The sequence below is a fragment of the Rhinolophus ferrumequinum genome, chromosome X, assembly GCF_004115265.2.
Source record: "Rhinolophus ferrumequinum isolate MPI-CBG mRhiFer1 chromosome X, mRhiFer1_v1.p, whole genome shotgun sequence".
NCBI lineage: Eukaryota > Metazoa > Chordata > Mammalia > Chiroptera > Rhinolophidae > Rhinolophus > Rhinolophus ferrumequinum.
In genome coordinates, this window is record NC_046284.1 from 19110582 (window position 1) to 19254760 (window position 144179).

Genomic DNA, 144179 nt, shown 5'->3' on the forward strand with positions numbered 1-144179 from the left:
TTTTGGTTATAGGCACCCTAGTGGGAGTGAGGTGATATCCCATTGTGGTTTTGATTTTCTTTTCCCTGATGACTAATGATGTTGAGCATCATTTCATGTGCTTGTTGGCCATTTGTACATACTTCAGGGAATGATTTGTAGGAAAGAGAGAGAAAACAGGAATGAGTGAAAGGGAAGCTATTTGTTGGTCTCACATAAACTTAAGATAGTGGTAGTTATTGTGGAGAGAAGACAAATTTAGGCAATAATTAGGAAAAATGGAGAGGACCTAATGTTTGATTCAGTGTGGGGGAGAGGTAAAGGATTTTAACTTAGACAACGGGGCGAATTATGGAATCATTAACAAGACAGGGAATACAAAAAGTTTGAGAGAACATAATTTTGTTTAGGACATGTTGAGCTCGGAAGTATACAGAGCTTATCCATCTAGAGAGGCCTAGAAAGCCTTTAGAAGTAGGGATTTACAGCTTGAAGATAAGGGGTATTCAGTCAAACTGTATTCAGTCATGGCCAGGTTTAAGACAATTTCAGTTGATAAGGAGAAAGCTGAAAATTACTGGAAAGTAATTATGATGATATAGCAATGATGAAATACACTTAGAAGCTTGGTGAAGGGACTGAGCGAGGAGATAGTAGTTAGAATAAAATGAGTTCAAGTGAGATAATGTATGTGGAAGCTTTGTAAAAAAATACACAGGACAGTTATTATTCTGTTAAGCAAGGACTATTCTGCACTAAAGATAAAATACACTCCCATCAGCAAGTGAATGCATCATTAGGTAAAGGAAACAGAATTCCTGTTTGTGTGGAAATGGCAACACTACCCATTCATATATATTTTCAGGGATCTCATTAAGAAATTACTCCCTCAGGTTGATTTGGCAGCTTCCTTTGATACCCAGAATAGTAGAAGACAACAGGTATTGCAAGTCTCTACATATATAGAGATCAAGGGGCTTGATGACTTTGTACTGAATTGATCCTGATTTGGTATAGTGTTGGCCCAGCCTGAGTCTCCCAATCAACCACAAAGCTGCTTTATCAAATTACACATCACACACACTTTAGTAGCGAGAGAGAAAAGAGAGCTGATATAACCCAGCCTGAGAGTTCTTAGGGACAAAACTGAGAGAGAGAGAGAGAGAGAGAGAGAGAGAGAGAGAGAGAGAGAGAGAGAGAGAGAGAGAGAGAGAGAGAGAGACTTTTCAGGCTATGGGCAAGTAGGAATCTTATTATACTAGGGTCGAAATTATGACTTGTGGCACCAGTTTTCTGCTATTTCAAATGTCCTCTGAAATAAACAAGATGAATCACTCTAACAACAATAATGTCTTTTACAATTAACAGAGTCCCTCCACATCCATTCTGTCATTTGATCCTAACAACCCCACAAGGTAGGTTATGCAGGGATTATAGTCCCCTTTTGCAATTGCAGAAACTGAAGCTCAGGGATAAGTGACTTCTTGACATGGCACAGACAATAAGTAGCAGAGCCAGAGCTCCACCCCAGGTCTTCTGACTCTGAGTCCAACACTCATTCTGCTAACTACACAGCCAGTCTAAAACAACAGCAGCCAAATGGTTCTGTGGCCCCAGTGGCAACACAGGTACAACACTAAGAAGGTAGAAACAGGTGCTCAAGGATATTTGGGGGCCTTTTTGTAAAGCCATGCTTTTGTTCTTTAGAGGTAACGTTTCTTTCTGAACTGCATATCACTCACTTAAATTCTTGGTGCGTTACGTAAAGATTATTGTTTGAGTAAGACAGCCTTGTCCATGCTGTGCATGTATCTGATTTTCTGAACAATGCTCCTCACTTTGTTAAATCCTCCTAGGTTTCTTACTCATCTACCCCCCGTGTTCAGCTGAGAAAAGGCACCACACCTGTGAATACCACATTCTGAAATTTGAATCACAATTTGGATTTATTTCCATGTCTATTATTACTGTCGGGATGTAAGATGATGGAAAATGGACACATTAGAGAAATGAATTAAGCATAATGAAGGTCATTTTCAATTGTGACTGCCCATTATACAACTCTTTGGCTAGCATTACCAACAGATGCCATGTAATACAATTTTTTCCTGGTATCAAGTTAGCTTCTTGGCAGACTAAGGCAGCTCATTAGTAACCTTGGATCTCTTTCTGTATTTTGCAGTTCAGCTCTAGATGTTGGATAGTAGATGATCTGGCCTTTGTGCCATTAAAATACACAATGATGTTTCTATACAAATCCTGACTATTGAGAGGGGAGTGCTCCTTCTTAAGACCTGACTCTGTTTTGTCCTGAGTTAGTAACCCTAGTCCAGGATTAGCCAGGGAATGAAAAAAGAAGGAATGTGGGGCAGAATAGGAAAAAGAGAGATAGGAGGAAGAGAAAGAGCCAGAACTCAATTTTAGTTTAGGAGTAGCAGTTGCAAGGAACATTAAAAATGACCTAAAACAGGGATTTTGTCAAGATGATGGAGTAGGAAAATGCTGTGCTTACCTACCCTACAGACCATATCAAAATTACAACTAAACTACAGAACAACCATCATGGAGAATTGTCTGAAGTCTAGCTGAACAGAAGTCCTACAACTAAGGACACATAGAAGAAGCCATCTTGAAACTGGTAGAAGGGGTGGAGACGTGGAAGGGGATGCTCCCACACCTGTGTGTGACCATTAAAAATTGGGAAGGATACCTTGGCTGTGAAGATCCCCACCCCCCGAGAAGTGAGGGTTCCCAGTCCCACACCAGACTCTCCAGCCCTGGTTTCCAATGATGGGGAGAGAAGCCCCCATAACCTGGCTATAAAAACCAGCAGAAATTATGGCTGAGTCAGACAGTGGGCAGCTGCAGTCCCAGGCGTTCCTCTTAAAGGGCCCATGCACAGACTTACTCTCTGACAGACTCACTTGCTCTGAGTTCCAACACTGGGGCAGCAGTTCAAAATGTGCAAGGGACATATGGGGAAGAACTGAATTGTCAGGGCGGCTGGATGGCTCAGATGGTTGGAGAGCAAGCTCTTTAACAACAAGGTTGCCAGTTCGATTCCCACATGGGCCAGTGAACTGTGCCCCCCACAACTAGATTGAAGACCACGAGCTGTCGCTAAGCTGCCGGACGGGTGGCCAGATGGCTCAGATGGTTAGAGTGCGAGCTCTTAACAACAAGGTTGCCGGTTCAATTCCTGCATGGGATGGTTGGCTGCACCCCCTGCAACTAAAGATTGAAAACAGCAACTGGACTCAGAGCTGAGCTGAGCCATCCACAAGTAGATTGAAGGACAATGACTTGACTTGGAGCTGATGGGCCCTGTAAAAACACACTGTTCCCCAATATTCCCCAATAAAAAATAAATACATAAAAAATAAAAGAACTGAATTGTTTGGTTCCAGGGTGACGGCTGGAGGGGCAGTTTTCTTCTCGATGGAGTTGCTGACAGAAGCCACTGTTTCTTTGTTGAGCCCTCCCCTCTCTTGGCATACAATATAGGTGGCCACCACGTCTGGGTCTCTATCAACCTGGCTAACAACCTGGCTAACACTGTTCTTTGCCCTGATTACCTGAGAGCCCACACAAGTTGCTTCCAGTGGCTTTTCTGTATAAATGGCCTGCCTTGGCTCATGCTACAGACTTTCCTAAAGTCTCTCAAAGATTCACAAAACACAAACAAGCAGCATCTGCCTTCAGTGTGTCCTGTACTTCTGGCTGAGCAGTCCTGCACTTGGCATGAGTGAGAGTGGGCCTTGGTTTGTGGCTTGGCTTCTTGAGGCATCTCCAAGTCCAGCACAGTACGGGCATCTGTGGATTGTTTTGTGGCTTATGCCAGGTGGCCCTGGGCAGGGCACAAGCTGTGGCTGAACTTGGCCTGTTGTACAGCCTGTTTCAGGAGGCCCCGGGGCTGGCACGCCTGGTGGCCAGCTTGGGACCCATCCAGAGCATCATCTAGCCACCTCCAGGGACGACACACTCAAAAGGATACACTGGGCAGGCACCAGAGCCCTGCCAAAGTGAATCCTGCTGCATAAAGTCAGACCCTGCACAACAGCTTCTCCAATGTTGTCACAGCCAGTCCTCACAGCCAATCAGTCCAAGCATCAATCCCTCCCAATGACATGCAAACAGAAACCAAGGCTCAACTACAACAGGAGGGCACATACAACCCACACAAGGGACACACCTGGAGTACCTGGCTCAGGTGACAAGGAAGACTGCACCTCTGAGCCCCACAGCACACCTATTACATGAGGCCACTCTACCAAGACTGGGAGACATAGCTGCGCTACCTAATACATAGAAACAAACACAGGGAGGCAGCCAAAATAGGAGGCAAAGAAACATGTCCAAAATGAAAGAATAGAACAAAGCTCCAGAAAAAGAACGAAACAAAATCGAGACAAGCAACTTGCCAGATGCAGAGTTCAAAACACTGGTTATAAGGATGCTCAAAAACTCAGGGAGAGCTTCAACAAAGAGCTAGGAAACATAAAAATGGAGATTAAACAATGTGAAAATGAACCAGTAAGAGATAACTGAAATGAAGAATGCATTAGGGAAGCAGAATAGATGTAGATTCAATGAAGCAGAGGATCAAGTCAGCAATTTAGAAGGTAAGGTAGCAGAAAACACCCAAACAGAACAGCAATAAGAAAAAAAAAGAATCTCAAAAAATGAGGATAATTTAATGGGCCTCTGGGACAACATCAAGCTTACCAACATTCACTTTATAGGGGTATTAGAAGGAGAGGAGAGAGAGCAGAGAAATGAAAACCTATTTGAAAAAATAATGATGAAAATTTCCCTAAGCTGGTGAAGGAAATAGATATATAAGCCGAGAAAGCACAAAGTGTCCCAAAGAAGATAAAACCAAAGAGGCCCACACCAAGACACATCATTATTAAAATCCCAAAGATTAAAGACAAAGAAAGAATCTTAAAAGTAGCAAGTGAAAAGCAGGTAGTTACCCCTACGGGAACTCCCATAAGACTGTCAGCTGATTTCTCAACAGAAACTTTGCAGGCCAGACGGGATTGGCATGAAATACTGAAAGTGATGAAAATCAAGGAACTACAACCAAGATTACTCTACCCAGCAAAGCTATCATTTAGAATCGAAGGACAGATAAAAAGATTCCCAGACAAGAAAAAGCTAAAGGAGTTCATCAATACCAAACCAGAATTACAAGGAATCTTAGAGGAACGTCTTTAAGATGAAAGAAAAAAAAGATAAAATACATGAGTAATAAAATGGCAATAACTGCGTATCTATCAACAATTACTTTCAATGTAAATGGATTAAATGCTCCAATCAAAAGACATAGGGTGGATAAATGGATAAGAAAACAAGACCCTAACATATGCTGCCTACAAGAGACTCAATTCAGATTGGAAGACACACACAGACTGAAAGTAAAGGGAGGGGAAAAATATATTTCATGAAAATGGAAATGACCAGAGGGTAAGGGGGATGGGGGCATTCTAGAAGTGGGTAAATTAGGCCAAATATACGGTGATGGAAAGAGAACTGATTCTGGGTGGTGAACACACAATGTGATATATAGATGATGTATTATAGAATCGTACACCTGAAATCTATGTAAGTTTACTAACAATTGTCACCTCAATAAACTTTAATAAAAAAAGAAAAGAAAATGAAAAAAAAAAAAAGCTGGGGTAGCACTACTTATACAAGACAAAATAGACTTTAAAACAAACACCATAACAAGAGACAAAGAAGGATCCAGTAATCCCACTTCAGGGTGTTTATCTGAAGGAACTCAAAATAATGCTTCAAGGGGACATGAGCATCCATATGTTCATTGCAGCATTGTTTCCAATGGCCAAGATGTGGAGACAGCCTGGGTGTCTGTCAATGGATGAGCGGATAGAGTAGGTGGTACATATGTACAGTGGAACATTACTTGGCCAGGGAACACAATAGGTTCTTTTTATTATTATTATTTTTTATTTTTTATTGGGGAAAGGGAACAAGACTTTATCAGGGAACAGTGTGTACTTCCAGGACTTTTTCCAAGTCAAGTTGTTGTCCTTTCAATCTTGGTTGTGGAGGGCGCAGCTCAGTTTCAGGTCCAGTTGCCGTTGCTAGTTGCAGGGGGCGCAGCCCACCATCCCTTGCAGGAGTTGAGGAATCGAACCGACAACCTTGTGGTTGAGAGCCCACTGGCCCATGTGGGAATCAAACCAGCAGCCTTCAGCATTAGGAGCATGGAGCTCCAAACACCTGAGCCGCTGGGCCGGCCCCAAGGATGGGTTCTTGACGTCTGCTGTAGCATGGATGGATCTGGAGGGTATTGTGCTGAGTGGAGTATGTCAGACAGAGAAAGACAGATGTAATGTGATTTTGCTTATACGTCAAATGTAAAGAACAAAATAAACAAACAAAACAGAAACAAACTAATACAATCAGAGAACACTTTGATGGTTGCCAGACAGGAAGGGGTTTGGGGGTGGGCGAAAAAGGGGAAGGAATTAAGAAGTACACATTTGTTGTTACAAAGTAGTCATGGGGATGTAAAGTACAGCATAAGCAATATAGACAATAACATTGTAATAACTATGTATGATGTCAGATGGGTACTAGATTTATCAGGGTGATAGATGGGAGGGGGTTGGGGGACAAAGTGCGAAAGCTGAAGGCATTAAGAAGTACAATTTGGGAACAAAATAGTCATGGGGATGTAAAGTAAAGCGTAGGAAATATAGTCAATAATATGATAATAACTATGTATAGTGCCAGGTGGGTATCAGACTAGTCAGGGGGGATCATTCTGAAATTATATAAATGTCTAACAAGTATGCTGTACACCTGAAATTAATATAAAATAATATTGAATGCCAACTGTAATTGAAAATTTTTTAAAGGGTTAAAAGGAGAAGGGGAATAGAATAAGAGGCTCAAATTTCCAGGTATAGAACAAATAAGTCATAGGGATATAATGAATATAGTCAATAATATTGTGATAGCATGGTAGTGTCAGATAGTTGCTGGATTTATCATGGTGATTGCTTCTTTGGGTATATAAATGTTGAATAACCATGATGTACACCTGAAATTAATATAATATTGGATGTTAGCTATATTTTAGTAAAAATCTTTTAAAAATTAAAAAAATAATAAAATGACCTAAAACAAGATACCAAATAGTTTTGAGTGTGCCTCTATAAAGTTCTGGTGTGAAATTTGTGTGTCTGTGTGTGTGTGCACATGCACACGCATGTTCCCAATGATGGTAATCAATTTCACTTTGCTTAGTTTATTTCCTAAGGTTTTTTAAAAATAACCTAAGTTCTTATTCTCTGGCACTTGACTCTTACTAGCTGAAGCAAAATTAGAAGTTAGAGGGGTTTTTCTGACAACCAGTCTCCCTACTTCCAGTCTTCCCCCCGCTCCAACCCCATCTTGCATATTTCCACCAGTGATTTTCCCAAGAACAAATGTGAGAACAGTACTTTTTTGCTTAAATACGTCACTGGCTCCACCACTTACTCCCATACACCCTACCCTTTAGACATAGAAAATTAATAAGCCACTCTGAAAATACACTGTTTATTCAGTAAATGGTACATTTATTAATCTGTACTCTGGGTGTGTTCATAACAAAATCTCAACTTGGACAAGCTTAGACCAAAAAAAAGGGAAATTACTAAAAAGATACTGGAATAAAGTTGAGGAAAGTGCAGGGATACCGCTGGATCTCAGAAAAAACTGACGTTAAGGAAACACCACCATCTCACCATCTCTCTCTCACCTCTCTTCACACCCCAGCTTCTGCGTTTATTTCAGTTTCATTCGCTTTCACTGCATATCACCATTCTTTACATGGTAAAAATCATGACCAGCAACACCTATTAAGTTTTACCAATTCTTTTTTTTTTCTTATGTCTGCCAACAGACAGATACTAAATCTATTTATTCTAGTTTAAAATCCCATAGGTAAGAATCCAATCTGCCCAGCCGAAGTGAGAGACTTGCTAGAATCATGTGGATGGAGTGGGAGGGGCAGTTTCCAGGAAAACGGGGAATTGTTATATAGATATGCCATAAATGCCCACTACCTTACATTTGCTCCTGTGCCTTACCTTCATCTCTGCTTGTTGTGGTTGTTCTGCTTTGGCCTATATTCTCCTCTCATTTCTCCAAATTCCTGTAGAACTTGATATCAACAATGCGGCCTTTGGTTATAACACTGTCTTCTCTTTTTGCTTGACTATTTCAAAGGTTTATTAATTTGTATGCCAATGACATTATAAGCGGTTTGGGGGACGGGAAATATATTTTGTATTTCTTCCTAGAAGTGTTATAATACATAGTAATTGCTCACATGCCTCCTGAGTTTAACTGAACATTTATTAGATTTCCACAGTAGAGAAGCTTAGATCCTGAACAGAAACAATTCGTCTACCCACATGTAGCTCTAGCAACTAAGTGGAAAGAATGGCATTCTATTTCATTCCATCCATCCATCCATCCACTGCAAAACATTTAAGGAATTATTACTCTATTTTAGTCACTGTGTTAAGTGCTGAGGATACAGAGATTAATTAGATAAGATATCTGCCCTGGAGTGCAGAGTCTAGCTAGAAAACAGACATGGAGACAAATAAATTACCACCACACCAGATAATGAGTGTGTAAAGAGAATACAGATTGCTGAAAGAGCCAGAAAAGGTGATGATAGGTGGGTCTCTGGTGTTGGGATTAGAACTTCTAAGAAACAACTTCATACCTAATTGATTGTAGGATATATGAGATCAGTCATTTTTAACAGTTTTCTTACAAGCTTATGAGACTCCAAAACTGGTGAAAGAAACCAAGAGAAGCAATTTCCTCTTTTCAAAATTCTTTTCTTAGTGGTGGGATTCAGTGTCCCAACTTTCTTCCTGTCACCTCCTTGTGGGTACTCACAGTCTCTCCCTTCCCCCACCAACTGTCTACTGCCTCCTGAGCAATCTCAGGAGAGGGGGACAAAATGCTCCTCCTCCAGCTCCTTGCACAACCCTGTTTTATGGAGAATAGCCAGGAAATCAGGCAGTTAACTGAAAGGATCTTACAACTGGGGCCTTCTGTCAAATTATTCATCCTTTGATAATCTTCTCTTTTAAATATTATTGGATAATGTGTTGAGACCTGAAATATTTCCTCTGTAAAACTAATTTGTAGAAGGTTAAGCTTTACTCTGATAGGCAGGTGTCACTTTACTGAGATGTCAAATAGATTTTGCTTCATAGCTATTGTAAGGTGCCTGAGCAGAGATGTCTGGAAGATCAGGCAACTTAGAGTGCCGTTTCCCTTTCCATGGTCCTGATTTGTTTTGTTGTTGTTGTTGTTTGTTTGTTTTAATAGTTAAACATTTATCATTTATATCCCTCACTCAGTGATAACCCCCTCCCCCCATCTACTACCCCTCTGACATCACATGCAGCCATTACATTTCCACTGTCTCTATTCCTAATGCTGTATGTACTCCACTTCTTGTAACTATATATATAAAATTGTAGATGACATTCATTATTGTTCAGTTTCAACTTCAGGTGAACAGTGCAGTGATCGGGCATCTACATTATCGCTGAGGTGGTCTCCCTAATAAGACAAGTGTCCATTGGATACCCTACAAAATCTTTACAACATTTTTTATTACATTCCCCAAATTGACTTTCGTACCCCCGTGGCCATCTTGTGGTTACCAATTGTGCTTTCTAATCCCCTCACCTTCCCCCTTGTCTCCACCCCCCCATCTAGCAACCCGTAGTTTTTCCTCTATGTCTCTGAGACTATTTCTGATTAGTTCATTCATTTATTATTTTCTTTAGATTCCACATATAAATGAGATCATGTGGTATTTGTCTATCTCTGTCTGGCTTATTTCACTTAACATAATGTTCTCTAGATCCATTCATGTTGTTGCAAATGGTAAGATTTCTTTCTTCTTTATGGCTGTGTAATACTCCATTGTATATATGTACCACAGTTTCTTAATCCAGTCGTCTACCGATGGGCATTTTGGTTGTGGGGTAAAGATAGTCTATTCAATAAATGGTGCTGGGAAACCTGGATAGACACATGCAAAAAAATGAACCTGGACTACCTCCTTACACCATATAAGAATAAACGGATTAATGACTTAAATGTAAGATCTGAAACCATAAAACTCCTATAAGAAAATATAGGAAGAAACTTTACAGACATTACCTGGAGTCAGATTTTTACTGATATATCCCCTCGGGCATGGTCCTGATTTGTAACAGTTTTGTAAACTTCATTTCACCACAGACTCTGACTATGTAAACCTCTTTCCTTACCAACCACTAAATATGCAGGAAACTACCCTTCAAATGTTCCAAATGCTGTGGGAGAACAATCAGGTCAGCAATGGAGGGAGAAGAGAGAAGAACCAAGGTGGCATTCATAAGAGGTCCAAAGTAACAAGAGAATTTTTACCGTTTGGTATTTTTAGAAATTTATTTTCTCATCACAAACATTGCTTCAGAATCCAGCCACACCTTCACCATGTCCACACCTCTATACAACTGTTGTTGGGAACTGGACAAGAAGATCACACTAATCATGTGAACATTTGCAATCTTAACTCTCTGAAAGCACTTTCAGGGAATCTCTTAGTGCTGAGCTTGGGGCATTTCCACTCTATCTAAGATACTGGGAGAGGTACCATCTCCTGTGCTGGAGCACACAAGGCAAGATTTGGCCCCGAGTATGGCAGATAATTGTAGCATTTGAAGGAGGTTGCATCAGGTACTTTACCTGGTCACCTGCATTCTAGTGGTGAGAACTAAATGTGACATCAGCAAAGTACTTAGATTTACCCTGCGTGGCTGGTCAGTATAGCCACAAAATAAAATTGCAATTAGCCATTATGCTATATTCTGCTACTACAGTGGTTTTATACCCGAGCATTTAAAATTGCACTAGATCAATGAAGTTTTACTTGCCATTGACATCGGCTGTTAGGGGAGATGTGTTCTGGGTACTCTCTCAGTAGACTTTTGGGGGTGTATTTTTCCCCTTTTGAGGTAGATCTTGGAGACTTAGTTTGAAGCTCTTATTCCAGGATCCTTCTAGTTTTCTCAACTTCTGATACATGTAACACTTCTTCCTCACTTTTTTAAGGGTTGGTGTTTAACTTACATTGGTGTAACTCTTGTATTAAATAAGTTCTACAAAAGAGTCCAGGCTACTGTTGGAGACAGAAAATTAAAAATCCTGAATCCTGATTCACTTGGTCCAACAAGCTATATAGGAATATGTTATTCTGGTCAACTCATATGACATTCTTCCTCTCTTTTATTATGAAGAATTTCAAATATATATAAATACATATATGTATATATGTAAATATATACATATATGTAAATATACACATATATACATATATGTATATATGTAAATATATATATATATATATACACACACACACACACACACACACACACAGAATGGTATAATGGACCTCTGTGTTCCTATCATCAGCTTAAACCATTATCAACTGGCCAATGTTGTTTTATGTATACCCATATCCACCTCACTCTCCCACATTATTTCGAAGTAAATCCTATACATTATATAACCTTATCCATAAGTATGTCAGGATACAGAATTATTTTTAGACAAAATAACCATTATTACACACAAAATTAAATAGAAATAACCTCTTTTTAAAAACACTCTAATCACAAGTTTAGCAGAAAACATATTCTAGAGCCTGAAGTGGAACACCATGAGAGGCCTGTGTGTGAGCACATGTGAGTCTGCCTGGGGACCCCTGAATCTAGACTTGATGAGACCAGAGACATGAAGTGTAGCACTGTGTGGATGGAGGCACCAGCCAAAGGCATTTAAATTGTCTCTGTTAATACAACCCCATTAGTACCCACACACTAGAGAGGCCTAGAGAAATTAAAGTTACAGCAGGATATAAAATGGGGTTACTTTGACAGAAATTAGATTATACATGGAAACTGAAGCCTTCCTCATCACACTGATCCCTTACATGTTCTCTGATTACTAGAGAAGCAGGAGTCTTCTTGTGCCAGACTCCCTGTTGTCCCTATCACATGTCCTGCTGCCAGTGATATGCTGCCAACTCTCTCCTCTCACCAATGGCTCTACCCACGTGTCCCTAGCCTAATTTCACTGGGACCCACATTAGTGAGATCCCTTACCTCAGGAACATCCTCAGAAACATCCTCAGAATTTCCCCTCAATTATCACATACCTGTTGACTTGCCTGGAGAGATGAGGGTAGAAAAACTCTCCTCACTCTGGTTTCCTATTTAAGAGGAAAAACGTCTCCTCTGCTACCAGAAGCCACCAACAAGATCCCCTTTCCTCGATTTTCAGTTGCATACCCCAACTCACACACCCCCTAGTGGCTAGCCCAGTTAACCTCCCTCCCTCCAATTGGTTATATCATTTCTTCATTAAAAGCTTTTTATTCACCCTACCATCCAAGAGGGTTTTTCCCTTACTCTATCACCCCTGGGTAGGATTAAACCCTCACAGCACCTGAGCTAACCTCTATCATTATTTATAACACTGTATTGCCATTGTCTCACCCACTGACTATACATCCCTCAGAGACCAAAAAACAGATATTATTCACCTATGTAAATAATGGGGTCCAAGACAGCATTTGGTACACAGTAGGTATACAATAAATGTTATTTGAATTAATGTTGCTGGGCAAGACTTCTGACTCTTCCTTTTTTAATTAAATGTATTGAGGTGACAATGGTTAGTAAAATTACGTAGGTTTCAAATGTACAATTCTATAATGCATACTCTATATACCACATTATGTGTTCACCACCCAGAGTTAGTTCTCCTTCCATCACTATATATTTGACCCCCTTTACCCTCTTCTACTACCCACTTCTCCCAAAGGAACAAGACAATAAATAAACAAAAACTCATAGACACAGACAATAGTTTAGTGGTTACCAGAGGGTAAGGGTGGAGGGGGGACTTCTGACTATTCTTTCTCAACTGTAGCCTCAACCTTGGGGTAATGGGCTCCTCTAACATATGCCTCTAACCCTCTTGAGAAGCAACACACACACGCACACACACACACACACACACACACACACACACACACACTTTTGGCTGTCTTTGACTACCACAAAATACCCAAAGTAAGAATTTTATGAATATTCTACTTTAATGTGTATTATACCTGGGCATAACTATTACACTAAATTAAATATTTTTTGCCCATGTACCATGTCTTGTTCAATTATTGGCATAGAGTTATATTGAGAAGTTTAATTCACAGCAAGCAATATTTAACAACATTTGTTCAGTAGTTAGTATATAAAGCTGGCACACTACCTTCCACACTTCCAAATTTCTCTTTTTACAAGCCAAGAGTCTTTCCACTCTGGCTTTGTTGCTTCTGCATGCTCTCCTGACTTTCTCACTTCAACTCTTCAACCAATCATCTCTTTGTGGGATCTGGGAACCATATAGAGGTCACCTGTTGTTCCAGCTATGAGCCAGATTGCCTCACTAACTCCCAAACGCCCTATTACTAAGTTCGTTTTGCTGGGAGACAAGGTTCTATCCCACAGACCTCCACCCCCATGTTTCAAGTATTTATTTTCCTCTTGATTCCTTTATTCTTTATTTTTGCTTTTCTGTTAGGCCAAGAGTTATTTCCAGCCTCAAGGAAAAGCCTTTCCTCACCAATCAATGGACAGATACCCACATGTACATGCTAAATCTCCATCAATGCCATGGAAAAGCCATGGGCTTGCCAGATGTTCTCCATTTTTTCTCAAAACATACGAGGTCAGACAATTAAGTTCATGAACTTGTTGCAATGATGTTGCTAACGTTGTTTTGGTGTTATATATATATATATATATATATATATATATATATATATATATATATATATATCAGAAGGATTAGTCATGATGAATTTGTATCAATTGCACAAACAGTTAACCAAGTTTACTATTTGGAAGTGCTGAAAAGGCTGTGAAAAAGTTAGACAACCTGAACTTTTTGCCAACAATTCATGGCTCTTGCATCACGACAATGCACCAGCTCACATGACACTGTGGGTGAGGGAGTTTTTAGCCAGTCAACAAATAACTGTATTGGAACACCCTCTCTACTCACTTGATCTGGCCCCCAATGACTTCTTACTTTACCTCAAGGTAAAGGAACTATTGAAAGGAAGACATTTCAATGACATTCATGACATCAAGGGTAATATGACAACAGCTCAGATGGCCATTCCAGAAAAAGAGCTCCAAAATTACTTTGAAGGGTGGACTAGGTTCTGGCATCAGTGCATAGCTTCCCGAGGGGAGTACTTCAAAGGTGACCATCGTGATATTCAGTAATGAGGTATCTAGCACTTTTTCTAGGATGAGTTTGCAAACTTAATTGTCTGACCTTGTATGCAGATATGTCCATAGACTCATAGAACTTCGAGGCTAGAAGAGAAATTAATGGTGCCTTAGTCTTATTGCCATTACAAAGCTTGAATTCTCTAGATTTGCAATGGATTGAGGAGTACTAGTTAGAATAAAATCTAGTTATAACAGGATTTGACTCAGTCACAGCCCTACATGTTTTGTAGTTCATTGTGCAGGTTATCCTCAACCTTGTCAAATCAAAAGACCAAGCAAATGTGCCCTTTCTCATGAGGTCTCAGGGCTTAGACCAAATCATCAACAAACAATATTGATTTACAAATTGAGTAGAGGTTGCAACCATGTGCACATGCGTGCTCCTCCATGATTCCTACTAGACCATCTGCTAACACTCAGAGTTGCCATGTGCATTGAGGTTGGCAGTGGCCAATACCCCAAGCTCCCTTGAAGGTGAAGAAATCCAGGGCATCTGGAATGAGAAGTCTTCTTAAATTATTTTCTCAGGCTCCTCTTTTATCTTATTTTGGAGCTTTGGCATTGCCTGCTACTGGTATCTCCCTCTTCTCTTGAATCCCAGATTCTCCCAGAGGACATTGGCATTAGTTTTGATTAATAGTCTTCTCATGAGGCGCACATGATTTCAGTCTGAAAATAATTTCAATTTGATGTGCACCTTGGCCACTTAAACTAAGAGCATGTTCTTGCTGCATATAATCTGTCTTTTAGCCAAGACTTGAAATCACCTGGCTCTCTCAGGGTCATCATTCAAGTGTTCAGCCATGCATCCACGTTAAGTCTGAGAGATGCAATTAGACACTTCTGATTTGATACAGGAGATTTAGATTCAATTTGAATTTCATCCATTCATGTAAACACATACTTCATACTCACACTTCTCAAAATGGTCTGGTTTCCATCTTTTTCCTCACTTGGTTATACATTCCAACAGACCTGTACACGTCATACAAAACAGGGACCTAGACAGCTTGGCTTGGAATAAAAAGCCCTAAAATGTGTATGTTCATTGACTCAATGATCAACTTCTTTGAATAATACTAAAGAAAAAAAGTGTGTGAAAAGATTTAGCTGTAATACAAATGGATATTCATTGAAGCATCTTTTGTAAGAGTGAAAAATTAGAAGGAACCCATATGCCCAATAAGCATAATTATATTTTTTTTATTGTCATGAGATGGACTACTATAGTCATTAGTTACAAAACTACAGATTTATATTTATTGGTAGTAAAAAATTTTGTAGATATGTTGTTCATTGAAAACATTAGTTTTCAAAGCAGCCAGTATGTCATGCTCCTATTTAAAAATATATATGTGCAAATACATGTGCAGGAAGATATCTAGAATGCTATGCACAAAGATATTGTGGTTATCATAGATGGTGGCACAATGGGTGATTTTGTTTTCTTCTCTAGATTCCTAATTTTAATATGTAAAACTTACATTTCTTTTTTTTTTAATTTATTTTTAATTTATTGGGGTGACAATTGTTAGTAAAATTACATAGATTTCAGGTGTGCAATTCTGTATCACATCATCCATAAATCACATTGTGTGTTCACCACCCAGAGTCAGCTCCCCTTCCATTACCATACATTTGATCCCTCTCACCCTCATCCCCCACCCCCCCCACCCCTTTACCTTCTGGTAACCACCAAATTACGTTCCCCAGATTAATTTTCAAGCCCGTGGCCATCCTATGGTCACCGATTGCCCTCCAATCCCCTCACCCTCCCCCCCACCCCCCACCCCTCCCGCCCATCTAGCAACCCTCAGTTTTTCCTCATTGTCTCCCAAACTGTTTCTGATTAGTTCATTCACTTATTCTTTTCTTTAGAATCCGCAAATAAGTGAGATCATATGGTACTTATCTTTCTCTGTCTGACTTATTTCACTTAACATAATGTTCTCTAGATCCATCCATGTTGTTGCAAATGGTAAGATTTCTTTCTTCTTTATGGCTGCATAATACTCCATTGTATAAATGTACCACAGTTTCTTAATCCAGTCATCTACCGATGGGCATTTTGGTTGTTTCCATGTCTTAGCTATTGTGTATAGTGCTGCAATAAACATAGGAGTGCATAAAGATTTTTGAATTGAAGTTTTGGATTTCTCCGGATAGATACCTAGGAGTGGAATTACTGGATCATAAGGTAGTTCCATTTTCAGATTTTTGAGATACCTCCATACTGTTTTCCATAGCGGCTGCACCAATCTGCAATCCCACCAACAGTGCACAAGCGTTCCCTTTTCCCCACATCCACGCCAGCACTTGCTGTTTGTTGATTTATTGATGATAGCCATTTTGACTGGGGTGAGGTGGTATCTCATTGTGGTTTTTATTTGCATTTCTCTGATGGTTAGTGAGGTTGAGCATTTCTTCATATGTCTGTTTGCCATCTGTATGTCCTTTTTAGAAAAATGTCTCTTCAAGTCCTCTGCCCATTTTTTAATTGGATCGTTTGTTTTTTTTTTTGGAGTTGAGTTGAGTGAGTTTTCCATAGATTTGTGATATTAATCCCTTATCAGATATATCATTGGCAAATATCTTTTCCCATTCAGTAGGATCCCTTCTTGTTTTATTGATGGTTTCCTTTGCTGTGAAAAAACTTTTTCGTTTGATATAATCCCATATGTTTATTTTTTCTCTTAGTTCCCTCGAGCGAGGGTATGTATCAGTAAAAATCTTACTCCGGGTAATGTCTGAGAAGTTTCTTCCTATATTTTCTTCTAGGTATTTTATGGTTTCAGATCTTACATTTAAGTCTTTAAGCCATTTTGAATTTATTTTTGTATATGGTGTAAGGAGGTGGTCCAACTTCATTTTTTTGCATGTGTCTGTCCAGGTTTCCCAGCACCATTTATTGAATAGATTGTCATTACTCCATCGTACATTCTTGCTTCCATTGTCGTAGATTAAATGGCCATATAGGCGTGGATTTATTTCTGAACTCTCTATTCTGTTCCATTGATCTATGTGTCTGTTTTTATGCCAGTACCATGCTGTTTTGATTACTGTAGCCTTGTAGTATAATTTGAAGTCAGGTATTGTTATACCTCCCACTTTGTTCTTATTTCTCAAGATTGCCTTTGCTATTCGGGGTCTTTTATGGTCCCATATAAATTTTAGGATTATATGTTCTATTTCTGTGAAAAACGACGTTGGCAGTTTAATAGGAATTGCATTGAATATGTATATTGCCTTAGGCAGTATGGACATTTTAACTATATTAATTCTTCCTATCCATGAACATGATATGTGTTTCCATCTATTTATATCTTCCTTCATTCCTTTCTTCAGTGTCTTATAATTTTCTGAGTATAGATCTTTTACTTCTTTGGTTAAATTTATTCCCAGGTATTTTATAGTCTTTGGAGCGATTGTAAATGGGATTGTTTTTTTAATTTCTCCTTCTGATGTTTTATTATTGGTATATACAAATGCAACTGATTTCTGAATATTAATTTTGTATCCTGCTACTTTACTAAATTCATCTATCAGCTCTAATAGCTTCTTGGTGGAGTCTTTAGGGTTCTCTATATATAGTATCATATCGTCTGCATACAATGATAACTTTACTTCCTCCTTACCAATCTGGATGCCTTTTATTTCTTTTTCTTGTCTGATTGCTGTGGCAAGAACTTCCAGAACTATGTTGAATAGAAGTGGAGATAGCGGGCAACCTTGCCTTGTTCCTGATCTTAGGGGGAATGGTTTTAGCTTTTCCCCATTGAGTATGATGTTAGCTGTGGGTTTGTCATATATGGCCTTTATTATGTTGAGATAAGATCCCTCTATTCCCACTTTCTTAAGGGTTTTTATCATAAATGGCTGTTGGATTTTATCAAATGCTTTTTCTGCATCTATTGATATGATCATGTGATTTTTATTTTTCATTTTGTTAATATGGTGTATCACATTAATAGATTTGCGGATGTTGAACCACCCCTGCATACCAGGGATGAATCCCACTTGATCATGGTAAATGATCTTTTTAATGTATTGCTGAATTCTGTCCGCTAATATTTTGTTGAGGATTTTTGCATCTATGTTCATTAAAGATATCGGCCTGTAGTTTTCTTTTTTTGTGGTGTCTTTGTCTGATTTTGAGATCAGGGTGATAGTGGCTTCGTAAAAAGTGTTTGGGAGTCTTCCCTCCTTCTGGATTTTTTGGAAGAGCTTGAGGAGAATTGGTGATAATTCTTTTTTGAACGCTTTGTAAAATTCACCTGTAAAGCCATCTGGTCCAGGGCTTTTGTTTGTTGGGAGACTGTTGATTACTGATTCAATTTCCGTGGTGGTAATCAGTCTATTCAGGCTTTCTGTTTCTTCTTGAGTTAGCCTTGGAAGGTTGTACGCCTCTAGAAAATTGTCCATTTCTTCCAAATTGTCAAATTTGTTGGCATATAGTTGCTCATAGTAACTTCTTAAAACTCTTTTTATTTCTGCAGTGTCCGTTGTCACTTTTCCTCTTTCATTTCTGATTTTATTAATTTGGGTCCTCTCTCTCTTTTTTTTAATGAGTCTGGCTAAAGGTTTCTCGATTTTGTTTATCTTCTCTAAGAACCAACTCTTGGATTCATTGATCTTTTGTATTGTTTTTCTGGTTTCTATTTCATTTATTTCTGCTCTGATCTTTATTATCTCCTTCCTTGTGTTCCCTTTGGGCTTATTTTGCTGTTCTTTTTCCAAATCCCTTAAATGTGAAGATAAACTGTTGATTAGTGATGTTTTTTGTTTCTTTAGGTAGGCCTGCAAAGCTATGAATTTCCCTCTTAGGACTGCTTTCGCGGCATCCCATAGATTTTGGGTCGTCGAGTTTTCATTTTCGTTTGTCTCGAGATATCTTTTGATTTCTTCCTTGATCTCCTGCTTGACCCATTCATTATTTAGTAATAAGTTATTCAGCCTCCATGAATTGGTGTGTCTTCCAGTTTTTTCCTGTAGTTCATTTCTAATTTCATAGCATTGTGATCAGAGAAGACAATTGGTATGATTTCAATTTTCTTAAATTTATCAAGACTTGTTTTGTGGCCTAACATATTATCTATCTTGGAAAATGTTCCATGTGAGCATTGAGAAAAAGGTGTATTTTGCAGCATTGGGGTGAAATGTTCTGAAAATATCGATTAAATCCAAGTGGTCCAATGTATCTTTTAAGGCTGTTGTTTCCATATTGATTTTCTGTCTGGAAGACCTGTCCCTTGTTGTCAGAGGTGTGTTGAAGTCCCCGACTATAATAGTGTTACTGTTGATCTCTGCCTTTATGTCAGTCAGTACCTGCTTTATATATTTAGGTGCTCCTATGTTGGGTGCATAGATGTTTACTAGGGTTATGTCCTCTTGTCGGATCGATCCCTTTATTATTATATAGTGCCCAACTTTATCTTTTAGTATGTTCTTCATTTTAAAGTCTATTTCTTCAGATATAAGTATTGCAACTCCAGCATTTTTCTCGTTTCCATTAGCATGAAATATCTTACTCCAACCCTTCACTTTCAGCCTGTGTGTGTCTTTTGTTCTGAGGTGAGTCTCTTGTATACAGCATATACAAGGGTCTTGCTGTCTTATCCAGTCAGCCACCCTATGTCTCTTGATTGGAGCATTTAATCCATTTACATTTAAAGTGATTATTGATAGTTACCTAGATATTGCCATTTTTAAATTTGTAGTTAGGTTGTTTTGATCTTTCTTCTATTTACAGAAGTCCTTTTAGTATTTCTTGCAATGCTGGCTTGGTGGTGATAAATTCCTTTAGCTTATTTTTTTCTGGAAAGTTCTTTATCTCTCCATCAACTTTAAATTATAGCCTTGCTAGATAAAGCAATCTAGATTGTAGGCCTTTGTTTTCCATCACTTTGAGTATCTCCTGCCACGCCCTCCTGGCCTTCAATGTTTCTGTAGAAAAATCATTTGATAGTTTTATGGGAGTTCCCTTGTATGTAACCCACCGTCTTTCTCTTGCTGGTTTTAGGATTCTCTCTTTGTCTTTAAGCTTTGCCATTTTAACTATAATGTGTCTTGTTTGGACCTGTTTGGGTTTATCCTGGTTGGAACTCTCTGCACTTCCTGGACTTGTATGTTGGTTTCCTTCATCAGGTTGGGGAAGTTTTCATACATTATTACTTCAAATATGTTCTCAATCCCTTGCTTGCTCTCTTCACCTTCTGGTATTCCTATGATGCGCATGTTGTTGCACTTGATGTTATCCCAGAGGTCTCTTAGGCCATCCTCATTGTTTTTTACTCTTTTTTCTTTCTGTTGTTCCGTTTGGGTGATCTCTGCTACCTTGTCTTCTAAGTCGCTGATTCGATCCTCTGCTTCATCTAGCCTGTTGGTAATTCCTTCAAGTGAGTTCTTAATTTCGGTAATTGTGTTGTTTAGTTCTAACTGGTTTTTCGTTATGATTTCTACATCCTTCTTTATGTTTTCTCTAAGCTCGTTTGTTATGATTTCTACATCCTTCTTTATGTCTTCTCTAAGCTCCTTAAACATTCTTATCACCAGTGTTCTGAACTCTGTCTCTGAGAGGTTGGTTACGTCTGCTTCATTTGGTTCCAGTTGTGGAGGCTTCTTCTGTTCTTTTATTTGGGACGTGTATCTTTGTTTCCCCATTCTGGCTGACTGTGTTTATTTTGATATATTAGGTAGATCCCCTAGAGTTCTTAGTTCTTGCTAGGTTATCTTATGTAGTATGTGTCCTTTATATTTGACTCGCACCACGTCGTCCTCCTCTGCGTGTGCTCCAAAGGTGAGTCTTGTGTTGTGGACACTGTCCCGTTCAAGAAGATCTTTAATTGCTTCCCGCTAGTGAGCAGGTGGGGTCAACTCCTGGGCTGACCCGCCATGAGACTTGGCTCTGCCCCCCGCAGGGCGCTCTGCTGCGTGAGGGTTGACCACCTCAATGTGATTTGGCCTCTATGGGCTCCAGAGCCTGCAGAGAACCCCCTCTAGGTGTGTAACCTGCAGGTCAAACCCGGCTGCACTCTGATTTGGTCTGGAGTTGGCCCCCGGATATGCCGAGTCCCGTGCCACCCAAGCTTGGCCCTGGCAGGGAAGTCCCAGAACAAGGCAAATCACCAAGCACAGCAGCATCGACAACAGCAAAGAAAAAAAAATCAAGTACTTTCACATGCAAAAAAAAAAAAAAAAAAAACAGCCGATAACCCCCGCTCGACACAGGCAAAGATATCAAAGATACAAGACAAAGCAAAACAAAGCCAAGCAAAGCAAAACAAAGCAAAACAAAAAGCAGCGACCGTCTCGACCTGAGCCCACCAAGTAATGACCAGGTTGTCCTCTGCTGTTCCAAAGAGCCCCCTGCTTATTGTGCAGGCAGAGCCGGTCACCTGGTGCCCAGAGAGACTTTGGGACTGCAGACTTAAATGCGTGGGCCTGAGGGGTCTGGATGATAGTCTCCACAAAGTCAGTGCAGCTTCTGCCCTTGTCCGCACGTATACACATCGAGAGTAGCACCACCAGCCCTTTGTCCAGAACTCCAGAGTCCTAGGGCACTTCTTCAGTGTGTGTGTATGGGTGCGGGCGGGAGATTTCTGATCTGCTGACCGTGCCTCACAAGCTGGGCCCCGGCAGGTCAGTTTCAGAACAAAGCAAATCACCAAGCACAACAGCAACAACAACAACAAAGAAAAATATCAAATACGTTCACATGCAAAACCACCTGATAACCCCCACTCGACAGAGGCAAAGATATCAAAGATATAAAGACAAAGCAAAACATAACAAAACAAAGCAATACAAAAAGCAGCGACAGTCTCGGCCTAAGCCCACCAAGCAATGTCCAGGTTGTTCTCTGCTGTACCAAAGAGCCCCCTGCTTATTGCGCAGGCAGAGCCGGTCACCTGGTGCCCAGAGAGACTTTGGGAGTGCAGACTTAAATGCGTGTGCCTGAGAGGTCTGGATGATAGTTTTTACAATGTCAGTGCAGTTTCTGCCCTTGCCTGCACATATGCACACTGAGAGTGGCACCACCAGATACGTGACCAGTACTCTTGAGTCTTAAGGCACCTCTTCAGTGTGTGTGTGTGAGTGCGGGCGGGAGTTTTCTGATCTGCTGAAAGCCCAGAGCTGCGCCTGCCTCACTGCTGATCTCCGGGTGTGTCTCTGCAACTGCACCCACCCCACCCTAGGCAAGCCAGGAAGGGTGGGGGCTGGGGATGGAGGGGTCTTCACTCTCCCAGCCCAGCCGCGCATCGCCCTCTTCCCGCAGGCCAGAAAAGGTGGTGGTTGGGGGTGGAGGCGTCTCTTCTCTCCTAGCGCAGCCAAAATCACGCACACTTCCCAGTCTGCCTGGGTCAGGGCTGCCCGTCAGGCTTCCCAAAGCCTGAGCCTTAGATATTACTCCTGGGTTTAGGGGCCGGTTTAAGTCTCTGGAAGGGCGGAGTAGGATTGGAAGAGCGGGGCGGGGGAGGGGCCCACGTATGGAGGCTATGTTCTTTGTCTGCGCTATGGTTCTCCCGGCGGGAGAAATCAGCCGTGGGACGCAGGGAAAGAGCCCGCTTCCTGGTCTCTGCGCTCTCCGCTCCGCCCTGGGCTCCCGTGCATGCCTGGCACAGCGGGGCTCCACCGCGGTTTCCAGTCCCAGTCTCTGGAAGGGTGGGGTAGGATTGGAAGAGCGGGGCGGGGGAGGGGCCCAGGTATGGAGTCTGTGCCCCCCGTTCGCCGCAGGGCGCGCCGCCTTCCCGGCGAGAGAAATCAGCCGTGGGACGCAGGGAAAGAGCCCACCCCCGGTCTCTGCGCTCTCTGCTCCGCCCTGGGATCCCCTGCGTGCCCGGGAGAGTGGGGCGGGGGAGGGGCCCGGGTATGGAGTCTGTGCTCCTTGTTCACAGTAGGGCACACTGGCCGGTTTCCCGGTGGGAGAAATCATCTGTGGGACGCAGGGAAAGAGCCCACCTCCTGGTCCTCGCGCTCTCCGCTCCGCCCTGGAATCCCGTGTGTGCCAGGCACAGCGGTTTTCGGTTTTCGCCCCCGCCAGCTGAGGCTCAGTTGGGGGCTGGGCTCTCCCGCCGCTGCCGGCCGGGCGTTTTCACGCCGCTCCTCTTTTTCCTTCCCCTGCTCGCCCAACCAGCGCACCTTCAAGCATTTCTTAGCTTCAAGTAATCCACGAATATCCCCGCTATCCTGTGCGATGAGTGAAAATTTCTTTGATGGGTTATAGGTCCCGTTTGCAACAAGATCCGGAGGAGAACTCAGAAAGTGCACCCTGCTGCCGCCATTCCTATGACTTCACCCCCTGATCCATTTTTAATTAATTTTGGTACATGGTGACAGATAGCGTTCCAGTTTCATTCTTTTGCACATGGCTTTCCAATTCTCCCAGCACCATTTATTGAAGAGGCTGTCTTTCCTCCATTGTATGTTTTTAGCTTCTTTGTCAAAAATTATCTGTCCATATGTATGTGGTTTTATTTCTGGGTTCTCAATTCTATTCTGTAGGTCTATGAGTCTGTTTTTCTGCCAATACCATGCTGCTTTGATTATTGTAGCCCTGTAATACAAGCTAAAGTCAGGGAGTGTGATACCTCCAGTATTGTTCTTTTTTCTTAAAATTGCTTTCGCTTTCGGGGTCTTTTGTGTTTCCAAACAAATCTGATGATTTTTTGTTCTATTTCTTTTAAAAAATGCCATTGGAATTTTCATGTGGATTGCAGTAAATCTGTATATTGCTTTGGGTAATATGGCCATTTTAACTATGTTGATTCTTCCAATCCATGAGCACGGAATATCTTTCCATCTCTTTGTGTCTTCTTCAATTTCTTTTAAAAATGTCTTATAGTTTTCAGCATATAGGTCCTTCACATCCTTGGTTAAGTTTATTCCTAGGTATTTTTTTTTTTTTTTTGCTGCAATTGCAAAAGGAATTGTTTTTTATATTTCTTTTTCTGAGATTTCATTGTTAGTATATAGGAATGCAATGGACTTTTGTACGTTGATTTTATAGCCAGCAACCTTACTGTATTCGTTGATTGTTTCTAATAGCTTTTTGGTGGAGTCTTTAGGGTTTTCTATATATAGCATCATGTCATCTGCAAAGAGTGATAATTTAACTTCTTCATTCCCAATGTGGATGCCTTTTATTTCCTCCTCTTGCCTGATTGCTCTGGCAAGGATTTCCAACACTATGTTGAAAACCAGAGGTGATAGGGGACAGCACTGTCGTGTTCCTGAACATAGAGCAAAGACTTCAGTTTTTCACTATTAATTATGAGATTAGCTGAAGGCTTGTCATATGTGCCCTTTATTATGTTATTTTCCTTCTATACCTATTTTATGAAGTGTTTTAATCATAAATGGATGTTGTATCTTGTCAAATGCTTTTTCTGCATCAATTGATATAATCATATGATTTTTGTCCTTTATTTTGTTTATGTGATGTATCACATTGATGGATTTGTGGATGTTGAACCATCCTTGTGCCCCACTTGGTCGTGATGAATGACCTTTTTAATGCATTGTTGTATTCGATTTGCTAGAATTTTGTTTAGGATTTTTGCATCTGTATTCATCAGAAATTTTGGTCTGTAGTTTTCTTTTTTTGGGTTGTCCTTACCAGGTTTTGGTATCAGGGCAATACTGGCCTCATAAAATGAGTTAGGGAGTACTGTCGCTTCTTCAATTTTTTGGAAGAGTTTGAGCAGGATTGGTATTAGATCCTCTTTGAATGTTTGGTAGAATTCACTAGTGAAGCCATCTGGTCCCGGACTTTTGCTTTTGGGAAGGTTTTGGATGACTGACTCAATTTAGTTACTGGTGATCGGTCTGTTTAGATTTTCCAGTTCTTCATGGTTCAGCCTTGGAAGGCTATATGTTTCTAAGAACTTGTCCATTTCTTCTAGGTTACTGAATTTGGTGGCATGTAGTCCTTCATAGTATTCTTTGATGATCCTTTGTATTTCTGTGGTGTCCATGATAACTTCCCCCTTTTCGTTTCTGATTTTGTCAATTAGTGTCTTCTCTCTTTTATCCTTAGTGAGTCTAGCCAAGGGTTTGTCAATTTTGTTAATCTTTTCAAAGAACCAGTTCTTTGTGACATTAATTTTTTCTATTGTCTTTTGTTCTCTATTTCATTTAGTTCTGCTCTGAATTTTGTTATTTCCTTTCTTCTGCTGACCTTGGGTTTCACTTGTTCTTCTTTTTCTAGTTCTTTAAGGTGTAACATGAGGTTATTTATTTGGGATTTTTCTTGTTTCTTGAGATAGGCTTGTAATGATATAAATTTCCCTCTTAAAACTGCTTTCGCTGCATCCCAAAAATTTTGGTAGGATGTATTTTCATTGTCATTTTTTTCTATGTATCTTTTGATCTCTCCTCTAATTTCTTCTTTGACCCAGTCTTTCTTTACAAGTATGTTGTTTAATCTCCATGTGTTTGTGTTTTTTTCTGCTTTCTTTTTGCAGTTGATATCCAATTTCAAAGCCTTGTGATCAGAGAATATGCTTGGTATGATTTCAATCCTCTTAAATTTGCTGAAGCTGATTTTATGTCCCAATATATGGTCTATCCTTGAGAATGTTCCATGTACACTAGAAAATATTGTATAGTGTGATGTTTTAGGATGAAGTGCTCTATATATGTCAATTATGTCTATTTCACCTAATGTGTCATTTAGGGCTGCTATTTCGTTATTTATTTTCTGTTTGGATGATCTATCCATAGCTGCCAATGATGTATTTAGGTCCCCTAGTATAATTGTGTTTTGGTCAATTTCTCCCTTTAGTTCTGTTAGTAGTTGCTTGGTATATTTCAGTGCTCCCTGATTGGGGGCATAAATATTGATGACTGTTATGTCCTCTTGTTGTACAGTCCCCTTTACCATTATGAAATGTCCATCTTCGTCTCTTGTTATCTTTTTCACCCTGAAGTCTGTTTCATCTGATATCATTATGGCTACACCTGATGTTCTGTGGGTACCATTTGCTTGGAGTATCAATTTCCACCCTTTCACTTTGACTCTATGCTTGTCCTTGTAGCTGAGATGTGTCTCTTGGAGACAGCATATGGTTGGGTTTAGTTTTTTGATTCAATCTGCTACTCTGTGCCTTTTTATTGGTGAGTTCAGTCCATTTACATTTAAGGTGATTATTGATATGTGAGGATTTCCTGTCATTCTATCTTTAGTTTTCTGGTAAGGCTGTGTCTCCATTGTTTCCTTGCCTTTTTCTTGTTGTCTATTATTTCTGTATGGTGGTATTCTATGATGTTTCCCTCTGTTTCTTCTTTTATTACAATATGTATTTCAGTTCTGGATTTTTCTTGAGTGGTTACCCTAAAGTTTAAGTAAAAGAAAGTTTGATATTTAGAGTATTCCATTTTCTTTAGCACGCTTACATTCTCCATTCCCATATTCCAGTTCAGGCCTTTACTCTCCCCCTTTTTATGTTTTGGTTGCCACAAATTGTCCCTGTTGATGGTGGTCTAATAGCATCCTAATAGTATTTCTTGTAGTGCAGGTCGTGCATTAGAAAATTCCCTTAGCTTCTGTATGTCTGGAAAGGTCTTTATTCCTCATTCATAGATAAAGGATATCTTTGCTGGATACATTATTCTTGGCTCATAATTTCTCTTTCAATAGTGTGAATATTTGGTTCCATGCCCTCGTGGCTTGTAGAGTTTCTGCTGAAAAATCTGATGATAATCTAATGGGCTTTCCTTTGTAGGTTACCCTCTTCTTTTCCCTGGCTACCTTGAGGATTCTTTCTCTGTCGTTGATTTCAGACAGCTTCAATACAATGTGCCTTGGAGAAGGCCTGTTGGGATTGAGGTAATTAGGTGTTCTGTTTGCATCTTGGATTGGAGGATACAGTTGTGTCCACAAGTTTGGGAAGCTCTCATCAACAATTTGTTTGAATATATTCTCTGTTCCCTTCTCTCTTTCTTCTCCTTCTGGTATGCCCATTATTCTTATATTGCTCTTTTTGATGGAGTCAGAAAGTTCTTGTAGAGTTCTTTCATTTTTTTAAGTCTCAAGTCTCTTTCTTCTTCCATCTGTGTACTTTCCAGGTTTCTCTCTTCGATGTCACTGATTCTTTCCTCCATCTGGTCAACTCTACTACGTAAGCTGGTTATTTCATTCTTAATATCTTCTATTGAGTTCTGAATCTCCAGAAATTCTATTTGGTTCTTTTTTAAAATTTCAATCTCTTTCGTAAAACGCTCATGTTGTTCTTTGATTGTGTTTCTGAGTTTATTAAACTGCCTTTCTGTGTTTTCTTGCATCTCGTTGAGTTTCTTTGGGGGAGCAATCTTGAATTCTCTGTATTTTAAGTCACATATTTCCATATTTTTAAGTTCCTTTTCTGGAGTCTTTTCACTTTCTTTCTGAGCTGTCTTGTTGCCTTGGTTATTCATGGAACTTACTGATTTATTATTTCTCTTCCTAGACATCTACAAGAGTGGCCTCTGAAACAGGTTGATAGGAAGAGGTCTTTCTTTTGTTTTCCAGTACTTGTTGGTAGAATGTTTTATTTTCTCTCCGACTGCAAACTTTTATTTCTCTCACACGGTAGTGCTATGTTTTCTCTGCATTATTTCAGTTTCTCACACAATTTGGGGGATTCCCTGGGAGACCGGCTTCTCCTCTGTTAATAGTTCGCATGGGTCACAGGGTGCAGTGTCCGTGTGGGTATGCGGAGAGCTTTTGAAGTTCCAAAGCTCTTCCTTCACCAGATTCAGAGCCTCTATGTTTCAGCAGTTCTGTTTACTCCTGTAGGGATCCGCCCAGATAGGTGGGGCCAGGGGCAGGGTGAGTTGTGAGAAGTGGCGCAGAGCAATGGCGGAGACCACCACCACAGCCGGTCTTGCTTCCACAGCTCCCTCCTCTCTGTCGGAAGTAGTTGGGCTGTGAATCTGTGTCTGCGGTCCACAGTTGTCAGAACAGCAAATATTGTGCTTTTTTTATCTGACACCGCTACTGTTCCGCTTCTAGTACCGGGCAGGTGGGGGCGGGGTGAGCTCTGGGAGGGTGGGGATGGGGTGGCTAGTCTCAGTGCCTCAGGCTTCCGTTCTCTGCTCAGCAGTCAGGGGTCAAACCACCGTTTTCAGCCTTCTTCCCTCAGTCTTTGCTCTGAGGTCTCTGCTGTGAGCATTGGGTTCAGCCATGTTATATGCTGCCCCTCAGCCCTGTGGGCCATAAGCAGAGCTTTAGCAGTCTGAGTTCTTCCCTCTCCCGCAGCTGCGGTAGTTCCGGGATGCAGCGAGCTCAGAGCACTGAGCTAGGTCTGCGTCCTGCGCCCGCCCGCGCGTCTCCGTCTCAGCACTTCTCCCTTCCGTCCTCCCCTGCTTGCGCAATTCGCCCACCTTTCGGTGAATTCAGTAGTGTGCCTCTTCTTCTTGCCTGTCTGCTGTGCAGGGAGTCTTTTGTGGAGTTATTGTTGTTTGATTAGTTGTAAATTCCAGGGGAGCTTTACAGAGGCTCACCTCACGCCACCATTCCGATGACGTCGTTTCTATTCCATCATTCTTGCCACTTTCTGATGCAGTTCTCGAAACCCTCTTTTGTGTCTTTAGTTGTGCTTTTGTGGCTTCCTCAATGTCCTGAATCATTTTGACTTTGAGGAAGAGCCAGACATTGCACAGTGCCAGATCCGGTAGATAAGGTGGATGAGGACACACTGTAATATTTTTATTTGAAAGAAATTGCTGTATACCAGAACCAATGTGTGACACGAAGCATTGTCATAATGGAGGATGAATTTATGGCACACTTTAAAACACACCTTCTATAAACCGTAGCTCACGCCTGACTGCCTGCTCCAAACACGTTGAAACTTGTCACACAGTTTTACTCAAGTTTGATGCACCACTTCTCATATTGAAGATCCCTGCCTTTCCATTGGATGACACTTGGAAGCAGCAGTCACTGTATGTTTTGGTCACAATGGAAAGGCTCCATGTTACACATCGCTTCTGGTATGGCAATTTCTGTTGAATAAATAACATTATGGTATGCCCTCATCCACCTTGTTCACCAGATCTGGCAGCATGTCACTTCTGGGTCTTTCCCAAAGTCAAAATGACGATGAAAGGTAAACATTTTGAATGGATTCAGGACATCGAGGTAGCCATGACAGCACAACAAAAGACATTCACAAAAGAAGACTTCCAGAACTGGTTCGGGAAGTGGCAAGAATAATGGGAAAAGTGTGTTCAAAGCAAGAGGGAGTATTTTGAGTGGGATTAATGGCAATGTGTCTTTTACTGTAATAATTTTTAAAATTTAAACATTCACCATAATTTTTTATCACACGTCATACATCCCAAGTGAAAGAACAGCAGAAAACTCCAAAAAAAGAATTAAATGAAATAGAGGCAAGCAACGTGCCAAGTACAGTGTTCAAAACAATGGTTACATGGAATGTCAAGGAGCTTACTGAAAACTTCAACACAGAGATAGCAAGCATAAAAAAAGGATATAGAAACCATAAAAGAGAATAAGTCGGAAGTGAAAAATACAATAACTGAAATAAAGAATACACTAGAAGGAATCACCAGCAGACTAGATGAAGCAGAGGATCGAATCAGAGATTTGGAAGACAACGTAGCAGAAAACACCCAATCAGAACAGAAAAAAAAAAAAAAAAAAAAAAACTTAAATGAGGATAGTTTAAGAGACCTGTGGGACAACATCAAGTGTACCAACATTCGCATCATAGGGGTACCAGAAGACAAAGAGAGAAAGCAAGGGATTAAAAACCTATTTGAAGTGAGATCATATGGTATTTGTCTTTCTTTCTCTGTCTGACATATTTCACTTAGCATAACGTTCTCTAGGCCATCAATATTGTTGCAAATGGTAATATTTCATTCATCTTTATGGCTGCATATACTCCATTGTATAAATGTACCACAGTTTCTTAATCCAGTCATCTACCAATGGGCATTTCGGTTGTTTCTATGTCCTGGCTATTGTGTATAGTTCTGCAATAAACATAGGGGTGCATAAATTTTTTTCAAATTAGAATTTTGGATTTCTCTGAATAGATACCTAGGAGTGGAATTTTTGAGTCATAAGGTAGTTCCATTTTCAGATTTTTGAGATACCTGCATACTGTTTTCCATAGTGGTTGCACCAATCTGCAATCCCACCAACAGTGCACAAGCGTTTCCTTTTCTCCACATCCTCACCAGCACTTATTGTTTGTTGATTTATTGATGATACCCATTTTGACTGGGGTGAGGTGGTATCTCATTGTGGTTTTTATTTGCATTTTTCTAATGATTAATGAGGTTTAGCATTTTTTCATATGTCTGTTTGCCATCTGTATGTCCTCTTTAGAAAAAATGTTTCTTCAAAGAGAAGAATAAATGAATGAACTAATCAGAAATAGTCTCAGAGACATAGAGGAAAAACTGAGGGTTGCTAGATGGGAGGGGGGTAGGGATAAGGGGTTACGTGAGGGGATTAGAAAGCACAATTGGTAACCACAAGATTGCTACGGGGATACGAAAGTCAATCTGGGGAATTTAATCAATAATGCTGTAAAGATTTTGCAGGGTATCTGATGGACACTTGCCTCATTAGGGAGACCACCTCAGGGATGATGTAGATGCCTGATCACTGCACTGTACACCTGAAGCTGAAGCTAAACAATAATGAATGTCAACTATAATTACATATATATATATATATATATATATATATATATATATATATATATATGGTAATATTTCATTCATCTTTATGGCTGCATATACTCCATTGTATAAATGTACCACAGTTTCTTAATCCAGTCATCTACCAATGGGCATTTCGGTTGTTTGTATGTATGTATTTACAAGAAGTGGAGTACAGCATTAAGAATAGAGACAGTGGAAATGTAATGGCTGTATGTGATGTCAGAGGGGTAGTAGATGGGGAGATGCGAGTTATTACTGTGTGAGGAATATAAATGATAAATGTCTAACTATTACATTGTTTTGTACACCTGAAACTAATTTAAAAAAACCTATTTGAAGAAACAATGACTGAAAACTTTCCTAACCTGGTAAAGGAAATAGACACACAAGCCAGAATGGCTATCATCAGTAAACCAAAAAACAGCAAGTGTTGGCAAGGATGCAGAGAAAAGGGAATCCTTATGCAGTGTTGGTGGGATTGCAAATTGGTGCAGCCACTATGGAAAACGGTTTGGAGGTTCCTCAAAAAATTAAAAATAGAACTAACTTATCAGCTAGCAATTCCACTTCTGGGTATTTATCTGAAGAAATCCAAACACTAATTTGAAAAGATATATGCACCCCTATATTCACTGCAGTGCTATTTACAATAGCCAATGTATGAAAGCAATCCAAGCACCCATCAATAGATGATTGGATAAAGAAGAGGTGGCACATATACACAATGGACCATTACTCAGCCATAAATAAAAATGAAATCTTAAGAAAAAATGAAATCTTAACATTTGCGACTACATGGGTGGATCTACAGGGTATTAGGTTAAGTGAAATAAATCAGACACAGAGAGACAAATACCATATGATCTTACTTACATGTGGAATCTAAAGAACAAAATAAATGAACAAACAAAACAGAAACAGATTCATAGATACAGAGAAGAAAGTGATGGCTGCCAGATGGGAGGGTGTTTGGGGAACTGGGTGGAAAAACTGAAGGGATTAAAAAGTACAAATTTGTAGTTACAAAATAGTCACAGGGATATAAAGTACAGTATAGGGAATATAGTCAGTAATGTTGTAATAACTATGTTTAGTGCCAGGTGGGTACTAGAGTTATTCATAAACTCTATAAATGTCTAACTACTATGCTGTACACCTGAAACTACTATAAAATAATACTGTCAACTATAATTGAAAAATTTTAAAAATTAAAAAAAACCTCATTGATAACTTATCTTCTTTAATGCCAGACAAGTTAAAGGCTAATAAATTCTAGTTGGATATAAATAAGATATTGACATTTTTAAAAACAACAAAATAAAAAAATCAATGTTTGTCTTGCTCCTTACTATATGCCCAACAGCACAGAATTTGGCAGTTTTAACTGCCAGAGTCCTGGACCTTCCACTCTTGAGTCACTATCACCTCTAACCTTTTCTAATGAATCTGTACTTCTACAGCTCTAAAACAATAATAATACAATAATAGAATCTAACATGTATTGAGTTATTTCATACTGTAGGCCAAGTATTTTACATACATATCTCCTTCATATCCTAAAACCTATGAACTCAATAATTAATTTTTGTCTTTTTCAAATAAGGACACAGAGACTCTGAAAGGGAAAAGAGATAAGATCTAGAAGTGGCACTGGGAAGCAAGAAATGGCACTGGGGAAGGCCAACTTCCCCAGTGCATGGTCATCACAGCACCGACTAGCTACTGCTCTTCCAGATAACCACCTTTCACAGCTGGAAGAAAGAAATTTCACTGTCTTTTTTCTCCAGCACACATTACCTTCTCAAGCTCATGCAATCTGGTTCTTCTCTTCAACACTCCATGGAAACTGCTCAGGTTCTCAGTGCCCTACTTCTGATCTAATCTAAATGTCTCTTCTGCATTTTCCTCAGTTGTCTGTGGAGCTATTGGTCACTTGCCTTTCTAAGTTCCCCAACCCCTTGCCATCATCATTTGCTTTTACCTTCACTGGCTCCTTAAACTTAATCTCTCTCTCACTCTGTGGCTAACCCCTTTTCATTCCCCCAAAATAGAAAGAACTAGCATTTTTACAAATAAGGAAACTGAAATTCATAGAGGCTAAGTACCTGCACAAATTCAAAATGCCAGGGAAAGGCAGAATGTGTATTCAAATTTAGGTCTTATTCTTAATTACTGTGCCTCCAACAACTTCCTTCTCACCTCAACTCTGTCATTCTGAGCATTGGCTTTTACAAAGGGGAAATAACATGTGGTGGATGGAGATAGTTCCTAGATGCTCAATAGGTTGTCTATTTAATGTGACCCCAGAATTTGTAATTGTCAGTGGATACAAAGGCTGTATTTCTTCATACCTTCTTTCTGCTTTCAGTCCTCCAACTCTGGGAGCATTGTGGTGTGGGGAAACTGGAGCCCATTTTCAATTTCCTGTGAACAATGGGCCAAACAGATTCATATAAAAACAACACCTTGAAGCTGAGGGAATGAACCTAACTTAGTATAAATATCCAGATGAAAGTGCCAAGAGCTGACTGCCAGAATGTGCACTGTCTCCCTGGAGACCCCTGAGTGAGTGACAGCACTAAGGCAGTAGCGTGGGCAATTGAGATGCGCAATTAACATTCTGAGCATTATAGATTCTCTGACAATCTGTAACTGATATGAAAGAGTAAGGCACACCTTCCAGGCTTTTTATGCTCTCCCCTTCCAGACTAGAAGTCCCCAGAGGGCCGTGAAAGGGCTTTAGAAAGGCCATGTAGATGTAGATGTGGGAAGAGCACAAAACTACAGGGCAGAAAGCCTGACTTCTGATTCTATTTCTGTTACTCATTAGCTATGGGATATGAAACCATGAGAAGCATTTTAAACCTTTTTGATCCTTAATTTCTTCATTTCTCAGTGGGGATCACACTTCCTGCCCCACATGGTCATTACTGTTATTAATATTTGCATCCCTGAGCCTAAGTTAATGATTGGCACTGAATAAATCCATGTTTGATTTGCTCTCAATTCAAGAGAAAGATTCTCATCGATCAGTAAAATTAATAATTGGGTTAAATTCTTGAAAACTATGTCATCAGAAATAGTGTTGAATTTAATCAATCAGGTCAGTTAAGCAAGCAAGAAATTAACATTTGTGATGTCATCAAAATGGCGGCGTGAGGTGACCCTCTGCAAATCTCCCCTGGAATTTACAATTAATCGAACAACTATAACACCACAAAGGACTCCCTGCACAGCAGACAGGCAAGACGAAGAGGTCCACTACTGAATTAACCTAAAGGTGGGCGAATCGTGTGAGCAGGGGAAAAAGGGAAGGGAGAAGTGCGGAGATGGAGCCGCATGGGAGCAGGATACAAACCTAGCTTGGTGCTCTGAGCTCGCTGCATCCCGGAACTACTGCAACAGTGGGAGAGGGAAGAATTCGGACTGCTAGGGCTCTGTTTGTGGCCCACAGGGCTGAGGGGACAGCATATAACATGGCTGAACCCAACGCTCACGGCAGAGACCTCAGAGAAAAGACTGAGGGAAGAAGGCTGAAACGGTGGTTTAAGCACACTGCCGACCAGAGAATGGAAGCCTTAGGCCAGGGGTGTCCAAACTGCAGCCCGCGGGCCAACTGTGGCCCGCGATCTATTTTTTATTGGCCCGCAGCAAATTCCAAAAATATATTTAGTTTACTTAAATAAACCAGGTGACACAACATGTACCTCGCCTCGAGTGAGTGGCCCGGATGTTTGTGTATTTTACCAAATATGGCCCTTGGTGAAAAAACGTTGAAAAAAGTTTGAACACCCGTGCCTTAGGCACTGAGACAGGCCTCCCCTTCCCTACCCTCCCAGAGCTCGTGCCACCCCCAACTGCCCGATACTAGAAGCGGAACAGTACCAGTGCCAGATCAAAAGAACAGAATACTTGCTGTTCTGAGAACTGTGGACCACAGACACAGATTCACAGCCCAACTAGTTCTGGCAAAGGGGAGGGAGATGTGGAAGCAGGACTGGCTGTGGTGGTGGTCGCTGCCATTGCTCTGGGCCACCTCTTACAATTCACCTTGCCCCTTGCCCCACCTATCTGGGCGGATCCCTTCAGGAGTAAACGGAACTGCTGAAACATACGGGCTCTGAATCTGGCGCAGGAAGAGCTTTGGAACTTCAAAAGCTCTTCGCATACCCACACGGACACTGCGCCCTGTGACCCAAATGAACTATTAACAGAGGAGAAGCCAGTCTTCCAGGGAATCCCCCCATTGTGAGAAGTTGGAATAGTGCAGAGAAAACATAGCACTACGGTGGAAGAGAGCAAAAAGGCTGCAGTTGGAGAGAAAATAAAACTTTCTAACATCAAGTACTGGAAAACAAAAGAAAGACCTCTTCCCGTCAACCTGTTGCAGAAGCCACGCCTGTAGATGTCTAGGAAGAAATATAATAAATTAGTAGTTGCCATGAATAACCAAGGCAACAAGACAGCTCAGAAAGAAAGTGAAAAGTCTTCAGAAAAGGAACTTAAAGATATGGAACTATGTGACTTAAATGACAGAGAATTTAAGATTGAAGTTCTGAAAAAACTCAACAAGATGCAAGAAAACACAGAAAGGCAGTTTAATGAACTCAGAAACACAATCAAAGAACAACATGAGCATTTTATGAAAGAGTGAAATTTTAAAAAAGAACCAAATAGAATTTCTGGAGATTAAGAACTCAATACAAGAAATTAAGAATGAAATAACCAGATTAGATACTAGAGTGGACCAGAAGGAGGAAAGAATCAGTGACATCGAATATAGAAATCTGGAAATGACACGGATGGAAGAAGAAAGAGACTTGAGACTTAAAAGAAATGAAAGAACTCTACAAGACCTTTCTGACTCCATCAGAAAGAGCAATATAAGAATAATGGGCATACCAGAAGGAGAAGAAAGAGAGAAGGGAACAAAGAATATATTCAAACAAATTGTTGATGAGAACTTCCCAAACTTGTGGACAGAACTGGATACTCAAATCCAAGAAACAAATAAACACCTAATTACATCAATCCCAACAGGACTTCTCCAAGGCACACTGTATTTAAGATGTCTAAAATCAACGACAAAGAAAGAATCCTCAAGGCAGCCAGGCGAAAAGAAGACGGTAACCTACAAAGGAAAGCCCATTAGATTATCATCAGATATTTCAGCAGAAACTCTGCAAGCCAGGAGCCAAATATTCAAACTATTGAAAGAGAGAAATTATGAGTCAAGAATAATATATCCAGCAAAGGTATCCTTTAGATATGAAAGAGAAATAAAGACCTTTCCAAAAATACAGAAGCTGAGGGAATTTTCTAACACACAACCTGCACTATAAGAAATACTAAAGGAGGCTATTTGACCACCATCAACAGGGACAATTTGTGGCAACCAAAACATAAAAAGGGGGACAGCAAAAGGCCTGAACCGGAAAATGGGAATGGAGGAAGTAAGCATGCTGAAGAAAATGTAATACTCTAAATATCAAACTTCCTTTACATAAACTTAAGTGTAACCACTCAAGAAAAATCCAGAACTGAAATATATACTGTAATAAAAGAAGAAAGAGAGGGAAACATCATAGAATACCACCACACAGAAATAATAGACAATAACAAAGAGGCAAAGAAACAATGGAGACACAGCCTTACCAGAAAACTAAAGATAGAATGACAGGAAATCCTCACATATCAATAATCACCCTAAATGTAAATTGACTAAACTCACCAATAAAAAGGCACAGAGTAGGTGATTGGATCAAAAAACTAAACCCAACCATATGCTGTCTCCAAGAGACACATCTCAGATACAAGGAAAAGCATAGACTCAAAGTGAAAGGGTGGAAATAGACACTCCAAGCAAATGGTACCCACAGAACATCAGGTGTAGCCATAATGATATCAGATGAAACTTACTTCAGGGTGAAAAAAATACCACGAGACAAAGATGGACATTTCATAATGGTAAAGGGGACTATACAACAAGAAGACATAACAGTCATCAATATTTATGCCCCCAATCAGGGAGCACCAATATATACCAAGCAACTACTAACAGAACTAAAGGGAGAAATTGACCAAAACACAATTATAGCAGGGGAATTAAATACATCATTGACAGCTATAGATAGATCATCCAAACAGAAAATAAATAATGAAATAGCAGCGCTAAATGACACATTAGATGAGATGGACATAATTGACATATATAGTGCACTTCATCCTAAAACATCACACTATACATTTTTTCCTAGTGTACATGGAACATTCTCAAGGATAGACCATATATTGGGACATAAAATCAGCCTCAGCAAATTTAAGAGGATTGAAATCATACCAAGCATATTCTCTGATCACAAGGCTTTGAAATTGGATATCAACTGCAAAAAGAAAGCAGGAAAAAATACAAATACATGGAGATTAAGCAACATACTTTTAAACAACGACTGGGTCAAAGAAGAAATTAGAGGAGAGATCAAAAGATAAAAAGAAACAAATGACAATGAAAATACATCCTACCATAATTTTTGGGATGCAGCGAAAGCAGTTTTAAGAGTGAAATGTATATCATTACAGGACTATCTCAAGAAACAAGAAAAATCCCAAATAAATAACCCTATGTTACACCTTAAAAAACTAGAAAAAGAAGAACAAGTGAAACCCAAGGTCAGCAGAAGAAAGGAAATAACAAAAATCAGAGCAGAACTAAATGAAATAGAGAACAAAAAGACAATAGAAAAAATAATGTGACAAAGAGCTGGTTCTTTGAAAAGATTAACAAAATTGACAAACCCTTGGCTAGACTCACTGAGATACCATGAGAGGAGACACCAATAAAAAAATTAGAAATGAAAAAGGGGAAGTTATAACAGATACCACAGAAATACAAAGGATCATCCAAGAATACTATGAAGGACTATATGCCACCAAATTCAGTAACCTAGAAGAAATGGACAAGTTCTTAGAAACATATAGCCTTCCTAGGCTGAACCATGAAGAACTGGAAAATCTAAACAGACCGATCACCAGTAACGAAATTGAATAAGTCGTCCCAACCTTCCCCAAAGCAAAAGTCCTGGACCAGATGGCTTCACTAATGAATTCTACCAAATCTTCAAAGAGGACCTAATACCAATACTGCTCAAACTCTTCCACAAAATTGAAGAAGCGACAGTACTCCCTAACTCATTTTATGAGGCCAACAGTACCCTGATACCAAAACCTGGTAAGGACAACACAAAAAAAGAAAACTACAGACCAATATCTCCGATGAATACAGATGCAGAAATCCTAAACAAAATTCTAGCAAATCGAATACAACAATGCATTAAAAAGATTATCCATCACAAGCAATGGGGTTCATCCCAGGGCCACAAGAATGGTTCATCCCCAAATCCATCAATATGATACATCACATAAACAAAATAAAGGAGAAAAATCATATGATTATATCAATTGATGCAGAAAAAGCATTTGAAAAGATACAACATCCATTTATGATTAAAACACTTAATAAAATAGGTTTAAAAGGAAAATACTTTAACATAATAAAGGCCATATATTTTGGAGACAAAGAGGAAAAACTGAGGGTTGCTAGATGGGCGGGGGGGGGGTGGGGGTAAGGGGGTAGGTGAGGGGATTAGAAAACAATCAGTGACCACAAGATGGCCACGGGGTTTGAAAATTAATCTGGGGACCGTAATTTAGTGGTTACCAGAGGGTAAGGTGGTTGGGGGGTGGGAGATGAGAGTAAGGGGGATCAAATATATGGTGATGGAAGGAGAACTGACTCTGGGTGGTGAACACACAATATAATTTATAGATGATGTGATACAGAATTGCACACCTGAAATCTATGTAATTTTACTAACAATTGTCACCTCAATAAATAAATAAATTAATTAAAAAAAGAAAAAAAAAACATATATGACAAGCCCTCAGCTAATCTCATACTTAATGGTGAAAAACTGGAGCCCTTTGCTCTACGTTCAGGAACACGACAGGGCTGTCCCCTATCACCTCTGCTTTTCAACATAGTGTTGGAAGTCCTTGCCAGAGCAACCAGGTAAGAGAAAGAATTAAAAGGCATCCAAATTGGGAATGAAGAAGTGAAATTGTCACTCTTTGCAGATGACATGATGCTATATATAGAATACCCTAAAGACTCCACCAAAAAGCTATTAGAGGCAATCAACGAATACAGTAAAGTTGCTGCCTACAAAATCAATGCACAGAAGTCCATTGCATTCCTATATACTAACAATGAAATCTCAGAAAAAGAAATATAAAAAACAATTCCTTTTGCAATTGCAGCAAAAAGAATAAAATACCTAGCAATAAACTTAACCAGGGATATGAGGGACCTATATGCTGAAAACTATAAGACATTTTTAAAAGAAATTGAAGAAGACACAAAGAAATGGAAAGACATTCCGTGCTCATGGATTGGAAGAATCAACATAGTTAAAATGGCCATATTACCCAAAGCAATATACAGATTTAATGCAATCCCCATCAAAATCCCAATGGCATTTTTTAGAGAAATAGACCAAAAAGTCATGAGATTTGTTTAGAACCACAAAAGACCCCGAATAGCCAAAGCAGTCTTAAGGAAAAAGAACAATACTGGAGGTATCACACTCCCTGACTTTAGCTTGTACTACAGGGCCACAATAATCAAAACAGCGTGGTATTGGCAGAAAAACAGACTCATAGACCAATGGAATAGAACTGAGAACCCAGAAATAAAACCACATAAATAAGGACAGATAATTTTTCACAAAGAAGCTAAAAACATACAATGGAGAAAAGACAGCCTCTTCAATAAATGGTGCTGGCAGAATTGGATACCAACGTGCAAAGGATGAAACTGGACTGCTATCTGTCACCATGTACCAAAATTAATTTAAAATGGATCAAAGACTTAAGTATAAGACCTGACACAATAAACTGCAAAAAAGATAACATAGGTACTAAAATTATGGACCTTGGGTTCAAAGAGCATTTTATGAATTTGACTCCAAAGGCAAGGCAAGTAAAAGCTAAAATAAACGAATTGGAGTATATGAAACTTAAAAGCTTCTGCACAGCAAAAGAAACCATCGACAAAATAAAGAGGCAACCAACTGAATTGGAGAAGATTTTTGCAAACAGTGCCTGCAATCATGGGCTAATATCCCAAATACACAAGGAACTCATGCAACTCAACAACAAAAAAACAAACAACCCAATTGAACAATGGACAGACGACCTGAAGAGACATTTCTCCAAAGAGGACATAGAAATGACAAATAGACATATGCAAAAATACTCAACATCACTAATCACCAGAGAAATGCAAATAAAAACCACAATGAGATATCACCTCACCCCAGTCAGAATGGCTATCAGCAACAAGACAAATAGTAACAAGTATTGGAGAGGTTGTGGAGAAAAAGGAACACTCTTACACTGTTGGTGGGAATGCAGACTGGTGCAGCCGTTATGGAAGGCAGTGTGGAGGTTCCTCAAAAAATTACGAATAGAATTACCATATGACCCAGCAATCCCTCTCCTGGGTATCTTCGCAAAAAATCTGAAAACATTTATCCATAAAGACACATGTGCTCCAATGATCATTGCAGCTTTGTTTACGGTGGCAAAGACGTGGAAACAACCAAAATGTCCTTCGATAGATGAATGGATAAAGAAGTTATGTTATATATACACAATGGAATACTATTCGGTCGTAAGAAATGATGATACAGGAACATCTGTAACAACATGGATGGATGTTGAGAGTATAATGCTAAGCGAAATAAGTCAGACAGAAAAAGTAGAGAACCATATGATTTAACTGATATGTGGTATATAAACCAAAAACAACAAAAGAAGAAAACAAACAAATGAGAAACAAAAACTTATAGACACAGACAATAGTTTAGTGGTTACCAGAGGGTAAGGGGGGTGGTGGGTGGGAGATGAGGGTAAGGGGGATCAAATATATGGTGATGGAAGGAGAACTGACTCTGGGTGGTGAACACACAATGGGATTTATAGATGATGTAATACAGAATTGTACACCTGAAATCTATGTAATTTTACTAACAATTGTCACCCCAATAAATTAAAAAAAGAAATTAACATTTATTGAGTATATGCTTGTATAAAACAGCATGAAGCCATCCTAAACAAAGAATGAGTCCCTGCATTTAAGAGACTGAGAGATAATTTGGAAGGCTGAAACTTGAAACAATTTGTGAACAATGATCAACAATGACAACAATCATAAAGGCTGTTTATTTGGGATTTACTCTGTGCCGGGCACTGTGCTAACCACCTCACATCTTTCAACTTTTTAGAGCCTCACCAGCACTACATTAAGTTAGTAATTAGGATATTAATGAACTTTCTTAAGGGCCATAAATCTAAAAATGTCACAGCTAGGATGTGGACTCAATTTCATCCACTACACCATATCAAAAAGTGCTAAAATGAAACTGGGTAGGAGATGGTAAGAGTTAATTGGAGTTAATCGGGGGGAAACTTCCTAGATGAATAAAGCTTGAGACAATGTTATAATGAAAGTGAAAGACAAGAAATGGTATGGAGGGGTAAGATTATATGAATAAAGGGAATACCTCGGTCAAGGGAAAGAAGAGGGACCTAAGCTTTCTTGTATAAGGACAGGAAAACAATGAGTTTGCTAGAGCAGAGGTGGAATGAAATGTTGGTGAAGGAGAAGAAAAGAGCTTGCTGGGGATACTTGGACTGGCTTATAGTAAGTTTCAAATTCCCTGTAGATTGACACAACAGGATTTCGGCACCTCCAGTTCATTATTCATGCCAATCACCTTTTCCTGCAATGTCCTTCCTTAACATCCTCACCTAGTACACCTTCAAGTCTCAAGCATCATCTCATTTCAGAAAGTCCTCCTTAACCTATTCCCCTGTGAAGTCCATTTGGGGCACCTCCTCTAGGTTCTCATATTCCCTTGTGCATACCTCTAACCACATCTCACAGTCTAGAAGTTTTATAGTTTTGCATTTTACATTTAGGTCTGTGATTCATTTTGAATTAATATTTGTGAAAGTTGTAGGGTCTGTATTTAGGTTCATTTTTTTTCTACTTGTGGATGTCCAACTGTTCTAGCACCATTTCTTTTATTTTGGTACAATTTTATTGAAGTACAATAAAATGAACATATTTGAAAGGTACCATTTGATCAGTTTTGACATATGTATACACTTATGTGACCACCACAATCAATATAACAAACTTTGCTATCATTTTCAGAAATTTCCCTGAGACCCTCTGTAATCAATTTCTCTCTCCACCCCTATCCCCAGGCCATCACTGATCTGCTGTCTGTCACTGTAGATTACATTGAATTTTCTATAACTTGGTATAAATGGAATTAAACAGTGTGTACTCTTTTTTGCTTGAATTTATTATTTGGCTTAGTGATTTTTAGATTCATCCATGCTGTTCATTTCTTTTTATTGCTGAGTTGTATTCCTTTGTATAGATAGATAACAATTTGTTTACCCCATTTACTTATTGATGGACATTTGGGTTATTTCCAGTTTGGGGCTATTACAAATAAATCTGTGAAGAACCTTCATGCACAAGTCTTTGTGTGGAAAACTGTCTTTGTTTCTCTTGGGTACATACTTAGGAGTGGAATGCCTTAGTCTTATGGTAGGTGTATGTTTACCTTTCTTAGAAATTGCAAAAAATATATTCAAAAATGGTCGTACCATTTTACATTCCTACCAGCACATAAAAGAGTTTCATTTGTTCCATATCCTCACTATCATTTGGCATGCTCAGTCTTTCTAGCATCATTTCTTGAAAAGACTATCTTTGTTCCATTGTATTGCCTTTACTCCTCTGTTATAAATCAGTTAACTATATATTTCATGTGGGTCTATTTCTGGGCTTTCTCTTCTATTCTATTAATTTACTTGTCCATCTTTTCATCATTACTTCACTGTCTTAACTATAATAATGTATACAATATAATTTATAGTAAATCTTGAAGTCAGGTAGTGCCCATCCTCTGACACTGTTCTTCTCCTTCATGACCGAAGTGGCTATTCTGGAACTTTTGCCTCTTCATATGAATTTGAGAATCAGTTCGTACATATCCACAAGATAACTTGCTGGGAATTTGATTGGCATTACGTTGAATCTATAGATCAAGTTGGGAAGAACTGACATCTTGATATTATTGAGTCTGCCTATCCATGAACATGGAAAATTTCTCCATTTATTTTAGTTCTTCTGTATCTTGCATCAGAGCTTTGTAGTTTTCTTCATAGAGGTCTTGCACATAGGAGTGACAATTAGGTTCGTGAACTCATCCTAGAAAAAGTGCTACATACCTCACTGCTGAATATCACTATGGTCACCTTCGAAGTACTCCCCTTGGGAAGCTATGCACTGATGCCAGCATCTAGTCCACCCTTCAAAGCAATTTTGGAACTCTTTTTCTGGAATGGCCATCAGAGCTGTCATCGTATTACCCTTGATGTCCTGAATGTCATCAAAATATCTTCCTTTCAATATTTCCTTTATCTTCAGGAAAAGAAAGAAGTCATTGGGGGCCAGATCAGTTGAGTAGGAAGGGTGTTCCAATACAGTTATTTGTTCACTGGCTAAAAACTCCCTCACAGACAGTGCCATGTGAGCTGGTGCATTGTCATGGTGCAAGAGCCATGAATTGTTGGCGAAAAGTTCAGGTCATCTAACTTTTTCATGTAGCCTTTTCAGCACTTCTGAATAGTAAACTTGGCTAACTGTTTGTCAAGTTGGTAGAAATTCATAATAAATAATCCCTCTGATATCAAAAAAGGTTAGCAACATTGTTGCAACAAGTTCACGAACTTCATTGTCAGACCTCGCATGTACCATTTCTTCTTCATCCAATCGTCTATTGATGGGCACTTGGGGTGCTTCCATATCTTGGCTATTATAAATAATGCTGCAATGAACATAGGGGTGCATATATCTTTTCAAATTAGTGTTTTGGACTTCTTCAGATAAATACCCAGAAGTGGAATTGTGGGGTCACATGGCAGTTCTGAAAATGGTTTGGAGGTTGCTCAAAAAATTAAAAACAGAACTACCTTATATTGATTTATTTCTGAATGTCGAACCAGCCTTGCATATCTGGGATAAATCCTACTTGGTTATAGTATATAAAGTCTTTTGTACATTGTTGGATTTTATTTGCTAATATTTCATTGAGGATTTTTAAATGTATGCTCATAAGAGCTATTGGTCTGCAGTTTCCTTGTAATGTCTTTGTCTGGTGTGGTATTTGGGTAATGCTGGATTCATAAAATGACTTAGGAAGCATTTCCTCTGCTTTCATATTCTGGAAGAGATTGTAGAGAATTGGTATTATTTCTCCCTAATGTTTGGTAGAATTCACCAGTGAACCCTTCTGGGCCTGACGCTTTCTGTTTGAAAGTTTATTAATTGTTAATTCAATTTCTTTAATAGACATGGGCCTATTTATATTGTGCATTTCTTCTTACATGAATGTAAACAGATTGTGTCTTTCAAGGAATTGATCCATTTCATCTAGGTTGTCAACTTTGTGGGGATATAGTTGTTCATAATATTCTTTTATTACTATTTTTAAAGATTTTTATTAAAACATATCTAACAGAAAACATTATATTAGCTTCAGGGGTACACCACAGTTATTCAACATTTATATGCCTAAAGAAGAGATCACCATGGTTAAGTCCAGCAACCATCTGACAGCGTACCATGCTATCACAATTATCATTGACTATATTCCCTATGCTGTACATTACGTCCCATGACTTATTTGTTTTATGCCTGGAAATTTGAACCTCTTATTCCCCATCACCTTCCCTCCCTTTTTAATTTTGCAGTTACAATTGACATTCAATATTATATATTAATTTCAGGTTTACAGCATAGTGGTTAGACATTTATACAATTTAAGTAATACCCTGACTAGTCTAGTACACACCTAGCACTATACATAGTTATTACTGCATTATTGACCATATCCCCTATGCTTTATTTACATCCCTATGACTATTTTGTAACTTCAAATTTGTACTTCTTAATTCCTTCAACTTTCCATCCTGCCCCCACCACCCTCCTAGTTATCACTCCAATAAATCTAGTATACATCTGACACCATACATAGTTATTACAATATTATTGACTATATTCCTTATGCTAGAACCTACATCCTCATTACTACTTTGTAACAACCAATTTTCACTTCTTAATCCCCTCCTCTTTTTCACCCCCCTCAATCCCATCCCATCTGGCAACCATCAAAATGTTCTCTGATTCTATGTTTGTTTCTGTTTTGTTTGTTTATTTTGATTCCACATATAAGCAAAAACACATTGCATCTGTCTTTCACTGTCTGACATACTCCACTCAGCATAATACCCTCCAGGTCCATGCATTCCGCTGCAAATGGCAAGAACCCATTCCCTTTTCTGGTAGAGCAGTATTTGATCATATATATGTACCACCTCCTCTTTATCCATTCATGCATCAATTAACACTCAGGCTGCCTCCATATCTTGACGATTATAAACAATGTTGTAATAAACATATGTATGCACATGTCCCTTTGAAGTAGTGCCTTGTGTTTCTTTGGCCCAAGAGTGGGATTAATTGGTCCTTCTTTGTACCTTGTTATAGCCTTTGTTTTAAAATCTATTTTGTCTGGTATAAGTATTGTTACCCCCAGCTGTTTTTTGTTTGTTTGTTTGTTTGTGTTCATTTTCATGAAATATCTTTTCCCATCCCTTTACTTTTAGCCTGTGTGAGACTTTCAATCGGACATGAGTCCCTTGTAGGTGACATATGTAAGGGTTTTGTTTTCTTATTCATTCAGCCCCCTGTGTCTTTTGATTGCAGCATTTAATCCATTTACATTGAAAGTAATTGTTGATAGATATATAGTTATTGCCATCTTTTTTTTTTTTTCATTTTAAATGAGTACTACAATATTCCTTGTAATACTGGTTTGGTGGTGATGAACTCCTTCAGCTTTTTCTTGTCTGGGAAGTTCTTTATTTGACCTTCAATTTTAAATGATAGCCTTGCTGGGTAGAGTACTCTTGGTTGTAGGTTCTGGTTTTCCATCATGTTGAATACTTTCTGCCAATCCCTTCTGATCTGCAAAGATTCTGTTGAGAAATCAGCTGATAATCTTATGGGAGCTCCCTTTCTCTTGCTGCCTTTCTCTTGTTGCCTTTCTCTAGTTGCCTTTCTCTTGCTGCTTTTAGGATTCTCTGTTTGTCTTTAACCTTTGGTATTTTAATTATAATGTGTCTTGGTGGGGGCCTATGTGGGTTCATCTTATTTTGGACTCTGTGCTTCCTGGGCTTGTATGTCTATTTCCTTCATCAGGTTAGGGAAGTTTTCAGTCTTTTCTTTCTTTTTTTTTTTACAAATAGGTTCTCAATCCCTTACTTTATCTCTTCCGCTTCTGGTATCCCTATGATGCAAATGTTATGCTTGATGTTGTCCCAGATCAAGTCTTAAATTATCTTCATTTTTTAATTTTTATTAGATTCAGGTGTACAAAAAGCATAATAATTAGACATTTATATCCCTCACATAGTGATAACCCCAACAAGTCTACTACCCATCTGACACCACACATAACTGTTACAATACCATTGATTATATTCTCTATACTGTACTTTACATCCCACAAGCATATATATAGAGATATAGATATAGATATATAGATATATTTACATTTACATTGAAAGTAATTGTGTGTACATACACACACACAAATATATATATACATATACACATATATATAGAGAGAGAAATGTATGCACATTTTAAGAAAGGAAAAACTATTAAAATTGTAATACTCAATATATACTGATAACAAAAGATGAATACAATTCATGTTTGACTTCTGCAATTAAAAGAGGTGCTCAAAGTGGTTACCATCAGCATCTAGACACTTCTGAATATGGTGAACTACTGCTTGAGTAAAGTTGACCAAAGTGTCCACTTGTACCTTTTTTTGGCACCTACAGTACATATATATACAAATATATATTATATATATATATAATACATATATATATATTATATATATATGTATACACACACACACACGAGTGTGTGTGTGTATTATAGTTGATATTCACTATCATTTTATATTAGTTTCAGGTGTACAGCACAGTCATTAGGCATTTATAAATCTATGAAGTGATTCCCCCATTATGTCCAGTACTCATCTGACACCCTACGTACTCTTTACAGCATTATTGACTATATTCCCCTTCCTGTATTTCACATCCCTATGACTATTTTGTGACTACCTATTTGTACTTCCTAATCCCTTCACATTTCTCACCCATCCTCCAACTTTCCTCCCATCTAGCAACCATCAGTTTATTCTCTGCATCTATGAGTATATTTCTGTTTAGTTTGCTCATTTATTCTGTTTTTCAGATTCCACATATAAGTGAAATCATATGGTATTTGTTTTTCTCATTCTGACTTATTTTACTTAGAATAATATTCTTTAGGTCCATCCACAACCTCATTTTTTTAAATTCTTTTTTTCTTTTTGTTGTTTCAATTGGGTGTTTTCTGTTATCTTGTCTCCCAACTCGCTGATTCAGTCCTCTGCTTCATCTAGTCTGCTGGTGATTCCTCCTAGTGCATACTTCATTTCAGTTATTGTATTCTTCACTCCTGACTGCTTCTTTCTTATGGTTTCTATTTCTTTTTTAGTGCTTGCTATCTATTTCTTGAAGTTCTCCTTAAGCTCCTTGAGCATTCTCATAACTATTGTTTAGAACTCTGTCTCTGGTAGAATGCTTGCCTCCATTTCATTTAGTTCTTTTTCTGGAGTTTTCCCCCATTACTTCATTTGGGATGTATTTTCTTGATTCCTCATTTTGGCTGCCTCTTTGTGTATGTTTATATGTATTAGGTAGATCTGATACGTCTTCCTGTCTCAGCCAGATGGCCTTATGTAGCAGGTGCCCTGTGGGGACCACTGGCACCATCTTCCTGGTCACCTGTGCCAGGAGCTCAAGGAGTTCCCTTGTGTGGATTGTGTGTGTCCTCCTGTTATAGTTGAGCCTTGATTGCTATTGGCACATCAATGGGTGGAATGACCCTCAGGTTGACTGGCTGTGTGGTTTGGCAACCTCCATAATTTACAGGCCACTTGGGTGTGGGTGCTTATCCCACTGCATGTGATTTGCCCTAGTGGGCTCTGGTGCCTGTTGAGACTGCCCTTTTGGTGTGACCCATGTGGGTCTAATTGGGTGATGCTCTGCTGTGGTCTGAAACCAGCCTCCAAGTATATTGATTCTGAGACCTCTTGGGACAGGCTCTGCTGCAGGCTCAGGTCACCCTCTGCCTGTGACCTGCTGGTGACTACCAAATAGGAACTACAAAGCAATCTGTGGTTGATTGCTGCCTGTGCCAAACCTGAAGGTGGGTGGGAGAGGCCACACTGTGAACCAAGGAAAACTGCCACCAGTATTGTTTCTGATGTAGCTCTACAAAAAGCCATGACACCCTGAGGCCTGCTGCCACCTTCCAGCTTCTGTAAGTTTCAGCTGCTGATAAAGCCTCATGCAGTATATAAGTTTAATGAGGCAGGGTCTCATGGAATCAGCAGGGTGGGATGAGTTGTGTTCACCAGGCTAATGCAGGTGCCAGTGTTGAGCTCGGAGCTATGCAGCAAAAGTCTCAGAGCACACTGAGGCCAGTCGTTACCTGCCTTGGGCCCGCAGATCCCTGATAGTTGTCCATGAAAGAGTGCAATGGGGAAAGGGCTGGCTGTTCCCCAAGAAAGTGCCTCTGCCATTGTACAAGTTGGGTCAGGCAAGGTCCCAGGGAGTCATCAGAGTGGAGTGAGAGGAGCTCAAGGGAAATGGATTCAGATTTGGCCATGTGAGTGAGGGTTCAACAAAGGAAAGATCGTGCTCACTTGCCAGCTGCACAGGAAGAGAACACCATGCATGGAAAATGGCAACTGTCCCTCCAATCCTTGCCTCAAAGCCACATAACTCAGTCTCTCCTCATATGTTTCTGACAAACCACAAGTATCTTTCCCTCCAACATACCCCAGGGTGAGAGCCTGCGAGCGAGTGAGTCTGTGCATGGGCCCTTTAAGTGGACGTCTGGGTTTCCCATAGCCTACTGTCCCATCCAGAGATTCAGAATCCCCACTGTTTTTCACTGCCAGATATTGTGGGTGTTCCTCCTCTTAGCACCAGGACTTCGGACTGGGGAGCCTGATGTAGGGGTGGGGTCACTTGTTCCTTTGGGGGGGTATCTCCAAGGCCAAGGTATCCATCCTGAGTCTCAACTGCCACATGGAGGTTTGGGGACAGTCCATTCCACATCTCCGTCCCTCTTACCATTCTTGATGTGGCTTATTCTTTATATCCTTAGTTATAAAACTTCTGTTCAGCTAGACTTCAAATGGCTCTCCAGGTTTACTGTTGTATAATTTAGTTGCAATTTTAATGTATTCATGGGAGGAGGCATGCACAACATCAACTCTGCCATCTTGAATCTCTCTCTCCCCTACTCTCTTTCATTACCCTTTAAATGTCCAGGGGATCTGTAGTGATGTCCCTTCTTTATATTACTGATTATGTCCTCTCTTTTTTTCTTAGCTAGCCTGGCTAGAATTTTATTGGTTTTAATACCCTTTTCAAAGAAAAAGCTTTTGTTTTTATTGATTTGCTCTACTGATTTCTTGTTTTCAATTTTATTGACTTCTCTTTTTTAAGTCAAATGCATTGGGATGACAATGGTTAGTAAAAATACATAGGTTTCAAGTGCACAATTCTGTAATACATCAGCTATATACCACATTGTGTGTTCACCACCCAGAGTCAGTTCTCCATCCATCACCATATATTTGATCCCCCCTACCCTCATCTACCACTCCCTTCTCCCCTTACCCTCTGGTAACCACTAAACTATTGTCTGTGTCTATGAATTTTTGTTTATTTGTCTTCTTCCATTGCTGCTTTCAGTTTTATATCCCACATATCAGTGAAATCATGTGGCTCTTGACTTTTTCTGTCTGACTTATTTCACTTAGCATAATAATCTCAAGATCCATCCATTTTGTCGCAAATGGTACTATTTCATTTTTTCTTATGGCAGAGTAGTATTCCATTGTGTATATATACCACATCTTCCTTACCCAATCATCTACCGAAGGACACTTTGGTTATTTCCATGTCTTGGCCACCATACATAAGGCTGCAATGAACTTCAGAGCACATACATCTTTACAGGTAAACGTTTTCAGATTTTTGGGGTAGATACCCAGCAGAGGTATTGCTGGGTTATATGGTAATTCTATTCGTAATTTTTTGAGGAACCTCCACACTGCCTTCCATAGTGGCTTCACCAATCTGCATTCCCGCCAACAATTTATGAGGGTTCCTTTTTCTCTCCAGCCTCTCCAACACTTGTTATTATTTGTCTTGTTGATGATAGCCATTCTAACTGGGGTGAGGTGATAGCTCATTGTGGTTTTTATTTGCATTTCTCTGATAATTAGTGATGTTGAGTATCTTTTCATATGTATAGGCCATCTTTATGTCCTCTTTGGAGAAATGTCTATTCAGGTCCTCTGCCCATTTCTTTTATTGGATTGTTTGTTTTTTTGTTATTGAATTGTATGAGTTCTTTATACATTTTGGATATTAACCCCTTATCAGGTGTATCATTGGTGAATATCTTCTCCCATTCTAGGCAATCTTTTGTTTTGTTGATGATGGCTTCCTTTGCTGTGCAAAAACTTTTTAGTTTGATGTAGTCCCGTTTGTTTATTTTTTCTTTTGTTTCCCTTCCCTGAGGACATATATCAGAAGAAATATTACTATAGAGCAATGTAAGCAAGTTTACTGCCTATGTTTTCTTCTAGGAGTTTTATGGTCTTACATTTAAGTCTTTAATCCATTTGGAATTTTGTTGTCACAGAGTAGCCCAACCATCTGTCCCCTCGTGCCTATCCCTAAAGAAAGAAGAGTCTGTGAAACTGTTCCTTTCAGGGACTTTGCTTCACCTTTATGCTTACACTTCATGTCTCTCTGCTTGGCCCCCAAAAGATGGTTGGTCAGCCAATGACAGGTAAGATTCCTCATGGAAGGAACAACCCAAGCCAGGCAGAACCATGTGGGGGCCACCAGGAAAACTCACGGGGTCGATAGAGGTGGGCACAGCCCCCACCTTCCCCCGGCTAAGGAGAGCTTCTGCCTATGTGGCTATATTCTTTCCCATAACCTGCTTGGGAAGTGAGTCAATGATGTGATAACATCAGTTCTCCTTCCATTCTTAACAATAAGTTTTTGCATAAAGGATTTTCCCTGGGGAGGCACATACCATAATTGTTCAGACATCATGGGACTTTCTGTTCCAGCTGTTTGCATGCAAGGACGATTGATTTGAATCAGTTTCCTGGTATGATGTATGAGACTCACAGAGCGTGAAGAAAACAATACTACTTCCTTGTGTGTATATCAATAAAAGCCAGAAGGCGGCCCGATTCGGGGCTCTCAGTCCTTTGAGGTTGGGAGACCCTTGGCCCCCTGCTTCATAACTTTCTTGATTTCTGTTTCTTTCTTAACCCTTCACTGTCCCTTCTCGTTCTCTCACTACCTGTGTTGTGCTGGATGCAACAGAGTTTATTCTTGTGTATGGTGTAATAAGGTGGTACAGTTTCAGTTTTTGCATGTATCTGTCCATTTTTTTTCCAACAAGATTTATTAAATAGACTATCTTTAACCCATTGTGTATTCTTGCTTTCTTTGTCATAGATTAATTGACCATATTTGGTGTGGGTTTCTTTCTAGGCTCTCTATTCTTTTCCATTGATCTATGTGTCAGTTTTTATGCCAGTGCCACGCTGTTTTGATTACTATGGCCTTGTAGTATAGTTTGATATCAGTTATTGTGATACCTTCAGCATAGTTCTTTTTTCTCAAGATTGCTGTGGCTTTCAGGGTCTTCTATGGTTTCATATAAATTTTACCATTATTTGTTCCCATTCTGTGAAAAATGCCATTGGTATTTTGACAGGAATTGCACTGGCTCTATAGATTGCTTTGGGTAGTATGGAAATTTGGATGACATTAATTCTTCCTATTCATGAGCATATGCATCTATTTATCTGTATCCTCTTCAATTTCATATAATTGTCTGAATACAAGTCTTTTACTTCCTTAGTTAAATTCATTCCTAGGTGTATTTTTTTGGTAGAATTGTAAATGGGATTCTTTTCTTAATTTCTCTTTCTGATAATTCATTATTGGTGTCTAGGAATGCAACTGATTTCTTTTTTTTTTTTTTAAAGATTTTATTGGGGAAGGGGAACAGGAATTTACTGGGGAATAGTGTGTACTTCCAGGACTTTTTCCAAGTCAAGGTGTTGTCCTTTCAATCTTAGTTGTGGAGGGTGCAGCTCAGCTCCAGGTCCAGTTGCCATTGTTAGTTGCAGAGGGCAAAGCCCACCATCCCTTGTGGGAGTTGAGGAATAGAACCGGCAACTGTGTGGTTGAGAGCCCACTGGCCCATCTGGGAATTGAACCAGCAGCCTTCGGCATTAGGAGCATGGAGCTCCAACCACCTGAGCCACCGGGCTGGCCTGCAACTGATTTCTGAATATTAATTTTGTAACCTGCTACATTACTGAAGTCATTTATCAGATCTAACAGTTTTTTGGTGGATGTTCTTTAGGGTTCTCTATATATCGTATCACATCATCTGCAGATAATGACAGGTTTTCATCTTACTTTTCAATTTGAATGCCTTCTTTATCTTGTCTAATTGCTATGCCTAAGACTTCCAATACTATGCTGAAAAAAGAAAAGGGACATCCTTGTCTTACACCTGATCTTAAAGAAAACTCTTTTAGCTTTATCCTGTTAAGTATGATGTTAGCTATGGGTTTGTTTAATATGGCCTTTATTATTCTGTTGCGGTATGGTCCCTCTCTTCCCAATTTGCTCAGTGTTTTAATCATAAGTGGATGCTGGGTTTTCTCAGACTCTTTTTCTGCATCTATTGATGTTATCGTATGATTTTTAGCTTTCATTTTGTTTTTGTGGTATATCAGGTTAATTGATTCCAAGATATTAAACAAACCTTGCATCCCAGGAATAAATCCCATTGGATCACAGTGTATGATTTTTCTGCTGTATTGCTGAATTAGGATTGCTAATATTTTGTTGAGGATTTTTGCATCTATGTACATCAGGGATATCATCCTATAATTTTCTTTTCTTGTAATGTGTTTGTCTGGTTTTGGAATCAGGGTAATGCTGGCCTCATAGAATGAGCTTGAGAGCCTTCCCTCCTCTTGAATATTTTGGAATAGCTTGAGAAGTATAAGTGTGAATTCTTCTTTAAATGTTTGGTAAAATTTACCTGTGAAATCATCCAGTCCCGGACTTTTGTTTGTTGGGATTTTTTTTTCATTATTGAATTGAATTCATTGGTAGTAATTGGTCTGTTCAGATTTTCTACTTCTTTTTGATTCAGTCTTAGAAGATTGTATGTTTCTAGGAATTTATCCATTTCTTCCAGATTGCCAAATTTTTTTGGCATATAATTGTTCATAGTATTTTCTTATAATCCTTTGTATTTATGTGGTGTCAGTGGTCACTTCTCTTCATTTCTGGTTTCTTTTGTCCTCTCTCTTTTTTTCTTGATGAGTCTGGTTAAAGGTTTATCAATTTTATTTATCTTTTCAAAGAGCCAGTTCTTGCTTTCATTGATTTTTTACTTTTTTTTTTGCTCTATTTTGTTTATTTCCACTCTTATATTCATTATTGCCATCCTTCTACTCATTCTGGGCTTTGCTTGCTCTTCTTTTTCCAGTTCCTTTACGTGTAAGGTTAGATTGTTTATTTCAGATTTTTGTTTTGTTTCCTGAGGTAGGCCTGTATGGATATGAATTTCCCTCTTAAAACTTCTTTGCAAGACACGGAAACAACCAAAATGTCCTTCAATAGATGAATGGATAAAGAAGTTGTCATATATATACACAATGGAATACTATTCAGCGGTAAGAAAAAATGAAATAGGACCATTTGTGACAACATGTATGGATCTTGAGAATATCATTATATTCTAAGTGAAATAAGTCAAACAGAAAAAGCAGAGAACCATATGATTTCACTGATATGTCGTATATAAACCAAAAACAACAACAACAAAAAAACAAGACAAACAAATGAGAAACAAAAACTCATAGACACAGACAATAGTTTAGTGGTTACCAGAGGGGAAGGGGGAAAGGGGGTGGTAGATAAGGGTAAAGGGGATCAAATATATGATGATGCAAGGAGAACTGACTCTGGGTGGTGGACACACAATGTGATATAGATGATGTAATACAGAATTGTACACCTGAAATCTATGTAACTTTACTAACAATTGTCACCCCAATAAACTTTAATTGAAAAAAAAAAACTTTCGCTGTGCCCCCAAAATTTTGGGTCGTTGTGTTTTCATTTTCATTTGTCTCAAGGTATTTTTTTATTTCTTCCTTGATCTCATTGTTAACCCATTGTTTAGTAATATATTACTATGTTATTTCGCTTCTATGTGTTTCTGCGTTTTTCAGTGTTTTTTTTTTTTTTAAATTGATTTCTAGTTTCATAGCAATGTGCTTGGAGAAGATGCTTGATATGGTTTCAATCTTTCTAATTTATTAAAACTTGTTTTGTTGTTCAACATTTTGGAAAATGTACCATGTGCAATTGAAAAGAATGTATATTCTCTTGCTTTGTGGTGAAATGGTCTAAAAATATCAATTAAATCCCTCTTGTCTAGTGTGTCATTTAAGGCCACTGTGTCCCTGTTGATTTTCTGTCTGGAAGATCTGTCCATTGGTGTTAATGGGGTGTTAAAGCCCCCTACTATGACTGTATTATTGTCAATCTCTCCCCAATGTCGGTCAATATTTGTTTTATATACTTACGTGCTTCTATTTTGGATACATAAATGTTTATAAGGGTTATATCTTCTTGTTGGTCATTCATTTATCATTATGTGATGTCCTTCTTTGTCTTTTATTATAGCTTTTGTTTTAAAGTCTATTTTGTCTGACATGAGTATTGCTATACCACCTTTTTCTCCCATTTCCATTGCCATGAAATATCTTTTTCTATCCTTTCACTTTCAGTTTCTGAGTGTCTTGTGATCTAAAGTTGGTCTCTTGTAGAGAGCATATGTATGGGTCTTGTTTTCTTATCCATTCAGCTACCCTATGTCTTGGAATTGGCACATTTAATCTATTTATATTTAAAGTGATTATTGATAGGTACATAGCTATTGCCATTTTATTAATCATATTTGTATTTTCCCTTTTTCTTCTTAAAAATATCCCTTTAACATTTCTTGTACTACTGGTTTGGTGGTCATGAACTCCTTTAGCTTTTTTATTGTCTGGGAAGCTCTTTATCTGTCCTTCAACTCTAAATGATAGCTTTGCTGGGTACAGTAGTCATGGTTGTAGGTCCATGATGTTCATCAGTTTGAATATTTTGTGCTAATCCCTTCTGGCCTGCAACTTTCTGTTGAAAAATCAGCTGACTGTCTTATGGGAGCTCCCTTGTAAATAACTAGGTGCCTTTCCCTTGCTGCTTTTAGGATTCTTTCTTTGTCTTTAACCTTTGCCATGTTAAATATGATGTGTCTTGGGGTGGGCCTCTTTAGGTTCATCTTGTTTTGGGACTCTCTGTACTTCCTAGACTTGTAAATCTATTTCCTTCCCCATGTTAGGAAATTTTTCAGTCATTATTTCTTCAAATAGTTTCTCAATCCCTTGCTTTCTCTTTTGTCTTTCTGGTAACCCTATGATGTGAATGTTGTAACACTTGGTGATGTCCCAAAGGTCCCTTAAACCACCTCTTTTTAATTATTTTTTTTGTTTTGCTGTTCTAAGTGGGTGTTTTCTGCTATCCTGTCTTTCAGATTGCTGATTCGATCATGTGCTTCATCTAATCTGCAGGTGATTCCTTCTAGTGTGTTCTTCATTGCAGTTGTACTCTTCATTTCTGAGTGGTTCTTTTTTTTATGATTTCTATGTCCCTTTTTATGTTTACTCTCTCTTTGTTGAAGTTCTCACTAAGTTCCTTGAACATCCTTATAACCAGTGTTTTGAACTCTTTATGTGGTAGATTGCTTGCCTCCATTTTGTTCAGTTCTTTTTCTTGAGTTCTCTAGTGTTATTTCATTTGGGACATGTTACTTTGTCTCATCTTTTTGGCTTTCTTTCTATGTATTAGGTAGATCTGTTATGTCTCCCAGTGTTGGCAGGGTCACCTAATGTAATAGGTGACCTGTGGGGCCCAGTGGTGCAGTATCCATAATCACCTGAGCCAGGTGCTCCAGGAGTGGTCCATGTATGGGTTGTACATGCCCTCCTGTTGTAGTTGAGCTTTGATTGCTGTCAGAACATCAGTGGATGAGAATGACCCTAAGGCTGACTGGCTGTGAGGATTGGCCATGATCACGGTGTATGAGCTATTGTGTGGGGGCTGACCTCAGGGAGAAGGATTGTCCTATCAGTCTTTGGTGTCTGCCAAGACCACCTTTTTGAGTGTGCCACTTGTGGGGCTAATTGGGTGGTGCTCTGTTGTTGTCTGAAGCTTGCCACTGTGTGTGTTGGTTCTGGAGCATCTTGGGAGGGGCTCCCATGCAGGCCAAGATCAGCAGCTGCCTTTTACTAGCCTGGGGCTACCTGCTAGTAGCCACAACATGATCTGTAGTTGGTTGCTGTATGTGCTGGACCTGGAGGCATGTGAAAGAGACCACACTGCAAACTGAAGCCAATTACCATCATACTGGACCTGGGGCAGCTAGCAAAAGGCCCAGGGCACCCCCAAGGCCTGCCGATACCTGCCAGATTCCTGTAAGGCTCAGCTGCTCACTCTTGGGTAGTATGCAAGTTGAATGAGGTGGAATTTCAGGGAGTCACCAGGGTGGGGAAAGTGGTTTTCACCAGGTTAATTCAGATTCAGATTTGATGCCAGTACTAAGCTTGCAACCACTTAGCAAATGGCTCAGAGCATTCCAAGGCTAGCTGCCATGCACCTGGGGTCCACAAAGTCCTGAGAGTTGTCTATGAAAAACTGCAGCAGGAGTCAGGACTGGCTACCCATTGTAGAAGTGCTTCCTGAGGTGTGTGAGTTGGGTGGGGTGAGGTCCCAGAAAGTCACCAGGGTGGAGTGAGTGGATTTCACCAGGTCAATACAGAATCAGATTTGGCCATGTGGGAGGAGGGCTCAACACAGAAAAAATGGCACTTGCCCATAGGCTGCACAGAAGAAGGGCTCAACACAGGGACAATGGCAGCTGTCCCTCTGCCAGAGACCAGGGTGGGTGCCTAAGAATAAGTGATTCTGTGTGATGACACTTTGAAAGAATGCCTGAATTTTGAGCAGCCTTCCATCTCACCTAGATAAATAAAATCCCCATTGTTTTTCACAGCCAGATATTGTGAGGGCTCCTTTTTCCCGCCCTGGTACACTGGGCTGGGGAACCCAGCTTGGGGCTGGGACCCCTCACTCCTCTAGGGGGAGACTCTGATATCCCTGATAATTCTTAATTGCCACAGGTGGGTGTGGGGCTAGCCTGTTTTGCGTCTCTACCTCTCCTACCATTCTTGACATTGCTTCTTCTTTATAGCCTTAGTTATAGAACTTGTATTCAGCTATCTTCAGATGGTTCTTCAGGTTTATTGCTCTATAATTTAGTTGTGATTTTAATACGGTCATGGGAGGAGGCAAACACAGCATTTTCCTACTTCACCATCTTGACGGGGTTCTAAGTATTGACCCTCTTTATCATTATGTAATGTCCTTCTTTATTCCTGATAGCTTTCCTTGCTCTGAAATCTGCTGTCTGAAATTAATGTAGCTACTTCTGCTTTGTTTTGGTTAGTGTTAGTACCGTTATCTTTTCACAACCCTTTACTTTTTACAACCCTTTACTTTTAATCTATATGTGTCTCTACATTTAAGTGGGTTTCTTGTAGAAAATATATCATTGGGTCTTGTTTGTCTGCTGTGACAATCTTTGTCTTTTAATTTGTGTATTTAGGACACTGACCTTTAAAGGGTTTATTGATATAGTTGGATTAATATCTGCCATCTTTGTGCCTGTTTTCTATTTGTTGTCCTTGGTCTTTTTCCCTATTTTTGTCTTTCATAATTTCCCTGCCTTTTGTGGTTTTTAAACCATCTTATTAAGGTGTAATTGACATACAAAAAGCTGTACATACTTAATATATACGACTTAGTGAGTTTGGAGATTAGTATACGTCACCACAACTTATGCTATAATCATATCTATCACCTCCATAAGTTTTCACTCATCTTCTTTATTTATCAGCATTTAAAAAAATTTTTTATTGGGGAATATTGGGGAACAGTGTGTTTTTTCCATGACCCATCAGCTCCAAGTCAAGTCATCATCCTTCAGTCTAGTTGTAGAGGGCACAGCTCAGCTGCCGTTTTCAATCTTAGTTGCAGGGGGTGAATCCCACTATCCCATGCGGGAATTGAACTGGCAACCCTGTTGTTCAGAGCTCACACTCTAACCAACTGAGCCATCTGACCGCCCCATCAGCATTTTTTGTGATAAGAATACTTAACATAAGAGCTGTTTTAGCAGATATTTAAATATAGAATCAGTATTGTTAACTAGAGGAACTACGATGTATAGTAGATCTCTAGAAATTATTCATCTTGTATTACTGAAACTTTGTACCCTTTTATTAATACTGGTCTACTTCCCCCTCCCCCCAGCCCCTGGCAACCACCTTTTTATTCTCTGCTTCTATCAGTTTGACTATTTTAGATTCCTTGTATAAGAAGAATCATGTAGTATTTGTTCTTCTCTGTCTGGCTTATTTCACTTTGCATGTCCCTCAGATCCATCCTTGTTGCCACAAATGTCAGGATTTCTGTCTTTTTTTAGGCTGAATAATAGTCCAATTAATGTATATACCATATTTTATTTATCTATTTATCTGCTGGTAAACATTTAGGTTGCTTTCATGTCTCAACTATTATGAATAATGCTGCAATGTTTGTAGGAGTGCAGATACCTCTTCAAAATCCTGATTCCAATTTCTTTGGAAATATACGCAGAAGTGGGATTGATGAACCTTTTGTAATTTTTTTTCAATTAGTTTCAGGTGTACAAAACAATTTAATAGTCACACATTGGTGCAGTCACTATGGAAATCACTATGGAGGTACCTCAAAAAACTGGAAATTGAACTACCTTATGAGCCAACAATTCCATTCTTAGTTACCCATCCAGAGAAATCCAAAATGCTAATTTGAAAAAATTTATGCACCCCTATGTTAATTGCAGTGCTATTCACAATAGCCAAGATATGGAAACAACCAAAACGCCCAATGGTAGATGACTGGATTAAGAAATTATGGTACATTTAAACCTTTTGTAGTTTTAATTGAGCATTTTATGATTTCATTTTCTCTCCATTCTTAGCATGCTTCTTTTTTTCTACTTTTTTTTGGTAGTTGCCCTAGCTCTTGCAATGTACATTTACAACTAACCCAAGCCCACTTTTACATAACACTATAATACTTCACAGATAGTGCAAGTACGTACCATATGATAACAAAATATTCCTAATCCTTATTTCCATCCATTGTATGTTTGCTGTCATTGATTTCACTTATACAAAAGCATACATAATTGAATATATTGTTGCTATTATTATTTTGAATGAACTGTTTTCTGTTAGATCAATGAAGAGTAAGAAATAGAAAAGGTTTTATTTTACCTTCACTTATTCTTTCTCCAATGCTCTTCCTTCATATAGATCCAAGTTTCTGACATATACAATTTTCTTTCTCTCTCTCTCTGAAGAACTTTTAGCATTTCTTGCAAGGCAGGTCTACTAATGACAAATTCTCTCAATTTTTGTTTGTGTGGGAAAGTCTTTATTTCCCCTTAACTTTTGAAGGATAATTTTGCAGCGTACAGAATTCTAGATATGTGTTTTTCTTTTCTCAACACTTTAAATATTTCACTCAAATCTCTTCTTTCTTGCATAGTTTCTGAGAAGTCAATTATAATTCTTATGTATGCTGCTATAGGTAAAGTATTTCCTAACTCTGGTTTCTTTTAAGATTTTTTTCTTTATCTTATATTTTCTGCAGTTTGCATGTAATATGTCTATGTGTAGTTGTTATTTGGCATTTGTCCCACTTGATATTCTTTGAGCTTCCTCGATCTGATTTAGTGTCTGGCATTAATTTGGAGAAATTCTCAATCATCATTGCTTCAAATGTTCCTTCAGTTATTTTCTCTCTTCTCCATCTCATATTCCCAGTACATATATGTTACACCTTTTATAATTGTATTACAGATTTTGGATATTCTGTTCAGTTACTTTTTTCTATTTTCTCATTGCTTTTCAATTTTGGAAGTTTTTATTGACATATCCTCAAGCTCAGAGATTCTTTCCTCAGCTGTGTCTAATCTACTAATGAGCCCATCAAAGGCATTCTTTCTTTCTGTTACAATGCTTTGTTATTTCTAGCATTTCTTTTTTATACTTTCTTAGAATTTCCAGTTACAGTATCCATCTGTTCTTCCATGTTATCGACTTTTTCCATTAAAGTCATTACATGTTAATCATAATTCTTTTTAAAAAATCCTGGTCTGATAATTCCAACATTCCTGTCATAATCTGACTCTGGTTCTGATGCTTGTTCAGTCTCTTCAAAGTGTGTGTGTGGGGGGGGGGGAGGGGTTGTTGTTTTTTGTTTGCTTTTGTTTTGCCTTTTAGAATGCCTTGTGATTTTTTTGTTGAAAAGTAAACATAATTTACTGGTTTTATGGACTGAATGTTTATATCCCCTCAAAATTCAAGTTGAAGTCCTTTCTGCCAATGTGATGGTATTTGGAAGTGGGCATTTGGGTGGTAATTAGGTTTAGATGAGGTCATGAGGGTAGGGCCCCCATGATGAAATTAATATCCTTATAAGAAGAATAATAGACCAGAGTTTACTCACTCTCTGCCAGGTAATAACCCATCAAGAAGGCAGCCATCCACTAGCCAGTGAGAGGTTCCTCATCAGGAACTCAATCTGCTGGCACCTTGATCTTTGACTTCCCAGCCTCCAGAACTGTGAGAAAAAAAGTGCCTGTTATTTAATCCACCCAATGTATGGCATTTTGTTATAGCTGTCTTAGGTAAGATAACTAAGTAAAAGTTACTGTGGTAAATAGGTTGTGAATAATGTCATGGTAAGATGCAGGGAGAGGGGAAGTGCTCTATAGTCCTGTAACAAGGTCACAGACTTTTGGTGAACCCGTATCCCTGGACTGTAAACTTCACCAGTGCTTCTCAGTCCCCCCTACCCTTAGGTGGGAGAGGATGGATAGAAGGGGCTGGTGTTAAGTGTTTCCCTTCCTCCAAGTAGGTTAGCCTCTGGCAAAACCCTAACAGGTGAGGTTCTGATAAGACAGCTTCTCTTGAGGGTAAGTCTTGTGAAGAGGAACTGACATATTAAGCTCTGGCATATTTCAAAATTGTTTTCTTTTCCCCTCCACCTGCCAGAAGCACATGAGGATATTCATTGTGAGGACCTGGTCAAGCTCCTGGAAGTAAAATTCATGAAACTGTGGAAGCTCCCCTATCACTGGGTCCCTCTGGAGTTTTTAATTCTTAGAGTTGTCCACACTGAGCCACCAGTTGAGTTTAATGTAATTATAATTCTTCAATTATAGTTCAGGTTTTCCTACTTTGGCACTGGTTTCTGTGGAGGTTTCTCCTCATGGGTTTCTGCTTCATTAACTTGTGATTTTCCGTATACATTTGTCTGTTTCTCCAATTTTGGGAGCAGCAGTTTTCCCTGTGACCTCACTTCTCTGATGGATCTACAAAGAATTGTTGATTTTTTAGTTTGTTCAGCTTTTTGTTTGTAGTTAGGACATAGTAGCAACTTCTAAACCATAGTTATTTGGTTTTTTCCTACATAATTATACCTTCTTTTCAACTCAGTCCTTGGTTCCTATGGTAAAGTGATAAACAGATTTGTTGTTTTTTAAAGGAAAGTGACTCACAACAATGAAGATGAAAATCACACTCCATTCTTTAAATGATGTTTTATTTTCATGAACATATTTCCGTTATTGTAAATTTATACTAAGTAAATAATGATGGCATTAACTGGCACTCTTAGTGTGCTTTTGATCATCTTTTTCCAAATGCAACTGCCAAGAGACTTCCTAACAAACATCACTTAACCACTAAATGACTCTATTTCATATATAATGATAGCTTATTTAGATATTGCTGCTCTTCATTCCATTTTCTTCTCTATCCTATTGTCATTAACAATAATGAAATTATCACACTTTCTCTGAAAAAAATATAATAGATTCTTTGAGCAATTGTTTCCCTGCTGAATCTTATGGTAGAATATGGAACACGTCTTCAGAATCATGTTTAATGACTCTAGATTTAACCAAAGCCCTCAAGCTTATGATTCACATTTGATTTGAAATCAAATCACATTTGATTTGTACTGCAATTGACTCTTTACTTATCTGTCTCCAAACTAGACTTGGACATCCTCAAGGGCAAAGGTCATGTCTTATTTATCTCTGTATCCGCTATCCTAAGCACCATGCCTAGGCACAGAGTTGACATTGAGGAAATATTTGTTAAACTGGGATGTACTTCTTCTTACCCTTGGTTCACTGTTTGCCAAATATTCATTCACTCACTCACTGATTAGACATCCATTCATTGTAAAAATACTCTCCTCTCTGAACATGAAAGAGAAATTTTTCAAGTACAACCTTTTCTGTGTGAACTTTTCAAGGAAATGTTTTCTTTCCACATCATTCATTCAATAACAAAAATTTTTATTCAGTACATCATATGTGCCAGGAGTGATGCTAGGCACTGGGGCAACAGTGATAAACAAGATAGATGAGTTCTTCACTCTCATAATGAAAGAGACAGACATTAAACAGTTATTTAATTACAGCAGCATGTGTCTCATCACAGTATAATCACACTGTTTCCAAATTGCCTTTCCTCATCTGTCCACCCAATTAGACTGTTATGACCTTAAAGACAAAAATTCTGCTTACCTGCTTTGTTGAGATTCATCCTTATTATTTCCCAGCACCTAACACTGTACCTGCCACATGGGAAGGGCCCAAAACTGTTAGACAAATGTATTAAAGATTCAAGGAATGGGAGATCAAAATGGCGGCATGAGGTGAGCCTCTGTAAATCTCCCCTGGAATTTACAACAAATTGAAAAACTGTAACTCCACAGAGGACTCCCTACACAGCAGACAGGCAAGACGAACAGGTCCACTATTGAATCACCTAAATGTGGGCGAATCACGCAAGCAGGGGAGGAGGGAAGGGAGAAATGCAGAGACGGAGATATGCGGGCACCGGACGTAGACCTAGCTCAGTACTCCGAGCTCGCTGCATCCCGGAACTATGGGAGCTGAGGGAGAGGGAAGAACTCGGACTGCTAGGGCTCCGCTTATGGCCCACAGGGCTAAGGGGGCAGCATATAACACGGCTGAACCCAACGCTCACAGCAGAGACCTCGGAGCAAAGACTGAGGGAAGAAGTTTGAAAACGGTGATTTAAGCCCTCACTGCCAAGCAGAGAATGGAAGCCATAGGCATTAAGACTAGCCTCCCCCTCCTTACCCTCCCAGAGCTCGCCCCGCCCCCACTGGCCCGGTGCTAGAAGCGGAACATTAGCGGTGTCAGATGAAAAGAACAGAATTTTTGCTGTTCTGAAAATTGTGGTACGCAAACATAGACTCACAGCCCAACTAGTTCCGGCAAAGGGGAGGGAACTGTGGAAGCAGGACAGGCTGTGGCAGTGGTTGCCGCCATTGCTCTGGGTCAATTCTCACAACTCACCCCACCCCTGTCCCCACCGATCTGGGTGGATCCCTGCAGGAGTAAACAGAGCTGCAGAAACACACGGGTTCTGAATCTGGTGCAGGAAGAGCTTTGGAACTTCAAAAACTCTCCGCATACCCACACGGACACTGTGCCCTGTGACCCAAGCGAACTACTAACATAGGAGAAGCCGGTCTCCCAGGGAATCCCCCCATTGTGTGAGAAGCTGGAATAGTGCAGAGAAAATACAGCACTACCCTGTGAGAGAGGAAAAAAAAGGCTGCAGTCGGAGAGAAAATAAAACATTCTACCAACAAGCACTGGAAAACAAAAGAAAGACCTCTTCCTATCAACCTGTTGAAGAAGCCACTCCTGTAGATTTCTAGGAAGAGAAATAATAAATCAGTAATTGCCATGAATAACCAAGGCAACATGACAGCTCAGAAAGAAAGTGGAAAGTCTCCAGGAAAGGAACTTAAAGATATGGAAATATGTGATTTAAATGACAGAGAATTCAAGATTGCAGTTCTGAAAAAACTCAACAAGATACAAGAAAACACAGAAAGGCAGTTTAATGAACTCAGAAACACAATCAAAGGACAACATGAACATTTTTCGAAAGAGATTGAAAATTTTTTTTAAAATTTATTGGGTGACAATTGTTAGTAAAATTACATAGATTTCAGGTGTAAAATTCTGTATTACATCATCTATAAATCCCATTGTGTGTTCACCACCCAGAGTCAGTTCTCCTTCCATCACCATATATTTGATCCCCCTTACCCTCATCTCCCACCCCCCACCCCCGTTACCCTCTGGTAACCACTAAACTATTGTCTGTGTCTATGAGTTTTTGTTTCTCATTTGTTTGTCTTGTTCTTTTGTTGTTTTTGGTTTATATACCACATATCAGTTAAATCATATGGTTCTCTGCTTTTTCTGTCTGACTTATTTCGCTTAGCATTATACTCTCAACATCCATCCATGTTGTTACAAATGTTCCTATATCATCACTTCTTACGACTGAATAGTATTCCATTGTGTATATATGACATAACTTCTTTATCCATTCATCTATCGAAGGACATTTTGGTTGTTTCCACGTCTTTGCCACCGTAAACAAAGCTGCAATGATCATTGGAGCACATGTGTCTTTATGGATAAATGTTTTCAGATTTTTTGGGAAGATACCCAAAGAGAGGGATTGCTGGGTCATCTGATAATTCTATTCGTAATTTTTTGAGGAACCTCCACACTGCCTTCCATAGCGGCTGCACCAGTCTGCATTCCCACCGACAGTGTATGAGGGTTCCTTTTCCTCCATAGCCTCTCCAACACTTGTTACAATTTGTTTTTTTGATGATAGCAATTCTGACTGGGGTGAGGTGATATCTCATTGTGGTTTTTATTTGCATTTCTCTGATGATTAGTGATGTTCATATGTCTATTTGCCATTTGTATGTCCTCTTTGGAGAAATGTCTCTTCAGGTCCTCTGCCCATTTGTCAATTAGGTTGTTAGCTTCTTTGTTGTTGAGTTTCATGAGTTCCTTGTATATTTTGGATATGAGCCCCTTATCAGAGGCACTGTTTGCAAAAATTTTCTCCCATTCAGTTGGTTGCCTCTTTGTTTTGTCGATGGTTTCTTTTGCTGTGCAGAAGCTTTTAAGTTTCATATACTCCCATTCGTTTATTTTAGCTTTTACTTCCATTGCCTTGAAGTCAAATTCATAAAACGCTCTTTGAACCCAAGGTCCATAAGTTTAGTACCTATGTTTTCTTCTATGCAGTTTATTGTGTTAGGTCTTATGCTTAAGTCTTTGATCCATTTTGAATTAATTTTGGTACATGGTGACAGATAGCAGTTCAGTTTCATTCTTTTACACGTGGGTATCCAATTCTGCCAGCACCATTTATTGAAGAGGTTGTCTTTCCTCCATTGTATGTTTTTTGCTTCTTTGTCAAAAATTATCTGTCCATATTTATGTGGTTTTATTTCTGGATTCTCAATTCTATTCCATTGGTCTATGTGTCTGTTTTTCTGCCAATACCATGCTTTTTTGATTATGGTAGTCCTGTAGTACAAGCTAAAGTCAGGGAGTGTGATACCTCCAGTATTGTTCTATTTTCTTAAGATTGCTTTGGCTATTCGGGGTCTTTTGTGGTTCCAAACAAATCTGACGATTTTTTGTTCTATTTCTTTAAAAAATGCCATTGGGATTTTGATAGGGATTGCATTAAATGTGTATATTGCTTTGGGTAATATGGCCATTCTAACTATGTTGATTCTTCCAATCCATGAGCAAGGAATGTCTTTCCATTTCTTTGTGTCTTCTTCAATTTCTTTCAAAAATGTCTTATACTTTTCAGCATATAAGTCCTTCACATTCTTGGTTAAGTTTATTGCTAGGTATTTTATTCTTTTTGCTGCAATTGCAAAAGGAATTGTTTTTTGTATTTCTTTTTCTGAGATTTCATTGTTAGTATATAGGAATGCAATGGACTTTTGTACGTTGATTTTGTAGCCAGCAACTTTACTGTATTCGTTGATTGTTTCTAATAGCGTTTTGGTGTAGTCTTTAGGGTTTTCTATATATAGCATCACGTCATTTGCAAAGAGTGACAATTTCATTTCTTCATTCCCAACTTGGATGCCTTTTAATTCTTTCTCTTGCCTGATTGCTCTGGCAAGGACTTACAACACTATGTTGAAAAGCAGAGGTGATGGGGACAGCCCTGTCGTGTTCCTGAACGTAGAGCAAAGGGCTTCAGTTTTTCACCATTAATTATGAGATTAGCTGAGGGTTTGTCATATATGGTCTTTATTATGTTAAGGTATTTTCCTTCTATACCTATTTTATGAAGTGTTTTAATCATAAATGGATGTTGTATCTTCTCAAATGCTTTTTCTGCATCAATTCATATAATCATACGATTTTTGTCCTTTATTTTGTTTATGTGATGTACCACATTGATGGATTTGCGGATGTTGAACCATCCTTGTGCCCCGGGGATGAACCCCACTTGGTCTTGATGAATATTCTTTTTAATGCATTGTTGTATTCCGTTTGCTAGAATTTTGTTTATGATTTTTGCATCTGTATTCATCAGAGATATTGGTCTGTAGTTTTCTTTCTTTGTGTTGTCCTTACCTGGTTTCGGTATCAGGGTAATGTTGGCCTCATAAAATTGGTTACGGAGTACTGTCTCTTCAATTTTTGGAAGAGTTTGAGCAGGATTGGTATTAGATCCTCTTTGAAGGTTTGGTAGAATTCACTAGTGAAGCCATCTGATCCCTGACTTTTCCTTTGGGAAGGTTTTGGATGACTGATTCAATTTCGTTACTGGTGATCGGTCTGTTTAGATTTTCCAGTTCTTCATGGTTGAGCCTAGGAAGGCTTTATGTTTCTAAGAACTTGTCCATTTCTTCTAGGTTATTGAATTTGGGGCCATATAGTCCTTCATAGTATTCTTGGATGATCCTTTGTATTTCTGTGGTGTCCGTGATAACTTCCCCTTTTTCATTTCTGATTTTGTTAATTAGTGTCTTCTCTCTTTTTATCTTAGTGAGTCTAGCCAAGGGTTTGTCAATTTTGTTAATCTTTTCAAAGAACCAGCTCCCAGCTCTTTGTCACATTAATTTTTTCTATTGTCTTTTTGTTCTCTATTTCATTTAGTTCTGTTCTGATTTTTGTTATTTCCTTTCTTCTGCTGACCTTGGGTTTCACTTGTTCTTCTTTTTCTAGTTCTTTAAGTTGTAACATGAGGTTATTTATTTGGGATTTTTCTCGTTTCTTGAGATAGGCCTGTAATGATATAAATCTCTCTTAAAAATGCTTTCGCTGCATCCCAAAAATTTTGGTAGGATGTATTTTCATTGTCATTTGTTTCTATGTATCTTTTGATCTTTCCTCTAATTTCTTCCTTGACCCAGTCTTTCTTTACAAGTATGTTGTTTAATCTCCATGTATTTGTGTTTTTTCCTGCTTTCTTTTTGCAATTGATATCCAATTTCAAAGCCTGTGATCAGAGAATATGCTTGGTATGATTTCAATCCTCTTAAATTTGCTCAAGCTGATTTTATGTCCCAATATATGGTCTATCCTTGAGAATGTTCCAGGTACACTGGGAAAGAATGTATAGTCTGATGTTTTAGTATGAAGTGCTCAATCTATGTCAATTATGTCCATTTCATCTAATGTGTCATTTAGGGCTGCTATTTCGTTATTTATTTTCTGTTTGGATGATCTATCTACAGCTGTCAAGGATGTATTTAATTCCCCTAGTATAATTGTGTTTTGGTCAATTTCTCCCTTTAGTTCTGTTAGTAGTTGCTTGGTATATTTCGGTGCACCCTGATTGGGGGCATAAATATGTCTTCTTGTTGTATAGTCCCCTTTACCATTATGAAATGTCCATCTTTGTCTCTTGTTATCTTTTTCACCCTGAAGTCTGTTTCATCTGATATCATTATGGCTACACCTGATTTTCTGTGGGTACCATTTGCTTGGAGTGTCTATTTCCACCCTTTCACTTTGAGTCTATGCTTGTCCTTGTAGCTGAGATGTATCTCTTGGAGACAGCATATGGTTGGGTTTAGTTTTTTGATTCAATCTGCTACTCTGTGCCTTTTTATTGGTGAGTTCAGTCCATTTACATTTAGGGTGATTATTGATATGTGAGGATTTCCTGTCATTCTATCTTTAGTTTTCTGGTAAGGTTGTGTCTCCATTGTTTCTTTGCCTTTTTGTTGTTGTCTTTTATTTCTGTGTAGTGGTATTCTATGATGTTTCCCTCTGTTTCTTCTTTTATTACAGTATATATTTCAGTTCTGGAGTTTTTCTGAGTGGTTACCCTTAAGTTTATGTAAAAGAAAGTTTGATATTTAGAGTATTCCATTTTCTTCAGCACGCTTACTTTCTCCATTCCCATATTCTGGTTCGGGCCTTAATCTCCCACTTTTTATGTTTTGGTTGCCACAAAATGTCCCTGTTGATGGTGGTCGAATAGCCTCCTTTAGCATTTCTTGTAGTGCCGGTCGTGTATTAGAAAATTCCCTCAGCTTCTGTGAGGGCTTAAACCGCCATTTTAGCCTTATTCCCTCAGTCTTTTCTCCGAGGTCTCTGCCATGAGCATTGGGTTCAGCGTTGTTATATGCTGCCCCCTCAGCCCTGTGGGCCATAAGCGGAGCCCTAGCAGTCCAAGTTCTTCCCTCTCCCGCAGTTGCGGTTGTTCTGGGATGCAGCATGCTAGGAGAACTGAGCTGGGTCTGTGTTCTGTGCCCACGCGGCTCTGTCTCCGCACTTTTCCCTTCCATCCTCCCCCGCTGGTACGATTTGCCCACCTTTAGGTGAATTCAGTAGTGGGCCTCTTCATTTTGCCTGTTTGCTGTGCAGGGAGTCCTTTGTGGAGTTATTGTTGTTCGATTAGTTGTAAATTCCAGGGGAGCTTTACAGAGGCTCACCTCACACCGCCATTTTGATGACTCTTCATGAATTTTGATCAAATTTTTACTCAAACTGTTTTACAAAGCGATTAGGTTCTGGTCTTCATTTGTCAACAGAAAATTTTAACCTTTCCTTGAGCTATAAAACTTTCATCTCAGTCTTTCTTACGCCTAAGAAAACACTGGTTTCTCATCTTTGTTGAGTCAGATATAAATATTTTGCTTTAGCAAATAGCCTGGAGATAAATACCATTGCCTCCATGAATCTTTTTTAACTAGATTACACATTTACAAACACAAATAATGCCAATATCCATCAACAGGGGAATGAATGCAAAAATTGTGGTCCAGTTATGTAATGGAATACTATAGGGCAATTAAAATTAATGCATTACATGTAAGAAATGGATAAATCTCAAAAATATATAAACCAAAATCAACAAAAGAAGAAGACAACCAAATGAGAAACAAAAACTCATAGACATAGACAACAGTTTAGTGGTTACTAGAGTGTAAGTGGGGTGGGGGTGGGAGATGAGGGTAAGGGGGATCAAATATTTGGTGATGGAAGGAGAATTGACTCTGGTGGTGAACACACAATGGGATTTATAGATGATGTAATACAGAATTGTACACCTGAAATCAATGTTAATTTACTAACAATTTTCACCCCAATAAACTTTAATTAAAAAAAATAAAAAATAAAAGAACACATTCCAATGCACAGTTCCTCTAGACAGAAAATCAATACAGAAACAGTGGCCTTAAATGACACAATAGGCAAGATGGATTTAATCAACGTTTTTACAGCATTTCACCCCAAAACAGCAGAATATGCATTCTTTTCAAGTGCATATGGAACATTTTTGAAGGTAGACCACTTGATAGGCCACCAAACAAGTCTCAATAAATTTAAGAAGATTGAAATCATATCAAGTGTCTTCTCTGACCAGTTCTATGAAACTAGAAATCAATTGCAAGAAGAAAACGGGACAATATTACAAACACATGGAGACTGAATAACATGCTACTAAATAATGAATGGGTCAGAAATGAGATCAAGGAAGAAATCAAAAGATACCTTGAGACAAATGAAAATGCAAACACAGTGATCCAAAATCTATGGGACACAACGAAAGCAGTCCTAAGAGAGAAATTCTTAGCAATGACGGCCTACGTAAAGAAACAAGAAAAATCTCAAATCAATAGTCTGTCTTTATACCCAAGGAAACTGGAAAAATAACAGCAAAATAAACCGAAAGAGAGTACAAGGAAAGAAATAATAAAGATCAGAGTGGAAACAAATGAAATAGAGACAAAAAAAATACGAAAGATCAATGAAACCAAGAACCGTTTTTTTGAAAATGTAAAAAAAATTGACAAAACTTTAGCCAGACTCATCAAGAAAAAAAGAAAGCAGACACAAATTAATAAAATCAAAAATGAAAGCGGAGAAGTGACAACAGACACCACAGAAATCCAAAGAAAATTAAGAAAATACCATGATCAACTATACGCCAACAAATTAGACAATCTGGAAGAAATGGATAAATTCCTAACAGCATACAATCTTCCGAGGCTGAATCAAAAAAAAACAGAAAATCTGAACAGGCGATTACTACCAACGAAATTTAATAATTAATCAACAAGCTCCCAAAAAACAAAAGTCCTGGACCAGATGGCTTCACAGGTGAATTTTACCAAACACTCAAAAAAGAATTATCACCTATTCTCCTCAAACTATTGCAAAAAATCCAGAAGGAGGGAAAGCACCCAAGCTCATTTTACGAGGCAACTATTAACCTGATACCAAAACCAGACAAAGACATTACAAAAAAGGCAAACTAGAGGTCCATATTCCTAATGAACATAGATGCAAAAATCCTCAACAAAATGTTAGCAAACCGAATTCAGCAATACTTTAAAAAGATCATACATCATGATCAAGTGAGATTTATTCCTGGTATGCAAGGTTGGTTAAGTATCCACAAATCAATTAATGTGATGCAAAATAAAGAAGAAAAGTCATATGATCATATCAATAAATGCAGAAAAAGCATTTAACAAAATCCAGCATCCATTTATGATAAAAACTAATAGCAAAGTGGTTATAGAGGACACATACCTCAACATAATAAAGGCAATATATGATAAACCCACAGTTAACATCATACTTAATGGGGGAAAGCTAAAAGCTTTCCCTTAAGATAAGGAAGAAGACAAGGATGCCCATTTTCACCACTTTTATCCAACACAGTACTGGAAGTTCTAGCCACAGCAATCGGACAAGAAAAAGAAATAAAAGGCATCCAAATTGGAAAGGAGGAAGTAAAATCATTATTATTTACAGATGACATGATACTATATATAGAAAACCCCAAAGATTCCACAAAAAAACTATTATAACTGATGGATGAATTAGTAAAGTAGCAGGATATAAAATTAATATTCAGAAATCAGCTGTATTTATATACACCAATAACAAACTATTAGAAAGAGAAATTATAAAAACAGCCCCATTTACAATTGCTTCAAAAATACTAAAATGCATACAAATAAATTTAACTAACAAAGTAAAAGGCCTGTACTCAGAAAATTATAAGACACTGAGGAGAGAAATTAAATAAGATACAAATAAATGGAAACATACACCATGCTCATGGATAGGGAGAATGAATATAGTTAAAATGCCTATACTACCTAAGGCAATATATAAATTCAATACAATCCCTATCAAATTACCAATGACATTTTTCACAAAACTAGAATAATCCTAAAAATTATATGGAACCATAAAAGACCCCAAATAGCCATGACAATCTTGAGAAATTGGAACAAAGTGGGCAGTATCATGCTACCTGACATCAAATCATACGACAAAGCTATAGTAATCAAAACAACTTGGTACTGGCATAAAAATAGACACATAGATCAATAGAACAGAATAGGGAGCCCAGAAATAAATCCATGCCTATATGGTCATTTAATCTGTGACAATGGAAGCGAGAATTTACATTGGGTAAAGACAGTCTATTTAATAAATGGTGCAGGGAAAACTAGACAGATACATGCAAAAAAAATGAAACTGAACCACCTTCTTATGCCATATACAAAAATAAATTCAAAATGGATTAAAGACTTAAGTGTAAGAGCCCAAACCATAAGACTCGTAGAAGAAAATATAGGAAGCAAACTCACAGACATTACCGTTAGTAATATTTGTACTGATATATCCTCTCATACAAGGGAAGAATAGAAAAAAATAAACAGGTGGGACTACACCAAACTAAGAAGTTTTTTCACAACAAAGGAAACCATCAATGAAATAAAAACATATCCTACTGAATGGGAAATGATATTTGCCAATGATACATCTGATAAGGGGTTAATATACAAAATTTATTTTAAAAACTCGTACAACTCAACACCAAAAAACAAACAACCCAATTAAAAAATGAGTAGAGGACATGAAGAGACATTTCTCTAAAGAGGATGTACAGATGACCAATAGACATATGAAAAGATGCTCAATGTCACTAATCATTAGAGAAATGCAAATAAAAACCACAATGAGACACAAACTCACCCTGTCAAAGTGGCTATCATCAATAAATCAGCAAACAAGTATTGGCTTAGATGTAGAGAAAAGGGAACCCTCATGTACTGTCAGTAAAATTGCAAATTTGTGCAGCCACTATGGAAAACAGTATAGAGGTTCCTCAAAAAATTAAAAATAGAACTACTTTATGACCCAGTAATTCCACTCCTGGGTATTTATCCAAAGAAATCCAAAACACTAATTTGAAAAAAATACATGCACCCCTATGTTTATTGTACCACTATTCACAATAGCCAAGATATGGAAACAACCGAAATGCCCATCTATAGACAATTGGATGAAGAAATTGTGGTACATTTATACAATGGAGTATTACTTGGCCATTAAAAAGAATGAAATCTTACCATTTGCAACAACGTGGATGGATGTAGAGAATATTATGCTAAGTGAAATAAGTCAGACTGAGAAAGACAAATACCATATGATCTCACTTATATATGGAATCTAAAGAAGAGAATGAATGAGCAAATAAAATAGAAATGGACTCAGAGATATAGAGAAAAAAACTGACGGTTGCTAGATGGGAGGGGGTGTGAATGGGGGAGAAGGAGAAGGTATTAGAAAGTACAAATTGGTAGTCACAGTTTAGTCAAGGGGATATGAAATACAGTATAGGGGAATATAATCAATAATGTTGTAAAGATTATGTAGGGTGCCAGATGGGTACTGGACTTATCAGGGGGATCTCTTCATAGACTATGTAGATGCCTGACCACTGCATTGTGTGTATATACACACACACACACACACACACACACACACACACACACACACACACACACATATATATGTATGTATTCATGGGATGTAAACTACAGCATAGAGAATATAGTCAATGGTATTGTAACAGCTGTATAGAGGGGTAGTAGATTGGGGGGGTTATCACTTTGTGAAAGGTGTAAATGTCTAACTATTATGTTGTTTTGTACACCTGAAACTAATAAAATATATATATATATATATATTAAATAAAGAAGTACAACTTGGTAGTTACACAGTAGTCATGGGGATGTAGTCAATAATGTTGTAATAACTATGTATGGTGTCAGATGGGTACCAGATTTATCAGGGTGATCACTTCATAAGTTTTATAAATGTCTAATCACTACATTGTACACCTGAAACTAACAATATTGCATGTAATTGAAAAATACAACAAATTTTTATTGGGGAATACTGAGGAACAGTGTGTTTTTCCAGGGCCCATCAGCTCCAATTCAAGTCATCCTTCAATCTAGTTGTGGAGGGTGCAGCTCAGCTCCTCTTCCAGTCGCTTTTTTCAGTCTTTATTTGCAGGGGGTGCAGCCCACTATCCCATGCGGGAATTGAACTGGCAACCTTGTTGTTAAAGCTCACGCTCTAACCAACTGAGCCATCCAGCTTCCCCAACATTTTTTTTTTTAAATAAAGTTTATGGGGGTGACAATTGTTAGTAAATTTACATAGATTTCAGGTGTACGATTCTGTAATACATCATCTATATATCACATTGTGTGTTCACCACCCAGAGTTAGTTCTCTTTCTATCACCATATATTAGATCCCCTTTACTCTCATCTACCACCCATCCTTACCTGCTGGTAACCACTAAACTATCATCTGTAAAACAATTATTTTAAGAAAAGGAAAATCGTAAAAAAAAAAAAAAAAAAAAAAACAAATCCTAAAATTATCAAGTAGCTAATAAAAGAGTGTAGAATTACCAAGCTTAGATCCAAGTTTGGATCAGGAAACCCAAAGAGATGTTTGATCCACTTTTGCCCACGGGGATTTTGCCAAAATAAAAGTGGCTGCAAGGTGAACAGCATTTTGACAGTGCTAAAGAAACAAATGTTGGAGTCCATGAACTGCAGAGAATTGAAGCTCTGTAAACTGCCCTTCATCTAGTGTTGGAACCACAAAAGACTAAACACTAGGTGGCATAAGCATAAACTGGTAATAAACCATACCTTGTATGAATTACAGCAGTATTTAGAATCATCTGAGTGGTCCAGAACATCTCAAGCTCTGAAACTGGAGAAAAGTGATTCCCAGTACCTAACTTAGTGCCCTGACGTTGGTAAGCATTTGGAAGTAGATTGTTCCCATCGAGCCTCCAGATGAGAATGCAACCTGGATGACAACTTGAACGTGGCCTTGTAAGACCCTAAGCAAAGAACCCAGTTAGGCCACGCCCAGACTCCTGACCCACAGAAACTGTGGGGGTAATAAATATGTGTTGTTTGAAGCCAGTAAGTGTGTAGTAATTTGTTACACATCAATTGATACCTAATACAACACCCATGTTGACTCATCATTGGATGTAAGCTGTCCTCAGAAAAGAGGCTTGATCTTTTCTCCTCCAACAGAGGTAATTCCTATAAAGGGCTGGCAACTGAAGACTGGCATCCAGCAGAACCCCAAAAGCTGGGTGAACAAGTCCTTCAGACCCAAGAAAGGATTGAGGGAGTGCAGCACAGAATCCACAGCAATCCTACCCATCCTTCAAATCTCATTTAGTAGTTTTCTGTAGTTGCCATAACAAATTACCATAGATTTGGTGGTTTAAAACAACAGAACTTTATTGTCTCACAGTTCTGGAAGCTGGAAGTCTGAAATCAAGGTGCTGGTATGGCCACACTCTACCTGGAAGCTCTAGGGGAGCATCTCTTCCAGCTTCTGGTGGCTGCCTGACATTCCTTGCATTTCCTTGGCTTGTGGCTTCATGATACTCTAATCTCTGTCTCCATCTTCATATTACCTTCTCCTCTACGTCTCTGTATGTCTTCTCTTCTGTGTTATAATGATACTTGTGATCCACGAGCCAGATATGACTTCACATGCTGGCCCCAGCCTGAATTTCTAGCTTCATGTTCCTTAGAAACTCCAGAATCCTTGGTTGATGCTTTCTCTGTGGTATTTTCCTTAGAACACCTTAGGTACTATAGTCCTTAACCTTATATATCCTCACCCTTACCATTATCAGACTCTGAATCCTAATTGCAGCAGGTGTTTTACATTCAAGTTCCAATTCTGTCATTTACTAGTGTGTGTGACCTTAGGCAAACTTCTTTAGTCATTCAATTAATACGTATTTATTGAGTGCTGCTATTTTCCAGACAATGTACCAGGCGCTAGGTATATAGCAGTGAACAAAGCCTCTTGTGAGAGAAAGACAAACAGTAAACAAGATAAGAGTGGAATGTATTTTATATATTTACATACTTTATATTAGACAGTAATAAGAGACCTGGGGAAAAATGAAGGGGGGGATTAGAAAGCATGGGATAGGGGTGTATTTTAAATAGAGTTGTCAAGAAGGTCCTTACAGAGAAGATGCCAATTGAAGAGAAATCTTAAGGAGGTAATGAAGCCACTACTCACATGGTTATCAAGGGGAAAGTCATCCCAAGCTGAAGGAACAGCATGAACAAAGACTCTGAGGTGGGACAATGCTTGAAGCATTCAAGTATGGCTAGAGGGAGAATAAATGAGGAGAGGGTTAAGTGAAGGAGAAAGTAGACGATGAAGTCAGGGTAGTAAGGGGCAGAGTCCGGATCATGAAGGGCCTTGTGGGACATGGGAAAAACTTTGGCTTTGACTCTGAATGGAGCTGGGGAGTCACTGGAGGATTTTAAGTATGAGGTGTGATCAAACAATATGGTGAATATTTAAATTTTTTAAAAAATTATTACAGTAAAAGACACATTGTCATTAATCCCCCTCAAAATAATCCCCCTCATTTCAAACACACTTATCCCATTGTTCTTGTCACTTTCTGAAGCAGTTCTGGAAGTCCTCTTTCATGAGTGTCTTTAGTCGTGCTGTCATGGCTGCCTCCTATATGTCCTGAATCATTTTGACTTTGGGGAAGAGCCAGATATTGCACAGTGCCAGATCCAGTGAATAAGGTGGATGAGGACACCCTGTAATGTTTTTATTTGACAGAAATTGCCATATAACAGAAGCGATCTGTGACACAGAGCATTGTCATGATGGAGGATGATTTATGGCACACTTTAAAACACACATTCTCTCAACCGTAGCTCACACCTGACTGACTGCACTGCACAAGTTGAAACATCACACACTGTTACTAAGGTTCAATGTGCTGTTTCCCATATTAAAGATCCCTGCCATTCCATTGGATGGCACTCGGCAGCAGTATTCACCATATTTTGTAATCACAATGGAAAGTCTCTGTGTCACACATCACTTCTGGTATGGCAATTTCTGTCAAATAAAAACGTTATGGTGTGTCCTCATCCACATTATTCACCGGATCTGGCACCATGCAAATTCTGGCTTTTCCCCAAAGTCAAAATGACCGTGAAAGGTAAACATTTTGAATCATTTCAGGACATCGAGGCAGCTACAAAAGCACAACTAAAGACACTCATGAAGAAGGCCTTCCAGAACTGCTTCAAAAAGTGACAAGAACGATGGGATAAGTGTGTTTAAAGTGAGGGGTAGTGTTTTGAGGGGTATTAATGGCAATGTGCCTTTTACGGTAATATTTTTTTTTAATTTAAACATTCACCATATTGTTTGATCACACCTAGTAGAGGAATGACGGGATCTGGCTTGCATTTGAACAGGATCACACTGGCTGCTGTGTAGAGGAGACACTGTGAGAGGGTGTAAACAGCAGAATTCTAAATATATACCACCATGCCCAAGATTTCTATCTCCTGGTTATTCAATCAAACATTAATCTGGGTATAGTTGGGGAAATAATTTTCTGATGTAATTGAAGTCCCAAATCCATTTACCTTAAAATATGGGCATTATCTGGGTGGGCCTACCCAATCAAGTGAGAAAAACAGAGGGTTTTCTCTGACTGGTTACCAGAAGAAGAATTCAGAGAGATTTAAAGTACAATGGGAATTTGGTGTGCTGTTGCTGGCTTTGAAGATGGGGAAGACCACATGATAAGAAATGTGGATGGCCTTAAGGAATGACCCCCCTCAGCCAGTAGCCAGCAAGAAAATGGGGACTTTGGACCTATAGCCACAAGTATGTGGATTCTGCCAACAACCAGAATGAGCTTAGAAGTAGATTCTTCCTCAGAGGTTCCAGATAAGAATTCAGTCTGGCTGACATCTTGACTTTGGCCTGTGAGACCTTAAGCAGCAAACTCAGCTAAGTCCTCTGGATTTCTGAAGTAGAGAAATGTGAGATAATACATGAGTGTTGCTTTAAGATGCTAAGTTTGTGATAATTTATTATGCAGCAATAGGGGGCAAGAGAAGAAGCTTGGAGACCAATTAAAAGCTATAGTAGTAATTCAGGCACAAGAGGACAGTGGCTCAAGCCAAATAGCAGTCATGGAAATGGAAAGAAATAGTCAGATTCTAGATATATTTTTAAGATGTGAGAAAAATGTTTGTAGCCTAAGAACAGGAAGAATGGAGTTCCCATGAACTCAGATTGTGAATATCAGGAAAGGAGTACTTTTAGGGGAAGGGGATGATCAGGAAGCCCACTTAGGACATAAGTCTGAGATGCCTATTAGACAAATAGGTGATATCTAACGCCATGAAACTAAATGAAATAATCAATGCAGTGAGTCTAGACCAAAAAGAGGTCCAAAGATTAAGCCCTGGGGCACTCTAGACTTAGGAGGTCAGGAAGATGCGCTAGCAAAAGCGAATGAGAAAGAGCCACAGTTACTCAACTTCTCTGGGCCTCAGTTTTCTTGTCTGTATAATGAAGATACAAACAGTACCTATGTATAGAGTCACTGAATTAAGTAATGGGTTTTTAAGTGCTCAGAACAGTGCCTCATGCATTGGGTGCATTCAACACATGTTAGCAATTATTCGAGATGGCAGGAACTACCTCTCATTTATCTCTTTATTCTTGTTACCTCCACCACTCTGCCTCCTTCCCCACTACCTTACCAGCACACAATCATCACTAGATCAATATCCACTTGGGTGAATTTAATTCCCTACCTTAGTGTTCTAAAGCTAGGATTACCTTTTGAAGCTGAGCAAAATGAGCAAATCCATATGGCCATTTGCAACTCATGGTTTTGGGAGCCAAAGGCAAGGAGAAGAACTGAATGAAGGACAAATTCCTTCATTTCAGCCAGCACCTTCTGTTGCTAAGGCACAGCCATCTTGAAGACTCTACACATGTGCTTTTTCTCCCTAGATTTCCAATCTGAAGCAGTCATAAGTAGAAACAACATAATAATAGAGAGAAATCCAATTTTGTTGACAAGGCCATAGATAATTTAGTTTTTAAACGAAGTATCCCTGTAGGGTTTACTCATTTCTGTTTGGAGCCATTTCTTCAGGCCCTTGAGATATTTATAAACTCCTAACTGAAAAATACTGCACATGGCAGGTCATAATTCTTTGGCATGTGCCTTGTGGTTTCAAACAGTGACCTGAAACAGTGGCTACTGGAAATACTTGAGCTTTTCCCTCCTAATTTCTCCTCTGAGACATATTTACTGAAATACTTTATTGCCTCTGCATTGAGAATAATTTAAAACTGCAGTTAAGCCTGTAGTGGTTAAGTAAAAGCATGCATCATTTGGATTGAATTTGTTGAGAAATAAAACTGTTCACTATCTGCAATGAAATTTTCAAAATTCTAGACAATTAGCTGTTTGAAAGGAAAAAACTGTTCTAATTTACTCAGCTCTGTGGAAATACACTCAGAAGTGCTGCTCAAAGCTTCGACTTTTGTGTTTTAAGGTAACCCTTCAATATCAGCAAAATGTGTGAATTTAATTAATGGTATTGAAACAAAAGAAGCATTCCCAAAGTGTTTGAATCCATATGATACCAATATGTTGACTTGTTGATGTGAATTTAATTAGTGTTTTCAAGCATAACTCCAAAAAGCCCCTTTCATCTAATCATCACATTTATACAAATCATTAGCACATAGTACTTGGTTTCAAATGTTTTGCTACATAATCCAAACTGTTGTCCTATCCTGGGAGAGTTTCTAATAAGCTCAACATGTTTCCATGGAAAAACTTTTGTATCCACATCAAGTAAGTATAGGCTCAACTGTTGCATACAGAAAGTAACTTAAAACCAGGCTTAAAGCATGTGAAACAACTGATTTACTGCTTGTTCAGCCTTTCCATCACTTACTGACATGAACAAAAGGAAATTAGATTGTGCTGGCCTAACCATTTTCAGGAAGTATCCTAGTCAATGATGAAATTGAGTCCCAGGACTCCACATTGTAGGAAGCAACAATGACTGAAGAAGCCAGTTTGTTGGACAATACTGACTTGACAGCATCAGGCTAAGAAATACTGCTTTGGGTGCCCCAGGAACAATTTCTCATTAATAAATAATCTATCTCCCACCAACTCCATTTCCCTGTCTCCCACAAAAAGTGTTCTTAAAAGCAAAAATAATTTTAATATGGTTTTCAATGACTACTGTATTGTTCTGCTGTCCTAAAATTTGAGGGGGTACATTATAGCAGTGATTTAACTCATGGATCAATACAATAATAAGCCAACCTTTTGTAGGCTAGCCTGAGATCCTAGGCAGGTAGGTAATGGACAGTAGACAGAAGGTTCTGAAGTCAGACTGAACTGGGTTCAAATCCCGGATCTGAATCCTCAAGACAACCAGGGAAAAGAAGATGGTAACCTACAAAGGAAAGACTATTAGATTAACATCAGATTTTTCAGCAGAAACTCTACAAGCCAGGAGAGAGTGCACTCAAATATCCAAACTATTGAAACAGAGAAATTATGAACCAAGAATAATATATCCAACAAAAATATTCTTTAGATATGAAGGAGGAATAAAGACCTTTCCAGACATACAGAAGCTGAGGGAACGTTCTAACACATGACCTGCACTACAAGAAATACTGAAGGAGGATATACAACCTGAAACAACAAATCAAAAGAATACAAAACCATAAGTAGTATTATGAACAGACAGACAGAAGCAGGAAATGGCAAACACTACACTAAATAGGACACTATACACTTAAACATAACACACGGTAAAGAAGAAAAAAAATCACTGAAAAAAAAGAGGAAAAAGACAACTTGCTACTGCAATGCAGAAATCAACTCACAGCATAAATAGGGATAATTTGTGACAACGAAAACATAAAAGGGGAGAGAGTAAAGGTTTGAACCAGCAAAGGTGACTGGAGAAAGCAAGCGTGCTGAAGAGAATGGAATACTCTAAATACGATACTTTCTTTTACATAAACTTAATGGTAACCACTCAAAAAAATCCACTCATATAATACCACCACACTGAAATAACAGACAGCAATAAAAAGGCAAACAAACAATGGGGACACCGTCCTACCCCACCAGAAAACAAAACATAGAATGATAGGAAATCCTCACATATCAATAATCATCCTAAATGTAAATGGACTGAACTCACCAATTAAAAAGGCACAGAGTAGCAGATTAGATCAAAAAATTAAGCCAACCATACGCTGCCTCCAAGACACACATCTCAGCTACAAGTAGAAGCATAGACTCAAAGTGAAAGGGTGGAAACTGACATTACAGGCAAATGGTATTCAGAGAACAGCAGGTGTAACCATACTGATATCAAATGAAACGGACTTCAGGATAACAAAAAAAGGTAACAAGAGACAAAGATGCACATTTCATAATGATAAAGAGGACTATACAACAAGAAGACATAACAGTCATCAATATTTAAGCCCCTAATCAGGGAGCACGGAAATATACCAAGCAACTACCAAGAAAACTAAAAGGAGAAATTGACCAAAACACAATTATACTAGGGGATCTAAATGCATCATTGACAGCTATGGATAGATCATCCAAACAGAAAATAAATAACGAAATAGCAGCCCTAAATGACACATTAGATGAAATGGACATAATTGACATATACAGAGCACTTTATCCTAAAACATCAGACTATGCATTTTTTTCTAGTGTACATGGAACATTTCTCAAGGATAGACCACATATTGGGGCATAAAACTAACCTCAGCAAATTTAAGAAGATTGAAATCATACCAAGCATATTCTCTGATCACAAGGCTTTGAAATTGGATATCAACTACAAAAAGAAAGCAGGAAAACCACAAATACATGGAGATTAAACAACATACTTTTAAAGAACGACCGGGTCAAAGAACAAATTAGAGGACAGATCAGAAGATACATAGAAACAAATGACAATAAAAATACATCCTACCAAAATTTCTGGGATGCAGTGAAAGCAGTGCTAAGGCAAAATTTAAATAATTACAAGCCTATCTTGTGCTCGTTTCGGCAGCACATATACAAGCCTATCTCAAAAAACAAGAAAAACCCCAAATAAATAACCTCACGTTACACCTTAAAGAACTGGAAAAAGAAAAACAAATGAAACCCAAGGTCAGCAGAAGAAAGGAAATAATAAAAATCAGAGCAGAACTAAATGAAATAGAGAACGAAAAGACAATAGAAAAAATTGTGACAAAGAGCTGGTTCTTTGAAAAGATTAACAAAATTGACAAACCCTTGGCTAGACTCACTAAGATAAAAACAGAGAAGACACTAATTAACAAAATCAGAAATGAAAAAGGGGAAGTTATCACAGATGCCACAAAATACAAAGGATCATCCAACAATACTGTGAAGGACTATATGCCACCAAATTCAACAACCTAGAAGAAATGGACAACTTCTTAGAAACATATAGCCTTCCAAGGCTGAACCATGAAGAACTGGAAAGTCTAAACAGGCCGATCACCAGTAACAAAATTGAATCAGTCATCCAAAACCTTCCCAAAAGCAAAAGTCCGGAACCAGATGGCTTCACTAGTGAATTCTACCAAACCTTGAAAGAGGATCTAATACCAATCCTGCTCAAACTCTTCCAAAAATTGAAGAAGAGACAGTACTCCCTAACTCATTTTATGAGGCTAACATTACCCTGATACCAAAAACTGGTAAGAACAACACAAGAAAAGAAAACAACAGACCAATATCTCTGATGCATACGGATGCAGAAATCCTAAACAAAATTCTAGCAAATCGAATACAACAATGCATTAAAAAGGTTATTCATCATGACCAAGTGGGGTTCATCCCCGGGGTACAAGGATGGTTCAACATCTGCAAATCCATCAATGTGATACATCACATAAACAAAATAAAGGACAAAAATCATATGATTACATCAATTGATGCAGAAAAAGCATTTGACAAGATACAACATCCATTTATGATTAAAACACTTAATAAAATGGGTACAGAAGGAAAATACCTTAACATAATAAAGGCCATATATGACAAGCCCTCAGCTAATCTCATAATTAATGGTGAAAAACTGAAGCCCTTTGCTCTACCTTCAGGAACACGACAGGGCTGTCCCCTATCACCTCTGCTTTTCAACATAGTGTTGTAAGTCCTTGCCAGAGCAATCAGGCAAGAGAAAGAAATAAAAGGCATCCAAATTGGGAATAAAGAAGTTAAATTATCACTGTTTGCAGATGACATGATGCTATATATAGAAAACCCTAAAGACTCTACCAAAAAGCTATTAGAAACAATCAACGAATACAGTAAAGTGCTGGCTACAAAATCAACGTACATAAGTCCATTGCATTCCTATATACTAACAATGAAATCTCAGAAACAGAAATACAAAAAACAATTCCTTTTGCAATTGCAGCAAAAAGAATAAAATACCTAGGAATAAACTTAACCAAGGATGTGAAGGACCTATATGCTAAAAACTGTAAGACATTTTTGAAAGAAATTGAAGAAGACACAAAGAGATGGAAAGACATTCATGCTCATGGATTGGAAGAATCAACATAGTTAAAATGGCCATATTACCCAAAGCAATATACAGATTTAATGCAATCCCCATCAAAATCCCAATGGCATTTTTTAAAGAAATAGAACAAAAAATCATCAGATTTGTTTGGAACCACAAAAGACCCCGAATAGCCAAAGCAATCCTAAGAAAAAAGAGTAATACTGGAGGTATCACACTCCCTGACTTTAGCTTGTACTACAGGGCTACAATAATCAAAACAGCATGGTATTGGCAGAGAAACAGAAACATAGACCAATGGAATAGAATTGAGAACACAGAAATAAAACCACATAAATATGGACAGATAATTTTTGACAAAGAAGCTAAAAACATACAATGGAGGAAAGACAGCCTCTTCAATAAATGGTGCTGGGAGAATTGGAAAGCCAAGTGCAAAAGAATGAAACTGGACTACTATGTGTCACCATGTACAAAAATTAATTCAAAATGGATCAAAGACTTAAGCATAAGAGCTGACACAATAAACTGCATAGAAGAAAACATAGGTACTAAACTTAAGGACCTTGGGTTCAAAGAGCATTTTATGAATTTGACTACAAGGTAATGGAAGTAAAAGCTAAAATAAATGAATGGGACTATATGAAACTTAAAAGCTTCTGCACAGCAAAAGAAATCATCGACAAAATAAAGAGGCAACCAACTGAATGGGAGAAGAGTTTTGCAAACAGTGCCTCCGATAAGGGGCTAATATCCAAAATATACAAGGAACTCAGGAAACTCAACAATAAAAATATAAACAACCCAATTGAAAAATGGGCAGAGGACCTGAAGAGACATTTCTCCAAAGAGGACATGCAAATGGCAAATAGACTAATGAAAAGATGCTCAACATCACTAATCATCAGAGAAATGCAAATAAAAACCACAATGAGATATCACCTCACCCCAGTCAGAAAGGCTATCATCAACAAGACAAATAGTAACAAGTGTTGGAGAGGCTGTGGAGGAAAAGGAACCCTCATACACTGTTGGTGGGAATGCAGACTGGTGCAGCCGTTATGGAAGGCAGTGTGGAGGTTCCTGAAAAAATTATGAATAGAATTACCATGTCACCCAAAAATCCCTCTCCTGGGTATCTACCCAAAAAATCTGAAAACATTTATACATAAAGATCTGTGTGCTCCAATGTTCATTGCAGCTTTGTTTATGGTGGCCAAAACATGGAAACAACCAAAATGTCCTTTCATAGATGAATGGATAAAGAAGTTGTGGTATATATACACAATGGAATACTATTTGGCGGTAAGAAAAGATGAAACAGGACCATTTGTGACAACATGGATGGATATTGAGAATATAATGCTAAGCGAAATAAGTCAGGCAGGAAAAGCAGAGAACCATATGATTTCACTGATATGTGGTATATAAACCAAAAACAAGAAAAGAACAAGACAAACAAATGAGAAACAAGAACTCATAGACACAGACAACAGTTTAGTGGTTACCAGAGTGTAAGGGGGGAGAGGGTGGGAGATGAGGGTAAAGGGGATCAAATATATGGTGATGGAAGGAGAACTGACTCTGGTTGGTGAACACACAATGGGATTTATAGATGATGTAATACAGAATTGTACACCTGAAATCTATGTAATTTTACTAACAATTGTCACCCCAATAAACTTTAATTAAAAAAAAAGAAAGAAAGAAGGAGAATCCCAGATAAAAACCTCATGTTACACCTTAAAGAACTAGCAACAGAAGAACAAATGAAACCCAAAGTCAGCAGAAGGAAGAAAATAATAAAAATCAGAGCAGAACTAAATGAAATAGAGAACAAATCCCATATCTGTCTTTACTTTGTGACCTTGCACATGTCACTTACATTTCTGTACTTCAGCTTACTCATCTGTAGAGTAGGGATAATAATAGTATCTCTTTGTATTAGTTTGCTAGGGTTACCTTAAAGTACCATAAACTGAGTAGCTTAAACAACAGAAATCTATTGTCTCACAGTTTTGTAGGCTACAAGTCTTAAGATCAAGACATTGGCAGTTTTGGTTCCTTCTGAGGCTTGTGAGGGAAGAATCTGTTCCAGATTTCTCACATTGGCTTATGGATGGTGTCTTCTTCCTTTGTTTTTTCACATCATCTTCCCTTTATGCATGTCTCTGTCCCCAAATTTCCTCTTTTTATAAGGACACTAGTCATACTTAATTTGGCCTACCCAATGAACCCATTTTAACTTGTGTCTATAAAGAACCTATCTACAAATAAGGTCACATTCAGAGATATTGGGGATTTGGACTGCAACATATGAATTTGGGGGACACAATTCAATCAATAACACCCCTCAAGTGGATGCTATGAGGGTGTGATGAGATAACGTAAGTAGTTAGCATATAAGCTCTCAATAAAAGTTAGCTAATATCAGGCACTGTGAATGTCCATGCTTATTTATTTTATGGACTTAAATAATTTGGAGTACAGATGAATTGGTAAGTCTGTCCACACTACCCCTGGAGTCTATTTCCCTCAACAAGTACAGATGGTCAAGGTGAAAAAAGCTAAATCATTACAAATAAGTAGCAACAGGGGCCAAACTAGGGCACTAAGATACTATGAAAGTAGAATTGCACTTAGATGGTAGGAAATGGTAAAAAAAATTCCTCATCTAACAGTCAGACTGCAAAATCAGTTGTCAGCTCGTAAAGCAATCTTGAGATAGGGCAAGACATTTTGAAGGCGACTTCAGTTTAGAAAAGCACAAGTGTTTTAATATTGGACTAATCAAAACCCCAGAATAGAAGGCTACAGCCCTTGGTCCTAAGGACTATCTTTAGGAAGAATGGAGTTCAAGTGCAATGTGAAATACTACCTAGCCAGAGGAACAACTGGCTCTGCAATGGCAAGTTTATAAGGTTGGTCTTTCAAAAATGTGTACTCATTAACAAGACATATGGCCTGATCATAAAGAAATTACTTGGAATTTCTCATACATGTCCTTATACACATATGCTGAGGCAGAAAAAATGGGTCCAAGGATACAGGAAGAAAAGGACCATGAACACAGTCAATTCTGATTCTATAGTTGAGAAAGAAAGGAACTATATATCAGAAAGAATATAAAACTAGGGATAAAGAGATTTGGTTTCTAGACCTGCTACTAACTAATGTAAGTTATTTGTATTCATATAAGTATATTTTTAATGTATCTTAAAATATTAAAGACAATATACGAGACCAGACAATTAAGTTCGTGAACTCATCCTAGAAAAAATGCCACATATCTCATTGCTAAATATCATTAAGGTCACCTTCGAAGTACTCCTCTTGGGAAGCTATGCTCTGATGCCAGTGCCTATTCCACCCTTCAAAGCAATTTTGGAACTCTTTTGCTGGAATGGCCATCATAGCTGGCGTCATGTTACCCTTGATGTCCTGAATGTCTTAAAAATATCTTCCTTTCAATATTTACTTTATCTTTGGGTAAAGAAAGAAGGCATTAGGGGCAAGATCAGGTGAGTAGGGAGGGTGTTCCAATACAGTTATGTTTCCTGGCTAAAAACTCCCTCACAAATAGTACCGTGTGAGCTGGCACATTGTCATGATGCAAGAGCCATGAATTGTTGGTGAAAGGTTCAGGTTGTCTAACTTTTTCATGCATCCTTTTCAGCACTTCCATATAGTAAGCTTGGTTCACTATTTGTCCAGTTGGTACAAATTCATAATGAATAATCCCTCTGATATCAAAAAAGGTTAGCAACAGCGTTGCAACAAGTTTGCAAACTTAATTGTCAGACCTCATATTCAGCCAAGTGAGATTATGGGTTATATAATATTAACTTTAATTCTTTGTTTTAAAATTTTTTAAGGCTTTATGGAGGTATAATTGATATCCAAAAACTGTACATATTTAATATATACAACTTGATGAGTTTGGACATGTACATACACCCATGAAACCATCACCACAATTAAGGTAATAAGCATATCAATCAGCTCCAAAAGTTTCTTTGTGTCCCATTGCTTTGTGTATGTTGGGAGGTAGGTTAAAAACACTTCACATGTAAATCAGATCATATTACATCCCTACCTAAAATCCTCAATGACTTCCCAATGCACTTACAATAAAATCCAAAGTCCATAACTCAAACTTCTGTTTTCTCAGTTGTACAGGCCCCCATCATCTCTCACCTGGACCTATTTCTCCCACTGCCTCACCTCCTGCCTCACAATTCATTCTCTATACAGAGTCAATGATTTTTTTACAGTACACAATAAATTTGTTAATCTCGTGATTAAAATCCTTTCATGGCTCCCTATTACCTATTAGATTAAGTCCCAACTCCTTAGCCTGGCACTTAAGGACTTTCCAGTCTTCTCCACCTCCCCTATCCCCATCTGTTTCATCAGCCTCATCTCAGGACACTCACCTTCACCTTCACTTTGCCATAACTACACCAAATCTCTTCTTTTTGTTGTTGCTTTCGAATTCTATTAGGAAAATTTTTATATGTACACAAAAGTAGAAAGAGTGGTAAGATTAATCTCCCTATACCTATCATCCTGCTTCAAAATTATCCACTTTATACCATTCTTGTTTCATCTATTCCCTCTCCTTCCCTCCCCACACACTTTTATTTTTCTGGAGTGTTTTAAAGTAAACCCTAGATATCACATGAATTCACCTATAAATACTCAAATGGGCCATTCTCACAGAGAAGGACTCTCCAACCTGCTTGGTGTTCCCCAGACATGTCCCATTCTTCCCTGTGCCTTTGCACAGTCTATTCCTTCTGCTTAGAGTGGGCTTGGTTCCCTCAATTCTCCACCTGACAAACTCCTATGTACCCTTCAAAGCCCATCTCAAATGTTATCCTCTCTGTGAAACTTTCCTACTTCCCCTCTGCTGTACTCCCAAGTACTCTGTAATACCCCACATATTTATTTATAAACTATAAAATAATATATAAATTTAGTTCATATTATGTTAAAATGTCATATAATGCTACTGTGGATTTCATATTTCAAAAAATATTATACAAATGGAATATGGTATCTAGCCTATTGTATTCAAATGATGTATTTGTGTGCCTACCTCTCTTCCTAAAGGATAAGCTCTCTGACACAGAGAATGTTTGTTTCTGTCTTTTCTTATAGCTTGAGCCTACCACCCAATACATTTTCATATTCCTAGCACCTAGCACAGTGCTTGGCACATAGATCTCATGTGCAAATATTTGCTAAATTAATACATTAATCAGGTATAGTATACAAAAAGCATATAAATTTGAAGTTGAACAGACTTGGATTTAATTTCCAGTCTAGCAGTTATTTATAAGCTATTTTATCTCCCTGAGCCTTGGTTGCTCATCTGGCAATTGGAACAGTAAAGCCTACACCCCGGTATTGATGTGAGGATCAAATAAGATAGTAAATACACAAGCAATCACTAAATACAAAACCTTTCCATATGTAAGGCATAAATATAAAAAAATATGCAGTATGACCTATGGCATAAGAAGTACTTCATATAATGCCCAGCATATAGCAAATGCTCAATGATGGTAAACTACCATTATTACATTTGAAGATGAGGCTGCTGCCATTTGTGCATGCACTTCTGTGTGTGTAAGACGTGATTGATGGGACAACCAAACAGCCCTGCCCACCCAGCAGTTGCTCTCCATCTGTTGGTTCCATGGCTGTGTGACTGATGTCCACACTGTCTTAGATCTGCAGTTTATCAACCATCTAAAACTTTCCACATTGTTGGATGCCAGGATTCAGGAGAGCTTTATAACTTATCCAAGATGATGGTCAAGGATGGAAGGACCACTCACATCCCAGATTGCCTGGGATAGTCCCAGGTTATGTTTGTAGTCCAGCATAATTATTAAGTGTCTTCTTTCACTTTCAAAAGGGTTATAGTTTGGACAATAATTTATATTATGATCGTCCTACATAGTCAAGGATATACTTATTACTCAAGTTATTTGTTTTCAGTTGGGAGAAGAAAAAATCCTAAGTGAAAGTCTTATTAGTGAAAGTCTTCTTAGTGTCTTTTCAACAGTAATATCTTTTTTTGGCACAAACTGTCTTTTTCTATGTGTCTGGCTCCACATGGCACATTGTAGCAGACCATTAGGGAAATTAAGAGTGGTTTAAGCAGAATTGTCTCACAGTCCCTGGTTTCATTTACATTAGGAACTAGTCTGTGTCGGCATCTGTTCCTGTCACAGCATAAGCAGGATGTCTTCCTGGACCCAGAAGGCATTCTCTTTGCAGCTCTACCACCTGCACTCTTTTTGGCCACTGGCCACATGGCAGGACAGTGCCTATAGCCAAAACCTGGGCAAATGGTCCCCAATCCTCAGGCCTCTCCTGGACTGCAGTTTTAAGAGGCAACTTTATTCTACAGCTTCTGTCCCCAGCTACCTGGAAGCTTTCAGACAAGTTTTCAACGACTCTTACCTATCGCTGGGATCTTCAGGGGGAAAGGGGAGAACCAAGGGCCACAAACCATTTTGGTGGACAACTATCTCCACTTAACCTCTTCTTAAGTTGACTGAGCCTGGCTTTGCAGAAGTTGAATGTGATCCATTAAAAAGCATTCTGTCAGTCAGATGAGGCCACAGATATTTACATCTGCTGGTTTAATCCTTATTAAAGTGGTTTGGCCATGGTGTATTGTAGGCAAAACCTCAGAATCAGCTATTCCCAGCCAGAAGAAACATTGTTGTGTGTGATGATTCCAGCCATCATGAACTGTGCTTGATTTATGCCCAGCAAAGTGAAGGCAACAAAGAGTTAGAAGCCATGACTCTTGTTATCTTGATCTTAAGTTTCCGCTAGGAAAAGCAGAGTGCTAACACATAGCAGGATAACTTATTCAGATCAGGAAAGGACTGTGCCTATTCATTGAATCTATGGATCACCTATACTGGCCACTAGGGGCACAGTGGTAGCTGAGACAAGCGCCACCCCTGCTCTCATGGGAATTAAAACAAGTCGGGTAGACAGACATTAAACTGTAATTTTTAAATGCACTGAAGGTTAGAACAACAACAGAAGTATAAAAAAGAAGGGCTCCATGTGGTCTAGGATGGAAAGGGGAACCCTCAGGGACTGACTCCCAGAGGAAGTACCAACTAACCTGAGATCAGAAAGATGAATAGAAGTTAGCTACATAAGAATCAACAGATTTTATTCATTTAGTCAAGCACTCATATACTTAGCAAGTATTTGTTGTGTGCTAAATATGATGCCAGGCTCTGTGTTGAGTCCCAGGGAAACTGTTGAACAAGACAGACTGAGTGTCTGCCCTCATCCGTCCCTGGACTACAGTCTAGCAGAATTCCCAGGATGTTAAAAATCAGGGAAAGACTTTTCAGAGACTCTTAGCATTTTTGTTCCCTCCTATCTTTCCTAGCTAGAGAAGTGCAGACAGGTTACCCTAAAGTTCAAGGTAACTGGTCTCCTAGCTTCTGAAACAATCCTATTCTGAGGTTGTGAGGTGAATGCCTTTGACAGATTCACTCATCTCATTTTGAACCTGGTGTTTATGTAGAAGAGAAGCCTCAGTTTTAGGTAATTTGGACTCTGAGTCAGGAATCATTAATCCCCCTCTGTACATATACACACATCTTAGTTTCTGTTCCTTATTTATTTGCAAAATACCTCCCTGGCTCCCAGCATCCCAAGACTGATATAAGAATTCTGTTAAGACCTTGTTTCTTACCTATATACCCATTAGATGTGGACCTTACTTTCAAAATACCCTCTATATTCTAAAGAAGACAAATTAGGTGGAAATCTCTTCCAGTACCCTATAATTATTTACTTCACCAAAGATTTCATAGTACAGAGAGATTTTTAGTCTAGAGCATTTCCCCCAATATTTTTATTATAAAAATATCAAAAATACAGAAAAATTTGAAAGAATTGTACAATTAACATACACATGCCGTATTTTGCCATGTATAATGCTCTCCCACATATAATGCACACTCACATTTTTGGCCCAAATGTTCAGAGAAAAAATCTTTCGTTTTAATTTTTTAATTCAAATTTTTATTTGTTTATATGAGGTACTTTTTTGTATTATAAAGGAATTTTAGCATTTATTTTTTTAACATATCATGGTACAAGAAATTTTATGTAACAAATAATACAAAACACAAGAATAAATACAAGGTACAAGAAATTTTATGTACTGGTAACAAATTTATGATATTTACACATCATAGAAGGCCAAGAACTCTCCGTCGTCGTTGTAAGTTTGTCATAAGTTCAACAAAACTGATTATTATGTTCCAGGGTAATATTTTGCATTCAGATATCATTATTGATTTCTAGAGTTACACTTTTAACTCATAAGCATAAATAAAATAATTAAAAACATTTATATAGATACGGAATTAGTACTACTCGTGTATAATGTGTATCCTCACAAATTTGGGCACAAAAGTGCACATTATACAAGACAAAATATGGTATATGCATCACCAATATTATGCAATAGTTATTGATATATTTACATTATCACATATCTATCTGTCAATAAATCTATCTCATTTTTGGATGGATTTCAAAGTAAATTACAAACATCAGTACACTTCACCCCTAAACACTACAGCATGCATTTTTAAACTAGAGTTTAACATTTGTTTATGGTTCTTTCCTTTAGGTTAAAATTTGTATAAGGTACAATGTACACATCTTAAGTGTACCATCTAATGAGCTTTGACAAATGCATAAAACTATATAATGCAAACTTCTAACAAGGTGTAGAATATTTTTATCACCCTAGTAAGTTTCCTCATGCCTCCTCTCCTAGTCAGTCCCTATTCATCCACAAGAGGCACCATTGTTACAATTTTTTTCACCACAGATGACTTCTTTTTATTCTAGAACTTCTTATAATCAGAGTCTGTAATCTTTTGTGTCTTTCTACTTTCACTCAACATATTTTTGAGATTCATCCATGCTGTTGCTGCTATTGCATGTATCAGTATTTCATTCATTTTTATTGCTGAGAAGTTTACCATTGTATGAATATTCAACTCCCATTCCATTAATTATGGAAATCACATTGCCTTCCCAAGATTTCTGAGAATTCCCAGGAAAGAAAAGCCAAGTGCCAATAGACAAAATAGAGAACAGAATTTAGATGTCAGAGGACAAAAACGTACATAACTCTGGGGTCATGTCAGGAAATGGTCTAGAGTAAATTGGAGACCAGTAAGATACAGCAGGAGACCAGTGAGGGCTCAGAGGAGACGAACTTAGAAGAGGTGTGAGAGCAAGTCAGAACTTTGACAGTAAATTTTGGGATTGCTCAGTTCCAACTGTGCTTTCCCTTTGTTCCTAATTTGAAAAGCTCCTAACAGACCAAGGCAGACAGGGTAGGTACTAATCAGATTCAGCCACAGGGGAAAATGAGATAACAAGGAGGGCCTGATTTAGATGGCGTGATCAAGGAGGATCTCTTTGAGGAATCAGCATAAAAGAGTATTCTAGGAAATAGCTAGGGCAAAGGCTCTGAGATGTATAATAGGCTGAGGAAATTACAGAAGGCCAGAGTGACTAGAGTGTAGAAATGGTAGGGAGACTGTCATGAGATAAGGCAGTAGACCGATCATAAGTTTCTTGTAGGCCATTGAAGTTTTGCCTTTGTCTTAACAACAGTAAGAATATTTAAGATGGGCTTTAAGGAGAAGATAGAGGATGATTTTATTTGTGTTTCAAAAAGGTCACAGTGGCTACAGAAGGGGAAATGATTTGGAGAAGGGCAAGGGTGGAGGCGGGGATCCCAGTTAGGAAGCTATTGCAGTTGTCCAAGTGAGAAAAGGAGATGCTTGGATCTGGTAGTAACCGTGGACATACAAATAAGATATAAACATAAATTTAAAAAGTAAAATTAACAGGATTTAACGATGGATAAATATTTGTGAGTGTGTGTTGTGTCTATAAAAATGTCTGGGAAAATTCCCACCAAAATGTTAGCAGGGACTATCTCTGGATGGGAGGGTTTATTAATAAATTTTATTTTCTTCTTGTGTTTATTTTTGTTGTTCTAAAATTTCCACAATGAACATGGACTACTTTTATAATAGGTAAAAAAGCAATAAGGTTATTACATTTTTTTAAATTCTAACCGAAAGTGACATCAGACCTTCGCCATTGACATGAATGTGCTTTTGGCTATGCTGACCCACTTGGGAGGTCCTCCAAGCTCCAGAGAGGATCTAAAGTGTGTGAACACCTCCTGGGAAACTGCCTCCAGGACCTTCAGCCCAACCCTCCACATCTTCATCCATTGACGGTGAGATTAATATTTTGCAAACAGTCATAAGTTATTTGGAATCAGATCTATTGGGGCCTGCAGAGAGAAGTTGAGAGGGCCAAGAGTGGTTGGTTAAAACACCACTTGTGACTCGAAAGTAATAAGGCCTGGTTCTCTTGTTTGGCTCATAAACTGACTCTAAAGGCAGATTCCAAATAAAGCTTGCTACTAGCTGGCGTTTGAGGAATGGAAGCATCCTTAGATGCAGCCTATACAGCCTCCCAAGCTCAAAAGTCAAAATCAATCTCATGACCTTACAGTCATTCCTTGTAAATTACAGACAAATGCTCATTTCTACACACTAATAGAAAATTATTATATCTCATTCCATTTCTCCCACCAAAGGTCTAGGTTTTAAGCAGAGTCCCCAGATGGCATTAGCTTAAACTTCAGAGATATTATTTGGCGATGTTATTAAGTACATGAATCAGAAACAGAAGAGAGGGGCCTCTGCTGGGAAAACAGAAGACCAAAACATTTCCAGCACAGAAGAACACAGCCATATTCCATCAGAGGATAATGCAGAAAAGTTATTCCAAAAAAAAATTTACAAAACATGAGTTGGGGCTCTTTTCTCCAGTTCCCTCACTTCAAACCCTTATGCTGACACTAGACAGTCAGATATGATTTTCAATCGCGGGTGATAGCTGTTTGGATTCTAAAAGAATAATAATAAGACATTTAACTTTTTTACCAATTTATTTTAAATTCTCTAAAACTTACCTCTTGTCAGTGATATATTAGATAACTCAGTATTTTATGACAATGCATAAAAATAATGTAATTATGAATGTGCCATTTGGAGAACAAAGTCAGTATCTTGGGGAAAATTGCTATTGTAATTGGCTGTAATAACTATCCTGGGTTTAAGGACCTAAAATATGTGATTGTAATGCAGAAAAACCAAGGAAAGTTAAAATAAGGACTTCAGTGACAAAATATGTAACTTTCCCCATGATCTTAGTGTCTCTCCATCAGATCTAGGCCTAGAAAGGGACGTGTATCTGCCTCACCTTTTCAACTGCTGCTTGAAAAAAAATAAGAGCCAGGATGCTGCCCAGCACTCACCTAAGACTGTGGTTATACTGAAGCTCTGTAGAACAGTGAAAGAATAAGACCCCATCTGTTTTGCCAAATATTTGAACAGGTTTTTCTACTCTTTATTATCTGTCCAAAAGGAAGAGAGTTATTTACTGCCTTTCCCACTTCAGAGGAAAACAAGCTCTCATGATCTGTCTCCAGATTCATCTTCCAAAACTGTACATCTGATTATACCACTCTATGCTCAAACACCTGTTGATGTCCTTAACCTGCCCCATGCTGCCTACAAAATAAAGTACCTTAGTCTGACATCCCTAACCTTCTACTACCTGGTTCCTAATCAACATTTCAACCTTATTTACCAATACACAGCATCTCCTTCATATACTTTACACTCGAGGTAAATTTAATTAATTCCTATTCCTCTTAAGGGCCTGGGCTTTTTCCTGTTTCATTCTCTACATCCATGCTCTTCTCTCCAGCCCTTCTCAGTTTTGTTGAATTAATGGTTAATTTTCAGTCCTCAATGTCTCACCAGCATTTGACCCAGTGACTGCTCTCTCTTTCTGGAAATTCTCTCCTCATGAGGAGGCTCATGGGACACCTCCTTCCCCAGAATTTTCTTCTACCCCTCTGGCTTCTCTTTCTTCTTTATAAGGCTCATTCTCCTCCTCCTCCCAACTTATAAATGTTGACATAACCCGGGACTGAGTCCTAGACCCTCTTTTCTTTTCTTTTCTTTTTAATTAAAGTTTATTTGGATGACAATGGTTAGTAAAATTGCGTAGATGAGGGTAAATGGGATCAAATATATGGTGATGGAAAGAGAACTGACTCTGGGTGGTGAACACATAATGTGATATATAGATGATGTATTACAGAATTGTACACCTGAAACATCTTTATTTTTCTACATTTTCTCCATAGTTGATCTCATCTAGCAAGAAAGAAAATCTTTGCAAAGACAATCTTCAAATTTATATTTTGAGTCCCAACTTCTGCCCTAATTCCAGGATCCAAGTAAGTATCCAACTGCTTACTTGACATCTCTACTTGGATCTCAAATTAAACCGAGCTCTCAATCTCCACCCCCACCTCAACTATACCAATAAACCTGCCCTTTCCTCAATCTTCCCCTTCTCAGTGAATGGCAACTCTAAGCCAAAAGGTCTAAGAAACTTGAATTTTAACTTTGTGCTCCCCTTCTCCCTCATCTCATACACCCAACCACTGAATAAGGGATGCAAATTTTACGAGAGTGATAAATGGTAAGTCATGTTTTCGACTTGTTGAATCAGTCACCCAGGTAGACATGTTAAGTAGACACTGGATTTATGAACTTGTATCAGAGGAATAAGGTATGGGCTAGAGATTTGGGAGTCATCTCAAATTCAAAGAAATAGGAGATGAATGGCAGGGAGGACTCTCAATTCTTATATTTTTAGTTTGGGTGATTGAGTAGATGGTGATGTCATTCACTGTGATCCAGTCCATGGGACAAGGAACAGTTTTCAAGATGACATACATCTTAGATATGTTGAATCTGAGGTGCTCATAAGATATCCGGATGGAAATGTAAAGTAAGCAACTGTCTGTATAATTTTGGGATTCAAGAAAAGACTGAAGCTGAACATAAAACCAAAGGGAACATTAACATTTAAGGAAAGAATGAAAAGGGAGCCCACTAAGGAGTCTGAGAAGGAAGAGCAAAAGAGGCCCAAGGACAGCCTCACCATGTTGCCGCCATACAAGATGCCACATCAAAGTATCAGATACCCAGAAGCACTTAAGCTCTTCCAGTTTCTGTTTTCTCCCAACTTTAAACCTCAGTTATAGAGTTTGGAAACATGTAGAAGCTGAATGCTAGAGCTCTATCAGACCCTAGAGATCATCTAAAGCATAGTAGGGGAGTGAAGTGCATAGACACTAGAGCCAAAATGCCCGTTTGACCTTAGGCAGGAAACTTGTCCCTCAGTTTATTCATCTTTAAAGTGGGATAGTACATTCTTCATAAAGCTTTAATGAGGATTAAACAAGTTAACATTTCTAAAGCACTTAGAACAGTGTTTGTCACATAAGTGAGCACTATATAAATGCTTATTAAAATAAAAAAACTATAATAGAATCAGCTGGGAAGATTCTAGTTGAATTGGCATGGACTGGGAATCAGGCATTACCATCTATTAAAAACTCCCTTGGTTATTCGAATGTGCAGCCAGGGTTAAGACACAGCAATCTATCCCACTGCTTTTTTTTTTCTAGGTGGAATTTCTTTCTTTCTTTCTTTCTTTCTTTCTTTCTTTCTTTCTTTCTTTCTTTCTTTCTTTCTTTCTTTCTTTCCTTCCTTCCTTCCTTCCTTCCTTCCTTCCTTCCTTCCTTCCTTCCTTCCTTCCTTCCTTCCTTCTTTCTTTTTCTTTACAAACTTTTTTTTAAATGTATTGGGGTGACAATTCTTAGTAAAATTACATAGATTTCAGGTAAACAATTCTGTATTACATCATCTATAAATCCCATTGTGTGTTCAATACCCAGAGTCAGTTCTCCTTCCATCACCATATATTTGATCCTCCTTACCCTCATCTCCCACCCCCCACCCCCCTTACCCTCTGGTAACCACTAAACTATTTTCTGTGTCTATGAGTTCTTGTTTCTCATTTGTTTTTCTTGTTCTTTTGTTGTTTTTGGTTCTTGTAATGCAGGTCGTGTGTTAGAAAATTCCCTCAGCTTCTGTATGTCTGGAAAGGTCTTTATTCCTCCTTCATATCTAAAGGATATCTTTGCTGGGTATGTGTCGTGCGGGGTGTCAGGCAGGGTCTCTGGTCTCGCTCCCCACACAAGAACGCAGGATATGGCTAGGCCAAAAAGGAACACCCACGGAGCCATAGGTAGGGAAGTCATACCACTATGGTCTCACTGGAGGCTGGGTTTACACGACGCGCCACCTGCTGTCCGCTTTGCTGCCAACCGACCGACTTTCCTCCACTCTCCTTCAGTCTCCTCCTCTCTCCTCCTCTCTCCTCAACTTCCCTCCGTAGCCGCGGCAGTTATACTAGTGGCCAATGGCTCAATGGCTACAGCTGATGGCCAACCAGCCACAGCTGATGGCCATTTACTACCTGAGCCAGCATCCTTCCACATGAGGCCGAGAGCCTGGAAACTGCCCTCTGGGGCTCTGTCCCCACACTCCACCCCTACAGGTTCTCGCCTCATAATCTACGTGACAAGCGTCTTCCGCGAGGGGCCCTGTGCCATATTAGCCTATTGACACCTACGGACGAAAAGAAACAGTAGTTTTAGGAACCAACAGTGGCAAATCCCTTCCATCTGGGAGGATACACGCTAGCTTTTTGTCCTGGGAAAGGAGGGTTCCTGCCACTGGCACCTTTCCCGGTTTGTGGTACCAAACCTTTATGGCAGTGCTTGGGGTCCCTTGCATAGTTTCAACATGTAACAGAACAGGGGACCCCATAATAGGCCATAGTGAGAGCACATAGTCTCCCCGCAAAATCATCCCAGTATCGGGACCTTCGTATACTACAGTCACTTGTGGTGGTCACTCAGCCACCACCTCTGGCGTCACTTGCAAATCATGGGTCAAACCGGCCCCCCATGGGGCTATCAGACCCAACCAGCGACAGTGGGGGCTTTTGACCTGCCAGGGCCAAGTCCATTGCTGCCGTTCCCCTGCTTTCAAGCATGTGGGTGCTGGCAGCAAAATGTTTCCATTCCTGCCGTAGCCTGGCTTTAACAGAGTCTCACTGGTGGTAACTTGTAATTGAATGGGAGCGGCCGTCCGATGTAGCAGAGCTTCAACTGGTGCGGGCCCTCCCTTCCGTGGTCTCTCATTCAGGACTCTCAGGACATCCCATAAACGCGAGGCCCAGTCACGCATCGTGGGAGGGTGTTTTGACACCTGGAGACCTTGCTTCAAAAGGCCGTTATAGCGTTCAATCATGCCAGCTGCTTGTGGGTTATACGGAGCATGAAACAACCATTGCATGTCCATCCTGGCAGCCCAGCGCTGCACTTCTTGCCCCGTAAAATGGGTACCCCTGTAACTTTCAATGACTTGGGGGTGCCCACAGAGGGCGCACAGCCGTGTAAGAGCGACCACTGTATGCCGGTGATCCGCAGCTGGACACGGCCAAGCAAACATCAATCCCGTAGCAGTGTCCACTGCTGTAAATGCGTATATCGCATTGCGGGCCTTAGGCAGGGGTCCAATGTAATCCACTTGCCAGCGAGTGAGGGGCACCCTCCCTCGCATAATCTGCTGTGTCTCCCAGGGGAGCTTCCGCCTTTGGGGGTTGTCCTGGGCACAGACGGCACAGTCATAACAGGCATCTGCTATCTCCTGCCATTTCAAAGGCAGACCCCAGCGTCTGCTCACCTGCCACATGGTTCGGCTTCCGGCGTGCTGCAATTTCCTATGCAGCCAATGGGCCACATCAGTGGCAGGAGCCCGTTCTAACCATCGGACCCGTGCTAGGGCATCTGCTTCATCATTACCTGGGGACACTAAGGGGGAGTGACCTGTGACATGCATTAGGGTCACCTCTTTTCTCTGCCCTAGGTCCCAAAGGTCCTGCCACATGGCTTGACCCCACAGTGGACGGTGTCCTACCAACCAGTTTTGGTGTTTCCACGTAGGGAGCCACAGCGTTAGGCCCCGGAACACCGCCCAGCTGTCAGTACAAATAACTAGGGGCCCGGGCTCGTGGCTGATTACCATCCACACAGCCCGTAGCTCAGCCCACTGGCTACTCTGGCCCACCCCAGTATCAAACCAAATGGTGTCTGTTTTGGGCTGCACACCAATAGCCGTCCAAACAGCTGCAGCCCCTCGGCTAGAACTATCGGTAAACCAGGCATCCTCAGGTACTAGGGACTGTCCTTCTTTATAGGGCGAGGGCTCCAAGTCCTCCCCTCTAGGCAGAGCACTTGGCTCAGCCTGGGCTACAAGCTCCACAGGCCCCAGGACCTGTTGTAGCTCTGTCCTCAAAGGGCTTGAACTAAGGGTGCTACGTTGCTCCAAGTAGGCACCCCACTTGGCGAGGGTGGTGGTCTGTGCCACCTCCGTTTTGGGTCCCTGGGTCCACGTACGGACCCACCCCTGGACAGGATAGGTTGTTCGAACCAACACCCGTGCCGTTCCTGTGATGGCTTCTGTGGCCACTAGGGCTGCGTACACAGCAGCCAGCTGTTTCTGTATTAGTGAGTAGCGGACCTCTGCTCCTTTCCATAATTGGGACCAAAATCCCACTGGCAACCGGAGACGCTCCTGCTGTTGCCAGAGGCCCCATCCGTACCCCTCTTGGGTTACGTGAACATCAAGTTCAAATGGGCGGCCGGGGTCCACTACTTGCAGAGCCTGTGCCTGCTGCACTGCCCGTTTTGTGGCAACGAAGGCTTGCTCTACAGCCTCTGTCCAATCCCATGAGGCCCCCTTCTTTATCATATTGTACAAGGGCCTTGCCATTTGTGCTAAATGGGGTACAAACGCCCGCCAATATCCTAGCAGACCCAAATATGTCTGCAGTTGGGAGACCTTGGTCGGCCGGGGAAAGGCTTGTATCTTATCAATGATTGCCTCAGGTATAACCTTTGTCTTACCCGACCACACAACACCCAAAAACTTGACGGATAAGCCAGGGCCTTGGACTTTTTCCTCATTCACCGCCCAGCTGCGTGACTTCAGGTGGCGGAGAAGAGAGGGAGCTGCTTGCTCTAAATCAGAAAGAGAATCTGATGTTAACAGAATATCATCGACATAATGAAACAAGGCCAAAGAGGATGGGCGATCCCACTGTGCCAAATCCTGGGCCACGAGCCCGTGGCAGATAGTGGGGCTGTGCAAGTATCCTTGCGGAAGGACTTGAAAAGTCCACTGCCGCCCATCCCAAGTAAAAGCAAACTGCTCTTGACACTCGGGTGCAATGTCAATGGAGAAAAAAGCATTGGCCAAGTCCACTACATAGTGATATGTCCCCAGGCGGACAGTCAGACGATCCATTAAATCATGTATTAAAGGCACTGCAGCATGCAAGGGTGGTGTCACCTTATGTAACTCCCTATAGTCCACAGTCATTCGCCAGGTCCCATCTGGCTTCTTGACAGGCCATACTGGGGAGTTAAAGGGACTGTGCATTGGCCTCACAATATGTGCCTTCTCCAGTTCCAATATTGTACGACCGATCTCCTCCTGCCCTCCTGGAAGGCGGTACTGTCACACTGTAACCACGCGCCGGGACTGTGGCAACACTTGAGGAGGGTGGTGAGCATGCCCACGTGTCACCGCTTTCACCACCCGGATCCGGAGACGGAACTCTCCTACCGTCGTCTGTAAGCTGAGGCCATGTAGCACGTCCACCCCTAGAATATACTCCGGAACAGGGGAGACATAAACCTTGTAGGTACGAGGGGGAAGCCTTCCTATACCCAGTGGTAAGGAAACGGCTTTCACAGTCACAGTCTTTCCCCCGTAGCCATCAATGCAGATTGCTGGTCCAGGGAACAGTTCTGGGTTCCCATAAACAAGACTGCAGTCTGCACCAGTGTCAACTAGGGCCAAAACCCTCTGCACATTAGAAGGGGACCAATGTATGGATAGTTCCACATGGGGCCTCCGGTCCCTGCTCGTCCCCTCTGACCGGGTACCTTGGCCCCACCTCTAATCAAGCTGAAAGGAGTTGTCCTCAAGTGGCTGCATGAAGTCCTGGAGGGACATGGGTCGCGCTTGCCCAGACATCTCCTTTATGCTTCTCCGGAATTGTTGTTCTGGACGCAACTGTTTCCAAAGTTCCAGCAGGAGTGCATTGGGTTTTCCGTCTATTTTCTCCCGATCGACCCCTGCTGCCACAAGATCACGCCACATCTGTGCGCGTGTTACTCTCTGAGGTCCGCGACCTCGCCCCTTTACCTTTGGTTTGGGCTTCCAGGTCTCAACTGTGTGAACCTCCTGTCTTAATTTCCTTCTCCTCTGGCTTTTAACATCCCCTAGGGTGGCCATGGCAGTTGTAACTTCATGGATCCGTCGCCCTACATAAGGTGTAAGAATAGCAACCAAGGATCCAAAAGCACTCACAGGTGCAGTATCCAAAACCAGATCTCTCATGCTGGCTGTAAAAAGCTCGTCATCCGGCCCCTGCATGTTAAGGTTAAAAATAGCATGTCTCATACCCATTTCACGGATGATTTGCATAAGTTCCACATATGACTGCCATTGACTCACAGTGTCTGGCAGCTCGCCAGCCTGTCCCCATACTGTGCATACCGCAGCAGTGAGCCACTCCATTAGAGAATGGTTGCCCTGGTCGTGGGCCAACCTATGGCAGTTCTGTAACCTTTGTCGCAGGGACGGATGCACTGTCACAAAGGCTAGCTTTTCCATCTCGCCCGGGGAGCAGAGAATGCTGTCTGCCCCCTCATCCCATAAACGTAATAGCCAAGCCGAGACTGGCTCTCCAGGGCTCTGTCTGTACCGCCTCCCAGCTCCTGCAACTCAGTGGGAGTGTAAGGGGTGCAGGTTGTGAACTCAGTCACAGCTGGGTTGCCTGCAGCAACACCCCCGAGGTCCAAAGGTTGCTCACGTTTTACTCTTTGCTTCAAGATTGGCCGGGCTTGGGGGTTGGGAGCTACCTCCGCCTCTGCCTCAGAGTCTCCACTGTGGGGCCCCGCTTCCAACAAGCAGACCTGAGCTTCCAGCGCCTCCAACCCGGACACCTGGTCCGGCACCTGGGCCATTTCATTAAGCGCACTTTCTGTGTTGAGACTCAAGGCCGTGAGGAACATCCAGCCCACACGGCCGGCTGTAGCCTTCTCCTCCTCCGGCAACCGCTCAGCCAGAGACTTCAGGGTGCTCTCCACGCTGGCTGGAGAGCCATCCATGTCCTCCCACCTCTCCTTGGGGGTCCAACTCCTGAGAACAGTGGCCACCGGACACCACACACTGTGTGGGGGCCACACGTCCTCCTGCCCAGAGTCAGACTCCATTCCTACCTGGTCGGAATCCTGCTCGCCGTGCCAGGTGTCTGAGTGGGTGGTGGCCTCCTTATAAGATGTCCACAACCATCGGATCCTAAGGCCGTGATTTATGGATGATGTGATACAGAATTGCACAACTGAAATCTATGTAATTCTACTAACAATTGTCACCCCAATAAATTAAAAATAAATAAAAAAAAAAATTAAGGCAACGCCTTCCACGGCCAAGAAGGTGGTGTGCCAGCTGGAGGCTTGAGTCTCCCAGGCGGACCGCGCCTCCCGTTCCCGGTGTCGCTCCTCACGGGCCTCCCGAAGCTGGGCTCTCACACGCACAAACCGCTCCACCGCCCTTCGGAGAACTTTGGCCGGCACCGTACCCTGCTCGCTGCGCCATATGTCATGTGGGGGATCCTGCTGACTATGCCAAGTGTCATGCGGGGTGTCAGGCAGGGATTCTGGTCCCGCTCCCCACACAAGAACGCAGGATATGGCTAGGTCAAAAAGGAACACCCACGGAGCCATAGGTAGGGAAGTCATACCACTATGGTCTCACTGGAGGCTGGGTTTACACGACGTGCGACCTGCTGTCCGCTTTGCTGCCAACCGACCGACTCTCCTCCACTCTCCTCCACTCTCCTTCAGTCTCCTCCTCTCTCTCTCTCCTCAACTTCCCTCCGTAGCCGTGGCAGTTATACTAGTGGCCAATGGCTCAATGGCTACAGCTGACAGACAACCAGCCACAGCTGATGGCCATTTACTACCTGAGCCAGCATCCTTCCACATGAGGCCGAGAGCCTGGAAACTGCCCTCTGGGGCTCTGTCCCCACAGTATATTATTCTTGGCTCATAATTTCTCTCTTTCAATAATTTGAATATTTGGTTCCACTCCCTCCTGGCTTGTAGAGTTTCTACTGAAAAATCTGATGATAATCTAATGGGCTTTCCTTTGTAGGTTACCGTATTATTTCCCTTGGCTTCCTTGAGGATTCTTTCTTTGTCATTGATTTTTGACAGCTTCAATATAACGTGCCTTGGAGAAGGCCTGTTGGGGTTGAGGTAATTAGGTGTTCTATTTGCTTCTTGGATTCGAGGATCCAGTTCTGTCCACAAGTTTGTGAAGTTCTCATCAACTATTTGTTTGAATATATCCTCTGTTCCCTTCTCTCTTTCTTCTCCTTCTGATATGCCCATTATTCTTATATTGCTCTTTCTGATGGAGTCAGAGATTTCCTGTAGCGTTCTTTCATTTCTTTTAATTCTCACATCTCTTTCTTCTTCCATCCATGTTATTTCCAGGTTTCTATCTTCGATATCACTGGTTCTTTCCTCCATCTGGTCAACTCTACTACCTAAGCTGGCTATTTCATTCTTCATTTCTTCTATTGAGTTCTTAATCTTCAGAAATTCTATTTGTTTCTTTTTTTAAATTTCAATCTCTTTGGTAAAATGTTCATGTCGTTCTTTGATTGTGTTTCTGAGTTCATTAACTTGCCTTTCTGTGTTTTCTTGCATCACATTGACTTTTTTCAGAACTGCAATTGTGAATTCTCTGTCATTTAAGTCACACATTTCCATATTTTTAAGATTATTTTCTGGAGAATTTTTCACGTTCTTTCTGAGCTGTATGGTTGCCTTGGTCATTCATGGCAATTAATGATTCATTATTTCTCTTCCTAGACATCTACAGGAGTGGGTTCTGCAACAGATTGATAGGAAGAGGTGTTTCTTTTGTTTTCCAGTATGCGTTGGTAGAATGTTTTATTTTCTCTCCGACTGCAGCCTTTTTCTCTCTCTCACACTGTAGTGTTATGTTTTCTCTGCACTAGTCCAGCTTCTCACACAATGGGGGGATTCCCTGGAATGCGGGCTTCTCCTCTGTTCACAGTCGCCTGGGTTATAGTGCACTGAGTCCGTGTGGAGATGGGGAGAGCTTTTGAAGTTCCAAAGCTCTTCCTGCACCAGATCCGGGCCCCATGTGTCTCAGCAGCTCTGTTTACTCCTGCAGGGATCCGCCCAGATAGGTGGAGACAGAGGCAGGGTGAATTGTGAGAGATGGCCCCGAGCAATGGCGGTGACCAACACCACAGACAGTCCTGCTTCCATGGCTCCCTCCCCTTTGCCGGAATTAGGTAGGCTGTGAATTTGTGTCTGTGGACCACAGTTCTCAGAATTGCAAATATTCTGTTCCTTTGATCTGACACTGCTACTGTTCTTATTCTAGCACTGGGCAGGTGGGGGCAGGGCGAGCTCTGGGAGGATAGGGAGGGGGCGGCTAGTCTCAGTGCCCAAGGCTTCCATTCTCTGCAGCAGTGAGGGCTTAAACCACTGTTTTCAGCCTTCTTCCCTCAGTTTTTGTTCCGAGGTCTCTGCCGTGAGCATTTGGTTCAGCCGTGTTATATGCTCTCTCCTCAGCCCTGTGGGCCATAAACGGAGCCCTAGCAGTCCAAGTTCTTCCCTCTCCCGCAGCTGTGGAAGTTCTGGGATGCAGTGAGCTCAGAACACTGAGCTAGGTTGGCGTCCTGCCCCCGCGCAGCCCCATCTCCGCACTTCTCCCTTCCCTCCTCCCCTGCTCACGCAATTTGCCCACCTTTAGGTGAATTCAATAGTGAGCCTCTTCGCCTTGCCTGTCTGCTGTGCAGGGAGTCCTTTGTGGAGTTATAGTTGTTCAATTTGTTGTAAATTCCTGGGGAGATTTCCAGAGGCTCACCTCACGCCGCCATCTTGATGACGTCTGGTTTCATGTCTTATATTTAAGTCTTTAATCCAGTTTAAGTGTATTGTTGTGCATGGAGTAAGAAGGTGGTCCAGTTTCACAAACACCATTTATTTAATAGACTGCCTTTACCCCAATGTATATTCTTGCTTTCTTTGTTATAGATTAAATGACCATATAGGCATAAATTTATTTATAGGCTCTCCATTATGTTCCATTGATCTAGTGTCTGTTTTTATGCCAATACCATGCTGTTTTGATTCCTATAGCCTTGCAATATAGTTTGATATCAAAGTAGTGTGACACTTCCAGCTTTGTTCTTCTTTCTCAAGATTGCTATGGCTATTCAGGGCCTTTTATGGTTCCATATAAATTTTAGAACTTTTTCTTCTAGTTCTGTGAAAACTGCTATTGGTATTTTGATACTGATTGCATTAAATCTATAGATTCCTGTGGGTAGTATGGACATTTTGACTATATTCATTCTTCCTATCCATAAGCATGGTATATGTTTCTATATACTTGTACCTTCTTTAATATCTCTCTTCAATGTGTTACATTTTTCTGAGTTCAGGTCTTTTACTTCCTTGATTAAATTTATTCCTAGGAGTTTTATGGATGGAATTGTAAATGGGATTGTTTTCTTAATTTCTCTTTCTGATAGTTTGGTGCATAAAATGGAAGAGGGGTGGAGATGAGGGAGAAGGTGAGGGGATTAGATAGCACAAATTGGTAGCTACAGTATTGCCATGGGGATATAAAACACAGTTTGGGGAATATAATCAATAATGTTGTAAAGATTTTGTAGGGTGTCAGATGGACACTTGTCTTATTAGGGAGATGACTTCATGGATGGTGTAGATGCCTGACCACTATGCTGTACACCTGAATCTGAAGTTGAATAATATTGAATGTCAACTATACTCACTTTGGGCTTTGTTTGCTGTTCTTTTTCCACTTCCCTTGAGTGCAAGGTTAGAGTATTTAAGATTTTTCTTATTTCTTCAAGTAGGCCTGTATTGCTATGAATTTCCCTCTTAGAACTGCTTTCACAATGTCCTATAGATTTTGGGTCATTATTGCTTTCATTTTCATTTGCCTCAAGGTATGTTTTGACTTCTTCCTTGATCTCATTGTTAACCCATTCATTGTTTAGTAGCATGTTATTTATCCTCCATGTGTTTGTGTGCTTTTCAGTTTTGTTTTTTTTGTTTTGTTTTGTTTTTGGTAATTGATTTCTAGTTTCACACCATTGTGATCAGATAGGACACTTGATATGATTTCAATCTTCTTGAATTTATTAAGATTTGTTTTGTGGCCTAACATGGGGTCTATTGTGGAAAATGTTGCATGTGCTCTTAAAAAGAACGCATATTTTGAAGATTTGGAGTGAAATGTTTTAAAAATATCAAATAATCCATCTGATCTAGTGTATCACTTAAGGTTGCTGTTTTCTTTTTGATTTTCTGTCAGGAAGATCTGTCCATTGGTGTCAATTTGGTGTTAAAGTCTCCTACTATGATTGTGTTACTGTTACTCTCTCCCTCTATGTCACTCAATATTTGCTTTACATATTTAGGTGCTCCTATGTTGGGTGCATAAATATTTATAAACTTTATATCCTCTTGTTGGATTGATCCCATTATCAGGATGTAATGGCCCTATTTGTGTCTTATTATAGTCTTTGTTTTGAAGTTCATTTTGTCTGATATAAGTATTGCTAAAACAGCTTTTTATTTTCATTTCCACTCACATAAAATACCTTTTTCCAATGCTTTCCTTTCAGTCTGTGTGTGTCTTTCAATCTGAAGTGTATCTCTTGTGGAGAATATACGTATGTGTCTTGCTTTCTTATCCATTCAGTTACCTTATGTCTTTTGATTGGAGTATTTAATCCATTTACATTTGAAGTGATTATTGATAGGTACATAGTTATTGCCATTTTATTATTCATATTTTTTATCTTCTTTTATTTTTTTGTTTTCCTCCTTCTTTTTCTTAAATAAGTCCCTCTAACATATCTTGTAATACTGGCTTGATGATAATGAATTTCTTTAGCTTTTTCTTGTCTGGGAAGCTCTTTATCTTTCCTTCGATTTTAAATAGCCTTGCTGGGTAGAGTAGTCTTGGTTGTAGGCCATTTATTTTCATCACTTTGAATATTTTGTGCTAATCCTTTCTGGCCTGCAAAGTTTCCTTTGAGAAATCAGCTACTCTACCCAGCTGACAGTTTTATGGGAGTTACCATATAAGTAACTAGCTGCCTTTCTCTTGCTGCTTTTAGGAATCTCTTTGTTTTTAACCTTTGCCATTTTAATTATAATGTGTCTTGGTGTGGGCCTGTTTGGATTCGACCTATTTGGGACTCTCTGTGCTTCCTGGAATTGTATGTCTATTTCCTTTGCCAGGTTAGGAAAGTTTTCAGTCATTATTTCTTTTAAAATGTTCTCAATCCCTGGACCTCTCTCTTCTCCTTCTGGTACTCCTATGATGAGAATATTGTTACACTTGATGTTCCAGAGCTCCTTTAAACTATCTTCATTTGTTTTTCATTCTTTTTTGCTTTTTGTTGTTCTGATTGGGTGTTTTACACTACCTTGTCCTATAAATCATTGATTCAATCCTCTACTTCATCTAGTCTGCTGGGGACTCCTTTTAGCGTGTTCTTCATTTCAGATATTGTATTCTTCATTTCTGACTGGTTCTTTTTTATGATTTCTATGTCCTTCTTTATGCTTACTATCTCTTTGTTGAAGTTCTCACTAATTTCCTTGAGTATTCTTACAACAAATGTTTTGAACTCTGTCTCTGATAGGTTGGTAGCTTCCATTTCATTTAGTTATTTATCTGGAGTTTTCTACTGTTGTTTTATTTGGGACATGTTTCTTTGTTTCCACACTTTGGCTGCCTCTCTGTGTTTGCTTCTATGTATTTGGTACATCTCCTATGTCTCTCAATCTTTGCCAGGTGGCCGTATGTATTAGATGTCCTGTGTGGTCCAATGGTACAATCTCCCTGATCACTTGTGCATGTGTTCAGGAATGTCCCTTGTGTGTGCTCCATGTATTCTCCTGTTGTTGTTGAGACTTGATTGCTTTTGGCACATCAGTGTGTGGGACTGTCAGGCTGACTGGATGTGAGGATTGGCTATGCCCACAGCATATAAGTTGCTGTGTGGGGGGTGATGCCAGAGTGGAAAATTTGCCCCAGTGGGCTCTTATACTTGTTGAGACCACATTTTGGGTGTGCCACTTGTGGTGAAATTGGGTAGTACTCTGGTGTCACATGAGGCTGGGCTCTGGATCTGTTGTTTCTGGTGCCTCTTGGGAGGGGCTCCCATGTAGACCAATTTCAGCCTTGCCTGTGTCTGGCCCAGGGATACTTGGTAGGAGCTACAAAGTTATGTGTGGTTCATTGCTTCCTGTGCTGAATCTGGAGGTGTGTGTATGGGTGTCCTCACTATTAATTTAAGCCAATGACACTAGTATCAGGCCTGTGGTAGCTTATCAAAAGACTCAGGTGCCCCCTAGGTTTGTTGCCACCTGAAGGCTGCCTGTAAGGCTCATCCTCTGAAAGAGCCTCCTTAAATGTGCAGGCTGGGCTGTTTGACCCAGTGTTGACAGTATCCCAATGATGCTGCCTGAGTTGGGCATGGTGGAGTCCCAGGGTTTCACGGGGTGAGGATATTTGTTTACACAAAGCTAATGCAGATTCAGTTCTTACCTCAGTACTGAGCCTGTGGCCACTCCAGAAAACACCCTGAGAACATTGTGTCCATCCACCACGCACCTTGGGCCTGCAGACCCCCAAGAGCTGACCTTGAAAGGCTGCAGTGTGCGCTGGGGCTGACCGCTTTCCACTTAAAGTTTCCCAGGCCTCTGTCAGGCATCTGCTCCTATAGAAGTATCTTACAGCTTGTGGGGCAGGGCTGGCCTCCCAGGAGCTGAGAGTACCCCTGGCGATGCCACACTAGTTGAGCAGGGTGAGGTCCCAGGAAGTCACCAAGGTGGTGCACATGCAGATTTCAACAGACCAATGCAGTCTCAGATTTTGCCCTTTAGGGGAGGGTTCAACACAGGAAACATGGTGCCCTCCTGTTGGTTACATATGAGGTGGGGTCCACACAGGGATAATGGTGACTGTCCCTCTAGCCCTCATCCTGAAGCCACACAACTCAGTCTTTCTCTGTATGTCTCTGGCTCCTCTTCAGTTGTCACCCCTCTACTGGAGCCCATGGTGAGTGTTTGCAAGTGAGTAAGTCTGTGTGGGGGTTCTTTAAAAGGATGTCTGGGTTTCTAGTCACCTTCTGTCTCACAAGAATGGGCAGAATCCTTGCTGATTTTCACCACCAGGTGTTGTGGGGACTCCTCTTCCCAGCACAGGATCCCTGGTCTGAGAAGCCCCGTGTGGGGCAGGAAACCCTCACTCTTCAGTGGGTACCTCCACTGCCGAGGTGTCCCTCTCAGTGCTCAACCACTATCTGTTGGTTTGTGTCAGATCATTTCATGTCTCCTCCCCACCTACTGTGTTTCCCCGAAAATAAGACTGGGTCTTATATTAATTTTTGCTCCAAAAGATGTATTAGGGCTTATTTTCAGGGTATGTCTTAATTTTTCATGAACAACAATCTATATTTATTCAAATACAGACATGTCATCTTCTTCTGGAACATCGTCATAACATACTAAATGCATCCATCTGGCTGACGATCATAACTGGGGCTTATTTTCGGGGTAGGTCTTATTTTTGGGGAAACACAGTACCATTTTTGATTTGGCCTCTTCATTGTATCCTTAGTTATAGGGGTCCTGTTCAGCTAGTATTCAGATTATTCTCGAGGTTGATTGTTCCATAATTTAACTGTAATTTTAATGTAATCATGGGAGGCAGCAGGCATAGCATTTACCTATCCTGCCATCTTGGACCTTCTTTCTAGTCCTTTACTTCTTAAACTTTAATGTGTGTAGGATTTACTTGCTGATTTTGTAAAAATGTGAATTCTATTCAGTAGGTTTGGGACAGAGGCTGCATTGTTAACAAACACCCAGGTGATGTAGATTCTGCTGGTCTGTGAACCACAGTTTGAGTAGCAAAAATCTAATCCTATTTCTGTCATTTTCTAATTGAGATTAATGACTTGCTCAAGGTCATGTAGCTAGTTAGTATCAGAGCTGACTCAGGGCTCTGACTTCGTTTTTTACTCTCCTTTTGTCTACCTCCATCTTCACTACCCTCCCTCCAAACACAAAATGCATCCTTGATGTCCAAGAGCAGCAGTTCTCCACCTTCTCCCCAACAGTGATATCTTATTGACATATGGGACATTCCTACACATGACAAAGACATAGGGAACCTTAGGGCCATTGCTGTCCCCATATCTCTAGCTGTACCTCCTACACTCTGCCATTTTAGGAAGTATGTCCAGGTGCGAATGCATGAGGGTGACACCAAAAGAGGGTTAACTCTGAAAGTGTTTCAACTTCTTTTGAATCATCTGACATTTTGATCCTTTACAAATAATGACCACCCTCACTGTCAGTCTTTACACATCAACCACAATGGTACTACCATCTTAGAGAAACTTGATTTTTCAAAGGGCTTCTATAGTCAGTGTTATTTGCAATTGGCTGTGCCAATGGAGTTTGATGGCCCTAGGTTGTAAGGGTTGCTGAAGGAATATGGGTGGCTTTGTGAGCACCAAGGACTGGCAGGGCATGGGGAAGGGGAGCTTTACTCCTCCTTGTTAGTAGCCTTTAGAATACTCAGGCTCCACAAAATTCTTTCCCCTCCCCAGCAGCCACATCCCTGGATTTCCCTGAGGTCTTGTCCCCCATCAGCTACTCCACCTGCTACTCAGCTCATTTAAATGTCAACCAGCTGTACCAATTAGTGCAGGCCCAGCCATCCAGAGGTTGAAACGAAGTGAGGTGTAAATACAAAAGTCAGGATGAAAAGGCCCTTACGAAATGCTCTCCCCATCACCCTAGACTTGCTCTTATATTTTTCCAAGGTAGGGAGGTTTTTTCATAAGATGCTGTGAGAGTGGGGAGGGATACACATATGCAATGAAATGCAAACATGTTCAGGAAGGACCTTAGTGAGTTTATCTTTTCCAATTCTGTTTGCAGAGCTATATTGAACTTTCTCTGGAAACCTTATGACATTCGACAGGGGAAATCAAAGTACCTGTGTGAAGTGTTCACATGGGGACTGTTAATAAGGAGTACGCTCAACTATATGTATGGATTAATCAGAGTCATTAGAAGAAGAATATTGATAATTGTGCCCAAATGTGCTTAGATCCTGTGACAGAGACAAGAGTCACTTGGGACTTGCCTGAGATGGCCATATGCACCTCTATTTGTACTACAGGCTATATTTAAATATCAGGTACCAGCATAAAATAGCCACATTATGACAGACAACATTCTACACCTTCCTAAGTTTTTCAACTGAGTCAAATTGATAACACCATATCAACACAGCAAAATCACTGTAATTAGCACTAAGGCTTTAGACTCCAGTTCCTCAAAGTAAGCTCAGAGAAACATTTCCCACTTCTGCTTGACCTCCATCTTAACAAAGTGCAAAACCATCCATTTCCAGCTCCAACTGCTGCCACCAGTTCTTGTCACTAGCAATGATGCTCAAGAAAGAATAACTATCCCAGGGAAAATTCAGGCAGCATTCTCAAGTGGACAGAGTTCTGAGTTGGAAGACCCAGAGTCACATCCTAGATCTGCCACTAACTCACCTAATAATATTGTTGGCATTTTCTCAGCCTAAGTTTCTTCATCAGTACAATGAGAGGAGTAAATTGAGGTCAGTTCAAAGATAATTTCCAGACCCTACCTGCTAGGGTTTCTCTAGAACTTATTTTCTTTCTTTTAACTGTCACTGCACAGCCATGAAGCATCTGTAGCTGGATATATTTGTGCTCACACTCCTGCTTTCCACTAAAGGGCCAAGTCTCCAGAGTTGCAAGAAAGAGGCTAGTAATCAGCTGTTGATTTGTTTCAGCCTTTTGAAATAAACTCCCCAAGGTATCCAGAATCTCTGTTCTAAGCAAGCTTGCAAAGCAGAACTTACACATATTCAATCAGCAGGTTTTAGTACTTAACACGAGGAATTTGGGTCAGAGAGAAATCCCTAAACATCAGGTCCAACGGAGTGGACACACATGGGTTTGAGTCCAAACTCCACTCCATTTCAACTGTGTGACCTTGAGCATATTGCATAACTTTTGGAATACCAATTTTCCCATCTGTACAATACGAATGCTAATAATCGTACCTACCACACTGGGTTCTTCTGAGGATTAAAAGAGACAAGACAGTTGCACTTCCCAGGACATGGTGAACATTGAGAAAAGGGTAGCTTTGAAGATTAGGCTTTTTATTGCTCTCCTGCATGCACAACAATTTTAAGAGCAGATATTTTCCTGTCTGCCTGAATTTCTTGTACACCTATATATCTATCATAGGTCCTCAGACCAAAATTGTGACAATGCTGGTAGATACAGAGGGAAAATGAGTGGGACAAGCCTACATGTGGAAAAAGAAGGAAAGAAGGAAAGAGGAAGGAAGGAAGGAAGGAAGGAAGGAAGGAAGGAAGGAAGGAAGGAAGGAAGGAAAGAAAGAAAGAAGGCAAGAAAGAAGGAAGGAAGGAAAGAAGGAGAGAAAGGGAATGAGGGAATGAAAGAAAGAAAGAAAAAAAAGAAAGAGAGGGAGGGAGAGAGAGAGAGAGAGAGATTACAAATTGAAATGAAACTAACATTGATTTACAACCTACTAACTGGCTTTTTTTTTAATTAAAGTTTATTGGAGTGACAACTGTTAGTAAAGTTACATAGATTTCAGGTGTACAATTCTTTATCATATCATCTATAAATCCCATTTTGTGCTCACCACCCAGAGTCAGTTCTCTTCCATCACCATATATTTGATCCCCTTTACCCTCATCTACCATCCCCCTCCCCCTTTACCCTCTGGTAACCTCACTTTCAAAGAACCTCACATAAAGAGACCATTCAAAATGGGGAGGGGGCAATTTATATAAAATAATAATAATAAAAATAAAAGAAAGAAAGAAGGAAGGAAAGTTCTGACAATTGAGTTCACAAACTTGCCACCGTACACTTACATTGGCAGCACTGTACAAACAGCTCAGTAAGGTTTCATAACCTTGGTATATCAGTGTCTCACAGCTGTGTTCATGTCGACATTTGGCTGTGTCTTGCTGAGTGGCATTCATTATTGTTGTTGTGTGTTTTTGTGTACTATCGCAACACTGTCTGAACAAACAAATATTCAATTTCTTGTTAAACTTAGCAAGAGTGGAAGTGAAATCAGTGACATGTTAGTCCAAGTTTATGGGATTAATACCATGAAGAAAATGGCAGTGTACAAATGGATTAAACATTTTTCTGAGGGGAGACAACACATTATTGATGAAGAGAGGTCAGGGTCTCCAGTAACGAGCAGAACTGATAAAAACATTGCAAAAATTCATCGAATTATGTGTCAAAATCATTGACTGACTGTGTAAAGCAGACCAAGTAAACATCAATAGAGAAACAGGAAAATCTTAACTGAAAATCTTGGCATGAAAAAGATATGTGCAAAATGGTCCCAAAGGAGCTCACCAATGAACAAAAGCAAAGGAGAGTTGAAGTTTGCCAAGACCTTTTGGAGTGTCAAGATGATGTTTTGGGCCGTATTTTCAACGGTGATGAAACTTGGGTGTACCAATACGACCCTGAAACAAAGCGTCAAAGTGCACAATGGAAGTCAGTCAATTCTCCACGACCAAAAAAGTTCTATCAGTCTAAATGAAGAGTCAAAATGATGTTGCTAAACTCTTTTGATAACAGGCATTATTCATTATGAATTTGTACCAACTGGACAAACAGTTAACCAAGTTTACTATTTGGAAGTGCTGAAAAGACTACATGAAAAAGTTAGACGAAAATGACCTGAACTTTTTGCCAGCAATTCATGGCTCTTCCATCACGACAATGCGCCAGCTCACCAGCTCACACTGCGCTGTCTGTGAGGGAGGTTTTAGCCAGTTCACAAATAACTGTATTGGAACACCCTCCCTACTCACCTGATCTGGCCCCCAATGACTTCTTTCTTTACCCGAAGATAAAGGAAATATTGAAAGGAAGACATTTTGATGACATTCGGGACATCAAGGGTAATACCACAACAGCTCTGATGGCCATTCCAGAAAAAGAGTTCCAAAATTGCTTTGAAGGATGGAGTAGGTGCTGGCATCACTGCATAGCTTCCCACTGGGAATACTTCGAAGGTGACCATAGTGATATTCAGCAATGACGTATGTAGCACTTGTTCTTGGATGAGTTTGTGAACTTAATTGTCAGACCTCGTAGATCAATAAAACACAATAGAGAGTCTAGAAATAAACCCATGCCTATATGGTAATTTAATCTGTGATGACAAAGGAGAGAAGAATATACAGTGGGGTAAAGACAGTCTATTCAGTAAATGATGCCAGGAAAACTGGACAGACACATGCAAACAAATAAAACTGAACCACCTTCTTACACTACATACAAGAATAAACTCAAAATGGATTAAAAACTTAAATGTAAGATCCAAAACCATAAAACTCCTAGAGGAAAACATAGGCAGTAAACTCTCAAGCATTGCTCTTAGCAATATTTATTCTGATCTATCTCCTCAGACCAAAGAAACAAAAGAAAAAAAAAAAGAAACAAATAGGACTACATGAAGCTAAAAAGTGTTTGCACAGCAAAGGAAGTCATCAACAAAACAAAAAAGACAACCTACTGAACAAGAGAAGATATTCACCAATGATACATGTGATATGTGGTTAACATCCAAAATTTATAAAGAACTCATACAACTCAACACCAAATAACTAAACAATCCAATTAAAACATGGGCAGAAGATCTGAATAGACATTTCTCCAAACAGGACATCCAGATGGCTAATAGACATGAAAAGATGCTCAACGTCACTAATCACCAGAGAAATGCAAGTTAAAACCACATTGAGATAATCACCTCAAACCTGTCCAAATGACCATCGTCCATAAATCAACAAACAACATGTGTTGGCGAGGATGCAGAAAAAGGGGAACCCTCGTACACTTTTGGTGGGATTGCAAATTGGTGGAGCCACTACAGAAAACGGTTGGAGGTTCCTCAAAAAATTAAAAAGAGAACTCCCTTATGACCCAGCAATTCCACTCCTGGGTATTTATCCAAAGAAATCCAAAACACTGATTTCAAAAGATATATGCACCCCTATGTTAATGGCAGCAGTATTTACAATAACCAAGATATGGAAGCAATCTAAATACCCATCAATAGACAACTGGATAAAGAAGATATAGTACATATATACAATGGAATAAATCCTGAGCCATAAAATATATGAAATCTTACCATTTGCAACAACATGGATGGACCTATAGGGCATTATGCTAAGTGACATAAGGCAAGCCAAGAAAGACAAATACCACATGATTTCACTTATATGTGGAATCTAAAGAACAAAAAAAAAAAAAAAAAAACATAAACAGACTCATAGATGCAGAGAACAAACTGATGGTTACCAGATGGGACAGGTGGCTGGGTGAAAAAGGTGAAAGGATTAAGAAGTACAAATTGGTAGTTACAAGATAATCAGGGGGATGTAAAGTAAAGCATAGGGAATATAGTCAATAATCTAGTAATAACTATGTATAGTTCCAGGTGGGTACTAGATTAATTGGGGGATCACTTCATAAATTATATAAATGTCTAACCCTATGTTGTACACCTGAAACTAATATAAAATAAAGGTATATTTTATAATAATTTTAAATTTAGTATAATTGAAAAAAATTTTAACTGAAAATTTAAGAAAAAATAAGTATCTCAAAGTAACAACAAAAAAAAGAAGATGCAGATTCCACAGTATCAGAAGGCCTTGGTGGGGCGGCATGAATCCAAGAGCCCTAGGCATCTCCCACAGTGCCTTTCATTTCAAACGAAGGCCTGCCAATCAACACACATGTCTCTCTTCCACTGGCATGACTTCTGCAGCTTCTTATTTATAATCCTGCTAGTGAGCTTTACTTCAGGGAAGGAGGCTAAGGAAGCAGAAGTGCATGAAACAAGCATTTTCCCATCAATTGCTTTTCAATTGGTATTTAGCAATATTCAACTTCCTCTAAGGAATGGCACAGGGGAATTTTCAGCTGCTCATCTCTACCATATCCCCTTTTTACCAGTAGCTCTCTCAGAGTCATTCCACTGGAGCTTTTGACTAAGCATGTGGATCAACTGAGTCACTATATGCATATGAAATATGTTCTTAATACGTATTTAAAACCCCAGAGCCTACCTTCAAAAATTCTCATTACTGTGAAACTCACCAGAAAAAAAGGAGGGAGGGGAGATTCCAAGGCAAAAGTGACCAAACGGCATGAAATTGGTAAGTATAAAGTATCTGAGAGAAAAAAAACTCAGTTCTGATGAAAATTTCACCTTGATCGTGTGTGTGTGTGTGTGTATGTGTGTGTTGATTTCTGGCCAGTCTGGGATGTTTTAATTTATCATAGTGTTCATGTAAACAAGACAGTTAATTGTCTAAATGTCTTAAATATTTCCAGCCTAATTGAGGAGAACATCAGTATTGTTTTTTGACCTCTACCCATTTGCTTAATAAACTCTAAAACAAATTTCTAATTACCAACTTCCCCAAAAAACAACCATATCCTGCTACAAATGGAAAGCTCAGAAACAGATGAAGATGGGTGAGCCCAAATCACCTTCATTCTATCTTCAAAATGTCCCTACATTCATCATCTACCCATGAGCTTACCTGTCCTTCCTCTACTCCCATATCTCCTGCCTAGAACATTTCCATCCTATCAATGAATACTTACAAAATAGTCTCCTAATCATTTCTCTACCATTGGATATCTGCTTAATTGTAGTAATAGCAACAATACTAATAGTAGTAGTAGTAATAAAAATGATAGTAACGATAATAATTGCTACAATTTATCGAGCCCCTAATATGTGCCAGGGATGGTTCTAAATCTTTTATGTACAGGGTTTCCTTTAATACTCATAAAAAGTATTGTGAAATTGATACTGTTTATCCCACTTGCAGATGAAGAAAGGTATATCAAAACCTAACACACAGTCAAAACCTAACACAAATAGTAAGTAGAACTAGGTATGTCTAATTCCAAAGTCAATTATCTTTCTGCTTTCCCATGCCACCACTAAGAATTGTGTTTTCAGAATTGGACAAATATTATAAAGAACTCCAGGTATTATAATCCACATTAACATAATGTATGACAACAAATTAAAATGTGATCTCTATTTTTCAACCAACCACAAGGACTTATTTTTTTTAGTTTCAGGTGTACAAAACATGTAATAGTTAGACATTTCACCCCTGACAAAGTGATAACCCCCCGCCCCCAATCTATTGACTAGGACTTTTGTGTGCAAGTGAACGATGACACTCTGAGTTGCACCTATGGGAGGACATAAACATTCCAAGGACATAAACATTGCTCAAATGTTCCAATATTTCTGCAGTTCTTTTTATCAGAACTTCCTCCAAACCTCACTTTGGAGCCACACAGGAAAATTTGTCTCCTTTCTAGAGAGACACAGCTCATTTCCAAATCCAAAACATTCATTGTCGAGCATTTTCACCCACCTTATTCACCAGTGTGGGCTCTAATGACTTTTAGCTGTTTGTTCAAATATAGCCTGTTCTCAGAGGACAAAGATTTGTCACCACTGAGGAGATTCAAAAGAATGTGTGACAGGCTCTGGATGCAATTTGATAATTGGGTTGCTTCCTCTTCCCCAACCTCTAGCATCTGGTTTGCCAAATTTCATGGCAAACAGGCAACAAGGAATGAAGAAGTTCTTTTCTGAATTAGAAAACAAGCAAACTTTCCCCTCTACATGTAATGATGAGTCTCAGAAAGTCTGCATTCTCCAGCAGACATTCATAGATCCTGGAAAGGGTATCAATGGAAACAAGTTACTAGTTGGCCTTTAATTTGGAATGGCCAGAATCCAACTGGCTCCCTGTGGTTAATTCATAGTGAAACAGGAAACTACTTTTCACTGCAGCTCTCCTTTGGTTGGAACTGTTTGCTCCAGGAGTAATTAATCGTTAGCATAAAACTCAATTCCTACTCTATCTGATGTATGTCTGCGAGAGGAGAGAGCAAGCCCCTTTGCCAGGTAGCTGCTTGGAGAGACAAATGGGTAATGGCAGCCCAGCTGCCAGTTGGTCTTTCTTGCCACCACCTTTAAATACCCATTTCAAGCTGTCTCTCCTGCTCCTACTGATAATATAGTCCAGCATATTTATTTCTCAGGAAGTAATCATCTCAACATAAGCTTGATATACCAAACCACATTGCTAAGTAAGATATATGTTTCATGTATCGATCACCTTCATGCAAATAACACGTCACCTTAACACTCTCATGAAGTGTCAAGTCTTTTTGCATTTGAGTGTCACAAATGACACGAAGAGGAATTGTTATTTTGGTGCTGGGGATATTAAACCAACCTAACATCCCTGGTCTAAGCAATGAGACCTGGATGTGGGAGTTTCAAAGAAAGGGGTACATCAAAATAGTCTGAGCAAGTGATGGCCAACTTGTGGCTATCCTTTGAGCAAATATGAAAGAAAACCCAAAACAATTCTGAATGGGATTGTTGCTGTAATTAAATGTCGTGTTATATCCCTTGGATTATATATTGCCTTTGAAATGCCTGGGAGTACTATAATCAACAAGCAATGGCAGGGGTAGGGGAGGGAAGGGTTTCATGATCTTCTTTTCAAATAAAGCAAACAGTGGATTGAGCCAAATGTCATAGGTGTTAGTGAAGTCTAGCATTTGCCCTAAGATTCCACTGAAAATTGCACTGTGAATAATCCAGGGAGCAATCACTTGGGGCAATTCATTGGAGGCTCACTGGGCTCTTGAAACACTCTACCACCTTCCTCTTCTCACCTTTCATTTCCAGGCTGTCACATCTCTCTCCAGCCTCTGACAGCCATCTGAAGTAACTCTCACAGACCTCCAGAAGCTGGTGTAAGATGTTTCTCTGGGTTAACAGAGTCTTTGGGACTGCCTTAGACCTGTGTTTAACTTTGTAAGATAACAAATTCAAGCAAAACCCAGCTGAGATACCCAACTGAGGATCCAGTGTGAAAAATCATATTCTACACAAAATGTGTCTATAACATTCTCATTAGTGAGTAAAATTCACATTCCCACATGAACTGGAAATGCTCAATTTCTTCCCCAGGGTTTTGCCTCTTACCAGGCTGCCTTTATCAGAGTTAAGGCTCAGTCAAATATTCTTTACTTGTACTTGTGAGTATGCAAGCCTCTAAGAGCTCTTTAGTCATTCTCCTCCTAAGTCTGGCTTTTAATACTCCTCAAGGGAGAAAAAATTGTTTCACATGTAACCTGAGCACATGACAACATCCAAATCATTTTAGAAAGCAGTGAAATGTTGTAAGAAGCACTGCTAGAAAGTGAGCAACATCCATAAACATTACCTGTGCTTGCTGCACATTTTCTCCATTGACACAATCCATCTGCATCAAAAAATGTTTTAGCAATACTAATGTAGCATTATAATCCTAAATGAATTCAGCTTTCCTTGCTTGTAAATAGAAACAGGAAGCCCTAGGTTAGAAGGCTGACTGGCTGACTACGGAAGTGGATCCTTTTTCCTCTGCCATATTATTAATATTTTCTTTCAGTAGGGGCTCTTGATTTTTGGTGAATTTGCTTCTTGGTAGGTGTGGGGACAGAGCCAGGAGTGCACTTTCCAGGCTCTCGGCCTCACGTGGAAAGGTGCTCACTCGGGTAGTAAATGGCCATCAACTGTGATTGGATGGCCATCAGCTGTGGCTAGTTGGCCGTCAGCTGTAACCAGTGAGCCATTGGCCACTAATATAACTGCCATGGCTACTCCAGCAGAAAATGGGGGCTAGCAAGAAGATGGTGGCTGAGCTAGCAAGCACGGATTGCAGTTAGCATGGCAGATTGTAGCTAGCAAATGGGGTTGGTTGGTTGGCAGAAAAGCAGACGGCAGGTTGCAGGTCTTGTGGTTCCTGCTTCCTGTGTCTCCAACCCAGCCGCCAATGAGACTATAGTGGTATGACTCCCCTATCTATAGCTCCATGGGTGTTCCTTTTTGGCCTCACCATATCATACATTCTTATGTGGGGAGTGGGACCAGAGACCCCGCATGACACCCTGCATGACAGTGGATACCATGAAAATTCACATTTATAATGAGTAATTTGTGTTTTCCCCAGCATTCTGAGGACTGCCAGCCACAGAGAGAAAATTCCCTAACTGCCATCTTTTTCAGCATGGTGCCTGCCACTAATGAGTAACAGAGCCTGAACGCAATCCCTCTCAAAGGCTGAATTTGCCGCTGCTGAAGTTTGTGGAAACATCAGGTTTGAAGAAAAGTAATTTTACATGAGCTTCTCTGGTATTAACTGAGACAGCATTCTCTTTTTTAACCCCTGCACCTCTCTTCAAAATGCCACATATTCGTTTAGAAGTTCAAGAGGTGAAACCACCTCTAATGATGTTCCAAACCTATCAGTGGCCCCAAAGGCAAGCCACGAGAGCTGTGGCACTTGCACATTTGGTTAGAGAATTCCTTTTCTTTGTAATACAGCAGACACCTAATTACCCTTTAGGTCAAACACTTCATCAGTTCAATATCTTACATGGATATTGTTGCAGATTACCTGTGTGCCCATTCTACAGGGGAATAAAAAAAATTCTAAATACCAATTGATGATCATTTGCCACATGCATTGATGAAAGATTTTGTGAGTAACAGCTATGGGTACAGACCTGGGAGGGCTGCTGAACACACTTGGATTTAATGAAGTTTTATGATTATGAGGTAAAACAAAAATCTATTCCTAAGCCTGTAAGATATTTAGAACAATTGGGCAAGTATGTGTACATCTTCAGTAAAATCAATATGAGCTGAATATAGTCCTTCTCTTTTGTCATTGCTAAGAGATTCCTCAGTTAGCTTTGACGACATTGTCAATACTATCTTCCACAGTTAATTCAAAAAAGTACTCTGTAAGTACTTCCCCCCTTACTTGCACAGAAGGCATTCAACTACTTATTGATGATGAACCTCACTGGTAAAAAGGAGCCTCAATTTGGCTTTTTTTCTTTTCCCATTTCTGGGACAGTCCCAAATGCTTGAATGGACCAGCATAAGCAGCTAGTCAGTTTTTCTCTAATGACACCCTGCATTCACTCTTAGAAAAGGTGGGCCTGAGCAGGGAGGCAGACAGAGAGAAGGGGAGAGAGAATGAAGTCATTAGAACTTAGTTAAATCCTTTGGAATAATGGTAATAGTGCTTATATAACCCCTAATATTGGCCAAATGTCAAAACCAACAGTAATAATTTTCCCTGTTCTTTAGGAAAATATGTGTTCTTTTAAAGTACCAATATGTCTTTCCCACAGTCTGTAATACAGCTGAAGTTGGCTTGTTCTGCACACTAGACCCCTGGACTCTTGTCATTGTCACCTGTGTTGAGTCCTGGCTCTTCTCTTTTCTAGCTCTGTGACCCTGAAGCAAGTCGCTGCACCATTCTGAACTGTTTCCCATCAGTAGAATGTAGAAAATCACAGTATCTATTACACAGTGTTGTTGTTACACTCAAAATCAAGATGAGAGGATGGGACACTATAAAGTGCTCTACAATGCACACAGACTCTAAATCACTTTAATCTATGATGTAGTGATGACCTAAATTCATGTGGTTGCTGGAGAAGCTGCAAGATCACAAAGTGCTTCCTGATATACAAAGACACTTTGGATTGTACAGAGTATACTTTAGCAGTAATGATATTTTGTTATGTTCTGATTCCTTTAAGCATGCCTCTTCCACTCATGTGGTACTTATCTATTAAGCAAGCAGTTGGTTAACCATCAACCTCAGCTTCCAATTGGACTGAGTGGAAGAGTTTACCAACTCCTTTGACACAGAGCTGGGTACACCCCCTCATCTAAATGCCTGTCTTATTCTCCCCAGGCATCAAATACCTCCAGTTGACATGCAGACTTCTTCCTGCTTCCCCAAATGAAATCACATTTTTAGCAACAAGCACAAGAGAGATAGAGTAGAATGTGTATGTAGCATAACTCCTTTACTACATGTAAACAATCAACTGGCAGCTACTTGGCTGTTGGCCATTCAAATCCTAGCGCCCATCTGGCAATAGAATTGCCTTTACCCCTCCAGGGGCTCACAGATGTATACTGGATGGCAATTAATTCAAACCATGACTAAACAATTTCATTATGGTTATTTTCTACAAAAATACTTATGCCAAAAAATATTTATGCCCAATTCAGCATGAATAACCAACTAACAACCCATTGCTTGTTCATATACACACTGTATATGAGACTATCATTTCACAGAGATGATAACCAGCTTGTGTCTGTATTATATTTTCATGAATTACTTTGCCACTTGTTATTCCATGTTTCTCCTCACAATGACCTTGGATAGAGGAGGCAAGATAGGTACTACTTCTTCCACTTTCTAGATGATGAGGCTAAGACATAGAGGGTTATCGCTTCAAGTAATACAGCTGGTTTGTGATAGGCCCAGGACTAAAACTCAGGCTTCCTGACTCCTAGTACTCCCTCTGGGGACTGATGTGTAAACTTTCGGTATCATATGGCTAAATAAGAAAGGGAGTTGTAGTTAATGTAGGGGTTAGGAGACAGAGAAGCTATCAGAATGGCCACAGTAGGACCCCCATCTCACTGGACCATTAACATGCAGCACTTTCAAGTCAAGCTCTTTGATCCTGTCAATGCGAATACTGACTGTCATATTGCATTGAAAGAGAAGTGCTCCATGTTAACCAAAGGAACATTCCTTTGCATCCACTGAAAAATACTGGGGTTAATCCAGACTCAGTTTCTGCTGACTCCAATCTGAAATTCAACAGCCTGACATCATAATCACAATGTGTAAACCCTACCACATTACTGTGAACTCACCCAATCCCTTAGCCTCTTGGCTTCCCTTCTGGAACAAGCAGGAGAAAAATTGCACTACAAAGAGAAAATCTTTGATCATTCATTAGCAGTCATGGCATCAAAAGAAAAAAACCTCGAAGATAAACAGGGCTGTCCTTAAACGGGTTGCATTTTCCCCAATTTCCCCTGGGCTGTATCTCTCATAAGACTACCTATTTCTCAGAAAGCTATTTTTGTTGTTTTTGTATAATGAGTATGCCTTCAGGACTGTGAACTTTTGCACTTGAGAGGAGTTGCAAATAAGGCAGAGTCATGCTATTAAGCCACAAACATTGCAAGTCATTTCATACTCTCCAGCCCTACTAATTACTGAAAATAATTATCCAACAGTAAGAGCTTTCTCCCCCTTTGTGTTTGGACTGATCATAATAGAAAGTCCTCAGGCAAATTAGAAGTCTAACAACTGCTTTGTTCAAAGTGGGAGAGAACAGTAAACTGGGAAGAGAGCACAGGAGCAGATCCAGGGAGAACTGTAGTGATTTAGGCTCACTCAGGAAATTTCTCATCTCAGAAATAAAGTCAATTTCCTAGTGCCTTTTGCCATATTTTAAGAACAAAGCAAGAATAATAGTTCTTGTGGGTCCCAATTGAACCATAGACTCCCTCTGAACTGAAATAGGTAGCTTTGATCAGGTCAATGAAGATGATTTTCTTGCCAAAGAGAAACCACTTGCTTCCATAGCAATTCCCACTAAGGGATCCCAGAGGTCATCAGTTGCAACAGTAAATCCAAGCTGCTGGTATAAGGGAGGGGCTTAGCCAGCCTCTGCGGTACCCATCTCACTGCAATTGCTCATGGGAAGTTCCATCCCAAGTCCATCCCTTGTTTCTTCTATATGATTTTTTATAAGTAAAATTTACAGACGGAAATGTACAAATCTGAGGTGTATACCATTCGATAATTTTTGACAAATGCACACACCAAGATAACCCACATCTCTATCAAGATAAAGAACATTTAAATAACCCCAGAAAGTTCCCCCATGCCCCTTTGTAGTCAACACACACACACACACACACACACACACACACACACACACACACGAGCACGCACACACACACACCACCCTCAGAGACAATTACTGGTCTGATTATTCTCACCATGGCCTATTCTAGTACTTCATGTAAATGGCAACATATAACACTGTATTCTTTTGGATAAGACTTCTCTCACTTTCATAAAAATTCATCTATGCAGTTGTTCATTCTTTTTTATTGCTCAGTTAAACTCCAATACATGACTCTACCATAATTTGTTAATCCCTTCACCAGCTGATGGACACCTGGGTTATTTCTAGTTGCAGGCAAGAAAGCTGATATGAGCATTGTGTTACAAGTGTTTTTGTGGAAATATGCTTCCACTTCATTTCTCTTGGGAAAATGCCTAGAAGCAGGATTGCTGAGTTATAGGGGAGGTATATGCTTAGTTAAACATAAAACTGCCAGATTCTTTTCCAAAGTGATTGTATCATTTTACATTTCCATCAAGAGTGTATGAAGATGGGCAAGGATAAAAATGGCAGCCTGAGGTGAGCCTCTTGAAATCTCCCCTGGAATTTACAACAAATTGAACAATTATAATTCCACAAAGGATTCCCTGCACAGTAGACAGGCAAGACTAAGAGGAGTGAAACTGAAATCACATAAAGGTGGGCAAATTGCATGAGCAGGGGAGGAAGGAAGCAGGAAGTGCGGAGACACGGGCTGCGCAGACGCAGGATGCAGACCTAGCTCGGAGCTCCAAGCTCACTGCATCCCGAAGTTACCAGTCACAGGAGAGGGATGAACTCAGACTGCTAGGGCTCCCCTTATGGCCCACAGTCCCGCCTGAGGGATCAGCATATAACACAGCTGAACCCAACGCTCACAGCAGAGACCTTGGAGCAAAGATTGAGGGAAGAAGGGTGAAAACAGTGGTTTAAGCCCTCACTGTCGAGCAGAGAATGGAAGGCATAGGCACAGAGCCTAGCCACCCCTCCCAACCCTCCTTGAGCTCACTCCACCCCAACCCTCCCAGTGGTAGAAGTGGAGCAGTAGCAGTATCAGATCAAAAGAACAGAATATTTGCAGTTCTGAGAACTGTGGCCCACAGCCACGGACTCGCAGTCCGACTGATTCCAGCGAAAGGGACAGAGCCTTGGGTGCAGGACTGGCTGTGGTGGTGGTCGCCGTCATTGCTCTGGGCCACCTTTCACAACCCACCCTGCCCCTGTCCCCACCTCTCTGGATGGATCCCTGAAGGAGTAAACAGAGTCCCTGAAACACACAGGCTCTGAACCTGGTGCAAGAGGAGCTCTGGAACTTCAGAAGCTCTCCACATCTCCCCACAAAGGTGATGCCCTGTGACCCAGGTGAACTGTTCACAGAGGAGAAGCCCGCCTTCTAGGAAATCCTCACATTGTGTGAAAGCCGGAAGAGTGCAGAGAAAAAGTAACACTACAGTGTGAGAGAGAAACAAAGGCTGCAGTGTCAGAGAGAAAATAAAACATTGTACTAACACCTACAGGAAAACAAAAGAAAGACTTCTTTCTCTCAACCTGTTGTAGAACCCACTCCTGTAGATGCCTAAAAAGAGAAACAACAATTCATTAATTGCAATGGATAACCAAGTTAACAAGATAGCTCAGAAAGAAAATGAAAAGTCTCCAGAAAATGAACTTAAAGACATGGAAATATGTGACTTAAATGACAGAGAATTCAAGATCGCAGTTCCTAAATAAACTCAACAACACGTAAGAAAACACAGAGAGGTAGTTTAATGAACTCAGAAACACAATCAAAGAACAAAATGAACATTTTACCAAAGATATTGAAATTTTAAAAAAGAACCAAATAGAATTTCTGGAGATTAAGAACTCAATAAAAGAGATGAAGAATGAAATAGCCAGCTTAGGTTGTAGAGTTGACCACATGGAGGAAAGAATCAGTGACGTCGAGGATTGAAATCTTGAAGTGACACAGATGGAAGAAGAGAGAAACTTGAGAGTTAAAAGAAATGAAAGAACTCTACAAGAACTTTCTGACTCCATCAGAAAGAGCAATATAAGAATAATGGACATACCATAAGGAGAAGAAAGGGAGAAGAGAACAGTGAGTATATTCAAACAAATAGTCGATGAGAACTTCCCAAACTTGTGGAAAAAACTGGATGCTCGAATACAAGAAGCAAATAGAACAGCTAATTACCTCAATCCCAACAAGCCTTCTCCAAGGCACATTGTATTGAAACTGTCAAAAATTAACGACAAAGAAAGAATCTTCAAGGCAGCCAGGGAAAAGAAGACAGTAACCTACAAAGGAAAGCCCATTAGATTATCATCAGATTTTTCAGCAGAAACTCTACAAGCCAGGAGAGAGTGGAATCAAATAATCAAAGTATTGAAAGAGAGAAATTATGAACCAAGACTAACATATCCAGCAAAGATATCCTTTAGATATGAAAGAGGAATAAAAACCTTTCCAGACATACAGAAGCTGAGAATTTTCTAACACATGACCTGAATTACAAGAAACAGTGAAGGAGGCTATTCAATGAGCATAAATAAGGATACTTTGTGACAAAAGGAAAAACACAAAATATTAAAGGGGAGAGAGTAAAGGTCTGAACTGACATAAGGACATGGAGAAAGTAAGCATGCTGAAGAAAATGGAATACTCTAAATATGGAACTTTCTTTTACATAAACTTAATGGTAACCACTCAAAAAAAAAAAAAATTCCAGAACTGAAATATGGAACATAATAAAAGAAGAAACAAAAGGAAAAATCATAGAAGACCACCACACTGAAATAACAGACAGCAACAAAAAGGCAAAGAAACAATAGGAAAACAGTCTTACCAGAAAACCAAAGATACACTGATAGGAAATCCTCACATATCAATAATCACCCTAAATGTAAATGGACTGAACTCACCAATAAAAAGGCACAGAGTAGCTGATTGGATCAAAAAACTAAACCCAACCATATGCTGCCTCCAAGACACACATCTCAACTACAAGGACAAATATAGACACAAAGTGAAAGGGTGGAAATTGACACTCCAAGCAAATGGTATCCAGAGAAAATCAGGTGTAGCCTGATATCAGATGAAACAGACTTCAGGATGAAAAAGGTAACAAGAGACAAAGATGGACATTTCATAATGATAAAGGGGACTATACAACAAGAAGACATAATAGTCATCAATATTTATGCCCCCAATCAGGGAGCACCAAAATATACCAAGCAACTACTAACAGAACTAAAGGAAGAAATTGACCAAAACACAATCATAGCAGGGGACCTAAATACATTATTGACAGCTATGGGTAGATCATCCAAACAGAAAAATATATAAAGAAATAGCAGCCCTAAATGACACATAGATGAAATGGACATAATTGACATTTATAGAGCACTTATCCTAGAACATCAGACTATAGTATACACTCTTTTCTTGTGTACATAGAACATTCTCAAAGATAGACCATATATAGGGAATAAAACTAGCCTCAGCAAATTTAAGCAGACTGAAAACATGCCAAGCATATTCTCTGATCACAATGCTCTGAAATTGGATATCAACTGCAAAAAGACAGCAGGAAAAACCACAAATATGTGGGGATTAAACAACATGCTTTTAAAGAACGACTGGGTCAAAGAAGACATGAGGAGAGATCAAAAGAGACATAGAAACAAATGAGAATGGAAATACATCCTACCGAGTGACGTCATAGGAATGGCAGCAGCAGGGCGCACTTTCTGAGTTCTCCTCCGGATCTTGTTGCAAACAAGACCTATAACCCATCAAAGAACTCTTTGCTCATCACACAGAATAGCTGGGAGACTCGTGGAGTACTTGAAGCTAAGGATTACTTGAAGGTGCGCTAATTGGACGAGCAGGGGAAGGAAAGAGAGGAGCGGAGTGAAAAAGCCCGGCCGGCGGCGGCAGGAGATCCCAGCCCGCAGCGGAGCCTCAGCTGGCGTGGGCGAAAACCGAAAACCGCAGTGTTACCCGCAGTTCCGCGCACGCACGGGATCCCAGGGCGGAGTGGAGAGCACAGAGACCAGGAGGTGGGCTCTTTCCCTGCGTCCCATGGCTGATTTCTCCCGCCAGGAGGGCGGCCAGTGGGCCCTAGGGCGGACAAAGAACACAGACTCCATACCTGGGCCCCTCCTCCGCCCCTCTCTTCCAATCCTACCCCGCCCTTCCAGAGACTTGAACTGGCCCATGAACTGAGGAGTCGTGTCAGATAACAGAGGAGCCATAGTGCTCAGGCTCTGGGAAGCCTGACGGGCAGCGCTGACCCAGGGAGACTGGGAAGTGTGTGATTTTGGCTGCGCTAGGAGAGAAGAGACTCCTCCACCCCCAGCCAACACCTTTTCTGGCCTGCGGGAAGAGGGTGACGCGCGGCTGGGCTGGGAGAGAGAAGACCCCTCCATCCCCAGCCCCCACCCTTTCTGGCCTGCCTAGGGCGGGGCAGGTGCAGCTGCAGAGACACACCCGGAGATCAGCAGTGAGGCAGGTGCAGCTCTGGGCTTTCAGTAGATCAGAAGTCTCCCGCCCCCACCCCCCCATACACACACACACTGAAGAAGTGCCTTAAGACTCAAGAGTACTGGACACGGAGCTGGTGGTGCTATTCTCAGTGTGCATATGTGCAGGCAAGGGCAGAAACTGCACTGACTTTGTAAAAACTATCATCCAGACCCCTCAGGCCCACACATTTAAGTATGCAGTCCCAAACTCTCTCTGGGCACCAGGTGACCGGCTCTGCCTGCGCAATAAGCAGGGGGCTCTTTGGTACAGCAGAGGACAACCTGGACATTGCTTGGTGGGCTTAGGCCTAGACTGTCGCTGCTGTTTGTTTTGCTTTGTTTTGTTTTGTTTTGCTTTGTCTTTATATCTTTGATATCTTTGCCTGTGTCGAGTGGGGGTTATCGGCTGTTTTTTGCATGTGAATGTATTTGATTTTTTTCTTTGTTGTTGTTGTTGATGTTGTGCTTGGTGATTCCTTTGTTCTGAAACTGCCCTGCCGGAGCCCAGCTTGTGAGGCACGGTCAGCAGATCAGAAATCTCCCGCCCGCACCCCCCCATACACACGCACACTGAAGAAGTGCCCTAAGACTCAGGAGTACTGGACACAGGGCTGGTGATGCTACTCTCAGTGTGCATATGTGCAGGCAAGGGCAGAAACTGCACTGAATTTGTAAAAACTATCATCCAGACCCCTCAGGCCCACGCATTTAAGTCTGTAGTCCCAAAGTCTCTCTGGGCACCAGGTGACCGGCTCTGCCTGTGCAATAAGCAGGGGGCTCTTTGGTACAGCAGAGGACAACCTGGACATTTCTTGGTGGACTCAGGCCGAGACTGTCGCTGCTTTTTGTTTTGCTTTGTTTTGTTTTGTTTTGCTTTGTCTTTATATCTTTGATATCTTTGCCTGTGTCGAGTGGGGGTTATCGACTGTTTTTTGCATGTGAATGTATTTGTTTTTTTCGTTGCTGTTGTGCTTGGTGATTTGCTTTGTTCTGAAACTGCCCTGCCGGGGCCCAGATTGAGAGGCACGGGATTCAGCATATCCAGGGGCCAACTCTAGACCAAACCGGAGTGCTGCCGGGTTTGACCTGCAGGTCACACACCCAGAGGGAATTCTCTGCAGGCACAAGAGCCCATAGAGGCCAAACCACATTTAAGTGGTCAAACCTCAGGCAGCAGAGCACTCTGCGGGGGGCAGAGCCAATTCTCACAACGGGTCAGCCCAGGAGTTAACCCCACCTACTCACAAGCAAAAAACAATTAAAGATCTTCTTGAACAGGACAGTGTACACAACACAAGAGTCACCTTTGGAGCAAACGCAGAGGAGAAGAACGAAGTAGTGCAAGTAAAATATAAAGGACACATACTACATAAGATAACCTAGGAAGAACTAGGAACTATAGGGGATCTACCTAATACATCAAAACAAACACAGAGAGTCAGCCAGAATGGGGAAACAAAGATACACTTCCCAAATAAAAGAACAGAAGAAGCCTCCACAACTGGAACCAAATGAAGCAGACGTAACCAACCTTTCAGAGACAGAGTTCAGAACACTGGTGATAAGAATGCTTAAGGAGCTTAGAGAAGACATAAAGAAGGATGTAGAAATCATAAGGAACAACCAGTTAGAACTAAAGAACACAATTACCGAAATTAAGAACTCACTTGAAGGAATTACCAGCAGGTTAGATGAAGCAGAGGATCGAATCAGCGACTTAGAAGACAAGGTAGCAGAGATCACCCAAACGGAACAACAGAAAGAAAAAAGATAAAAAACCATGAGGATGGCTTAAGAAACCTCTGGGATAACATCAAGCACAACAACATGCGCATCATAGGAATACCAGAAGGTGAAGAGAGTAAGCAAGGGATTGAGAACATAATTGAAGTAATAATGTCTGAACAGAATTCAGCAATACATTAAAAAGATCATTCACCATGATCAAGGGGGATTCATCCCTGGTATGCAAGGGTGGTTCAACATCCGAAAATCAATTAATGTGATACACCACATTAACAAAATTAAAAATAAAAATCACATGATCATATCAATAGATGCAGAAAAAGCATTTGATAAAATCCGACAGCCATTTATGATAAAAACCCTTAAGAATGTGGGAATAGAGGGATCATATCTCAACATAATAAAGGCCATATATGACAAACCCACAGCTAACATCATACTCAATGGGGAAAAGCTAAAACCAAATTGGTAAGGAGGAAGTAAAGTTATCATTGTATGCAGATGATATGATACTATATATAGACAACCCTAAAGACTCCATGAAGAAGCTATTAGAGCTGATAGATGAATTTAGTAAAGTAGCAGGATACAAAATTAATATTGAGAAATCACTTGCATTTGTATATACCAATAATAAAACATCAGAAGGAGAAAATAAAAAAACAGTCCCATTTACAATCGCTCCAAAGACTATAAGATACCTGGGAATAAATTTAACCAAAGAAGTAAAAGATCTGTACTCAGAAAATTATAAGACACTGAAGAAAGGAATGAAGGAAGATATAAATAGATGGAAACACATATCATGTTCATGGATAGGAAGAATTAATATAGTTAAAATGTCCATACTGCCTAAGGCAATATACATATTCAATGCAATTCCTATCAAACTGCCAACGTCGTTTTTCACAGAAATAGAACATATAATCCTAAAATTTATATGGGACCATAAAAGACCCCGAATAGTAAAGGCAATCTTGAGAAATAAGAACAAAGTGGGAGGTATAACAATACCTGACTTCAAATTATACTACAAGGCTACAGTAATCAAGACAGCATGGTACTGGCATAAAAACAGACGCATAGATCAATGGAACAGAATAGAGAGTCCAGAAATAAATCCACGCCTATATGGCCATTTAATCTACGACAATGGAAGCAAGAATGTACGATGGAGTAAAGACAGTCTATTCAATAAATGGTGCTGGGAAACCTGGACAGACACATGCAAAAAAATGAAGCTGGACCACCTCTTTACACCATATACAAAAATAAATTCAAAATGGCTTAAAGACTTAAATGTAAGATCTGAAACCATAAAATACCTAGAAGAAAATATAGGAAGAAACTTCACAGACATTACCCGGAGTAAGATTTTTACTGATATATACCCTCGCTCGAGGGAAGTAAGAGAAAAAATAAACATGTGGGATTATATCAAACTAAAAAGTTTTTTCACAGCAAAGGAAACCATCAATAAAACAAGAAGGGATCCTACTGAATGGGAAAAGATATTTGCCAATGATATATCTGATAAGGGATTAATATCACAAATCTATGAAAAACTCACTCAACTCCAAAAAAACAAACGACCCAATTAAAAAATGGGTAGAGGACTTGAAGAGACATTTTTCTAAAAAGGACATACAGATGGCAAACAGACATATGAAGAAATGCTCAACCTCACTAACCATCAGAGAAATGCAAATAAAAACCACAATGAGATACCACCTCACCCCAGTCAAAATGGCTATCATCAATAAATCAACAAACAGCAAGTGCTGGCGCGGATGTGGAGAAAAGGGAACGCTTGTGCACTGTTGGTGGGATTGCAGACTGGTGCAGCCGCTATGGAAAACAGTATGGAGGTATCTCAAAAATCTGAAAATGGAACTACCTTATGATCCAGTAATTCCACTCCTAGGTATCTATCCGGAGAAATCCAAAACTTCAATTCAAAAATCTTTATGCACTTTTATGTTTATTGCAGCACTATACACAATAGCTAAGACATGGAAACAACCAAAATGCCCATCGGTAGATGACTGGATTAAGCAACTGTGGTACATTTATACAATGGAGTATTACGCAGCCATAAAGAAGAAAGAAATCTTACCATTTGCAACAACATGGATGGACCTAGAGAACATTATGTTAAGTGAAATAAGTTCGACAGAGAAAGATAAGTACCATATGATCTCACTTATTTGCGGAATCTAAAGAAAAGAATAAGTGAATGAACTAATCAGAAAGAGTTTTGGAGACAAAGAGGAAAAACTGAGGGTTGCTAGATGGGCGGGAGGGGTGGGGGGTGGGGGGGAGAGTGAGGGGATTGGAGGGCAGTCGGTGACCACAGGATGTCCACGGAGTTTGAAAATGAATCTGGGGAACATAAATTAGTGGTTACCAGAGGGTAAGGGGGTTGGGGGGTGGGAAATGAGGGTAAGGGGGATCAAATATATGGTGATGGAAGGGGAACTGACTCTGGGTGGTGAACACACAATGTAATTTATAGATGATGTGATACAGAATTGCACACCTGAAATCTATGTTATTTAACAACAATTGTCACCCAAATAAATTTAAAAAATAATAATAAAAAAAATCATATGATTATATTAATTGATGCAGAAAAAGCATTTGACAATATACAACATCCATTTATGATTAAAACACTTAATAAAATGGGTACAGAAGGAAAATACCTTAACATAATAAAGGCCATATATGACAAGCCCTCAGCTAATCTCATAATTAATGGTGAAAAACTGAAGCCCTTTACTCTACATTCAGGGATATGACAGGGCTGTCCCCTATCACCTCTGCTTTTCAACATAGTGTTGGAAGTCCTTGCCAGAGCATTCAGGCAAGAGAAAGAAATAAAAGGCATCCACATTGGGAATGAAAAAGTTAAATTATCACTCTTTGCAGATGACATGATGCTATATATAGAAAACCCTAAAGACTCCACCAAAAAGCTATTAGAAACAATCAACGAATACAGTAAAGTTGCTGGCTACAAAATCAAGTACAAAAGTCCATTGCATTCCCATATACTAACAATGAAATCTCAGAAAAAGAAATATAAAAAACAATTCCTTTTGCATTTGCAGCAAAAAGAATAAAATACCTAGGACTAAACTTAACCAAAGATGTGAAGGACGTATATGCTGAAAACTATAAGACATTTTTAAAAGAAATTGAAGAAGACACAAAGAGATGGAAGGACATTCTGTGCTCATGGATTGGAAGAATCAACATAGTTAAAATGGCCATATTACCCAAAGCAATATACAGATTTAATGCAATCGCCATCAAAATCCCAATGGCATTTTTTTAAAGAAATAGAACAAAAAATCATCAGATTTGTTGGGAACCACAAAAGACCCCGAATAGCCAAAGCAATCTTAAGAAAAAACAACAATACTGGAGGTATCACACTCCCTGACTTTAGCTTGTACTACAGGGCTACAATAATCAAAACAGCATGGTATTGGCAGAAAAACAGACACATAGACCAATTGAATAGAATTGAGAACCCAGAAATAAATCCACATAAATATGGACAGATAATTGTTGACAAAGAAGCTAAAAACATACAATGGAGGAAAGACAGCCTCTTCAATAAATGGTGCTGGCAGAATTGTATAGCCACGTGCAAAATAATGAAACTGGACTGCTATCTGTCACCATATACCAAAATTAATTCAAAATGGATCAAAGCCTTAAGCGTAAGACCTGACACAATAAACTGCATAGAAGAAAACATAGGTACTAAACTTATGGACCTTGGGTTCAAAGAGCATTTTATGAATTTGACTCCAAAGGCAATGGAAGTAAAAGGTAAAATAAACGAATGGGACTATATAAAACTTAAAAGCTTCTGCACAGCAAAAGAAACCATCGACAAAATAAAGAGGCAACCAACTGATTGGGAGAAGATTTTTGCAAACAGTGCCTCCGATAAGAGGCTAATATCCAAAATATACAAGGAACTCATGAAACTCAACAACAGAAAAACAAACAACCCAATTGAAAAATGGGCAGAGGACCTGAAGAGACATTTCTCCAAAGAGGACATACAAATGGCAAATAGACATATGAAAAAATGCTCAACATCACTTATCATCAGAGAAATGCAAATGAAAACCACAATGAGATATCACCTCACCCCAGTCAGAATGGCTATCATCAACAAGACAAATAGTAACAAGTGTTGGAGAGGCTGTAGAGAAAAAGGAACCCTCATACACTGTTGGTGGGAATGCAGACTGGTGCAGCCGGTATGGAAGGCAGTGTGGAGGTTCCTCAAAAAATTTCGAATAGAATTACCATATGACCCAGCAATCCCTCTCCTGGGTATCTACCCAAAAAGTCTGAAAACATTTATACATAAAGACACGTGTGCTCCAATGTTCATTGCAGCTTTGTTTATGGTGGCCAAGATATGGAAACAACCAACATTGATAGATGAATGGATAAAGAAGTTGTGGTAGATATACACAATGGAATACTATTCAGCGGTAACAAAAGATGATATAGGAACATTTGTGACAACATGGATGGATCTTGAGAGTATGATGCTAAGCGAAATAAGTCAGACAGAAAAAGCAGAGAACCATATGATTTCACTGATATGTGGTATATAAACCGAGAATAAGACAAACAAATGAGAAACAAAAACTCATAGACACAGACAATAGTTTAGTGGTTACCAGAGGGGGGTGCGGGGTGGGAGATGAGGGTAAGGGGGATCAAATATATGGTGATGAAGGAGAACTGACTCTGGGTGGTGAACACACAATGGGATTTATAAATGATGTAATACAGAATTGTACACCTGAAATCTATATAATTTTACTAACAATTGTCACCTCAATAAATATTTTTTTTCAAAAAAAAGAGCTGGTTCTTTGAAAAGATTAATTAAATTGACAAACCCTTGGCTAGACTCACTAAGATAAGGGGCAAAAAGACACAAATAAACAAAATCAGAAATGAAAGAGGGGAAGTTATCACGGATGCCACTGTCTTTCACATCCTGTGGCAATTAAGCCAGGTGTCTTTGTATATGACCAAAGCTACACAATCATACATAATGACCCTGGGGACACAGCTTTATCTGAGTGTTCCACAAAACACCACCCAACACCTATGAGAGGGTTCTTCCCATCCATTAGGAAATCATATCAGCTTTCTCTTCAGACATGTATCACAGTCTACCTGGATTATAGTTATGGGTACTTTTTTGGTCTTCCCTACTAGAGTGAAAGCTCCTTGAGGCAGAGACAATATGTCATTCATTTTCATTCAAAGAGAAGGCAATTGCTTACATGCTGCAATATGATGCACCAGAGAGTGCCTCTCTCCTTTCACGGTGCCCAAGTTCCTCAAATATCAACAGTAGAACTTCTTTCTCTGGGTTCCTGAGTCTCTTAAATGCCAGCGTTCCTGACACATCCACCCAGTTCCTGCTAAAGTATTAGTGACATGTCACATCTGCTTCCTTCATGTGAACCCACTAGCCCATGCGGTAGGAGAACAATACCAAAAGAGAAGGACGATAGCAAGGAAGGCCCACAGGACAATTTCACCTTGCCTTTGCTCCGTACATTACCAACAATCCACTGTGGCAGAGCAGTCCCAGACTGACTACGCTAGAAAACCGTTCATACTCAGAATGCCCCATACTATTCCTTTTCTCCACAGATGCTACTCACACCAGAGAACATAAAATAAAGTTCTTCAAGGCCTTAAAATATTTCTTTATAAAAGTTCAACAATAGGAAGAGGGAGAAATCTAACCAAGATGATGGAATTTGGGAAAACCTTTCTGAAAAGTAATTTCACTATCTGCATCATTAGCCTTTGACACATCAATGCTCCTTCTAGAAATTGATCCTGTGGTGGGTGGAAAGAATCCAGAAAAATAATTATGTACAATGATACCAATTTTAATGGTTAATAAAACAGACAATCAAAAAGTCCAAGAATAGAGGGGTGGGTAACTAATATAAAAGAATACTATGCAATCAATGAAAGTAGTATTTTCAAGAAATATTTAATGACATGGGGAAATGCTCATGATATAATTTAAGTAGATAAAACAAAATACAAAACTACATATATAATATGCACCTTGTTTGTTTATTGTTGTATACACAGTGCCTAGAACAGTGTTTGGCATATAATAGTGCTGGCTCACTAAATAATCACTGAATATATATCATATATAATATATAATATAGCACATATAATATAGTCACTGAATGACCAAAATGCTCATGATATAACAAGCTATATGCTAAAGCTTTACATGGCATAGGTACCCTATGTAATCTTTACCATAATCCTTGTGAGACAGTTATTGGCATTATCCCCAATTTTACAGATGAGAAAGTTGAAAATCTGAGAGGATAGGTGATTTTCTTCAAGAACACATAGTTACTGAATGCTAGAGCTAGGTAGCAGTCTAACCCAGACAGTCTGATTCCAGAGCCTAAGCTTTTTAACAATATAGTAATACTTCATGCCTGTTTTTGCAAACATACGGAAAAACGACTGAGAGAAAACACATTAATATGTTACCAAACCATATCTCTTTGGGTGGTAAAATAAAAAGGAATTGGTATTTTCTTTTTTGTTTTTCTTTATGTTCTAAATTTCCTGCAATAATTATGTACTGCTTTTGTATTCATATTTTTTAACCAATATATATTTTTTTAACCAACCAAGGATTTTATAATTCTTACCCATCGAGTCCAGTCCTTGGTCCTGATCCCACGCTCAGCACCTGGGGGCAGATTCACCTCCTGCCATTTTAACCTAGCAATATATTTAAGAGGTTAAGCAAGCTCTGATCCTCCTTTGCCAAACCCAGTCCGACTCCAAGCTGTAAGTGTAAACAATGCTTTCTGGGTGAGGTTTGAGTTACTTTGTGTCCCTTTGCAGCTGTCCTGCCTAGTCTCTGGCTGTTTGGCTTACCTTGGTCTAACCCATTGTTTTGCATTCGTCACCTAGGCTCTCTGCCACCTGGAAAACCATCCTCCACCCCATTCCCTACCCTTATCTACCATTCTCAGAGCCTATAGGCTCAGTATGACATCACTGAAACACCCAGTGCGAGAGTTGGGGGGAAAAGACTGTGTGCAGAGTCCTTGTAGCACACAGGATTCAGGGATAAGCCACAACAGCACTGTTTTTTTCTGTGTGACTTCTTCACTTCCCTCTTCAATTACAGACCCCAAGCTGATCACACCACTCTAATAAGGCCCTGATCAATGCTAAGGAGTTATTTTATGATTCCTGCAGGTTGTATTCCTGTTATTATTACACATCACAGCATCACATTAGCTTTCAAAAAACAAACCAGCATTGATTTGCTGACTCACTCTATGGTCTCCTATGACGCCCAGAACTTTCCATTATGTTTGTATCTCCAGGCAAGGAGAGAATTGATTTATTCTCCAGCCTGCCATAGGAAGTTCCTGTTCACTTGCCGTTCCAATATTCCCACCAACCCCCCCACACACACACACACCCTCAGTACAGAAATTGGAGAAGTGTGAAAAGCAACAAAACAATGAGGTCTATTTGTTAACCCCCCGAAAAACAACAACACAAAACAAAAACATCACAAGAAGTAAACTAAAGGCTTTTGCCTACATTCCACCAGACCTCTCCAATTTTTGTTTTAAAGACTCAGATAGCCAAAAATACAGTTTCTTTTATAGGCTATAAATCAATATAGCAGGGTACTTTAAAGGTGAAGCAAGCTATGGAATCAGAGAGATCTGGATTCAAAATCCAGCTCTGAAACCTCGTAGTCATGTAATTATAGTACAGTCAGTTCTGTTATAATGCAATGTATGTAAAAATCATTGTGCTGTGCAAAATTGTGTATTAAATGCCACATGGATTATGGGAAAATGAGTTTAGAGGCACAACACTCAAAATCTTTGGCAGAACACAATAAAAATATAGGAACCTAATAAAAACAGTATCACAGTTTAATACATGTTAAATGGTTAAGTAATACATAAATACGACAATAAATGTGAGACGTTCACAAGTTTGCTTGTGGCAGTGGCTTTTAGAAGAGTTGTAGCTTGTGAGTTCTTGTGAAGTGGTCGAAGTAGGATGATCTGAAATCAGACAGAAAGTCATAACAGCAGATGTGGATGGGTATGGCCCACATCACACAGGGTGAACTGAGAGAAATGGCAGATGTGTGGAGTGCATGTGTGCATGCAACTGCATGTGTGGACATGCGTGTTGTACTCCTATGTGACTCAGTTCAACTGAGTGCAGTTCCCTTGGTTCACCTAGTGCTTCTCACGGAAGAAATTGCACATAAGCAAACACAAAGTTCACGTTAGGCTCAAATTGTTCCCTAATATATAAATCACATTAGAACAAATTCACATTTTTCAAAACAAGAATTATTGCAGAACTGACTGTACCAACCTTCTCTGCTTGGGAAAATTATACGAAATAATGCTGTTAGCAAAAGGCCTGGCACATAGCAAGCTCCCAATAAATGATAGCTGCAGTTATCAAAAGCAGCATTGTTAGCTCAAACCTAGAGGACCCTACTACAGTGCCTGCAGATGGAACCTGGAACTGCCTCAATGTGGGTTTTTCTTCACACCTTTGATGAGAGGTAAAAGAAGCCCAGTAAAGCTCAGCTCTGTTCAAAGTCACTTCTCTGCACACCCTACCTGCTAACCAAGTGCCACAGACATTTACAATTAATTCTATGAACATCTCTTAATGGTCCTAGAGCACCAGACTGTGACTAAGCAGTGTAGGATCTACAAGAGGAGGCAAGGGCCCAGCTCTTGGCCTAAAAGAGTGTGCTTTCTCAAAAACTCATAGACACAGACAATAGTTTAGCGGTTACCAGAGGGTAAGGGGGGTGGGGGGTGGGAGATGAGCGTAAGGGGGATCAAATATATGGTGATGGAAGGAGAACTGACACAATGGGATTTATAGATGATGTAATACAGAATTGTACACCTGAAATCTATGTAATTTTACTAACAATTGTCACCCCAATAAATTAAAAAAAAAGAATAGAAAAACAAACAAACAAACAAAAAAGAGTGTGCTTTCTGATGATCAGTGAGAAGAGTGTGGCATGAGGGGGTCGAGGTGGGCTGGCTGGAGGGTCTCCAATGGGGAGACATTGTTAGTTCTGGAGCAGAGCTGTGACAGGATCAGAGCCATTGTTTACAGCAAATGTCAGCAAACTTTTTCTGTAAAAGGCCAGATAGTAAGTTTCCAAGCTTTGCAGGCCATATGATCTCTGTTACACCTCAGCAAATCTACTGTTGTACCATGAAAGTACCCACACTTTAACCAACCAATACATACATGAATGCACATGGCTGTGTTCCAGTAAAACTTTATTCATAAAACAGGCAGTGAGCAAGATTTGGTGTCTATGCCATAATTTGCCAACTTCTGCTTTAAAGAAGTCCTATCTAATATAATTTGTGTCACAAATGCAAGCTACATGGGTAATTTTAAAATTTTCTAGTAACCATGTTTTATTTTAATTTTTAAAAATTTATTTTTCAATTACCATTGACATAAAATATTATACCGGAGGTGCCAAAAAATGTATACAAGTGGATACTTTGGTCAACGTTGCTCAAGCAGTAGTACACCGTAATCAGAAGTATCTGGACACTGATGGTAACCACTTTGAGCACCTCTTGTAATTGCAGAAGTCAAAGGTGACTTGTATTCATCTTTTGTTATCAGCATATATCGAGTATTACAATTTTAATACAGTTTTCCTTTCTTAAAATGTGTATACATTTTCTTGGCACCCTCTGTATTCGTTTCAGTTGTATAAAACAACATAATGATTAGACACTTACATACTTCACAAAGTGATCATCCCAATAAATCTATTACCCATCTGACACTGTACATAACTATTACAATATTATTGACTATATTCCCTATGCTGTAAAAAGTCAAAAGAAAGAGGTACAATGAATTTTAATAGTATATTTTATTTAACCAAATATATACAAAATATTCCCATTTCAACATGTAATGAACAAAACAATTATTAATTAAATGGTTTACATTTTTTATCATACCAAGTCTTTGAAATCTGTTATGGGTTGAATTGTTTCCCCAAAAAAGATGTTGGAGTCCTGAACCCCAGTACCTGTAAATGTGACCTTATTTGGAAGTAGGGTCTTTGCAGATGATCATGTTAAGATGAAGTCATTAGGGTGGGCTCTAATCCAATATGACTATTATCCTTATGAAAAGGGGAAATATGGACACAGAGACAGACACACACAAAGAGAGAAGGCCATGTAAAAAGAAAGTTAGAAATTGGAGTGATGTAGTAGAACCCAAGAAATGTCAAAGACTGCCAGCAAACTACCGGAAGCTAGGGTAGAGGCATGAAACAGATTCTCCCTCACAACTCTCAGAAAAAAACCAACCCTGCGAACACTGTGATCTCAGACTTCTAGCCTCTAAATAGGGAGGAAAAAAATTATATGATTTAAGCTACCCACTTTGTGGTACTTTTTTATAGTAGCCCTAATAAATGAATACAAAACCTAAGTTTATATTTCACATTTACAGCACAATTCAATTTATACTAACCACATTCCAAGTTCTCAACAGCTATCTATGGCTAGCAGCCACCATATTGGACAGTGCAGCTTGAGAGAGAGCAAGTTGGCTACCCCAAAATGAGTTTATTAGCTTAAGAAGGGAAAAGAGTCAAGGACACAAGGAGCATGAGGATTATGTGTAAACAAATAATTTTTTAAAACATGTTACCTTCCTTGAAAATTTATTAAATTGGATAGTGTTTACTTTCTCTCAACAGTTTGGAAGCCCTCAGGAACCAACCACAGCACAGTCAAGGAATGCTCCGTTTTTTTAGCTTTGGCCAAAGTCATTTCATTCCAGAGCTCCATTTCTGCTTCTATAGTGTATGATCATTTTTGCCTCCCAACTGATTTCCTCTCAACTCAATATGTGATATTTTCCCTTGAAGTAATTTGGCAGTTTTATCATTTTATTGATCTTACATTCCCCCATTAACTGTACTCATGCATGCAATATATCATCTGAAGTGACAAAAAGATGGTAACAAAAAGTCTAGCTCCATTTTTTTTTTATTTTTTTTTAATTTATTGGGGTGACAATTGTTAGTAAAATTACATAGATTTCAGGTGTGCAATTCTGTATCACATCATCCATAAATCACATTGTGTGTTCACCACCCAGAGTCAGTTCCCCTTCCATCACCATACATTTGATTCCCCTCACCCTCATCCCCCACCCCCCAACCCCTTTACCTTCTGGTAACCACCAAATTACATTCCCCAGATTAATTTTCAAGCCCGTGGCCATCCTATGGTCACCGATTGCTCTCCAATACCCTCAACCTCACCCCAACCCCCACCACTCCCGCCCATCTAGCAACCCTCAGTTTTTCCTCATTGTCTCCCAAACTGTTTCTGATTAGTTCATTCACTTATTCTTTTCTTTAGAATCCGCAAATAAGTGAGATCATATGGTACTTATCTTTCTCTGTCTGACTTATTTCACTTAACATAATGTTCTCTAGATCCATCCATGTTGTTGCAAATGGTAAGATTTCTTTCTTCTTTATGGCTGCGTAATACTCCATTGTATAAATGTACCACAGTTGCTTAATCCAGTCATCTACCGATGGGCATTTTGGTTGTTTCCATGTCTTAGCTATTGTGTATAGTGCTGCAATAAACATAAAAGTGCATAAAGATTTTTGAATTGAAGTTTTGGATTTCTCCGGATAGATACCTAGGAGTGGAATTACTGGATCATAAGGTAGTTCCATTTTCAGATTTTTGAGATACCTCCATACTGTTTTCCATAGCGGCTGCACCAATCTGCAATCCCACCAACAGTGCACAAGCGTTCCCTTTTCTCCACATCCGCGCCAGCACTTGTTGTTTGTTGATTTATTGATGATAGCCATTTTGACGGGGGTGAGGTGGTATCTCATTGTGGTTTTTATTTGCATTTCTCTGATGGTTAGTGAGGTTGAGCATTTCTTCATATGTCTGTTTGCCATCTGTATGTCCTTTTTAGAAAAATGTCTCTTCAAGTCCTCTGCCCATTTTTTAATTGGATCGTTTGTTTTTTTGGAGTTGAGTTGACTGAGTTTTCCATAGATTTGTGATATTAATCCCTTATCAGATATATCATTGGCAAATATCTTTTCCCATTCAGTAGGATCCCTTCTTGTTTTATTGATGGTTTCCTTTGCTGTGAAAAAACTTTTTAGTTTGATATAATCCCATATGTTTATTTTTTCTCTTAGTTCCCTCGAGCGAGGGTATATATCAGTAAAAATCTTACTCCGGGTAATGTCTGACAAGTTTCTTCCTATATTTTCTTCTAGGTATTTTATGGTTTCAGATCTTACATTTAAGTCTTTAAGCCATTTTGAATTTATTTTTGTATATGGTGTAAGGAGGTGGTCCAGCTTCATTTTTTTGCATGTGTCTGTCCAGGTTTCCCAGCACCATTTATTGAATAGACTGTCATTACTCCATCGTACATTCTTGCTTCCATTGTCGTAGATTAAATGGCCATATAGGCGTGGATTTATTTCTGGACTCTCTATTCTGTTCCATTGATCTATGTGTCTGTTTTTATGCCAGTACCATGCTGTTTTGATTACTGTAGCCTTGTAGTATAATTTGAAGTCAGGTATTGTTATACCTCCCACTTTGTTCTTATTTCTCAAGATTGCCTTTGCTATTCGGGGTCTTTTATGGTCCCATATAAATTTTAGGATTATACGTTCTATTTCTGTGAAAAACGACGTTGG